This window comes from Elaeis guineensis, chromosome 6 (assembly GCF_000442705.2).
Source record: "Elaeis guineensis isolate ETL-2024a chromosome 6, EG11, whole genome shotgun sequence".
Classification (NCBI taxonomy): Eukaryota; Viridiplantae; Streptophyta; class Magnoliopsida; order Arecales; family Arecaceae; genus Elaeis; species Elaeis guineensis.
The window spans coordinates 9,000,839-9,122,344 of record NC_025998.2 but is presented as its reverse complement, the minus strand read 5'-3'; the positions used below and the strand labels follow the sequence as shown (position 1 = coordinate 9,122,344).

Here is a 121,506-nt window from a genome sequence, read left to right as displayed (position 1 = left end):
TCTCTTTTGGCCGTTTTTTAAATTTTGACTAACTTAAGTGTCGGAGAATCCTCACCAAAAAAACTCATTATTTGGCTCTCAAACTAGCTAGAAGCTTCGGCAATGTAAAGACCTCACCTCATTGTGGCTTTCCAATCTCAACTTGACCTCGGAATTCAATAGCAACAATTCGATGCTAGAGAAAGGACCTTACCCATTTCAATAGAGAGGAACCCTAAAGTCGTGCTAAGCAAGGGGTGTCACACATCTCATGCTGCTTCAATGCCTTTTCATTAAGCTCAACCCATGTACAGCCATATCATCATCCCAACCTCCAGCAATTGTGACTCCTGAGCAATTCAATATATTCATTCAGCAAGTGCAGACCCTAACCATGATAGTTTAGGGAATGTAGTAGTTGATCGCACTCTCAGCTGCCACCTAACAACCCAAATACTTCAGCTTGTCCACCACAAAGTCATTAGTCTCACCCTCGCAGCCCTAGGCAAGCTCAACCACTAAGCATAGCCAACCAAAGAATCCCTGGTGTAGCCATAGAAGGCATTTGCCGAGCCTCCACTCCGCGAAGGATTCTATCCCAAGACATTTATTATCTCGACATTTAAGATAGTACTATACTCGAAATGTAAACATCACTGGAAAGTTTCAAAAGATGCACCAGCAAAGTGAGGTATTAAAAGGCCAGGCCCAACTTGGTAAGTTTGACTTTAGAACAACTCACCATTTAGTTGAAGGATCATGGATAAATCAATCCCACCTCAATTCGAATGCATCAGCTAGAGCCATATGATGGGACCATCAATCCTATTGATCGTTCGGAGAGCTTCAAGCTCTTATATTTTTTACAATACAATTGATAGAGTCCTATACCAAGCTTTTCCCTTAAATTTTTGGAAGGCAGTTCGGTTTTGATACTTAAGCCTCCAATCAAGCTCAATTCAATATTTTGAGCAGCTTAGCTGATTATTCACAATGCACTTTATCATTGGTAAGAGGCAAGATCATGAATCAAATTTTCTCATCAACATCAAGTAAAGAGAGGAAAATCTCTTGTGGAAAAATATTTTTATATATTTAGTTGACCATAGAAGAGTGATATAGAAAGCATACTTTTCAGAATAGCTTATATTTTGTCGAGTATCTATTTTTTTGAAAAAATTATATAAAATACATATTATATCTTTAATAAAGATATATAAAATATATGTAAAAATCACATGCATGATTTTTAATTGCTATTTTAAAATATTTTTAAATCTAAAAATATTTGTTGGATTGAGTTTTTAGAGTTCTAACAATTTTTAAGGGTCAGACAACTTCTTTATTTTATGAAAATTTTTAATAGTTATTAATTATATTAGAATTACCATAATTTCTTTATATCGTAGTCATTTTCAATTGTATATTTTTGATACTTTAAAATTAATTATTAAAAATAACTATTAGAAATATCATGATGGCTTATGGATATTTTTGCTAAAAACAATCATCATAATTTTCAATCTATGGAAAAGTAATTTTTTATATTTTATTATATTTTTTTTGTCATAAAATATGAAAAACTTATTTTTATGAAGAAATTATTTTTTCATCTCTTTCTTTAAAATTTTAAACAAATATGAAGTATTTTTTTTATTTTTAGTTAATCATATTTTTTTTCTCAACTCTCTTCCACGGAGGAACCAAATGAGCCTATCCGAACGGGCAGAATGAAAAGAGGATAAGCCAAAAGGTAGGGATAGAAGTGAAAATGTGCCCGAGGTGGTGCATGCATATGAGGCAAGAGACGCCTGTGTCATAACTCATGTCATGCTCCGGCCACCAGCTCTACACTCAAAGCGGCAAACAAACAAAGGGTTGAAATGGAAGCTTCTGTTTGTATTTTCCACAGAAAGGATGATTTGACCTCTTTCATGACATCAACCATGGGATTGCATCTCGTATTGCTCTCAAAACAAATGTGCAGTTCCAAAAGCACTACTAACATCTACCCTCAAAACGGCTATTACACCGTCCAATGATTGATATTGCAAAAAGAGGCTGATCATTCTTCATGCAAAAGGATAATCTGAATTCAAAAAAATGATATAAAAAATTTTAATAAAAAAAAATTTATAAAACAATTAATTTATATAGTTACTATTTTTTAACGTATTTAATATCTATAATTTTATTTTTTTATTTAAAATTTTAAATGTTAAAATATTTTTATTTTTTAAAAAATTATGATATCTTATTCTATATTATGACATTCTACATCCAAAAAAATCATAATTTTTATCCACAGATGTTATAATATAACACAAGATACAATAACATGCACAGAATGTCATAATTTTTTTCAAAAAAAAGGATATTTTTGTCATTCAAAATTTTCAAATGAAAAAATAAAATGCAGACATTAAATGCACATTGAAAATAGTTGGACAAAAATATTCTTTCTATATTATGATATTTTGGATCATATTATGACATTCTGGACCATATTATGATATCCTGCATGCAAAAAGTCATAATTTGATGTAAGATGTCATAATATACATAGGATATTTTAATTTTTTAGATATAAACTGATGCACTACACATCAGATTTTTTTGTATGGCCTGCCGTGCATAAAGAATTTTTCTTTTTGAAGGTGTTCGTGCCTGTCCATTCTTGCGACACAAGCCCATCTTTTTTTCCTCAAAGAAAGAAAGCAGGCGAAGAGGCTAGTGGACCTCCTTTTATGGTGGTGCATATCTCGTAGTTTCTCAGTGCTTGCTGACGAGTTTTGTTCGGTAATTTTGATGGCTTTAGCAGACAGCTCTAAATGTGGGAACAAAGGTGCCAAAAAGACGGAGCAAAGGAGAACCACAACAATTTTCTGTTGCTTTTATCTGCTGTTTGTATATTAGCTCTATATGCTGCTCTTACTTCACCTTACTACAGCTTGGCTCCTTTGTTTACCAAAAAAAAAAAAAAAGGAAAAATGAAGGGAGAATCACAGCAACGTCTCCGCATGAACTAATAAGATAGGCATAGATTCCAAAGGGAATTTATGGGATGTAGACTATGCTCATATAAAGGGCACCATTAGCTCATACATTGAGCTCTATGAATTCCAGAAACTGATGATGCAAGGAAAAGAAAATGAGACCGACTGCTTGCGAAAGTTATACATGGCCTGGAGCCCGGAAGTGGGGAATGTGAAGTTTTGGCCCATAACAAGAAGCGAAAGAGGTGGATCATATCTTGGGCAGGGACAAGGACAAGTGGCTTAGAAATTGTTGTTCGACCAATGAGAACTTTGTTGTCATGGACCTCTCCAAGGGGACCCTGGTTGGGACCTCTACTGAAGAGAATGTTATGCATGCATCTAATGAAGAGAATGTTATGCATGCACAAGGATTCATGCGTTCGGAGCTAAAATGGACAAGGTACATGGGTTGAATTGGGTCAGCCATTTGTTCAGGGGCCAAATGAACAAGGTACGTGGGAAGATTCATGAATTGATCGAGTGCCTCTTTGCTCCCCCTCCAGGGATCTTTGTGCAATGCCAAATACATTTGTGCATCCGAGTAGGGTTGGAGATCTCTTTCTTGGAGTTTGCATGGGCCTTTGATCCAATAGGACCCGAGTCAGCTGCACACCCTTCGGGACATTCTCTCTCTTATTGGACCGCTTGAATTGAATTATAGGTGTGCTGGTATAAAAAGTCGCACACCCTGGCTCTTTCACAGTTGATTCTTGCTATCTTCATCTCCGCTGACCAAATACATCCTCGGCATCATTCGAGCTATAAAAAATAAATCTGGTTAGCTCATATATCTGCAATAGATTTAAAGATTACTGCACATACCATATTAAACCGGAAGTAGCGGATACTTTCGGTCCTCAATTTGTACCGAGGACATTATCTCAGCTCCGATTGAGCTATTCAAGGTCATCCAAGATCAAGCTACGGCCTTTCAATTTTCATTGACTGAATCCGTCTCTCTGCTAAATTGAAAAAGTCCAGATAAAGAAGAATTCTTTCGCAATCGAGTCTCCCACAAAAAAAAAATAATCTCTCTGAATCAATCTACATGTAAAATTCGGAAGGCAATCGAGATTTTAAAACATACACGACTTCAATTCCTCTCTTACAAATAAAGGGATAGAAACCTTCAGGATAAATTTTTTATTCTTACTCTCTCTTCTTTATTGTTCTCCATCTTCTAACTTGGACGTCGAAGATCTTCACTAGAGAACATCCTGATGAAGATTTTTTACAGAGGCGATGTTCCAGCAATAGCACTACTTCAACCAACTTCATCTTGGCTATCAGCCCTCAAGCATGGAGATCAGGAGTGATAATTTTTATTACAACTTCGTTAACAATGATGGTTTGAGGTATCCATATCAAAACACTCCGGTAGACGGCCATTCTAGAAAAATTGAAAATCTTCTCATGACTTACCTGAAGAAATAAGCTTCATGCTAGACAGGTTCTTGCTAGAAAAGGGTCAAATGTCATTGCAGGTTATGTAGATCCAGTGTGCAATATATGAACCATTTGTTCTCTGGAAGCAAATGGACCTCATGAATTTGAGAGGCTAGCCTTCAACCCTTCATGATTTGCGGACCGAATTTAAGAGTAAAATCCATCCACCATTGGAACGAAGAGTTGGAGATCTACTTTTGCTGTCATTTGTTGGGGAATTTGGCGAGAGCAAATGATAGAATCTTTCCAAGGAAGCGTTGTTGGGTCCTGCAAAAAAAATTCTGCGTACTTTTCACGCATGGGAGAATCTTTATTTTTCAAAAGTAGGGGACGAACGTCATATGCCATGGAGCAAGCTGGTGGCACTTATTAAGATCGATAAAATATGATTTAATTTATCAATTTAATTTGTATTCAACACATCATAAATAAATTTAAATTTAAATTAAATAATTTTGAATCATAAATAGGTGAATTCATTTTATATTTGAGATGTAAATTTTAGATATCTAATCCATTTAATCTATTTAATATTTAGATCGAATTGGATCAGATAATTTATTTAATCTATTTAATTTATTTAATCTATTTTTCACTCATTTAATCCAATCTGTTTAATCCATTTAAAATTTATTTAATTTATTTAATTCATTTAATTTATTTAATTCGTTCAATTTAATTTGATCTATTTAATAAATAAATTAAATAAATAATTTGAATTATTTATTTATTAAATAAATTGAATTTAAAATTTTAATTTATTTAATAAATAAATTAAATTAAAATTGATAATTTTTTTTTAATGTAGCCCATATTGATCTGATCTATGATCCGATCTCTCGATTGTCATCTCATATTTTTATTTTTATTTTTTTTCTCTCTCTCTTTATCGAACTAATACGAAGCAAAAGGCTTTAAAATCTCACCGCGTGGATTTGGCCGTGCAAACTTTCACTTGGCTACAGCGGACCGCGACCCATGCGTCCGTCGGGACCCTACTCATCACCACTCGGTTCTTGCCACAGTCTCTCAAACGCGCCCACGGCACCGCCCATAAGAATAAGACGAACGAGAGAAGAAATCAAGAAAAGCTAAAACACGTCGCTCCTGATCTATGGCTCCTCCGCCGCCGCCTGTGGTCCCGGCGTCGCCGGGCGCCCATTACGCCCAGCAGTTCCTCAGCACCGTCCTCTCCCAGCGCGGGCCGTCGGCGCTGCCGTACATGGAGGACGTGAAGTGGCTGATCCGGCAGCACCTGGTGGCGCTGGCCGAGTCCTTCCCCTCCCTCCACCCGAAGGCCTCCGCGTTCACCCACAACGACGGCCGCACGGTGAACCTCCTCCAGGCGGAGGGCACCATCCCCATCGTGTACCAGGGCGCTGTCTACAATATTCCCGCCGTGATCTGGCTCCTCGAGCCCTACCCCCGCTCCCCACCCGCCGTGTTCCTCACACCGACCCGCGACATGGTTGTCAAGCCGGGCCACCCCCATGTCGACCGCTCCGGCTCCGTCCTCGTCCCCTACCTTCGCTCCTGGGTCTTCCCCTCCTCTAACCTCGTCGACCTCGTCCGCTCCCTCTCCCACCTCTTCGGCCTCGATCCCCCGCTCTACACCCGCCAAAACCCCAATAATCCCACTACCCCTAACCCTAACCCTAACCCTAATCCCTCCTCTTCCCATCATCCCTTCCCCTCCCCATCCCCTTCCCCTTCCCCTCCGTCGTCGTCATCTTCGTCGTTGCCGTCACGGAACTACTCATCTTTGTCGCCCTACAGCGGGCGATTCCCACCCTCGCCGCAGGCGGCGGCGGCGCGGAGGCCGACTGAGGACGCTGCCGAGGTCTACCGCCGCAACGCGATCAACAAGATTGTCGACATGGTGCATGGCGACATGGCGGGTTTACGGAGAGCGCGGGAGGCGGAGATGGAGGGGTTGTTCAGTACCCAGGCGGAGTTGAGGCGGCGGGAGGAGGAGCTTTCCAGGGGGCTGTGGGAGATGTTGGAGGAGAAGGAGGGATTGGAGCAGCTGCTGCAGCTGATTCTGATGAATACGGATGTGTTAGAGGGGTGGGTGAGGGAGAATGAAGGAAGGAGGCGGAGGGTTGGGGATGTCGATGTGGATGATGCGTTTGAGCCTGCGGATGTGCTGTCGAGGCAGATGCTTGAGTGCACAGCGGCGGATTTGGCGGTGGAGGACACTATTTACTCGCTGGACAAGGCAGTGCAAGAGGGGTCGATCCCATTCGATATGTATCTGAAGAGCGTGAGGGCATTGTCGAGGGACCAGTTCTTCCATCGAGCGATGTTGGCCAAGGTGCGGGCCGCACAGGTGCAGGCGCAGGTCACGAGTATGGCAGCCAGGGTGCCGCAGTATGCTTCATAGAGGAAAGTAACTGATGGCATCTACCTGAAGCCTTTCAGACTTCGTTATTGATGAGGTAGGTTGGACATTTTATCTTGTATACATGTTTTTGTGTTTTCAGCTTCGTTCTGTGCGTTATTATCCTGGGCTGCAGTAACTAGCATTGCCGACAAATTGGTTCTTTGAGTAATTCCACTTTCAAGATTGATGCTTTATCCTTGGAGTTGCTGTGATATGTTATAAGGAATCAAATACTGAGTATTAATATTTCATAATGAGTTTTTGGTTAGTTAAAAGGTTTGGCTTTTCTTTTCTTGTCCAGTTGTGATTATGTCCATGAGATTTAGTATGACACTTATTAAAGGCTGATTACTGATTTTATTCATGGCATATTTTTGGGAAAAATGATTAATATCAAACCAGTAATACATGCTAGTTGGTGGAACTGTTGATGAGCTTATAATGGTGTGCTTTGGCATGTGATAATTGCAATCTTATTATTATCAATGCATCCAATGTGCATGGGGTCATTGCAACAAGAGCTACTTTGCAACACACATTATTATTTGTTGGTCTTTAGCCCTAATTAATAAATCATGTGGCTATGAAATCCTGCGCTAGTAAAACAATATCAAATGAATTGTTAACTACCTAAATCTTTGTGGTTTAATGTTGTTCCTTCATCGGGTTCCTTCTCTTGGTTGTTCAATCAAGTGTCATATTTATGGGTCCAACTGTCCAAGGTTTCATTAGCTTGTCACATCATACAAAACCATTCCTCGATTGTATGAGGTTGCACCAATTAAAGCTGCTATTTTAGAGAAATAGAAAAAAAAAAAAAAGCAACTACTAGTATGTGTGGCTTGGAAAAGGAAAGAGGATCATGTGTCTCTTTCATCCAAAACCATGCATGACCTTGCATCTTGGATGGCTCCTATATCATGAAAGAAAGAATTACTCTTTTTTTTTTTTTTTTTTTTCATTTTTCCTACCTCCCATGCATGTTTGCCACACCAAATACATTTGATTCATAAAGCAATCAGTAATTCTTAGCCTTCGAAGGATATCAGTGGTTGTGGTTGGCTTGCTTCAGAAGTATTTGTCATATTTAGTTGATGTATTTGTCAGCAGAAGTTTCTGCAGTGCTGCTGCAGACAGTGTCTTGAAAGGTACTGACTATTAGTGGTGGAATTTGTATATATTCCTAAGTTTGTAGAGAATTCCTAGTATTTTCTTTTAGAAGTTTTTATTACAGCCTGCGCTATGTTGTACATGTCCGGATGCATGTATGTTTCAACAGAGGATAATCTTTTTTGCAATAACTATGCATTAGTTTCTCTCATTCTTTAGGTGTTGGTTTTGATATAAGAAAAGTTCCATCAGTACAATGGTGTTGAATGGAGTGGTTTGGTGGAGAAAATGGAGTTGAATTTTGGATTTCCAGTTTTGAAGAGAAAAAAAGTTTTGTGTAACATAATCCATTTTTTGTAGTTCTCTTGTTGTTTATTGACTGATCCAATTTCATCTCATAATATGACCTGTTGATTAAGGAAGACCTGGGAAGAGCTTTGACATGACAACTACGTAAGAGCAATGCTTAAGAAAAACTTGGAATGACTGTTTCGAACTAGTGGTTGATTAGGTGTTAAATAATTGCATTTTCTTTTCCCATTAAAATCTACTCACTTAGTAAGGTTGAGCTGGAGAACGAAAATGGGAAGGAGGTGATGGGTGATGGTGATTGGTCCTAACATGGATCACTAGAGCTCAAGTATTGGCAAATGGCAACTGAAAAGACAGCAACCCCTTCTCTCCCTTCCTCCCCCCCCCCCCCCTCTCTCTCTCTCTCTCTCGCTATTAGATCTATAGGCTATGACATAGATGATAATGAGATGGAGAAGTGGCAGACAGTTTCTCCTAGTGTCTCCATGGCCACTAGGAACAAAACAAGGTCAAGGGCTCAGACTCTTGGAGGAGGAAGAAAGAGAGAAGAGAGAGTGAGAGAAACAAGGGTGATGGGAGTGATGGCATTGTGCTACTTAGGAATGCTAAGGCTAAGAAAACTAGAGCTTTCCAAATGCAAAATTTTTAAGGAGTTTTTTTGGTCAATCCATTTAGCCATTGGAGAGGTACTTAGTAGCCATAGATGAGGAATATGAATAGCTTTTTCATTTTAGTAGCCAAAGATGAGGAATGTGAATAAACTTTTCATTTTCTTTTGAAATCTTCACTCCCACTTCATAAGAAGGGCTGCCTTGGTTGAAGCCCCTTTCCTTCATTCAAGTGATTGGAAAAATCAAGACATGTGAAATGAGCCAGTGCTTAAGACTATGTGTCTTTAATATCTCACCTACTAGATCTGGATCATTAGGCGGATATCTAGTGATTGGAATTCTCTATTCATAACTAACAGTATATTGATATATCAGAATAATTATACAATTAGATTTTACTTAATAAATAATAGTTAAATTAATATGTTATTTCAACCTTAACTGAGATTAATCTGCACAGATTGGAAAGGTCTTGCCCGATGCAAGCTAGGAACTCAGGCTTAAACTTGGCTCATTTACTAGAAGCAAGCTAGTGTCAAGCCATATTTTGAGCATAATCACAAACAGCTCAGCCATTTGACGACACTCCATTCAAGTGATCCATGAAACTTACGTATGCACAAGGATTTAAGTATGGCATGGTGTATCCATGATGGTCATAGGCTGGCATGATACCTGTTGTACATACAATGTTATGTCTGTCACATGCTGTGGCCCAAATAGAAAAATAAGGTTCCATATCAATCAATATGACCCAATTTATTCAGCTCAAAATGTATGGCAGAAGAACTTTGTATTTTTCCCTTCATTTGCGGTTTTGTCCATTTCAAAGCAATCATGTGTCCCAAACCAGTAACATTGTTCAAGCTTGATGACATGATATCATGTCTGGAAGATGGTCTCATGGGGATCATTAAGTTGCATCTTTCTCTGGTCACTCTGATTCAATGGAGTCAGCTTCCATCATCTCTACTACTTTCATTGGCTAAAAAACACACTGTAATAGCCTTTTAAAATCTAAACTTGCATTATGCAAGATAAAACCAAATGTATGTCTCCAGATGCAGGTGTCGAATAGAGTTCGGGATCGGATGCCTATGCCTCTATGTGCACCCTATCCACTGCAAATGGATTTCTGGACATATCGGAGGCGCAACAAAGAAGAGGTTCCAAGAACCTTGAGAAGTGCCCAAGCATATAACAACTATTGTAGTTATTTAAGGATCAAAACCTAGTAAAGCTAAATCTCTAGGAAAGCCCTAAACCAAAGCTAGTGGAAGTGAAGATTTGAGATAGAAATTGCATGGTGGAACCTAGAAAGTACAAGGACTAAGCACATATATCTAATTCAAATAATTCTAGCTAATGCCACTGGTTTATGGCAAAAGAATGACATGTTTATCTACTTGTTGAAAGTTGAAAGTTGAAACCATACTGAGATAGGGACCTTGTCCTTATAGTTCTTAGAACAAAAGCCTTGAGAGTAGAGAGCTAATGAAGAAATCAAGGATTGAAGTTTGGCTTAGATAGATCAGTTTCTCCTTGAAATGCTTAGAAATTAACCAGAATTTTTGGTTTTGACCAGTTCCGGCCAAACTTGAAGATACATGTTATTTCATTCATAATATCAATATTTAATATATTTTGAGGTCATTTCTTCATTACTGTAAGTAAATTTTGACTACCTAATGACAAGTTAAGGGTATCTTTTCTTATGTCCATTAAAAGTTAGAATGCTTAGAGATGGTACATCTGAGCCACAGGAGACAAGTACTTTGTTAACATTAACCATAATTTTTTGGATTTTTTTCAAAAAATTAAATGCATTTGGTTGTTTGTCTCTAAGAAATTTCAAGAAAAGTTTTTTTTTTTTTCCCAGATATGAAATCTTTTGGTTGGTTCCTTAAAATAATTGTTGAAGAGAAACTGCAGGGCTCACCACAAGATAATAAGTTTGAATTTGCTAGATCTTAAATATTCAATATATTTTGATGAGATATATCCAGTCATAGTCTTTTTAATACTCTCTACATTGTAAGTTATGTGTCAGTACTTGATATGTCAAATGGTAGAAATTATTATTTCAAATTTCAAATTGATACATGGTTCTATGTTAGTTTATTTTACTATTATAATGTTTACATTATTAGCTGTTCAAGAATTAGATTCTTATCAAATTATAATTTTTAACACTTTATTGGTTCTCCAGATTTTTGTAATTGACCATAGTTTCAGGCTTTTAGCATAGAAAATAAAAAGAAAGCATAAACTTGATGATTACAAACAATAGATTGTTCTTCAATACTATGGAGTGTATGTTTCATTGGCTTTTTTTCAAGTTTCTCTTATTTTTTCCTTTTTTATCACTTTTTCATTTTTACCCCAGCAGCAACTTTAAAACTTAAGTTGAACCACCAAAACAACTTAGAAACTGTGGGAAACAAAACTTGGCAAGGCTGACCAACACCAAACTGAATCTTCGAACCTTGGAAGGAATTCAGTAACTTATGTTGTTATTTTACCAGTTGATTTGGTAATGGAATTGTGTTAAAGTAATATGAGATGCATACCTCTTCTTTTGTGTTTGATATGAGGCCTACGCTTTGCTGGATGAAAATTCAGGTCTTATGGATTAAATCCAAAGCAGGTGGAGGTCTTTTGTGCCCAAGGTGAGCTTTTAAAACTGCCATGTTGCACTCATATGTTGATTTGAGAAGAGAGACTGAAAGAGTTTGACGCACTTGGATGATGTTTCTGGATTTATGCCATAGTTACTTGAGCATGTGAGAATGCTGGCGAGAACAAGTCAGCATCAACGTGGTGTTTCGGAATCTGTAGATGTGCATTGGTTATGTACTTCTCTAACTGATTACAGGTTCTAGCATGTCAGAAGTTAAAGAATCTGTCTTGATAGATATCTTTGTTTTTAGGCCATTGAATTTTGTTTCCAGTTGTGTGATATGAACTTATTCATCACGGTTCCTTGGACCGTGGAGTATCATGTGGAAAATATGGTGCTTCTAGGTAGCATCTTGATGTAATTTGGTAGCAGCAAATGCAATCACTGGAAATAATGGTCCACATGTAATCAAATAATCAGGGAAATTGACAATGTTTAGAGGAAAATCCAAACGAGATGTTTACTGCTTTGTCATTGTTAAATGACTAATTGAAAATTTGTGAATTAGGAAATATCAAATGCTTGGTGATGAATTACATGTTTGTAAAGTGATGTATAAAATTGCAACAGCACATCAAGCTTTATGGAGATAGCCACAAGAAGAATAATATACGTGAAAACTATCTTTGAATATCTATCACATTTGCTTCATGTAGTTGTCATTTCCTTGGTGAGGATAAAGAATCTGCATATGGTTTTTTATATTGATGAGGATAATGCATTTATAAAGGATCCCATATAATTATTTGGTGGAAGTTAAGGAGAAGTTATCTTTGACACCATCAAAGTTCAAGGATTAATAGGGTTAGTTGTGGTATGATTATGGACTCAATGTTGCTTGTGGGCCTATGATAAACACTTAATTTAAGTCATTTAAAGCAGAAAATCATATTTAATTTATTTTATTTATTAAGAATTTGATGCTTCTTTTTATGTTTTACAGGAAAGATGATCGTTGATACAAAGAGTCTGATTCATAGATCAAAAAGACTCAAGTTTGAAGAAAATTGGACTTAAAATAAAATTAAAATAAAAGAAAGATGCATACGGTATTATAGAAAATGAAGATACTATGCAAGGAATCCAAAAGGATATAGACGTCATTGTGACGAAACAAAAGTTTCTTTTTGGAATAAAAAAAAGAGTGTTCACGCGGCAGTGTTCACGCGGCGCGCGTGGGCGCGAGCGCAGGGGCGGGCGCGGGGCAGACGCGAGGCGAGCGCGGCACGGCAGGCAAGCGGGCGCGCGGGGTTCGTGGGGACAGACGAACAGATGGAAGAAAATATATATTTGGAAATGCTTCAAGAGAAAAAAATTATATTTTCTTTATCTGCTTGTGATCTTTCCATCTCATCCATCTATTTTTTAGTTATTAGTATTTTTTTTAGTCCCACATCAGAAAACCATGTAAAACTCCTCCCTCCTAACACCTATAAAAAGGCTTTTGTACTCCCATTGGAGGGGGGTCCAGAAATTCTTCTAGAGCCTTGCATAGAGGAATAGAAAGGGATTACTTCATGAGCAGCTAGGCTGACAGTCTCGGGAGTGGAGAAGAAATTTTGTAACGACACAGAGATGGTTTATTGTTCTAAACTTTCTTGTATTTCTTTATATGCAATAAAAATTATGCTTTTTATTTAAATCGTCATGAGTTCTTTATTTGCTCTCTTTCATATGCTTTTATTTATGCTTTCCTGTTAGATTAATATTAGGAACAACTTTTACTTTTCGGAGACGTGCCGTGATCTACGGATACGGGGCGTGCCGAGGAAAGAAGAGTTGTTTACTTAGTACTTTCCGGAGACACGCCGTGATCTACGGGTACGGGGTGTGCCGAGGAAAGATAGATATTTTTCTTAAGATTAATCGTATCTATTTAATTAAAAAAAAGAGATACAACTCTGCTAGTGCAAATTAATTCAAAACTCCCGAGCTCTTTATTTTCTAATTACATCAATTTTAAGATAATTTATTTTCTAAATCAAAACAACGCTTCTTTCTTTTATTTTGCAATCTCAACTTAGCCCAAGGTCCCTGAGGATACGATCTCGACTCATCCTATCTACGTAGTGAGTAGAGTTATTTTTGGTGCTATCAACGACTACGCATCAAATTTTGGCATCGTTGCCGGGATCTTGGCACGGTTGAATTAAAAAAAAAAGCCACTGACATTTCATAACACTTAACTAAAATAGCGTAATCTCAAATATAAAAATTTCTAACTTGATTGGACACCTTGTTTCTTTGCATCTCATCTCCATAATTAATCTTAAGGGTAATAACCCATTAATCAGATAAGGTGGGGATTTGATCACCCTTCCTTAGCCCAAAATCATAACCTTCATTCTGCATTAAACCAAGCTTTAATTTTAAAATCAACTAGACGTCAGCCCTAGGAATTTCGAGCTCAATAGGATAAGAAAGCTCTAGAGTTGAACCGAGTGCGGATTGGTTAATTGCTCGGTGTCTAAGGCAAGTGGTTAAAGAAAGTGGTTTTCAATTGGTTCTGTTGACTGACCTGGCCAACTCAGTTGGTGTCTAAGGAAAGTAACTAGCAGGGAATCTCCCACATCTTACGCTTACCTGGCCGAGTCAGTCAGTCTTAAGTTTGGAGTGCTCAAAGACGGTCTTGGAAGTTAGGAGCTGTCTAGATCTAAGTTAATCTTAGGATAGAGAGTCTATGCTTATTTAAGTTGATTGCAATTAACATCTAAACATTAACTAATTTCTCCCTTTTCATAGATTTAAGATTCTTAGGTTCTTCTCTTTAGATTTTCTTCATTCTTTTCTCACTTTATTATAAATATATATATATATATTATAAAAACTAAAATTTTCTGTGTTTGCTCTAAAGTATAATTGTAAGGTGTATGCTTGGCCGTAGATCGTTACGACCAGAAATCCAACCTTCTAATCCAGAAATAGAAAGAATCTTTAGAGCCAACAGACGTAAAAATATGGACCGAAATCAGGAGAATGATTCATCCAGGCAATTGAAGGAGTACTTTACTCCTTCCACATATACCTACTCTCCTTGTATTCAAGTGCCCCCTGTGGAGGTCACTCAATATGAAATTAAGTCCAGTATAATTCAAATGTTACCTTCATTTTATGGACTTAGTAATGAGGACCCTTATAAACATCTTGAAGAATTTCTTGAGATATGCTCAACTGTCAAAATTCACAACTTCTCCGATGATGCTCTTAGGTTAAAATTATTTCCTTTCTCACTTAAGGACAAAGTCAAATACTGGCTACATACTTTGGATTCCATGACTATATCAATCTGGGACCAGCTGCAAGGAGAGTTTCTCAAGAAATATTTTCCCATAAGAAAAACTAATCAAATAAGAAAAGTCATAACTAGTTTTTCCCAATTAGATGGAGAAATGTTTCATGAAACATGGGAGAGATTAAAGGACCTTATTAGAAAATGTTCCCACCATGCTGTACCCAAGTGGCAGTTAATCCAATATTTTTATGATGGGCTATCTGAAAGACATCGATAAATGGTCAATGCATCATACGGTGGGACATTCATGCTGAAAAGTGAGGATGAGGCATTGCAACTGTTTGAATTTTTAAGTGAAAATTCATTATATCATATGTCTGCCTCTATTAGAGATAAACTCATGTTAAACCCAAAGAGAGGTGGAATATATGAAGTAGGAAATGCCATAGATATCCATCATAAGGTAGATGAACTGTCCCAAAAATTAGATCGTCTTCTAAATACTGGACAATCCCCGATTCCACCTAACCCAATCCAAGAAGTTTGTGCATTGTGTGCAAGTCCGAACCATTTTTTTAGTGAATGCCCAGCCGCACCTCAATTTTCTGAGTTTGTGCACGAGCAGGTTCAGCAGCTCAAGTCCAACAAGCTCGCAGACCAGGAAACGATCCATATTCGAACACTTATAACCCCGGCTGGAGAAACCATCCAAATTTCTCCTGGAGACCACAACCAGTGGTTGGTCCTGCCACACCTCGACCTCAATATCAGGACCCAACATATAGGCATGGACCATATCATCAATTTCAAAATGTTCCTCAACCGTCTACTACTGGTCACAGTTCAGCTTTTGAGGAAAAAGTTCTGAAAGCACTAGAACGATTAGAAGTCAACACTCAGACCCTTAACTCCCACACACAATCCATTGCTAAGCTAGAGACCCAAATAGATCAACTAGCGACTGCATTCAGTAGGAGGGAAGGAAAAAAATTACCTAGCCAACCCGAGAGCAACCCAAGAGGGCAATTTGTGATTGAGAGCTCTAATACCCCAGAAGTTTTTTCTGAAAATGCCAAATCAATCATGACTCTGAGAAGTGGGAAGGTCATTGAACATACTAGTAAAACCAATGAGACCGACCCTAAACCTCTAACCGAAGCCAAATCACCCAAGAACAAGGAGGACCTGAAAATAGAGAAGGAACCAACTGCATCGGAATCATCTTACTTGCCTAAAGTCTCATTTTCGGATGCCCTGAAAGTCCCTATTCCTGCAGATAAGAAGGGAGGAAAACTCGATGAGATGTTGGAATTGTTTAAGCAAGTCCAAATTAATTTTCTCCTTCTAGACGCAATCAAACAGGTCCCTGTTTATGTCAAATTTTTGAAGGATTGGTGCATCCAAAAACGTAAATCTAGATCACAAATCTCAAAGAAAGTACGTCTCACTGAACAGGCTAGTTCTGTCTTCCAGCATGCCACTCCTCCAAAGCTTAAGGACCCAGGAGCCTCCATCATTTTCGGTGTTATAGGAGATTATCACATTGAAAAAGCTCTTCTGGATTTAGGGGCAAGTGTGAATCTTTTACCTAGTTCGGTGTATGAACTTTTTGAATTTGGAGAACTGAAACTCACATCAGTCACACTGCAATTAGCCGACAGATCAATTAAGGATCCATGTGGAATGTTTGAGGATGTCTTGGTCAAGGTAGATGAATTTTACTTTCCAGTTGATTTTTTGGTTCTCGACATAGAACTAAGTGGCAACCCCAGACAAATTTCCATTATCTTAGGACGACCCTTCCTAGCTACGGCAAATGCATGCAATAATTGTAGGACAGGAGTCATGGACGTATTGTTTAGGAATAAGAAACTGAGACTGAATGTGTTTGGTGCTTCCCAAGGACCATCAATGTATAGTTGCTTCGAAGTAGATACATTAGAAGATATTATAGAAGATGCAACACCCACAATTCTAGCATCAGACCCCTTAGATACTTGCTTGGCTCACTTTGGAGTGTATGACTTTGAGGATTATATGAAAGAAGTTAACATCTTGTTGGATACACCACACGATAAAACCACTCCTCCATGGACAATCAAGTACGAGCCATTGCCCACATTAGCCAGTACACCAATAGTCCCATCTTTAGAATCACCACCTACGTTAGAATTGAAACTCCTTCCTGCTACGCTCAAGTATGTATTTCTAGGACTCAATGACACCCTCCCGGCAATCATTGCATCAGACTTGACCCCTAATCAGGAAACACAATTGGTTGGTATTCTGAAGGAACACAAAGAGGCTATCGATTGGTCCATTGCCGATTTAAAAAGAATTGACCCCTCCATTTGCATGCACCATATTCATTTTGAGGCAAATGCCAAACCCTATCGAGATATGCAAAGGAGATTGAACCCAAACATGCGTGAAGTAGTAAAGAAAGAGGTGGTAAAGTAGTTAGATGCTGGAATCATCTACCCCATATCCGATAGTAAATGGGTCAGTCCCACTCAAGTAGTACATAAGAAATCAGGTATTACTGTGGTTGAGAACGAAGAAGGTGAACTGCTTCCCACTCGCATATCATCTGGATGGTGAGTATGCATAGATTATAGAAAACTAAATGTCGTTACTAGGAAGGATCATTTTCCATTGCCCTTCATCGACCAAATCTTAGAACGGTTAGCAGGACAAAGTTTCTTCTGTTTTCTTGATGGTTATTCAGGGTACAATAAAGTACCTGTATTTCCGGATGACCAAGAAAAGACTACCTTCACCAGTCCCTATGGCACCTTCGCCTTTCGACGTATGCCATTCGGGTTCTGCAATGCACCCGCTACATTTCAACGGTGCATACTGGCCATTTTTTCGGATATGGTGGACAAATATCTTGAAATTTTTATAGATGATTTTTCTGTGTTTGGAACCACCTTTGAGGATTATCTCCATAATCTTTCCAAAGTTCTTAAACGGTGTATGGAGACAAATCTTGTCCTAAGTTGGGAAAAGAGCTATTTCATGGTGCGGAAAGGAATTGTATTAGGACATATTATTTCTGAAAGAGGGATCGAGGTAGATAAAGCCAAAGTTGAGGTCATTTCAAAACTACCACCCCCTACTTCGGTCCGACAAATACGATTCTTCTTAGGTCATGCCGGATTTTATAGACACTTCATCAAAGACTTTAGCAAGATTTCAAGACCCTTGTGCAATCTGTTGGCCAAGGATACATCATTTGTCTTTGACGAAGACTGTTTGAAAGCGTTCAACACATTACGAACAGCCCTGACAACAGCACCTATAATAAAACCCCCTGACTGGTCCATTTCATTTGAAATTATGTGTGATGCCTCTGACTTTGCAATAGGTGCCGTCTTAGGCCAAAAAATTAATAAGGAGCCACATGTGATCTATTATGCTAGCAAGACTCTTTCCGATGCCCAATTAAACTACACTACAACAGAAAAAGAGCTACTAGCAGTAGTGTTCGCCTTTGAAAAATTTTGCTCATATCTGTTAGGGTTTAAGGTTCTAGTTTACTCTGATCATGCGGCTCTGAAACATCTCCTCTCAAAGAAAGATACTAAACCGCGTTTGATCAGATGGATCCTTCTTTTACAAGAATTTGATCTGAAAATCCGAGATAAGAAGGGTTCTGAGAATGTGGTAGCTGATCACATCTCCAGGATCTTAGTTGAACACACGATAGGCATAGATGAGGTCAAAGAGAAATTTTCTGACGAACAACTTTTCGCAATCTCCTTTAGCCGTCCTCCATGGTTTGCCCATATTGTCAATTACTTGTCAACAGGACAAGTACCTTCTCACTGGATAAAACAAGAAAAGGATCGATTTTTCTCATAAATTAAACATTATTTCTGGGAAGAACCTGAACTATTCAAATACTGTCATGACCAAGTTATTCGCCGTTGTGTCCCCGAGAGTGAATTCCAAAGCATTCTCACTTTTTACCATTCTTCGGCATGTGGGGGACATTTTAGTAGAAGAAAAACTACAACAAAAGTGCTGCAGAGTGGGTTTTATTGGCCAACGCTTTTCAAGGATGCACATGAATTTGGCCGAAGTTGTCTGCAATGTCAGCGAACAGGAAATTTATCCAAAAAGGATATGATGCCGCTGACCCCCATTTTAGTAGTAGAAATCTTTGATGTTTGGGGGATTGATTTCATGGGACTTTTTCCAGCCTCATTTGGATTCGAATATATTCTGGTGACAGTTGATTACGTGTCAAAATGGGTGGAGGCAATAGCTACACGGACTAATGATAATAAAATTGTAACTAGTTTTATCCAACGAAACATCATTCGTCGATTTGGCTTCCCAAGGGTGATCATTAGTGATGGGGGGACTCATTTTACGAATAAACATTTTGAAGCACTTATAAAAAAATATAATATTATACACAAAGTGGTCACACCGTATCACCCCCAAACTAATGGTCAGATAGAGGTGTCAAATAGGGAGATTAAACATATCCTAGAAAAGACGGTTAGGCCCGATAGAAAAGATTAGTCTCTTCGCTTAGATGATGCATTATGGGCTTACCATACAGCTTTTAAAACCCCTATTGGTATGTCACCCTATCGACTAGTTTATGGCAAAGCTTGCCATCTGCCGGTTGAATTAGAACATCGTGCACTCTGAGCCATACGAATGTTTAATTTTAACATGAAGAATACAGGTTCTAATCGAAGGTTGCAAATCAATGAACTGGAAGAACTTCGCAACGATGCATACGAGAGTTCACGAATTTACAAGGCTCGAACCAAAGTATTTCATGACAAATATATCTTTAGAAAATTGTTTGAGCTAAATCAAAAGGTATGGCTTTTCAATTTCAGGTTACGCCTTTTTCCCGGTAAACTTCGATCCCGATGGGATGGACCTTTCATTGTCACACAAATATTCTCACATGGAGCAATTGAAATTCATGACCCCCGGAATGGCAATACATTTAAAGTAAACGGCCAACGTCTGAAGCCATATGTAGATGAAATTGCACATAAAGAACGAATCGACACCATCTACCTGTGTGATCCACTTTATAATAAATAATAAACTTGACGTCTGGCTGAAGACGTAAAACTTAGCGCTTGTTGGAAGGCAACCCAATGATTTCATATTTTTTTACTGTACTGCAGCTGCAGGAATTTAGAACAAGAACCTATTAATCAATGAAGCTATCTTCAACTTCCAAAGCAAAATTATCCCAGGTGCACTCTCTCCTTTTATTTTCTTTGCTTTCCTACTCCATTGAGGACAATGTAGATTAAGTTGGGGGGGGAAGGAAATGAAAATTAATCAAATCCTCGAGTATGATCAGAAATAATTAGTTTTGTGTATCCGAATTTTATTTTGATTAAGAGTCAATTAGGCATCCTAATAAATGAATGATTAACGGTCAAGATAATTTTAGAGATACTGAGGAATAAATTATTAAGAAAATCCAATGAATGGTAGGGTTTAGACTAGACCAAATTTTAGGAGTGATTCTACAACCCTCTTCTTACTGATCTCAATAAAGAATCTGCTTCATGAGAGATTGGGTGGAAAGGTCGAGGTATGCAAAAATTCTCCTTAAAATATGCTTTTTATTTTAAAAAAATATATATATATTGGTTTCCTACTGAGTAACTGGGCCCCTTCGCTTAAGTAAGTATTGTAGTTCGCATAAAAAGGTGGGCAATGTTAAAATAAAAAAAAATGGATAATAAGGGGACTAAATTGCAAGAAGATAATAAATTCCTCTCACATTAAATTAGAGGATTTAAAGAGTAAAGTGGGGAGTTGGTGAAAGAAAAGCTCTTGAAATTTCTTTAGTTAATACTCTGCCACTAGTTGGGTCAAATTGATAATCCAATGAAGTATCTCTTTAATGGTCTGACCAGGTATCATCTACCTTTTGGGATGCCTAACCTAATTTTTGATTTAAGATCGAATCGGTACACAATGCTGATATATCTATTTTACTCGAGGACGAGCAAAATTCAAGTTGGAAGGTGTGATAAACACTTAATTTAAGTCATTTAAAGCAGAAAATCATATTTAATTTATTTTATTTATTAAGAATTTGATGCTTCTTTTTATGTTTTACAGGAAAGATGATCGCCGATACAAAGAGTCTGATTCATAGATCAAAAAGACTCAAGTTTGAAGAAAATTGGACTTAAAATAAAATTAAAATAAAAGAAGGATGCATACGGTATTATAGAAAATGAAAATACTATGCAAGGAATCCAAAAGGATATAGACGTCATTGTGAAGAAACAAAAGTTTTTTTTGGAATAAAAAAAAGAGTGTTCACGCGGCAGTGTTCACGCGGCGCGCGTGGGCACGAGCGCGGGCGCAGGGCGGACGCGAGGCGGGCGCGGCACGGCAGGCAAGCGGGCGCGCGGGGTTCGTGGGGACAGACGAACAGATGGAAGGAAATATATATTTGGAAATGCTTCAAGAGGAAAAATTTATATTTTCTTTATCTGCTTGTGATCTTTCCATCTCATCCATCCATTTTTTAGTCATTAGTATTTTCTTTAGTCCCACATCGAAAAATCATGTAAAACTCCTCCCTCCTTACACCTATAAAAAGACTTTTGTACTCTCATTGGAGGGGGGTCCAGAAATTCTTCTAGAGCCTTGCATAGAGGAATAGAAAGGGACTACTTCATAAGCAGCTAGGCTGACAGTCTCGGGAGTGGAGAAGAAATTTTGTAACGACACAGAGATGGTTTATTGTTCTAAACTTTCTTGTATTTCTTTATATGCAATAAAGATTATGCTTTTTATTTAAATCGTCATGAGTTCTTTATTTGTTCTCTTTCGTATGCTTTTATTTATGCTTTCCTGTTAGATTAATATTAGGAACAACTTTTACTTTCCGGAGACGCGCCGTGATCTACGGATACGGGGCGTGCCGAGGAAAGAAGAATTGTTTACCTAGTACTTTTCGGAGATACGCCGTGATCTATGGGTACGGGGTGTGTCGAGAAAAGATAGATATTTTTCTTAAGATTAATCGCATCTATTTAATTAAAAAAAAGAGATACAACTTTGCTAGTGCAAATTAATTCAAAACTCCCGAGCTCTTTATTTTCTGATTATAATTTTAAGATAATTTATTTTTTAAATCAAAACAACGCTTCTTTCTTTTATTTTGCAATCTCAACTTAGTCCAAGGTCCCTGAGGATACGATCTCGACTCATCCTACCTACGTAGTGAGTAGAGTTATTTTTGGTGCTATCAACGACTACGCATCAGCCTACATGAAGGATTTACTTGAGTCCTCTCTGATTTCGATTGTCTTTTGATGTGGTGATAATCTAGATATGCAATGTTTGCAGATCAGAAGATTAAATGGATGATTGCTATTATGAATTTATGGTGGGAAATGAGGGAGGATATGGGCCTAATATAGCAATCATGAATTTATGGTAGGAAACAAGGGAGGATATGGGTCTTAATGGTAGTCATATGAAAGCAAGGGTTTAAAAATGTGATATTAGTCCTTTGTGTGGAGTCACTCAGTACCTGTTATAAAAGAGAATAGGGGACATGCTAAGAGTTGAAATAGTGATCAGTAAATTCATTTCTTGATGGAGGTGCCACTGTATTGTAGCAGCACTTCAAGGAAATATATAAATTTTTCCTTGGGAAAAATACAATGGCGACACCACCGGGTTCGAACCCTGCACCTCACCCACTTGTGGGGTGGCAACCAGCTGGGCTAAGCCTGGTTGGCAGTGGAATATTTAAGATGAGTACGATGAGCGCACTATTGGGTTGGATGTTGTCAAATTCAGGATGGATGAATTTGTAAGGAGTGTTGAAGGTGGATTGCACCAAAAGAGGATTAATTTATGAAAACTCTATGAGGATCATAACTCATGGGTAACTAAGGTTGACAGATGCCTTGATATAGATGGGCCTTGTATATATGTGGATGGTTGAGAATGAGAAGCCAAGCTGAACTGAATCTAAATAGAATTAAAACCTTGATTAGGAAGAGATGACTTGCCTTGATAATGGACCTAGACCTTGTTTGGAGAAATTAGAAAATCCCAAATGTACAAACCATACTTAAAGTTGTTGTTGAACACTTACTCAGCAATGGCATTAAGCTTTAAAGAAATCGAGGTCGTAGCCCAGAATCATGCAATATCTTTCTTCCTCATGTAAAATTACCAATATCTTTTCTATGCTATCTAAAGCTTTTTACTAAATAATGAATTTGTTTCTTTGAGAAATATAACAAACACCATTTTGAGTACATGAATCACAAGGTCAAATGCCTGATCAAAGTCAATATCAAATCAAGGGACCTACAGCATCCCACCATCATACTTGAGAAACATTGCTTGGGCTACTTGCCTGACAGCTATTTGTCCATGTTGTATTAAGGTGTATAACTGGATGTTATCTCTTCATGTTGTCCTCATTTTATCTTCAATAATATCTTATGCTTTAGAATTTGTATAGCTTTGACCCAGATCATTTCTTGTTTTTCTGCCTCACTTTGATCCCTTGCCAATGCAGCCCATTTTAGGACCATTAGTAAGAAGAAATATTAAAGGAAATAAAGAAGAATAGAACCGAAAAATGGAAATGAAGAAGTGAAAGTTTCAGACATGGCTAAGAGGTGGGATATTTGAAATCCATCACCAATTATTATTCAGATGTAAAAAAATTTGTTGACATGCATCATGTCTCACACTTAACCTATCTTAATTTGGATTCAACTCTGGTCCTTACATGGACACTAAACAAAGCCTGATCGGATCACAATATTTAGATATTCTTAATGATGTTAAATGCAAGGAAGGCTCCTGGCTTTCTCCAATGTGAGACCCTTTTCAATTTTCTGACAATAGTTACTGGTTATCCAGACAATTCTAAAATATGTATTGTTCATCCATATAATGTGGCTTTTCCTTATTTTGTGCTTATCCCTTTCACACTTGCACCTTGTCAGAAATTTACAGTAACCTCATCTAGTTGAGCCAATATTCTTCACAGATTTGGTCATTAAGACAACCATATGTCTTAAATGCCCCACTAAGATGATGCAATTTGTAATTTAGTGCGAGTAGAGAGGATTTGACGTGGCTGCACCTGTGGATACACTGGTACCTGCATTAAACAAAATACCAGGTTTATTTATTTATTTATAAATATGAGGGATATGGGGACCTAGGTTGGTAATTTTTGGCCTTTTGGTGGTTTAGAATGGTTTTGGAGATCTGCTATCAAATTTTTTTGTGATTCTAAAGTTCAGATTTGAAGAATCTTGTTTAAGAAAATATATTTGAAATTTAAGAGATAGCGTCCTTGAGCACTTCTATCAACTATATTCTGCTTTGGAAATGTTATTTGCTGACTATTTTGATTAATCAGTGATTAAAGCTTGGGGCTAATTCTTCAGAAATTCTTGATTATTTCATGGGACAAGTTCAGTCTGAAGCACAAGACTCAGTGAATAGAGGTTATATATGATGCTTTATTGGCAAATCCCGGAGAGCTAAAAATTCTCAAATGAATAACTAATTATCATAGGCAAGGATCAGAAGCATGCCTAATTTCTACAATTCATCATGTTCATGAAGCTTCTTTTTGCATGCCAAAGTGTTTTTTTGTTTCTATATTACTAATTCCCATTGCTGCAGGATGCTAATATGGCAATGCCTGATGTGATAGTATGTCACAGGAACATGTCACCAACATGCTTGCTCTTGAAAATCTGTTTGGATTTTCTTATACTACCAACTCCCAATGACCAATGCAACTATGGCCTTGTGAAATTTATCTAGGGAACTGATTTGATCGTTTTGCACCACAGAAGGAGAGCATGTGGGAAGTGCTTGGGAGATGAAGTAGAGACTTCAGAGAAATGTTTAGCTTCATCATCATCATCATCATTTACTTACAACAGGAGCAGCAGCTGTGTTTCATACTGCCATATACATGGGAGATCAACATCATCATCATCATCACTATTATTATTGTTTATTTAATGCAGGAGCAGCATCTATGTTTCATGCTGGTGTTATGTTATTCATGATAGCAATTGAAATACCTAGTTTCCTGTTTCCTCTTGGTAATGTAAATATTTCATGCAAGAAGGTTGTGCAAATTTGCTAGTTTATCTGCTGTTACAGGTAAAAGGTTGTCTGTATTATTTGGTTCCAGTGGTAGGTCGTTTCTTGTCTCATGCAGACAACTACAATTTTAAGAGTGACGGGGGACGGTTGTTCTGTGCACACGAATAGTTCCATGCCACCAGCGGAACAATGTGAATTTTGCAGGAATTTATCTGATACTTGCAAGATGGTTGCATGTAGTGAGTTACAGGCCAGCATCAGATGGCTTAGAGAACTTTCCATGTGCTTTAATTGGCACGAGAAAGCATTTGCTGTTTTACATTACCAAGGAACCAAGCACGCAGGATTTATGCGATGGTGGTTGCATAAAAAGTTACAAGCTATCATGAGGCGGCTTGGAGAACTTTCTACGTGCATTAATTGGCACCAGACCGGAAAAATACGGATCGTGCCAAAGATGACAAATTAATTTGATTTTTTTTATTATAAAAAAAGATGAAATAATTATAATAAATTTAAAATAAAAATTAATTCTCAACGATAAAGTGTGTTATGTGTTTATGTAGTTATTGATCAAAAAGAATTTTTTATAGTTTAGATGCTGATTACTTTTCAGAAATGAGAGATGATGGAATACATCATTGTGGTAGCCCAAGCTCAAACGGCAGATTCACCTACCTCAGCTTTCGCTTTTTATATGGGAGCAATATTTTTCTGTTTTACATTATCAAGGAGGCAACCCGGTTGGAAGCATTTTTTATTTTTCATGATAGCAATCATATAATGACCAGGGCTCCGTGAGGGCGTGAGATTCCTCTTTTTGATTTGCTCCGGAATAACTGCTGGATGCGTGCAAAAAACTTCTGATAGTTATATAACCATGTCCGCGGGCCCATTCCCAGAGCATTTCAATCTAATGCCGCTGACCCAACGGTGCGAGCATCCTGAACGAAAACCGGCTTTTGGAGCATTAATTTTTTTCTTTTCTTAGAAAGCGCTTTGCTCTGATCCCACTGTAACCCTAGCTAATACTATGCATTCTGAATCAAGACCAGCTTTAGGAGAAGAGCATCAATTTCATCCAGGGTGTGGAGAGGAACATTGGGGATCATTGTGGTTTTATTAGACCATACATTGGTGCACCTGAGCAAAGCAGCAAATAGTGCCCCCTTCTGATGGGGCATCCCCCCTACCCCACACAAGTCCGGAGCCGTTTCAGGTACAATTTTTTGATCCCAAGACTTGTGGATTCGGACTTAAGCGACCGGACGTATCAGACGAAGATGATTCGGATGATATTGTTTGTTTAACTAACACCAGGAGGAGCTGACAATCCTTAGATCAACGAGCAAGCTAAAAAAAGTTGCTGTCGCAGCAAATGTGCAAGCTACCGCATCTTGACATTAGAATAGCGATACATACAAGCAAAAGCATCCGATTACATTTATCTGGCACCCTACCTGCAAAATTTCAATTCATATCTCCAAAAACACAACACAAACGTTTAGCATGCTTCATCCTTGGAGTACCAAAAACATGAAGGAATTATCATTCATCATCAAGATACTGACAGGCATCTACATATGCTAACGGACATGCTGTAGATGCCTGAAATTTCACCACTAATTTCAATAAGCGGTGGATATCATCACTGAGGGTTAATTATTACTGGGATGTAAGCTGAAGAATCTGAATTGTTGATACTGATGCCAAACAGTGACTTGATGAACTATAAATATCATTAACCTAATCAAATATAAATTTTTCCTGAAAGAGACAAGTACCCAGAAGTCAATTGATGTGACACCAAGAATACAAACAAGGCGGCAAATTATTAAGGAGACAATGCTTGTCTTGCTGGCCACCAGCTTCAAAAATTTATGGGTAGACAAAATTTTGCATGTAAAATGAGGTCAGAAAATCACCCCAATGACATTAAACTCGAAACAGGTAACACTGGAAGCAAGCCTGCTTTCTCAGACATAGTAACCAGTGAAAGTGAACCCTCTTCCTACAATCTCACCAACACAGAACCATGCGTACAACTCAAGTCCAAACAGAGCTGCAATGCCAGCATCCTCAACCTTGAGCTCATTCCTGTTTCTCCAAATGTGCTTCACACCATCAAGCTCTTTCCAGAATGCCTCGTATCGGCCAGGAATGCTGTAAGGTAAAACAATCAGCGCAAAGTTCAAAATTTTCTTCACCCTAAACCAATTTCCTTGTCCACTCAACATTAGAAAACTGAACAGTTGACAAGGTGATGTTTTATCGATCTTTGGGGATTGCAAATGCTGACTCATAGTTCAGACAAATAACAGAATGCTAGGCATTTAGAGAATAAAAGCCAGGCTGTACAACACTGACAATCATCACAATACACTGTTGGGTAGTTACTGGCATCATATCTTCAATATGACTAATGGCACTTCCACAGTTCTCATAAAGGCACTAACAAGAAAAGAAGAAGGCAGCTTTGCAAAAAATGTCATATATGATATTTAATAATAATAGATAAGTCATTCTGAAATAAAGAACAAAGGGATTTGATCAAAGGAAAAAATAGAAGGGATCATAGCTAGATATAAAGATAGATCAACCTTTCTTTCACCTGAATTATCACATTTCACTGTGGATTTTGCAACAAAGTGGATCAAATAGACCATCTAACTTGCATTCAGAGATGGATAAAGTTAGTTCTTACACTTCTCTCTTTATGTAGGTCATTTAATAGGCTGCCTGCTAGTTTCTATTATCTTTTCTTCTATTTCGATTTTTGAAGTTTTGGTCTTCTCATTTCTTAGAATGATACAATATGACAATCATTATTAACAGTTGTGGAATCTGCTATTGAATACAACCATTTTAAATTTATATATTTTCGAACATGAAAGACCATCAATATCAGGTTGCTAGAAACTCAAATCTTTAGTTCATCTGAAAAAATGTGATGTATATGCCCATTCCAAAAATGAACTATTAATTTACTAACAGGTCATTCCATAACAATCCATTATGCGATTGTTAGATCATAGGATCACCACTACCGATGGAAAGCTACTGGATGCAGGTTGTCCTTGCTTCTCATGATCTACAAAATCCTTTTGAATTCCTTATGGAGGTTTTGCGGGAAGGACCCAGCCCAAAAGCAGTAAAACACCACCCACTACAAACACACATCCATATCAAGCGACTATCAATTTATTTTATAACATAACATATGAATGAGGGAAAAAAAAATGTGAGTATAAACCTAATGTCAGAATAAATGTAGACCTACAAGGTAAGTAAACATTTAGCAAAAATATAAATGGGGTTCACTAAGTATGCAAAACCAAAATTTTGAATCGAATCTGGGAATTGGATAATACAAAATTGAACACTCATTATCTCCAAACCCATTAGAATTATACAATAATGCATGGTACTCAAGAAATCACCTACAGTGACGGCAAGGGTATGATATACATATTCCAAAGTGTCAAGATAGCTGCACACTATCAGATTTAATTGAGGAATGAAATTTTAATATGCAAAAGATGATAGGAACAGTCATCAGTAAATTGTCGTGGCCAACTTCTAACAGCAACCATTAACCACTATATATTTATGCTAGCATGTCTTTTTCCACATACAATTAGTAACTACTTAAATGGTCAAAAGAATCTGCCCAGGTGAAAACAGCAGAAATGATAAGAAGCAATACAACAACGTAACTATCCAAAATAGCCCGAATTCATAATTCAATAATAAAAGTTTTTTGATCAACAGATAAACACACGTGTAGATGCATGCACGTATACAAAACCTATATGTTAATCTCAACAATGGAGCTTAACAAACAAGCCTAATCCTATTATAAACTATAAATCAAAGTATGACCCATCAAAATTAAAGAAAAATTTACTATTAGCTCATAAACTGAAGTAGACGCATGCACGTGTATAAATCTCAACACTGGACCCAACCAATAAGCCTGATCTCATTATAAACTACAGATCAAAGTACGATCCATCTAAATTAAAGAAAAATTTACAAATGGCTCTTAAACTGAACTCATGCTCTACAAATTTGTACAGAATTAGAAGTAATGGAAAGTTTGGGTAGGAGCCATGAAACCCAGAAAACCAGTTCACAAGTACTAGAAGTTAATTCGTTATGCAGTTTCCTCAAGCAACAACGGAACAAACTCCGAAAGCCCTTATAGACAGTTAGACACTGAAAGAGTCTGATGGAAGAAAGCAAGATTTTGACAAGACAAACTCCATCAAAAGCCAAGCAACAAACATATGATGCAAGCATGTGCTTTTCACAGCAAAATCCATTCAGTAGTATTGCTTAGTGATTGACATTTCCCAAGTAAATTACTTAATGATGTGACTATATGATAACCTCATAAATTTTTCATGTTGGTAACCGTTTAACGAACTCATTTTCCACATAAAACGTCTAAAATATGTGATAACCATGATTTCTTTTAGGTTAATATCTAAGTCTTCAAACAAAACTTGAAAAATCATCTAATAGATGAGTTCAGAACTAGGCCTTCAAACCCCTACGTGATGCTTCCTGAGAAATGGATTAGGATAATCTACACCAAGGTTTTTGACCTCTGTAACGGACCCCATACTGGTGCCATTTTGGTGCAACATACGGACACCCGATATAAGGTTGGTTTGGCATACTGAGCACCAGCACGATACGATACACCCAATACGGGTGTACGTACAGGTATGGTGAACCTTGAACTGCACGGTCCTAATAATAAGTGAAAGCAAAGTACAAAAAGATAGATTGCATCAAAAAGCTCATGTCAGAGGTTTTACCTCCAAGGAACTAGAACAGAAAAGAAAACAGAAAAATAAGAATACATATATAAAGATGTGAAGTTGATGCAATTTATCTCTCATCAGTCAATTTATCATCATTTCTCAGAAACCATGAGTTTCACCAAAAATTTGTTCGTGAGCAAAAGAAAACGACACCATATGCTTAGATTATAAGAAAAAGCACCAAGAAAAGAATAAATGAACATTAAGCAAATTAAAATGGGCAAATCACTACGTCTTAAAGATCCAAATCAGAAAAATACAGTAAGAAACAAGAAATGGCGCTTATCTGAGCATAGAATACTTAAAAGATAGAAGCACATTGCATGCATCAGAAAAGCTAAGCTTCAGTCTCTATTTAGGTAATTTCTGCTAAGGCTGATCGGACCAACAAGATATATATATTATCAAATCAATAAATCTGTGCCTCAGAGAAGTTAAAATGTCGTCAATACCTTGCAAGACGTGTGTAAAAGAGCTGTTTCGACAGCTCTTGGCACTTTTCAATGGTGGGTGGATCCACAACGTATTTCTTGTTCTTCTCCATTAGTTCTTTATAGTAGGCGCTTCCATGCTTTGCCGCAAATTCTGAGGCTTGAACAACCTTGGACCGAAGCTGATGCAGTTTCGATGCCATCTACTTCCTAAATAACACGTCAACAGCAACCAAAAACAAAAAGAACAGAAAGAGAACTCCTTCCATCAATCAATCATCTCAAGAACGCCATCAAAGGAAAATAACACAATGGCAAAAAATCCCTAACGTTCCCCTAAACATAAACTGAGAAGCTCCCGTCAGATTCTTCACCGATCTATACCACTCAAAACGCGAAGCCAATACCAGAATCTGGAACTTTCGAAATCTAATCTAACTGAAAACCTGATTTAAAGTTAGAAATCATGAGAAAAAACCCTAACATGTAGGAGAAAACCCTATTATTAAGAAGGGAAAGAACAGAACAGCAAGTGCCCAAAAAAACCCTAGATTCAGGGAGATGATCGGCAAAAAAAAAACTAATGAAGGAAGTATTCGAAAGCGAATGAAGAGCATTTAGATCCTGAGCTCCGAGAGAATGAAGAAATTACCGCTTTTGCGATCGCAACACAGATGGAAAATAGAAAGGGGGGGGCGAGTCCGAGACGAGTCTCGTGGAGTCTTGGGAGAGCGGCCAGAGGGGGAGAGAGAAAAATTCTGGGGTTTCTCGCTTATATCCTCGGTCCTAAGATGGTAATTTTGTAATTTGACGAATATCATTAGAGCATGTACTGTAGTTCGTTGAGGAAGAAGTGTTATTTCAGTAGCTTAATTTTGATCACACTGGTATACCTATATTTATATCTATAATTTTCAATAAATATAGATACGTACATAAATATTAGCATCTCTATTTATTTTAAAGGATGCAAACTAATTATCATGCATATTTATATAGTTAATTAAATAAAAATAGATATAAGTGTGATAATAGTTATATCCATATTTCTCCAGTTGAACAATAATATAAGCCAACATTATTCAGATATAAATCAGATATCCAGGAGAATTCAGTAATAAAAAATAAATAAATGGCATAATAAAGATGGATATGAAGTCCACTATAAAAATCATAAATAATACATCGTCTAAGATATAGTCAAAAGGATCGATTTATCCAATGATTTGGATTGCTGATCCAATCTGATTTGTATTAAAAAAATAAATATTAAAATTATTTAAATAAAATATATAATAGAAAATATATATTAAAAATTAGAGTAAACTATCCAGATTCCTCTCGTGGTTTGGGGTAATTACATAATCCCACCCAATGTTTTGAAAATATACACATAACTTTCTGATAAAATATAAAAATTTAAAATTTAGAAAATAAAAAATTATCAAAATAAAAAATATAAGATATTTTAAGACACAAATAGATTTGATAATGATGATGTTAGTAAAACCATTAGTTTATTTAATAAAAAGAGGTTATCATGCATTAGCAAAAGTTAAATAGTAGAATGTATATTTTCAAAATATTGGATAGCAATCTATAATTATCTCAAATTTTGAGAGAGGTCGTTGAAATTTATTCTAAATATTATTATTACTTCTTAATTTTAACATGAATGAAAAAAATCATGAATTATCTATTATAATTTTTAAAAAATATATATACAAAAATATAAAAATATGTTGAAATTATTGATATTTTTAAGTATGTTAAATAGATAAGTTTACAAAAAATATAAAGAACAAAATAATATTGTTTATTTTTATTTTATCAAAATTAAGATATTTGATTTTTATAAAATAATTAATTATTAAAATATAAAATGTTATGATATATTTGTAATGATTATATTATAATACAAGCCCATATTGTCATCGTAACAGAGTGCTGACTTTGTATAAAAAAAAAATTTATATTATACATGTTTGTAAACTCTTTTGATGGGATATTGATATATCAATATGACCTCATTGGATGCAAAGATTACAATCAAAATCAATTTACACTAGGCATAGAAACAAATTTAATCAGATTATATCCGACCCATTTTTAGCCTTATGTAGGGGTCTTCAAGAGGAGATTTAAATATGTCAATTGTATAAAATTTGTTATGGTCGTACCTTAAAATGGGCTTGAGGCTTGCTAGGTGGTTAGATCCTCTTGTTTGCAACATATTTAATACTTTTTTTATTTAAAAAAATAGAAATATGGGATCCATGCAGAAAGTATATTTAGTTACCATATTTTTATTTTTATTTTTTAAACAAATTCCATTATTTTCCAAAAAAAATGAAAGTGAAAATTTTTTATTTCTATTTTTTTAAATGAGTTTTCACCTTTCTCCTCCCAATCCCACTTCTTCCACCCAATCTCATCCTCAATCTCATCACCCCCGCCCAACCACATTATCTCTCCATTAAATGCGAAGCTATTCCTTGTCTCCAGCTATATCGTTAGCCCTATCCCCACTTTTTTCCTCTACCATTCCTTCAACTATCTCTCCATCAATGTCAAAATCTTTTATCCCGGGCCACATCACCGGCTAGGGCTGAAAATGGGTCGGACTAGGTTAGGCCATACCCCTATCTGAGCCGAGTCTAAATTTTTTTTTGATTTTCGGACTGAGCTTAAGTCCGAAAATTTTTGAAAAACTCAAGCTTGAACCCGACCACGATTAAGCCAGTCCAATCCGATCTCCAATAGCTATCTTCCCTCTCTTAAAAGAAAAAAAAAAAAAAGAGAGAATAATCTATAACTTCCAGCTCCTCCGCAGATCGCGACTCTACCTCCCTTTGTGCGCAACTTCTTTGTGCCCACCCCTCAGTTCCCCCCGCCCCCGGTGCCACCCCCGACTTCTCCATACCCACCCCCCGATTCCCCCCACCCCTAACGCCATTGGTCCCCCTTCTCCCACCACCCTGGATGCTTGTGGCTCCTCCGCCCTCGATCCCTCGACGCTTGTGACTCCTTCCATCCTCCGCCCTCTGTCCCCATCCCTCCCTCAGCGCTTATAGCTCCTCTGCCTTCCTTTACCTGTGGCTCTTCTACTTACGGCACTCGTAGCTTCTCCACACCACCCCCCCGACCTGTTGTGCTTACAGTTTCTCCGTATCGGCATTGATGGTGTAGACGGCATCGAATGTGCGGACCTTGGTGCCGAAGTAGCAAATCTTAGAGCATATGCACAGTGGATAGCACACAATTAGGATCCTGATCGAACTGGCCTTTGAGTTCGGATCCGAACCGGACCAAGGTCGGACTAAAGATATATCCGAGTCTAACTCGAAAGACAAACAGATCCTATAATTAGGTCCAAGCCCAGTTTCAACCCTATCGCCGGCTCCATTTCCCTCCTCTCTCATTGAAAAAAATAAATAAATAAGTGTACCAAATATATAAGTGCGTACTTTTTGTTGTTAAAAATATAAAAAAAAATAAAATTCATGTTTCAGAAATTTTTTTTTAAAAAAAATGACAACAATGCCAAACACAGCTGTAGCAGTCAAAATTTTTGGATTCAACTTTAAGTGACGAATCCTCAAAACTTACAGATATATTCAGGAATTCAAAATTAGATAATTTCACACAGATAGATCTCTCTCCCTTAGAAAACCTGTTGAGGATACCTGAAAGAAAATCGGACCCTTGTTTATGTACTGCCAGAATGTTACTCCTGATATTGTAATTATGCTACACGTTTCTCAGGCTTTTTGGCTAAGATCGTTCAGTATTCATGCCTGGCTTAATGTCAGCCATTAACTCAACCTCATTGTCCGGTAATTGGACAAAATCAACACCAAGCATGGACCCAAAATTGTGAGAACCGTCTAAGGTATGATAACTAAGATGTAATAATTTTATGGATAGTTATCATTGATTCAATCTATCTAGGAATTTAGAATTGGGCACTAGGCAACCGTCGCTGGCCAAGTGCTGGGTTCTTAGATGAAATATTTGCAAAATTAACAATGTAGCTTGTGTTAAGCGCTCATCTAAAATATGTGGCGGATACTGATTATTTAAGCCGTAGAAGGCAAGCTAACATAGGCACTTGGGCTCAACTTCTTCATTGTCTACTCTATCTTAATAACACTTTAAATGAAGTTGCGATAAATTTTGGCTTAGTAACAATTTTGATTTTAATACCCTCTTTTTCTTTGTTTGTTGCTTGACCAAAATTTTGTAACAACTTAGAATCTCACTCAAAAAAGCTAACCAAAAAATATTATTTGAATTCTTTAAACTTATATAACTATTCAAAATCTATCTAGTACATAGCTAATATAAAATTAATGCATATCCATGGATCCTCATATACTCATCTTCTTTAAATACTAACATTCTTGCCATATTAAAGTCTAAATCCATACATATCCATTCATAAATATTACAAATCTAATTATAAATATCATAATCAGTCCATAGTCAATAATGGACCTGTACTATATCCACTAGCTCACATGAGCTATAGCCCGGATATGGTTTGATATCATCGGTAACAATCTAGAATCTTATCCAAAAATACTAGTTAGAATATATTATTTAAATTTTTTAATTCTGTATATATATCCAAGATCTATTCAATACATAGCTAATATGGAATTAAAGATATATCCGCATGGCTCGTCACAAATATATTACAAAGCTCATCATCCCTATCGAGGAAAGGCCATTCTACATCACTCGATGAGCAGGTGGACTACTATGGCTGTATGGTTTATCTAGCTCAACTCGGGAGGTTTTAAGGAGCCTTTCCGCATTCCTGGGAGGACAACCAAAGCAGGCACGAGTTGGCAGGATGATTCATACTAAGCTGCACGGCCAGAGACATCTTTGAGCGATACATAAGTCGCCAGAGGCCACTATATCACAATTCATATATTTTTGTTTGTTGGCGTGCAAATTTTACCGAGTGAAACGAATTACATCCAAAGTTTTTATCCATTAATTAATTTGTATAACTATACCAGCCGAGAATCAACAATCTGTCGGGCTATGTTCGCGCCGGGAAATCACGACCTAATAAAATGTTGAAAGCAAAGCATTCCATAAGCAACCATTCAGGTATTTTTAAAAAATGGGTCTATTTTTCTTTTTTTAAAAAAAAAAAACACATTTCATCTTTAACGAATCCCTGTTTGAGTACTGAGCCTTAAAAAGATAGAATTATATAATCATTTCAAAAATCTGAATTTGCATCTATACTACATCGAAGTTACATTCACTTCCATCATTCTGGTATTGGTCACAAGCTTCACCACCGAATATTATACTAAATTCATAATATACAAACATAAATTCCTATCTACATGTATAGGTTTCTGCATCCTACCTACATGTATGCGCTTCTGCACTTTTCTGAGGTGTAAATAACAATCCAGCACTTAGGGAAAATGTTTGAAGAAACGATCCAAGGGATAGAATTGCCAAATAGCATGATAAACATTTTCTTTTATGTGTCTATTTTTTTATAAATAAATATTATAAAAAAATTGATCAACCCTCCATTAACCAACTTATTCATATTTTCATATTTATCAAAATAAATAAATTATTTTTTATAAATAATATTTATCTATAAAATTAAAAATAAATTATCCATCTAAAAATAACTAAATCATTTTTTTTTCAACCAGTAAAATAGATATTTAATGATGAATATTTTCTTAACATCCAATTTTATTAAAACTAGTTTAACAATGATAATTTCAAAAACAAGATATTGAGATACGCCAATGCTGAAGACCTCTTGGTTATTCAGATCAGTAGTTCTTTATGTTTCATAAGCAAATAAGCCATCAGCTGGGACTGCTTAATACATGGCACCCTGGAAAGGGAACCCCTATTAGTTGTAGCAAGGTGAACTAGGAGGCCACGTATCGACCCACACCCATGGCCACCCTCACATGTTGTAGCACCAGGTGCAACAATAATTCCCTGATGGCCAGCACTTTGTCTAATGTCAGCTGCAACACAGAAACAAGAAAGCAACTATTACGATCACAAAAGACCCTCTTAAACCAGTTTGCACTTCAGAAGCCGAGCTCATCATAAGAACGAATGTGGATTACTTTTATCAAACCCCTGTTAGGATATATAGACAATTCAACAACAAAATAAATTGGAGTAAAGTACATGCATGGCACCAAGACTGCTGCTTATTGGAGCCAATGACACTCAAATGCCTTCAATATAACTTTCAGTAAGAGCACGTGAAATAGTTTTGCCAAGTCAATGTCTAAAGTGGCTGCAATAGTCTAAAGTTGAACCCAAAAGTTGATTCACACAGATGAACTCCAATGAGATAATTGCAAACATCTATGACATGTAATCAGCTTTAACTGCAATCCAGCATGCACTTTTAACATGGTAGCACATCATATGCAATCCACACATCTATCTTCCCAACACAAACTAATAGTTAGAATAAATATACCACCAGTTTTATCAACGGTACTCCTTGCATTGTCATATTTGAGGGGAAAAAAAACTTCAGCAACATGAAATCTTCGCAGATTAACAATAATAGAAAACTGAAGTCTTCTGAAATTCAGGGCTACTAAGAAACAGTAGAAACTATTAAGGTGAAAACACTACATAAAGATTTGCCCAATGATATCAACGATCAACTCTGAGGAGAGGCTTTTGCTACCCCACTCGGAACAGCCTGTGTCACAGCAGGAGCATCATAAGAACCACGCGCAGTGCCAGATTGCTCTGAATACCCACCAACACTGCCCCCATAAGAATCAGTGTATTGCTGCTGCTGCTGGACATAGCCTGGCTGGCTTGGTGGTGGCATACTGCCATATACCTGCTGCTGCTGCCCATACCCAGACTGAGGACCTACAGACCCATATGCAGATTGTGGGGGTGGTGGCTGCCCATGGGAGTAGCCTGGTTGAACTGGAGCAGGCTGAATGTAACCAGTTTGAGTGGTCTGTGGCTGCTGGGCTTGACCATAAATTGGCTGGGTAGGTGGTTTCTGGGATTGCGGAGACTGCCCATAACCAGGCTGGGGAAATGGCATGGACTGCCCATATCCAGACTGAGCAGGGGGCTGGCTCCCATACCCTGACTGTGAAGTTGGAGGCACACCATATCCAGGCTGTGTGGTTCCCTGGGTAGCATAGGCGGGTGATGTTGTGCTTAGCGGTTGACTAGTGTACCCTTGTTGGGGCCCAGTAGGCTGAACTGGAGGAGCCTGTTGAGATGAAGGCACTTGTGTAGGCCCACCTTGTGCTCCATAAGTGGAGGCAGATACATCTTGAGTTGGATTAGTGGGCGCTGCATATGTTGGTGTGGATCCATAGCCTTGTTGATGATCATAGCCCGCTGGGGGATTTGACTGTGGCTGAGAGTATCCAGGCTGAGATGCAGGAGCCTGATAGCCACCAGAATAGTTGTCTGGCCCATAACTTTGCTGTTGGCCAACAGTGGTCTGGGAGTACATTGTGCTACCATATGACCCCTGTGAGCTGTATCTAGGCGGCTGGCCATAATTGTAAGTGGTATTCTCTGCTGGAGCAGTAGATCCCCCAAGAGGTTGCTGCTGCTGTGTCTGTTGTTGTTGGTTGTAGTAATCATACCCACTTCCCGGCGTGGTCTGCTGAGTTGGAGGATTTGATGACTGATCCCAGCCAGAAGAAAATCCACTAGATGTGGGTGGAGGGTAGCCTCCATAAGGAGGTTGGGACATGTTATATTGAGGAGGCTGCCCCGGATATGCACCAGGTTGCATATAGCCATAACCAGGTTGCTGCATTGGGGGTGGTCCAGGTGGACCCCAACTCATAGGAGGCTGGGGCGGATGGTATCCCTGATGAGAATATCCTCCAGCAACCTGTGGATTCCTGACACGATTCTGCACAAAAATGTCTTTCTTAAACTTGCAAAATCCTTTTCAATGCAAGCAAAGCAGAGAAAAACATAACGTATAATTGAATAAAGCAATAAAAGAGTGGTCATGCTAGAAAGAATTCAACAATCCAAAAACACATTCTAGTGCAGAGCTCAGGTATCACAAATATGCAGATTAAATAAAATAACACCAACGTACCACACTGGAGGAAACTGTATCAAGCTAGATCAGCAGATGTCCGTCCTCTCCACATTCCAAAACAATTTTGAATGATAGAGAAGTCGCAAAAGCTAGACATGTTCTCAAACAAAATCCATATATTGAAACAGGCAACAAACGTTCTATAATTGACATAGATAATTGATTAAATACAGTACTAATTTTGCATTTTCCAGTCAGCAGAAAGGGCCACAGTTGTACCAGAAATTGATGATTTAAGTACATAAAAAATATTTTTAAAAAAATAGAGTACTAAAAAATAAGCTGAGTTGCGACCTGACTAGATGACATGTTTCCCCTTAACATTATAAGAAGGGGCCACCAAAAAATTTGAAGAAAGCACATTCAGTAATAGAGAAACCAAGACGGCAATTGAGATGAATAAAAAATTAAGGCAAAAAATGTTCCCAATATCAACAGCTACCAATTGATAACACAAGCCTTTTTCTTAAAACATCCTTAGAAAGGCCAACCGGAAAAGTAAAAATGACACAAGACAGACAATGCCAACCATATAGAAGGTGAAAACAGTTGTCCAATTAATAGCTTGGCCCTCATGAAAAGACAACAGATGCAAGAATTATCCTGACTACATGGCCCTGCTAAAGGTAGATCAGAAGAATCTTAGATAAGATGTCAGAATAACGTTACTACATAAAAGCATATGCTTTATGAGTATATCAATTCACAGTAGTATAAAGCTCAGCTTGGGTAATTCGAGCATCCAATTTAACATTGTAACTGTGGCATACATAACCACTTACTAAAGGCATAAGGAAATTCAATAAGCCCTTAAGATGAAGAGTACAATTAAACAATCAACTGAATGGAAAAGGTCCTGTACTACATGAGAGAGCAAACAAGAAATCATGCCAGCTAAAAGTATCAGACAACATTAAAATGTAGATGGTAGCAACCTAAAAATATCAAAATTCAGTAGCCAGTTTCAAGAAATATGCAGCATGGTCAATATGGTGCAGTTGCATGCCACAATCCAGTCCCCATTCTTATTGGCAAACAACAGAGATACCATGGAACTGAAATGCTTTTTGAGTGGAAGCAGTACAGGCCAGTAAAAATAAGGTACTCCATATTGTCTTTTGATGCCTATGATGCTCACTGCTTAAGTGGTGCAAAAAGACCTTAACAAGAAGAAACTAAACAAACACCAAATATACAAAGGCATTATCATGATGGCAAAACATCAATGCATCGATCAGAAATGGAAACACGAGACAAGTACAAGATTCAACAGGAGCAATACTAAGTAATGCACTAGCATTTCTAACAGAAGAAAATATAAATGCTATACAAATGCAAATACCACCAACATAGAAGGATATAAGACAACAAAAAAGTGGATAACAAAGAATGGTGTCAGCAGTCTATATGCTCAGATATAAATAGCATTCTAGACACTGAAGATTGACAGAAATAACTATTAGAAGCACTCTAACAAAGAATAAAATAGGAAGGGGAAGATGGGATAAATTAAAAAATAAATCATAGAATGGTTATAACCAACAAATAACAACTTTGCACAATGTATCAAAACTGGAATTACACCCAATTGCTCCAGCCAAAGTCAACTATCAGAAGGCCTAGATAGCAGAACATATATTTGATGACTATAAGACAATATTAGAGCACAAATTGGTTGCACATGTAATAATATCGTTTTAATACTGAGACAAAGTAGATGGTAGAACTAAAAAAAAAAAAAAGTACACAGAATAATCAGCTTTAGAGCAGTTTGAAATTAATGATCATGGAATTATAACTAGAGAAATTAGATTGGTACTTGCAGTGGAGGATCCTCATGATGAAGGGACAACTCAGGTTATAACAGTTAGAAAATTCACGTTAAGTGGAAGAACTGCAAGGTTCTTATATCAAATACTTCAGCCTAGCTGAGCATGTTATAACAGTTTCTCTTTGCAGACCTACATAACAAGGTACAGGGTACTCAAACTGCAGACTATAAAATTGAATGCAAAGAAATAAATAAACCTCAATGTCTGTTTTGTTAGAAGTAAAGCAATCCCAGCAAAATTTCTATTTTACTCATCATCTCCTTCAAGCGATCAATCAGCATTAATTCTGTAGAGGAGGTTCAAGACCATACCAGTGCCAAGCAAGAAAAGCCATGAAAAGACTGATAATGGGTTGCCTATACCCCTGCACCATGCTAGGGTCACCAGCCCCCATTGCTAATCCTACAACGATTCCCAAGAACAATAAGCTCAAAAATTATTCCAAAAAATCAGTACTCATCCATTGATTTCATCATTCATCTTTCCAAAAGATGCAGCAACAAGCTTGCCTAAGGCATTTAACCTGGAAGTGCCAATAAAACTCCAGCACAATATCCTGGAAGGCATGAGATTCACAAAATAGAAATGCTCTAGAGACAAAACATGGTACCCTGCTATAACAAATAGATTAAGCAGATACTTCCAATGATAAATTCCAGGTTACTTTATGGATAGTTTTAAATGCTAATTTCCAGCCATATAGCAAGAAAGGCAATAAACTGCATATCTACTACAAAATGAAGCATTCTATCAAATAATCACATATTTAACATCCCACAATTCTGACATATATTTACATTGAGAGCAAGTTAGCTATCATGAAAGATAAAATCTAAACAGGGAAAATGTTGTGACTGAAGAGTTTAATGAAGAAATTGTCTGCTTAGGCAAGGGATCCTTCTCCATGCTCCTCCTGAGATCCAATACTAAAATATCACATTTAAGCAATAATGACTGTCCAACTGATAAATTAACAAATTTCATCAATAGTCCCCTGGATATTAACTTAATAAGTCTAATATGAGTAACCTGAGCAGAACAAGTAAACCCATCTTCTACTACATCGTATGGCAACCAAGCATACATACATCAACATGGGCTCCTGAACAAATTATGGAAGCCAGGACTGAAGATGAGAGTCAGTAAACCAGTTTGCTCCACCAAAGAGATGTGGAAACTATGTTTCACCTTATCAGGTCCCTTCATCCACTTCATCTAACGCCTGCAATTTGCATATTTAGGCCATCCCCTTATGTTACTCCTAGACACCCTCTGATTTACTCAAAACTTAACAATACCCTTCATAATTTTACCACCCATAAGCCACCAGAACATCACTTTTGTTCCTCCAGATACGGTGATGCACCCAATTACAACCAGCAATTTTGCTTCGCATAAAAAGCACAATGACATTGGCGAGCCAATCTGATCACTTAGACTGTGAATGATAATTTTGCAAATTCCTGTTTCTTTGTAGGATGCAAATGCAATCCTCTCAACCTCCATGAAAAGGGCAACTCTTCTATTAGAAGCGAGTTGTACATGATACAATATAAATTGATAAACAAGATCAAGGACATAACAGTACAGTTCCAATGACCAGGATTTTCCTTTGATATCCAGCAAACTCTTGATGTAATATCAACTTCACAGTCAAGAGAATCTTCACTTTAGTGAAGCAAACTTTTCAAAAGGTTTTGCCAATCTCAAGCACAATAACCACATACCTATAAAACCCTCATACCATACAAAGTACAGAAGATACGTACCAGACGGTTGCGAACTGAAGACAATCAAAGATTAAAAATTATCAGGAGCAGAGTAGAACAAGCTACTAGTACAACTTGACACAATAGTATTCAGACAAAAGAAAGCTCATGAAACTCAGATATACTTTCAGTCAAAAGTATACCACAATGCATTTGAAGAAACAACCAAACAAAAGAAAGATGAAAAAGATTACGTAAAAGGCATGCATGTATATGTATGATATATGATTATATGTAAGTATGTACATATAAATCGTGGATGAATAGTTAATCAATACTCCAAATTAGACAAACAAATTAAAATAAGAAGAAATCAATATAAGTGATCATTTCAGTTCATATTTCATTGTTATTATGATCTTGCTGAACTGGATACTAGAAAGAAAGAACTATGACAGATAATTTCTTTGATATATTTGAAAAAAATTGCCCGAACCCTGCATGCAATGTTCAGTGCAGATCTAAAGAGACCAAATGTGAACTAAAGTCTCATATCTCCGATAGTAACAGTATATTGGTATATCCTATATATCAAGTATTCACAATCCATTATAAGAGATCTCAAGAAACACAACATGCAGATAGTGAGCTAGTCTGTAAACTAACAACCCAACAAGTAGCCTTTGTACATACCTCACTAATGACTTCATTGATTAATTGTTTTGCAGATTCAATTTGTTCATTTGTACCATCTATCTGTACTGTTCTTTCTGTCGATGTATCACCTGGAGGAAGATGCAAAGGTATCACCTGAAATGAAACAGGCAAATCATCGTTGCTCAGTATCTAAACATAATGGCCAAATAACAAGCAGCATTAAAAAAATATATACCAAAGTCTCTGTCTAGGCATCAATGATCTATCCAAAAAAAAAAAGAAAAAAGGAAATAAACACAAGGATAGAAAAGATTTATGGCCTAAGAAAGGTTGGAAAATGACTAACTCCTGCAAAGACCATATAGTAGATTGTTTTTTAAAAAAGAAAAGTCAGTCCAAGAAAAAATAAGTATATTACCAATACATAGCCTAAAAAAAAAAAAAAAACTTAAAAGCCAGAAAACAAGATAGAACTATAAATGACAACAATATTAAAAGATAGCAGATTAAGAGATCACTTGAAGTTCTACAGAGCTCGGAAGTGAAAATATTCTGAACAAGCACTTTATCATATGCACCTTAACAACGAATAAGCATTAAGATGATACTAACATGATTTTCAAACTATCACATCAGTTATTAATCCAATCCAATAGCCTATTGTAGTAGCACTGAATGCCAGATGTTCTTTTATGTCAAATACAAGAAAAAATGGCAGCAAAATGAAAAGGAGAATCAAGTGCTTGCTTCCTTACAAAAAAAAAATAAGGAAATGGAGGTGGCACTATGATATCCCAGAACCCAATGTTGAAGCAGCCATGGCAGTACTCCTTAAATCTTGTACCATATCTTTAAAGTGCAAGAGCAAAATGCCACAACTGAGGACTGCATACTCATATATAGGATCACTGAACAAGGCTTTTGTCTCAGGCAGGATCTCAGTTTGTATTGGTATCAGCACAATTCCTTATCATAGCAGCCAATATAAACTGATAAATCCCAAGTCATAGGCAAATACAATATCAAAAATCGGGGGACACATACACCAACACAGTTACATGTAACCCATTCCCTTAAACTATGAATGCCAAAATCAATTTTTGTTAATTCTGGATCTACCATATTGGCCTAGATTTTGATACCTCAGTTCAAAAATGTAGGCCAACATCATGGAAAGCCTCAGATCTTTCCAAATTTCCATCCATCCATCTCAACCAAGATAAACCAAGATCTCAGTTCACCACAACATGTATGGAAAATAATAAAACTTTAAAGGAAAAGAAAAGGACCTGGATTCGAGCTCCAGTCTTCGCTTGCATGTTTTTTATTGTTTCACCACCTTTACCAATGACCAGACCAACCTGGAACAAGCTCATTTATTAAAGCCTGTAAAAAAGTAAGGGAACAAAAAATTGCCGAAATCGGTGCATATCACAAATTAGGTCACCTTGTTGTTTGGAACTTTCATTACAAATTGTTCTGCACCAACTTGTCCACCACCAAATTTTCGAGCAGCAACAATGCCAGAACCCCCAGTATCAGCCTGCACCAGAAGTCATGTCTTGGAAAAATGATTAACTATGTGTCTAAAACCAGCCACACAGTGCATGAACTATTAAAACAAGAAAATTGTATGTAATACCTCTGCAAGCACATCCTTAATCAACTGATCAGCCTTGCTGATTTGCTCAGGAGTACCCATAAGCTCCACCGTTCTAGTTAGTGAATTAGGATCAGCATCTGCATCTCTAGTAACTTGAATTTTCGCACCTGACTGCAGCTGAAGATACCTAATGGTCTCTCCACCTTTACCAATGATAACACCAACCTGAGAAGGGAATAAAAAGCCATTAACCATGCATGTGCAGCAACTGCAGGATATTAAGTACAAAACAGCCAAATTTTACATTACACTAAGGAGAGAAGCAAGATATTAAGCAGGAAATAATGAGTACCCTTCCATTAGGAATTTCAATCTTCTGGCTTGAACCTTGATAGCCATACATGGAATAAGGAAGAGGGGGGGCGACACCACCTTGTGACGCCATTTGCTGACCAAGGGGCTTCTGCAAATGGTCTGATACATGAAGACAAAAAACATGAAACCACAGAGTCAGAAAACTTAAGGAGACTGAACACTTGATCAAGTTGTGCCAAAGCATGTGACAGAAGCAAATCATTCTACTCATTAGCATCTTGACATATAATGCTTGCATGCATTAAATATCAACTCCTACTTCATATTCAAAGAAGAGAGTTCAAAATGTTCTAGATTGATAGTTGGAAAAACTAGCAAGTTCTTCCTAGCCAAATAAATAAAAAGGTCCTTAAACATATGGATTATGGAAATAACAAGTCATTCGTCACTTTCTTCTACTTATTAGGAACGTGGAATTTAGAGCTTAGACACGAAACATATCTACTATTTCAATCAAACGACAATGGTAATCGGTACATTGGCTACCTTAATATGTTCTTCTGGTAATGGAACCACAGCATGACCAAAAAAACTAAATTGATGCATTCTAAGACACCATCACCAAGCGAAGGCTCTTACACCATCAATACAACAAGCAAAGAGGCAAGCGCCTCTAAGCAAAAGAAAAATCAATTGCCGAAATATAACAACATGACCCTACAACCAATCAAGAAATAAAAGTATCACCCATCAGTAGTAAACAGACCACCAGACAGATCCCAGAATTAATAGATTAGAAACATTTCCAGTTGCAAACCCACTAACTCAAGATGCCAAATAAGATATCAGCAAACATGTTTCGACCCTGTGCTGTCAACCAACTGAAATCAAGGAAATTTCAACATAAGTTTTAGAGCAAAGCACACAGGAGACAAAGAAAATAAAGCTGAACGAGTCCAAAGCCGAAGCCTGCAGCAGTCCAGAGTTTAAAGACATGATCAAAAAAACACTATACAATAACTTAGATAAACACTAGAAATCGAAGGCATTCGCAAAAAATCAACCCTAACATTACACAAAAACCTTGGACGAAACCAGAAAACCCATCAATCCAAAGGCAAGATCGCCAAATAAAATAGCAAGAAAGAACTAACCAGAGCTAAACCCCTTATCGGCCGAGTCATCCGCGCCGCCACCGCCGTTCTCAACCTTGGGGCGCTTCGCCTCGGCATCGCTGAAAAGCCGCGCCGCGATCTCTTGCGCCCTTTGCTTGGCGAGCTGGATCCCGTCCGCAGGCGGAGGGACGCTGTTGTAGGACGAAGGAGGCGCGCCCCCGGCGGAGTGGCCATCCGGCGACGCGATCGGTGCCGAGAACCCCGTCGGCCGCCGTGCCAGTGGCTGGGCGACCGGCGACGGCGGAGATCCGGCCGCGTCGTCGAACTTTCGCTTGTTGTCGGGGCGAGAAGGGAACTGGAGCTCTTCCGCCATAGGAGCGTTCGGAGCTCGGAGATCAAAAGACGAAAGAAAAGGGGGAGGCGGTGGAGAGGAATGCTCCAAAAACCCTAGCCTCTGATATTTGTAGTGGAATTATATAGACACAAGGGGAGTCCGCGATGACTCGAGAAAGGGACTCGAGCGGAAACCTTGCTCTCGTTGGGCCCACATAAGGGTGAGTTGTAGTTTGCTTGTGGGTGCAGACGCTGGTGGACGTTGTTTGCGTTTTCCGTATCAGGCTTTTGCGGAGCGATTCCGGGGTCTCTCCTGTCTGTGTGCTGCTTCAAATGAACCGTACGATTGATGAGGGTGATGATGATTGGAGTGATTGTAGCCGTCGGATGAGTGGGATTCTGCGCATGAGCGCTGCTTTTAATCATGGAACTCCGTTACCGCACGCTCGTTATTTGGAGCCGTCCGTGGAACTCTGTTGCTGGCGCCCGTTAAGGTTTCCCATGTATCGGTTCTAATGTGGGCTGAGAAGGAGCTAAGATAGATAACTCCACTATGTGTCATATGATGCCATCCTCTAATTTGCTTTGTGATAATTTAGGATGCATTTAGTTACATTTTTTTGATTTTTAATTTTTTTAAAAAAATTATTATTATTATTTTTATTATTAAATAAAAATAAAAAAATAAAAAATATATTTGATAATTATATTGCTATAAAGCAAAAAGCAATGTTTGGGGACGAGACGAGAGAGAAGGATTCAGGAAGGGAGGGAGAAGAAAATCGGAAGGTGAAGAGCTCGACGAGAGAGAAAGATTCGGCTTTTTATTTTTTGGTTTGACGTTTTAGATGTGCAGAAACAAAAAAAATAGAAAAATAAATTTTAAAAAATAAAAAAATTTGTTTTGCATATAAAATAATTATTTTGATTATTTTGATTTTTATTTTTTAATTTTCGTATGTTATCAAATATTTTTTTTATTTTTTAAAAATTAAAAAATAAAAAATATATATATTTTTTTTAATGGCTAATCAAATGCATCCTTATATGTTGTATTTTCCATTGAAGGACCATGATTTGATCGCGGCTAAAAAAATTATTTAGCTTGCATGATATAACTTACTTTGCGATAATATATGTGTTATATGACTTATCTTTGGAAATAGATTTAGTGCAGGGCTAAAAAAATCTAATGAGCTATATCAGGATAGCAACTTTCTAGAATGCTGTGTAATAATGTACATGATTGAGAAAATAGGAGAGAAAAATTATAAACACTTACATGCAAGAGAGAATGAATCTATAGACCGTGTGAAAATATAAATAAATATAATATTTTTTATGAAATTAGTATACTGGTATCCAGTATTGTACCATATCTAGCATTAGAGTAGACAAATATCATAGAAAGATGTTGATATTGCCTTTTTTTTTTTTTTTTTTTTTTTTTTTTTTTTTTTTTTTTTTTTTTTTAATGATATTTACATTCATTGGCCTCTTTGCTTACTGTCACTATTTCCAAACTAAAGGGGCCAGATAAAAGGAATCTTTGTATTTAAGAGAGAAATTGTTCCGCATTGTTGTTATTTTTTTATTTTATATGTAATTCCTTATATTCATTTTCACTCTTTTCTTATAAACAATAACATTTACTTACAAAAGTTTTAAAGATTTTATAAATAACTTTAAAATTAGAAGGGTTTCATCCAGCATGACTACAAGTTGTTCAGAAAAATTCATTCTCTTTTCAGGTTTCTTAAAACAATACGGTAAACAAAAGCACTACGAAACGGGCGTATATGCCCTAGAATCAGAATTCCGGCAACATGATTAAAACAACAACCCTATAGTACCTTTTACCTCCTAGCTTTGTTAAGAAACTCACTGGGACTCTCCACGGTATGGCCTTTGGAAGATATAACAACTATGCGAAGAAAAGCATATGTTACAATTCGAGGTCCAAAAGAAGTACAGTACCAACAAAAAAAAAAAGAAAAGCAAATGCATTGGATTCCAATATGACTTAAGTAAGGTTTCGGAAAGGCAGGCATAATTCCTAGGAAGTACGGATGTGCCACCGCAAGGGCTTAAACATGGATTTTACTTGCCATTGCTAGTTTCAAGGTAAGGTCATAAACCTTGCCATGATATCCAAAAACCAAGTTACATAAATCAACGAGATCGAGATCATGATGAGACCTAAATGTAACCGGCGATGACGCAAGGAGACTACCAAAAGAAAGGAGATGACAAAAGAACAGCCGGCCGCACCTTCTGAGATGGATGTCACAACAAAAAAAATCTGAATCGCATTCGGAGCCGTAGCAGCAGACCAAGATTGCTTTCTCAGTGCAACCTTTCCTTCAAACTGAAATTTATCCTCGGCTTCATGCGAAAGATGAATTAAAAAAAAAAAAAAGATGAAAGAGAAAAAATGGATAGGGAAAAAGATGATAAATTTTTTATCCATCTTCTCATATATTTAATAAAATATAAAAAAATAGATAAAAATAATTTTCATCTATTTAAAATAAAAAAATAATAAATAAAATAGATGATATTTTATAAAATTATCATTTATAAAAATATTATTATTATCAATTTATAATAATTTTTTATATTAAAGTAGTAAACAATCTATAAATTTATAATCTTTATAATCTATAATTATATTAAAAATTATATAAATAATTAATTAAAAAATAATAAATATAAATAAAAAAATAAAAATAATCTAATTATTTAATTATAATTATAAAAATTATATATTAAAATTAAAATAATAACTAATAAAATTTAATAATTTATAATTAATAATATATATATAAATATATATAAATAATATTAATGAAAAAATAATATTATATTTTTATTAAAAAATAATGAAAGATAATTTTATCAATATTAAAATTATTATTCAATGCTCTATCCATCTTTCCTTTGTCCTTTCAATTTGAAAAGATGCAAAATGATATACCATGATGGATGAATAATCCATCTTTTTCACCTATCTTTTCTATAATTTTTTGAATCAAATTATAGATGAATACCATCTTTCCTTCCAATTCCATCTATCATCTTTTTATGATTCCAACCAAACACAACATTATAATTTTCTGTAGAGGGCCATCAGTTGCCATATCACCAAAACCTCGGATCAGACATCATGCATGTAACCTTCCCGCGACTGGGCAAACAATTATCAAAACTAATTCCAAGGGAAAAACAAAAGATTTTTTTCTCGCATTAAAAAATTAATGCTTCACAGATCCTTGCTGCGGTTAACATTCTCCCTTGGTGTCAGCTGCGGTGCGAACCAAAGCATCGTCTAGCCCAAGAGCAATGCAGGCAGGATCAAGTAGCAGCTACAAAAAGGGGAGGAACTAAAAGCGTTGGTTTCAAAGTACATTATCGTTACATATATCCAGGGTCTCATTAAAAACAAACAAGGACTCCCTTAGAAATAAGAAGAAACAAACAAGCCAGGACTTAACAAGGCCTTCAGAGAATAAGCACAAGCTGAATAATTCAGCATATTATCATTTATTTTTAGCATGCAAGTCAAGATGGGGAACAAATCATTCAACTGAACCAAACAGCTCAGAGGGTTTCACTTGGTCCACCAGTGAAGGAAATCCTTCCGCCTGTTGATTTTCTTCTGGAGCTGGAGAACACCATAGAGTAAGGCCTCAGCTGTGGGTGGGCATCCAGGGACATAGATGTCAACAGGAACAATCCTGTCACAGCCACGAACAACCGAGTACGAGTAGTGATAGTATCCCCCACCATTAGCACAGCTGCCCATGGAAATGACCCAGCGAGGCTCAGGCATCTGGTCATAAACCCTGCAAGAAAAAAGCAGTTGCAACACCATTTAAATTACTGTTTATACACATTAAAATAACTATTTCATCGGGTCCAAATGACCAGCCATTTTTGAGTGCATAACATTGTTCATCTCTTTACAAAAGCAAACCAAGCAGTTTCTATAAGATGTTCACAGCAAGGTGTAAGTTGATGTTTTTGTGTATTGTTCTACAAATATGAACAATAATCTACTCAACCTACACATCACATAATTGTTAGGTAACTTCGTCAGAGGCAACCCATAAAAGAGCAGATGTTCTTGGCTCGAACCTTTGTATTCTGCATGTTTTTTAGCTTTTGCTTCCTCCTTCATCAACCTCATTTCACTGTTTATTCCAGACTGGACTCAACCCCTAAAAATCCTCCAATTTATAAAAATCCTTTGATCTATCCTTTAGGTCTAAAATGCATCTCAAACCTTGATAGCCTTAGCACCCCATTTTTTTTATCAGTTTTCCATCAGAACTGAAATCAGGTTTGATAATTGATATGTTTCTGAACAGCAAATCTGTGGATAGTTTTAAGGAAAACTCTCTCACGTGCAAAAACTATTGTGTCTTAAACCTATCAATCTCAACCCTTGCCCTCCTGGGAAACCTCTTCTGTCTAAATCCATCAACCAGACCCACAAATCTTGCAGCCTGAACACCAGAGTTTCGTCATCATCTGTAAAGGGAAAAAGCTAAACATGTAATTTGTCATCCCACATTCAATCTGATAACAGATTTGACCTTCCATATGAAAAGACTTCTTGCAATCTGCTTTTCAATACTCAAAATTTAATTTTCCCTACATGCTTCATGTTTTGATAATAAATAGTACCTATATGTAAATAATGGTAGATTTAGCATTTCTACTATTTTATATAAAATAGCACTTGTCTGACCGTATCAGAGCTTGTATTCACCTGAAATAAGAGTACACCCAAACTGCACGATACATATAAAACTATCCCGACACAACATCATTAGGATCCTTTTTATTTTTTGTTTTCCAGTTTCATTGGATAAATGACTATATTAAACTTGCAAATATCAAATCCAAGCCATTGTGTTATAAAACAATGATGCTCTGCATTCATATTAGCCCTGCATTTGGCAACTAACACAAGCACAAACTAACATCTCACCAATCGAAGAATCCTGATTGCCCTTTGCTTGTGTTGATAAAAAACCAACAAGCATGCTATCAAAGGGTAACTAACCAAAGACAATCAGGTTAAGCATATTATGACCCGCAAGGATAAGAAGGCTCCAGTCACTTACATGACTCCAATATCTCATGAGCATGCCAAAACTGGTCATTGAATGGCCCAGAAAATATGACTTGGGAGCAACACTCAGAGGCCATGAAAAGAGGGCACCCAGAATGATGGCTTAGTGAAATGGCTTGCCAGTTCCTTTCAAATGAAGCACCCAACAGGAATATAATCCAAGCATCATATTCCCTTGAAGGAGAAACTCGGTCAAAAATACCAACCAGACCACCATTTCAATGTCACAAACCTTTCAGTGAACCACCCAACTAAGTTCTAACAGGAAAAAAAGCATCAACTAGTGAAAGAGAGCAAAGCCAATCTAGATAGCCAATCAGTATCTTGTTTACTCCATGAAAATGACAAATCCACAACCACTGTATGGCTAGTGCTGCCCGTGAGTGTTAAGCAAACCTTCCAGTACCAATAGTTCAATATTAATGCTCAAAACCAGAGCAATCGTGACATGGCAATAGTCAATGACGAGCTCTACTCCTTGCTTTCCACACCCATGCCTCCCTGTTTACCTTTCTTATACCTCCACCAACCGCCCCCACCCCAACACCAAAAAAAAAAAAAAAAAAAAAAACCAAAGCAACATCTATCCCATGGCTTCACTTTTTCCTTTACCCACATCATCCATCCATCTCATTCCCTTTGTTTTCCTTATCTTAGATTCCTCCAACAAAGAGGCCTTTACTCATAGTAGATGCACCACAGCGCTGAAGGAAATAGTTTTTATTGAATTTGTTTGGATGTAGTCCACCTGTCTTCACCTTCTCCTTCATCAATGCCGCTTCTTCAACACAGCAACAGTTGGATTTAAACATGCAAATTTTTCAATGACCATTCTTTCTTTGAAGGCTTAGATAGTAGCACGAGTTCTTCCTGATTGACAAATTACTTCTACCAGTGATATCTTTTTTTTCTTTTGCTCTGCATATCATTTGACCATCATCCAGCCTTTTCACTTTCTTTCATCATTCTCTTCTTACTTTAAGATTTTTGTCTATCACTTGTGGCCTTTATAGTTTTGAATTTCTTCCACAAATTCCAAATTTCCCTTGTTACAATAGTTCAGACCATTCTTTTTGTTGGCATCACCATATTTCTTTTTTCTTCATGATGCTCAAGCTGACATACATCATGCATGAACTCTCATTTTTTTTGCATTTTTCAAGTTCAATGTTGGCTATATAAGTTGATAATATTAATTACAGTTAGCATGTTGCCTCAGGTATATAGGGTATTTGGGGATTGTTTTACTCATCGAGAAGCTCAGACTCAATTATTGAGTTCCGTAATTTTTTTCCTGACAGTAAATAAAGATATGAATGAAACTTAGGTACAAGTTCAACACAGCTTAGGACGTCAAAGTTCAATTCCCCCCAAACAAGGGGGAACGATTGCAGATACAAATTCCTCCTGGCTTTCTTTCATGAACCTCAGCAGCATCCTCACCTTGGAGATAAAAAAATGTTTAGAGGAGCCTTAGGTTACTTCCAAATGACAATCTAACCATAACTAACCAAGAGACACATCATCCACTCAAGCATGAAGAAGAGTGCAAGGTTCTCTTGATCCACTAATAGATAATAAATTCTTCAAGGAAAGCAAAAGACGTAAGAGTTACAAGTCCCCACCAAGAAGAAAAGGGCTTCAACACTTGCTTGAAGTTGCTTCTAAATTTCTAATGAAATATGTTGATTGCCTAGATACAAAGCGAAAAAAATAATAGATCTCCTAATGTGACCCTTTTCCATATCCAAACTACTATTAAGGAGAACCTTCAATTGAAACTAGAACAAAGGAAAAAAAGAGACTAAAAATCAATTACCACCAGATATTAGCAAAAACCATATCTTCTAGTACAAAGCAGGAAACCCCAATCAACATTATCATACACCTTCCATGAATATTTTATCTATAAAATTATTCTCAAGTATTGATGCATGTTGACCTCCAAGGTCACTTAAAACCATGAAAAATGCATCATCTCTGATAAAAAGTAACTCAATTATTATACACCAACTTCCCAGAAACCATTCTAATCCATTATTACACGTTTTTCCTTAAACTGATAGAGGAGACATTATGCAGCAATTAACTGATCCCTAATCAATAAACTTCACCCTCATCTAGAAAGGGTGAACTCAACCTAGGATGGAAAATGGGCTAAATATTATCCAAACAAACCCATTTTTGTATCTAACTCGAATCAAATTTGGATAAGAATATTTGAATCTGATGGATTCGGATCTAGATTCACGAGGGGATACGAATCCAAATATGCATTTTGAAAATATCAATCCTTTTCACCATGAAAAAATGAAATATTTCAGTTTTCCTTTATGATATTTTCAAAACTTGATTGTTTAAAATATTTAAAGCATCGATTCACATTACATATTCTCATATCTATACATACTTTTTTTTTTTTACAAGTTCTCTGTCAAACAGATAATTATTGATTATTTTTTATCATATATTTTTATTTTGAAAAACTAATTTTTAATATATTTTTACAAATCCAATTGGACAAATGATACAAAAATTTGGCCATGTTAGTTTCCATAGTGTATAATAACTATAATTTAGAGCCTAACCAAATTAGCTATGTGTTGTGTACAATTTTGATATTAGATTCCATGCCCATGTTTTATGACTAGGTCATTTATATTGGTTTTTACTATTGAAACACACTCGAAATCCAATTTATACCCAAAATATATCCAGCTTATATCCATATTTGAATAGAGAAAAAATAAATATAACTAATATCCAACTTCTATATGTATATATTTAAAACAAAAATGAATATAGTTAATATCCAATTAGCATTTGAGTCTATTTAGAACAAACATGGATACTAGTCTTGCTATCAGTTTAATATCTGTATAGGTATTCCTATCCACTAAAGAATATACCAATATCTGATCTGTGTTCAGCCCTAACTCAACACCTTATCAACACATTAATCACATCAAGCAACATTGTCAAATCTAAATGATCAATATTAGTAGGGTCCAAAAATGTTTGACATTATATAGGAGCAAAACAATTAGGACCTATAAGTTTCTCTCCTCCCATGCCAAACTATACATCTCTAATATCCTTTGAAATATGGAAATACTTTTTCAAGCTTAAGAGCCCCTTGCTGCCTCAATTCCTCAAACTTTAAACTCTCCCAATTGGTTCTCTACAAATTACTCTGCTTCAAATTAATTTGCAGATGACCCCCTCCATGCTTTTGAGTATTCACAATGTTGACCACCGCAAATAGCAATAGTGAACTAACAGTTAAGACCAACTCCTAAACTCCTTCAACGGATAGTTTACAGTTTCCATTAAATCATCCAACAAGTCAAACCAATCTACCAAACAACCCCTCAATGCCCTGATGAACCAAAAAAAGGGTGGTGTTCATCTAACTGTCTGCACTGTGCTATCATACAACCCATTCTTAATGATAAAGGTAGTTTTACAACTTTTGAAGATCTATGCAGAACTTACCCTCTCTCTCTCTCTCTCTCTCTGTTGTGGAGCTAAAGGTGGCTGATCCACCCTGTTTCATCAAAAGATACCAAAGATTTTCAACTGAACTATAAATCTCTTTAAGTCCATTATATAACAAACTATACCAAGCTAAATAAATGACAGTAAAGGAAATGGCTGAACGGTAATTTGATAGCCCGTATAATTCCAACCTAATAATACTCAAGCTAACTGGTTGAATAGGTGTCGAGATTCCCGAAACAAAAAGCGGTCTTCTGCTACTAAGATCCTGGGCCATCCCTACCTCTCATGAGGACCCTAAATTATTTGTCAAAATCCAAATTTTGATAACCATGATCGCAAAAAAATCTATTCCTTGATAAATATCCAAAACAAGCAGACTATATGATGACGAAACCATAACGATAACCAAAAAAAAGATAAAACAAAGATCTAAATGTATTATTTTAGAAATAATTGAAAAAGTTAGGGCTTTACTTGCGAAGGGCAGGGGCCATCTTGTTGGTAAGGGTACCGGCAACGATCATACAATCGGACTGGCGAGGGCTGGGCCGGAAGATCACGCCGAACCGATCGAAATCGTAGCGAGCAGCCCCGGTGTGCATCATCTCCACGGCGCAGCACGCGAGCCCGAAGGTCATCGGCCAGATCGACCCGCGCCGGGCCCAGTTCATCAGATCGTCCACCTTCGATATGACGTACTCCGCCGCCTTCGACAGCCCTGTCGGCGACGACTTGGACGGTGGCAGCGGGCTGGCGTACGGGGCCGGGGACGGCGGCGAAGAGGCGGACGAAGAGTAGGGCATCGCAGCCGGGATCGCGGCCGCCGCCCGCTGGGACGAGAGGAGGGCAAGGCGTGCGGTTCGCGGGAGGAGAGCCATCTAGGGTGAGGGCTTGGTCGCGGAGTGAGGAGGGATCGGAATTAATAAAAGATGGGAGGAGAGAGTGAGGTTGGGAGAGAATTGGGGGTAGGACGGGAGAAGCGTGGAAGTTTGATGGAGATCGAAGCTCCTGGAAATCTTGGAAGTGGGACTCGACAATCTGACCATGGTTTTGACCATATTAGTTCATCTCAGGGTGGCCCCGAGGGGGAGGAAAGTCGGAAGCATTTTTTTTCTGATATTAATGATGTCAAAAACGAGACTTGACCCAACCACATCAGGGCCGGGTTTAAGTCAAACCGGTTACATTTTTGGCACCGGATTCTGAACAAGTCAAGTGTGGGTGGAATTTTCATCTGATTGGAACCGTGAAGTGGAGTTCTATTTGGATCGAGGATTTAGATCCCATCAAAACGGGCAGCTAATGTGGTACAATACCGTTTTAACAAGGGAAAAAAAAAAAAAATCGGATTCGTGGTAGCTATGAGGCATTGATCAAAGAATGAAGTATGAACCAGTACGTTTCACTAGTCTCAGCCGAAATTAATCAGGCTGGTAGGTGCCGAGCAAAGTTTGGCCAGTACCGAACACAATCTGACTAGATTATTTATTTTTGAAATGGAAAAAAAAAAAGAACAATGAGGGGTCATACTTTCTTTTTTTTTAGCTTAATCATAGAGGAAGCATGGGCTTAACGAGTAAAAGATAGTGAGAGAAGAAGGAAGAATGAGAAAAGAGGGATATTAGGCTGGCTCTCACAACAATCTAGCTTTCTTGACAATGAAAACTTCCTTAATGAGAGAATTGATTTTTTTTTTTTGGTAAATGAGAGAATTGATTTAATAGTCTTGCCCTACATACATGAGAAAGAACTTAGTTTTCCAACCTTTGGATTTATTTTAAGCAAAACTATTTAATAGATACTTGACAAGGAGATCTTCTCTTACTCAAGCTGTTCATAATATACTCTCAACTTCCTATTAACTTTTTATTTGTTAAATGGCTCCCCATGATTTTCAAGGTATGGATCTAGAAAGATGGAAGCAATGTCTCTTTGGAGATATATGGCCAAAAAACAAAACAAAACAAAAAAAATAAAATAAATTATCGTACTTGAATTTTCCATATGCTAATGATATATTGATTTTTGTTAGGGTTTCTTTTGATGTTTTTAACTTTATGCAGATTGCATTTGATAACTTCCATTACCTCAATATCAAACGGGTCAATAAGGATAATCTACTAACTACTTGCCTACCTAAATGCATTCTAATTACTCAAAACCTTGGTACTCATTCTAACCGTCATTCTTTTTGCTATTTAAGCATCCAAATTGTGGAGGACCTTTTTTTTCCTCAAAATTCTATCAGAAAAGCTTTAAATTTAGCTAATTGGATTGAAATAAAATTTTTAATCCTTTCTCAGCCATGTTGCTTCAGTTACCTTAGTGCCTTAATATGAGCCCTAACTATTAGCCATCATGCTTCTGTATTGATTCAGTTATTAAACAATTCAGCAAGATTGTTAGGAAATTCCTTTAGAAGAAATCTAACTCAAGCAAAGACTTGCATTAAGCATAGTGAGAAGTGCTTATGTCCCTAGTAACAAGGGCGGATTTGCTATTAAGGATACGAGATGGCTCAGAGTACCAAGATCACTACAGTAATTGTCAATTTGCTTGGAAACTTTGAACTATGGGGTACCGAGCCACGTTATGAGGTGTATTGGGGGTGGAGGATCATGTTGATTGCTACTCAAAATATTATATGTTCTCCCTCTCTCTCTCTAAATCCAGGCAAGGAGGTGATAGAGGTCACTAAATATTCATAGGCCTCTCATATCTTTTTTTGCTTACATGCATGCTTACGTAAATATGGGCATCTTGAATAATAATGTAAAGCCATAATAATTTATTAATGACGAGGGGTAGAATGCCATATTCCTAAGTGAATGATTTGGAGAGAATGGGTGGAACCACGTGGACCCTACACCTTTCCAAAATTGGGGGAATGATGCTTGCCGACAAAACATATAATATTCATTCTTATCTACTACAGCTGTTCATCAGGAATTCCTAAGCTCTGGGAGACATGGTAGAAGATACAACATACGTAATTGTTCTATCAATATGTATTTTATCTGGAAATGGATATGAAAAAAAGCTACAGGACCGACGGGATGCTCTCATGCTGTCGTCAAACCTAGTCTCCAAAGAACTCCACAACAAACAATGCAACCTAAGTTTTTTTTTTTTTTTTTTTTGAATGTTGCAATGCTAACAAGATTTTGATATTTTTTAAATCACCAAAAGATAATTATTTTTCTCTTCGTGTATCTTATTTTCTCTACTTTATAGCAAATTTAAAAAAATATAATTTCTCATATTTTTAATGACGAGTTTTGTACCATATAGTCAGTCGTTAAGAAAGCTACAAGAATGGTAATTGAATGTGCCAAACCTCCTAAGGTATTTTGGAGGGAATTGAAAACTAAAAGTTTCTTCCAACTAAAATCCAACTTTGTATTTTTGCTTAGTCTCATATTGATAAAAAGAAAAGTTAATAAAAACTCAAAATTCTCTCCAATCAAAATCTAATTTTGTATTTTGCTTAGTCTCATATTAAAAAAAAAAAATTAAGAAGAGGTTTCTGAAAACCCTTCTCTTGAGCCTTGTGAGCTTTTGAGATGAATCTCACATGCACGCGATCCGACTCGGTCCGCACAAGTGCGATAATATGATTAATATTGCTCATCGTTAATCACCCGATTAATATCTTTTTTTCATTATTTTTTATCTGTTGCCTACTTATTACATGCTTAATATTTTTTAACGTTGGAGCCCAAACAGCTAGTTCTTGGGCTTATAAATTGAACCCTTTGTTAGAAATTGGAAATAGTAAGAAAGTGGCTCTCTCCTCTTCTAATCTGTATTTTCTTCTCCTCTAAACCTTCTTCTTTCAATCTTCTTTCAAGTTTTCTTAATCTATTTTTTTAATCTTTTATCTATTGGGTTGAAGCTCTATCATCCTCTCCATAGTTATATCCATATAAGAGGTCATCGGTTGTATCTTGGGATCGAGTTCTCAAATTTAATCCATGTGAGGGTCAGAAATCACCTTAGGATGGTACATATTGCACACCTCCGGTCTATAAATTTTAGATTAATTTAATATTAATTTTATATAAATATTTGATTGCTAATTTAATTAGATTGCAATCGACTCTGTGGAAAATAAATTTCATCACATATTCTTAACAATACTAATGGATGGTCAGACCTAATAAATACAATGGGAGCCACTCATTTGGAGACGTGGAAAAGAAAAGCCCACATTGATGGCTCTATTCAACTTGATTGGCAAGGTGTTGGTTTTGGGGTTTATTTCATGTATTAGGGACAATGTATGCGATCGTTCATCCTCATGCAAGACGAACATAGATCGGGGGTGTTTCTCAAATGATAATTGGTTAGCTTAACAATTTATTCCAACCTACTCATATGTCCATCCTTTGCTTCTTGGTATTTAGCATATGACTAGATAGCTATCCTACTTTTAAGCATCACATATCTATAGAGAGCACAATAGGCTAGCTCATTAGGTAGAATTGTGTATTTCTCACCATATCAATGCTTGCATTTGGACTTCTATCGATAATTACCCGATGCAACTTAAAGGCAAACCTGTTTTTGATTCTGCTAGATGTTTTTACACTTGTTATAGCAGAGTTGTAAATTCATCTACCTTGCAAAATAGAAAATCATGTTATATGATATGCAAACGGTTATTAAGATTATTACTATTATTATTATTTGTGTTGGGATAAACCGACTGACCCCCAAATATCGATCAATCTTCAATCAAATCCGACCAACATCCGACTCTGTCCACCAAACAGACGGACGACTCTGAAAGCGACTACCAACTGAGTTTCGACCAAGCAGACCGACCAATCGTCTTCATGACCGACTCACCATGGCCGATTTACCATCTTCATGACTGACCGACCGTCTTCATGACCGACTCACCATGACCGACCGACCATCTTCATGGCCGACTTACCATCTTCATGGCCGACTCACCATGGTCGACCGACCATCTTCATGGCTGATTGACCGTCTTCATGGCCGACCGATCGTGGCCGAATTACCATCTTCATGGCCGACTCACCATGGCCAACCGACCATCTTCATGGCCGACTTACCATCTTCATGGCCGACCGACCGTCTTCATGGCCAACTCACCATGGCCGACCGACCGTCTTCATGACTGACTCACCATGGCCGACTTACCATCTTCATGGCCAACTGACTATTTTTATGACCGACTGTCAAACGGCCGACTGTCAAATATATAAACACGATACCATAACCGTCACAGGCGATTATTAGTCGCTTATCGCGGTGCAATTAGTGGGGATTAACAATCCATACGCAATTATGGCCCGATAATTTAGCGCCATAAAATGTGGGACCACGTCCGAGGGTTACAACAATCTCATCTATAAAAGGAGATAAGGCAACAACATCGGTAAGCCACTTCTGGCCAAAACTCTGCTACTTTGAATATTGACATCTACTATTTACTAACTTTCCTCTCTAACTTAAGCATTGGAGGGTCCTCACCGGACACAAATCCGATCAGTGCGGACATTGTCTTGCAGGTGTTCGTTCCCGACGACAGACGACGGAGAGTTGATCACAACAGATTGGCACGTCAGGTAAGAGAAAAGATAACTCGCAATGACAAAAACTAGAGCTCAATGATCAACAGCAACTAAATCGACGAGATACTCTTCCCACCGGGAAGAGGCTTCTCCCCTCCCTCCGATAGCAGAACTCGTTCTCCGCACTCCGTGCTCACCACGGACGCCTAGATTACTACAATCATGCAGCAAATGAATGTTCTCACAGAGGCGGTCAAAAGTCTCCAGCAGCAGCAAACCCAGCCACTACAACCATCGGTGGAGCAACCGATGGCGCACTCAGTGCCTTCCAGGCACAGCCGCCATCATCCGCGACGATCTCCGTCTCCTCCACCAGAGCGACCATCTCGGCTCTCTCAGTGGGATGAGCAGTGGCACTTGCGATGCTCTTGATGCGCCACCCACCATTTACGGTGCCCCTCTCCTTTCCAGTTGGATCGGACAAGGAAAGAAAAGTGACCGCGAACACCGTCTGCCTCTCCCTCTAATTCATCGAGAGGTTCAACCCCTGGAGTCTCTCACCACCAGCGGCTCGACGACTATGAACGTAAGTTCAAAGAAATCGATCGTCAACTTGCCCAGCTTCAAATGGACGGTCAGAAATCTTTGAATGACTTCGATTTTCATGCCGTCCAATCTCTCTCCCGACTTATCTTGGATGAACCGATCTCAACTCAGTTCAAGATACCGCATGTGGAGCCCTATGACGGTTCTACTGACCCAATTGATCACCTTGAGGGCTACAAGGCTCTTATAATGATCCAAGAGGGCAACCGACGCCCTCCTATGCATCGACTTCCCAACTACACTTCGGAAGGCTGCTCGGGCCTAGTACTCCAAACTTCGATTGGAAAGCGTTCACTTCTTCGGACAGCTGGAACATCCCTTCGCGGCCCACTTCAGCACTAGTCGAAGGCCACCACGAACCTTGGATGATCTCTTCTCGATCAAGCAGGGAGAGACCGAAACAATTTGGGATTTCATGATCGGATTCAATGCGGCCACACTTGAGGTCAGGGACCTCAACGAAGACATGGTCATATTGGCTATGAAAAGAGGTCTGAGGGGATTCCGATTCACATACTCTTTGGATAAGATCCTCCCCCGAACTTATGCCAAACTTCTAAAGCGTGCATACAAGTATATACGCGCGGATGAAGAAATTTCTGGCCAACGCCAAATAGAAGGTAAGGGTTAGAAGATGAAAAAACAGAAGAAGGGAGAAGCTCCGACCGAATCAAGTTGGCCACCTTTCAATGAGCGAGCTTTGCCTCGATAACGGAGTCCAAGATCAAATTACGACATGTATGACTCCTATACTCCTCTCTCTGCTCCTCGTGCGTGGATCCTTCTAGAGATCGAAGGAGTAAGATATCTACGACAACCTCCACCGATAAAAGCATCACCAAGAAACCACGATCGAAAGAAATACTGTCAGTTCCATCGTGATCATGATCACGATACCGAATAGTGCATCCAACTTAGGGACAAGATAGAGGCTCTAATTTGATGAGGCTATCTCAAAAAGTACCAAAGAGATCCATTGGATCAACCTCCTACCAATCGACGACCTTAGCCGCAGACTGAGGAAATTATAAATAATCAGCCGACTGCAGAGATGATCAATATGATCTCCAGACGACTGAACTGAGGGATAACTCCCGAAGAAGAGTCGGCGAAATGACAATTACTCAATGTAATAACTTTCTCAAAAGAGGATGTTCGGAGAATTCAAACTTTTCAAGACGATGCTGTTATTGTTCTGACAATTAGCTAATAAAAGCACGACGGATGTTTTGTTCTACTCGACTTCCTTTCGAATGCAACTACTCAGAGAATTCAATATATTGCATTACTCTTTAAGTTCCAGCCGACTATTAAATGATGGGTAGTCAATTCCTGTCAACATCAATATTTCGGCTTTCACTATAAAAGCCAGAAGATCGATTATCTCGACTCCGAATGTACTTCGACCTTCACTGTAAAAGTCAGAAGGTCGACTATCTCGATTTCGAATATACTTTGGCTTTTACTATAAAAGTCAGAAGATCGACTATCTCGACACCGACTATATTTCAATTTTTACTGTAAAAGTCAGAAGATCGACTATTTCAACATTGAATATATTTTGGCTTTTACTGTAAAAGCCAAATAATCGACTTTATCTCAGTGCAGAATATATTTCGCTTTCACTGTAAAAACCAAAAAATTGACTATTTCGGTGCAGAATATATTTCGACTTTCACTGTAAAAGCTAGAGAACCGACCTATCAACTACAATTGGAGGCCAGCACCGACGATGCATACTTTCTCCATAAAAGTCGTGCTACCCTTATAGTTGGCTGTCCATCGAAGCAGCTGGCTAATTTGCTGACTTAGCACCAGCTAAGAAATGCAAAATACCAAGACGATCAAGGTCGGATTGGAATCATACCGACTCGACCACGGTCAGTCGAAGGATATTCGGCTTGCCATCGTTTATCATAATAATACAACGTATAAGCCCGACCAAGGTCCGGACAATGGATATCCGACTTGTCATTGTTATCCTAACTAAATACGTCAGAAACTACACGACTAGCAGATTCCGAAGTCTGCGAAATAGTCGGATCTATAATCTATAAGCCAGAATTAAAACGTATGACGCCAGTTCACCTTCCTGATGTGACGGCTGGTGCCGGCTCACCTTTCGCAAATGATGCCTGACACCAGATTTTCTTGCTGATACGACAGCTCGAGGACGACAAAGTGGATGATCGGCCGTATTTCAGAGAATATGATGGCAGAGTCAAGACTCGACATAACAGATAACAACTCCTTTCGTCTAAACCAATGATCACATGGCTACGCACGCGACAACTCATCATTGAACTCAAGAGTGGGGGGGCAACTGTTGGGACAAACCGACTGACCCCCAAATATCGACCAATCTCCAGCCAAATACGACCAACACCCGACTCTGTCCACCAAATAGACAGACGACCCTGAAAGCGACTACCAACTGAGTTTCGACCAAGCAAACCGACCGACCATCTTCATGGCCAACTCACCATGACCGACTTACCATCTTCATGACCGACCGACCGTCTTCATGGCTGACTCATCATGGCCGACCGACCGTCTTCATGGCCGACTCACCGTGACCGACTTACCATCTTTATGGCCGACTCATCATGACCGACCAACTATCTTCATAGCCGACCGACCGTCTTCATGACCAACTGACCGTGGCCGACCTACCATCTTCATGGCTGACTCACCATGGCCGACTTATCATCTTCATAGCCGATCGATCGTCTTCATGACCGACTCACCATGGTCGACCGACCGTCTTCATGACCGACTCACCATGGCCGACTTACCATCTTCATGGCCGACTGACTATCTTCATGACCGACTGTCAAACGGCCGACTGCCAAATATATAAACACGATACCATAACCGTCACAGACGATTATTAGTCACATATCGCGGTGTAATTAATAGGGATTAACAATCCACACGCAATTATGGCCCGATGATTTAGCGCTATAAAATATGGAATCATATCCGATGGTTACAACAATCTCATCTATAAAAGGGGGTAAGGCAACAGCATCGGTAAGCCACTTCTGGCCAGAACTCTACTACTCTGAATATTGACATCTACTGTTCACCAACTTTTCTCTCTAACTTAAGCATCGGAGGATCTCCGTCGGACACAAATCCGATCAGTACGAACGTTGTCTTGTAGGTGTTCGTTTCCGATGACAGGCGACGGAGAGTTGGCTGCAACAATTTGATAAGATGAAAAATTTATGCATAATGAGTATTAATAGAATCCAAAAAAATCATAAAGAAGAATATTCGAAAATGATATTGACAAAAAAGATACATCAATCTAGCTGCACTCTCCAAAATAATCAGCTACAAAATTCACGATCTAATCGGCTGCGGAGTTTGTCTCTTGATGCATATATTTGATGTCAAAAGAAGTGCACTCCGCAAGCAAACTCCAACTGTCTCATGCCAACGGATTGGAGGAAGTAGCAAACCTCCATCCACGGATCCAGCTCACGATCGTAGCCAAATCACTCTCTACCATCACTCAATCAACTCTAAGTACCTTGTACACTAAAATAGATACATATAGCAGAAAACAGGAGATGCCGTCCGTCTTTTGAATGCCTTTTTAAGATCTTCAGGGGGTGTGTGTGTATGTGTGTGAGTACATGGACATTAACTATTTACTATTTGCAAGCATTTTCTTTTGAATTAGAAGGGCCATCATATGCAAATGTACATCGGCGATTTTTATGGAGTGCGTCTAATATGTAATCTTTATTTGTTAATCACAAAGATAAAAGTGAACTTAATACCTATTTAATCATATAATAGGCTAGCCTGAATTAAACATCTTAAGCTGCATCCAATCATTTTTTTGACATAATTATTTTTATGATTGGGGTTGAAGCGAAAAAGTGGCGACTGCTAGAGAAAAAAAGGGGGAAATGTTGTGATCTTGTCCTTTTAAGGTGCCTTTACCATCTCAGAGAAGAGTGGCTTTAGAAAAGAATGTTTAATAAGAACAACAGAACATGTGGGCTAAAATGAGTTATAGGGGTCATATTCCATCTTATTCTACTGATAGATAGGGAATTTTGCTTGATGGCGCTCAATGATGCTTACCTCTTCTTTGAAAACAATCCTCAAACACCAAGGGCTTCCAGAGTACTTCTCCAAGATCAATGCCAATCCAACCTATGTTAATAAGCAATGGAATCTTAGGATCTTCCCTTAGGATGATTCAAAAACCTATTCTCGCTACTACATTTTCTACCCTTGAAACATATACTAGATAACTGCTATTTATTATGTACTTGAATAATTATAAAATTCTCTTTACACCATATCCTTACTCAGGATGATAAGTGGAAGAAATGTGCTCATTCAGCCACATATAGGATTAGAACATGATAAGTATAATAAGGCATCTAATAGGAGCTAAGGTCAAAGTAACAGGCACTATAGAGAAGCTAACCAAATCAACTGAAAAGTATCATGTTATAGAACGAAAAACAAAAAATGACCAATATGAACTATTATAGGTGCGTCTAATAAAGTCTAATGATGAGTCCCAGCCAATTGAGCTTGATTAGAGATCTAGTAAATGGTGTAGGATGTGACCATTATGACAATGTAGATAATGGAGGATGGTTGATGCTGATTACTAGAATTCTCAAGAAAAATGGAGGTTAGAATAGACTACCATCATTGGAGTGGATACTTACCATACCGCTTATCTTTTAGCATAAATGAGTGAATGTAACTAGGAAAAGGACTTTTCGATCAATCAATAAAATCATATTATCTTTATTTTTAAATTATTTTTGTTTCATCTTCAAATTTTTTGCTCTTAGTTTACTAGTAGGATTCTAACTTATTTTCAGGTGTAGAGGTAGAGTATTTTGATGTAGTCCCGATCATATCCTATCTTATTATATAATTCTTCTTTCAGATAGATAGTACAATCCTAATGAAAATCCTTGATCAGAGCATCCAAATCCATGCTACATTCATCTTCATCATTTGATCATCTTATTTGCAACTAATCCAATATCGATGACATACCCATGTAATTACTTAATATACCTATCATGCTTGCTATCTCTCATCTATCTCTCGATGAAAAAAAATATCAACAAATTCCAGCAGCAAAAATATTTAACTTTTTATGTTTTTTTTTTTTTGAACCATATGATGCAAAGGATTACTAATCTTCTTTGGAATTTTGAAAATAATTGGTTAGAACCCTTCGTGCGGTAACCTGGTCACCAGGTCTTTCTAAACAGCTATAATAGTTTCTTAGCCAAAATTCTGTCAATAGTAACTTGGTAATCAAATTGGGATTTACCCTCCATTCTTTTTCTTCGAAAAATTGAGTCATAAGAAGAAACTTATCTAAGCATGGGGTTAGTCTTTGAATATCAGTTTTAAACAGTAAAATCAAAGAAATATAGACGGTGTTTGGTTCGTAATCGAAATTGAAATGGAAATAAAAATCGAAATAGCTTGGAATTGGAATCGGAATCGAAATGGTCAAATCCTCCAAAATATTTGGTTCGTGATCGGAATCGGTATTAGAATAAAAATTTGAATTCATAAAGAAAAATAAAGATTGTGTTTTATATAGATTGAGCCATTCCCATTTCACCTTGAAATCGGAATCAGAATGAAATTCCTCCTAATCAAACGATTGGAATGAAAGTCATCCATTCTAATTTTGATTCTGATTTCAGACATCTATTCTTTTCAACCAAATATTTTTATAGAGAAATTATCGCTCAATACAAATTCTCTTGGATCATTTACCCTTTTATACCTAAAGCCACGAGGGATGCATATGTCTCGTTAGGAAGCCTACCACTATACTTATCAGGAGTTTTTGAAGAACTCTCAGCTTATCGGCATTATGAATTGGAGGGGTCAACACGAGACAAAATGAGTTCATAGATTCAATGTATCAAATAAATACACACATACACATAGACTCTCCCTCTCACTGTCGTCACGTGTTATCTTTAGAAATATACAGAATTCTACTGGAACTGTATAAGATTTAAATAGCAACTAATTGAACCGTGCAAGAACTTTATCTTTATCCAATGCTCTAACCCGTGCTACAGAATCCAGCGCCACGATAGATTTGCACCCACGTATTGAAAAAAGACCGGGTACATCAAGCCCAATTGATTTATAGCCGTATGAATCTGAAATTAGATCAACTTAAATGCATTAACGTGAGTACAACTATTAAAATTGCGCATTCTTATTTTCTAGAACGATAATCTTCCCTGAGGATATATTTATTCGGGAGAGCTGGATTCTATAACGAGAATAAGAATTAGTCTTCCATCTCAGCTATTTAATTAGAGAGAGTTCTATTCATATTTTGATTTCAAGAAAGTATTGTTAGAGAGAAATTTAAATTTAAAAATTAAAAATTTCTCATATAAATTTTTTTCAAATGTATTTTTTTTTTTTTGACCATCTTGATTAGTATATTCTAGTCCCACATCGGGAATGAGAAGAACATTTCAGCCCTTTGTATCATAAAAGGAGTTGACTAAGATTTGAAGAAAAATCTTTGATACGCACATATTAGGTAGGGTATGGATGCGGATGCAGACTTAGCATGTTTGATCATTTAAATTTTTAATTATTATTTTAATTTTTTGAATATTAAATTTTAACTTATGAACCTGGATTTTTAATTTTTTGAATGTTGGGTCAATCCAAACAGATAGAATAAATTGGCTATAAAAAAACTCTCTTGAGATCTAATCCAATAAATTACACATACTTCTGGTTCTTTTTAATTTTATTTTGATATCTTCTATAAATATTTTATTTAGATTTTAATTTTTTAAATATTAAATATTTAATTTTTTGAACATCGGGTCAACCCAAACAATTAGAATAAGTTGGCTATGAAAAAGTCCTCTTGAGATAGAATCCAATAAATTATGTATACTTCTGGTTCTTTTAAATCTTATATTAATATCTTTTATAAATTATTTTATTTAAATTTTTTATAAATAAAAAAATATTTTTCTTAATATCCTTAGATAATATTCAATATATCAAAATTCTTTATGTACTGCGAGTGGTGCAATAAAAATGACGTGGAGTATACTATCCAATCACATTAAAGCACGTCGTCATCATTTTTCAATACACATTTAATAGCAAATTTAATACCTGCAGTCTTTTTTTTCATTTAAAATTTTAAATGATGAAAATATTTTTTTTTAAAAAAATTATGATATTCTGTATGAATATTATGATACCGATATTGAAATCATAACTTTCTGTCATAATTTTTTTAATAGGATATCATAATTTTAATAAAAATATTTTTATCATATAAAAATTTTATAAATTTTTTAATAATAAAAATATATTTTTTTATAACATCTCATTAAAAAATTATGATCTCACGTACGAAATCATAATTTTAACATAAAATATTATAATATTAATATAAATTATTATAATTTTTTTAAAAATATTTTATTATTTAAAATTTTTAATAAAAAATTATAAATATTAAATATATATATGCAAACCAACGGTGTACGAAGAATTTCTCATCCGGTATCTTCATAAGCTGTACTCCAACGGGTATGAGATGTCGCAATTCTTTAAAAATCCAATCATACCCTCTTTTATTATTCAAATTTCACATTTATTTTAATTTTAATTTCGGTTATGAATCAAATATATCGAAGGACCCTGCCCCTTTGACTTCCATTCCACTCCAGCGATGAAACAAAGATAAGATAATTCAAGTCATATCAATTTGATGTTCTTTTCCAGTTGTCATTTACGATGTGAGCACACACCGACGGAAAAAAAAAAAATGACGAGAGCAATTATCGTAACTACAGAAGTTGTTGTCATTGGAGCCCTTTACAACACAGAAGCCCTATTTGATTGCGTAATATAAGGGCCTTTTGGTCATTTAATCTCACATAACTCGCTTAGTGGAAGATCTATCTAAAGTTATTAAATAAATATTTGGCCATAAAAAACAACAGGCCAAACAGACGCAGAACGTCGCTAGGGCGAAAGCAAGTAAGAGAGGAGAAGGGGAGTTTCCTTTTTTTTTTTTTTTTTTTTCCTCCTCCGTCATATCAATCCCAAAGGCCAATCCATTTCGCCACCACACCCTCCTCTGGTCTCGCCCAGAACCCTCGCCATTGCCTGCCCCGTCTCCTGTCGTTCTCCCATGGCGAGACACCCCAGCAGCCGCGGCAGCTGATCTCCCCGCGATCGCCGCCTGGATCGTTGATGCCCCGCCCGCCTCGCCGCGGATCTCGCCGGAATTCCGATCGATGAACGGGAAGGGAACCGAGGACGCCAGGGCTCCGGCGGTGCCGCCCACCCTCGAATGGAAATTCTCCCAGGTCTTCGGTGAGCGTACCGCGGGAGAGGAAGTACAGGAAGGTACGATCTTTTTTTTTTTTGGGCTTCTCTCCTAGATCCATTCGATTGCTGAGACTCTGCGGCTTCCGATAGCCGCAGTCGGGTTTAGGTTTCTTGCATCTGGCTTTTCTTGGTAGATTGGATATGATTGTGACCAAACCATTCATTTTTTTTTTTTTTTTGGTTGATATGATTAGTTGTTGATAGAAGTGTGAAAGATGTCATGGCAAAAGTAATGGTATATTACCGTATTTTTTCAAAAAGTAATGGTATATTAGTTGTTGAATGGAACTTGGCTTATGAATCTGGCTTTCTTTCCTCTTGGTACTTTTTTCGTTTCGTCATCGAGAGTTCCATGAATATTTTTTGCTCTCATTGATTGACGACAACTCACTGATAAGATGTAGAAGCACTTCTTTGTCATCACTTCTGTTGTTTTTAGTGTCATTATAGCTGAGAGGCATTGCGTTTTGTAGCGAATGTCATAATGTACTCGCTGTTTCCATTATCTTTAGCTTCGTAGACCTGTTATGAGTTTCGGATGTAGTGACATCTTGTCTAGGTTCATCAGAATGTGTTTGTTTAGCCGGGTTCTGTAACCATTTAATACCAAACTCAGTTCATGTAGAACAGAAAATTTTCTATTTTGTGTTTGTCAACAGTTGAACTGATTTTCAGATTCTAGTTCTATCTTCTTTTGCACGGTATGCATTTCGTGGGTGCAAAAAAGAATTTCTTCTTTATCCTCTGTGTGTGTGTGTGGGTGTGTGTGTCTGTGTAAACTCTAGGATTAATTTATTAACCTATGCGGTAAATGGTGAACAACAGGAATAGCTTGCAACTTAAGAGATGCCAATAAAATATGGATGTATGAAGAGAGGAAATGTTATAGATGGATTATCTATTTGATGCGAATCCTTTGTAAAATGATCTTAGTTCCTGGTTAATGCAACTTTGTAAGAGAGGGGGGCTTTCTATGAATCTTGGAGGTTAGTGTGCGGAAAGAATACTATGTCTTATTTGTTACCAGTGCAGCTCATGCCTTGAGGATTAAAGACCTTGAGCGACAGCGTGCAGTCATTATTTTGGATGTGAATTTCCATTATCTTTTCACATTTCATCAATTCTTTCTTACATTATTTGAGGTTGTTGCTTAATTCTTTAGATGTGGTTTCGCTTTAGTCATTATTGATAGAATGCATGAAGGACAAACTTGAAATTCAATTAATTATTCCTATATACTCTGAGATGCTTTTGGAACAACAATTGACATCAGTGTTGAGTAAGAATTGCTTGACTGTGTTGTTATTTACCAAGAAGCTCAACTTGGCATAACTGTGGAAAGTTAATCGAATTAAAAAAAAAAACACCCTTTGCTGAATTTGAATTGGAAGGCTTGCAATTAACCGTCAATAACAACTGGGAGACACTGTAACCTAGATCTTAGTTATCAACTTAGAGATGACTCAACACTGATGTTTTGCCTAATGCTATTGAAAGGGTTGAGCGATTGCCTAATTCTATTGAACGAGTTGAGTGCTGCTACTGCAATCATACCTGACCTTGTACAACACATCCAATGATCAGTCTTTGAATATGGATTGAGTGCTTGCTTTATCAACAAGCTACCCAATGCTTATCTCAATCTGCAGAAGATGTCGTGCCAATCCCTGTAATATTACAACTGTTATGACTCAACTCATCAGGACCCAAGCATCGACACAACAACACCATCTCAGTCCCAGCCATTTTGCTGCATGGATCACCTTCTATAACTATCCATTACCTCCATGAGCACTACTGTCTCACATGAACCATGTGAAATCATGGTTCATGATGCATTATTTCTGGGGACCATATCATTCTTTGTAACTCCAATCCATTTGTGGTTCATGATACATTTCTGTAAAGGTGCTTTATTCATGAAACTGCACACTGCATTAGAATAGTTTACATCTAACAACTGGTGTGATGGATTCCCGAGGGAGAGGGAGGGGTATCCACCTATATTCTCATTTGATCTATAAGTTATTCATTATCCATACATGTGGGCAACACCTGCTTATCTTTTCTTTTTATGCCAATAGAAATCTCTTGAATTTTTCTCTAGGGTTATGATTATGTTCTCTTGTTTCTGATTGCATATATATTCTTAGAGTTCGGGGTTTTGAAGGCCTTTAGGATTAGGGTCATATTAAACTCATGGCAGAATTTCGTGCAAGTTGGGTGAGTGCCATAGGATATGCATGCAATTCTTGCCTGTCAGCATTTTGCCTTTCTGAAGGCATAATGAGACGAATATCGGGCAGTTTAAGGTGTCTGACCAAGGAAAACCTTGCTATTCATGGTTATCCAACCATAATTTTTTTATCCATCTCAGCCTCTTCAGCATAAACAAGGTTGAGATGATAAGATAATTCTAGATTAGTAGATTGCATGCGGTAAGCAAGCTTAGGGCCTGTGTTATTCATTCAAGTGCTAATGTTTATTTTATTTTATTTTTAAAAGGTACTGTCATTTTGGCTTATCTATGTAGGAGAGAGGCCATCCTTATGGTCCCAACTCATTATTCAAGTGGTTTCGTGTTCATCACAAGATTATTATATCAGTTATATCTGAAATAGGAAAATATAAAGGTACTTGAACACCGTGAATGCACTTTCCAATAAAGTTTTCTCTCCCATTTTTAAGCACTTTTTGGTGCATTTTCTTAACTTGTAGAGTCATCCATTGTTTTGTTATAACATCCTCAAAAATAATTTCAAACAAGGTTCTAAATCTCGTGGGATGAGGCTGTCCTAGTTTTTTCATGGAACGGGATGCGTCACCGCCCTGCCTCGTCTCAACACTTGGGACAGAGGATGTCCTAAGGTGTTCCGATTGGGACGCTAGCGGGATGGCTTGTCCCAAGACATGGGATGGTACCCCATCCATGTATTCCACGGAACGTTCTGTTGGGACCTGAATCTCTGATTCCAAAATCATCAAATTGGATTTTCATACATCACAATATGATTGGATCAATAGCTAATGAAGCATCGGAAAATATAGCTTTTGTGAATAAGCATCAAATTATTTATTTTTCAAGATTTGCTGTACTGGTGCGTACCGCCCTATATCAATACCAAACCGAGATTTGGCATCGGGGGAGAGGGGTGTACAGAGTTTTGGTATATTGAACAGACCTCCATATCAGGCATATTGACATTGTACCAGTATGGTACTGATACAGAATCCGGTACCGGAAAATGAACCTTCCCATTATGCTCCCCTACCCATATGTGCCTCTTGATGTGCGGACTATCATGGATTATTTTGAAATCACTCAATTTGAATTCTGAGTTTATGATGTCATACTGTGTCTCATGTTGCACAGTAGTTATTGTGTGTGTTTCTTGGTTTCCTGGAAGGAATGTGATATTTTTGGTGTGCCTGCTGATGCTTTTAATATTGTTCTGTTGCAGTCGACATTATTTCAGCAATAGAATTTGATAAATACGGGGACCATCTTGCTACTGGAGATAGAGGCGGCCGTGTAGTTTTATTTGAAAGGACAGATGTTAGAGATGTATGTTCTACGGCTTATCTCTCTGTTGCCTTTTTCCGTCTGACTTGTTATGCTTCCTATTTTTCTGATTTTATTTCACATTTTCTGTCTCTTTGATCTGTAGCATGGTTGCAGAAGGGATCTAGAGAGGCTAGACTATCCAATCAGCAGGCATCCTGAATTCCGCTATAAAACAGAATTTCAAAGCCATGAACCAGAGGTACCATCCTTCTGGAATGTAGCTGACAGAAATATGATACTTCATGCTTGATGTGACTTGGTCTAGTTTCATGTTTGTGCAATCAGTTTGACTACCTTAAGAGCTTGGAAATAGAAGAGAAGATCAACAAGATCCGATGGTGCCAAATGGCCAATGGTGCACTGTTTCTTCTCTCCACCAATGATAAAACAATCAAATTTTGGAAGGTAGGCTTGCAGTTCCCTCTAGCATCTGGTACTTTTCTCGGAATAATATTTGCGAATGATAATTTAACATGATTGCTGATGAATTTGTTTCCCATGTGCCCCATTTGTCTGTTTACCGGCTGAGCTTCTATACATATTTCTGATGACTCATGAATCCATTCTTGGATCTCATGGTGCCTCACTCCAAGATTTGTTACACTGCCATCAGTGCAAACCATATTATGACTATCGGTTGTGATCAACTATCATATCATCCCTTATCAGTTATTCATGTATTGTTTATTGGATTATTTTACTTAAGTTTCACAATATAAAATCAGCAAAAGCATTATAATCTTGTGATATGTTCTTGAATCTAATGGTGTTCTTTTGTGGAAAATATATCCATGTTTTCCATCTGTTATAATTCTAAGTGTTTTTTTTTTAAAAATAGATTTATTGCTAAAGACATTCTTCAGATATTTTTCCAGGTTAATTGATAGATCCCAAGCATCAATTAGTTGGGTTAAGTAAACCAAAACTTCTCTGGATGACAATAATAATCTATATACAGATTGCATACCATGATTTTTTTTCTCAACAATGTCATGAATAAGGAATATTTGATGCTAGTTTTCTATAACAAATATTTTTTTATCATAATATTTATTCACATTGAAACCTTTTGATCTTTCTTAACTTACCTGAGAAAAGCCATCCCTAGGTGTCATTATGCACATATTGTAAGGATTAGAATAGATCTGAGCTAGGATTTGCTGATTTTGAAATGATTGCTCGTAGTGGCTGCTGTTGGCTGTTTCTGGGAGTGATTTCACTCTCTTTTTTGTTGATAGGTTTGTCTATGCTTTATGTTTGACCTCCTTACAAATATTCCCTGTTAAATTTCTGAATTTTGTTTGCACACATACAGGTGCAAGAAAAGAAGGTGAAAAGAATTTCTGAGATGAATTTGGATCCTTCTCAAGCTGCAGCAAATGGTAACATTGCTAGCTCAAGTACCGCCAGCCCTGGAGTGTGCCTTCCAAATGGTGGATGTTCATACAATCATATGAGCAATGAATTTTCCTTTCCTCCTGGAGGATTTCCATCATTACATTTGCCTGTGGTAGTTGTACTCAGCCCAAGCAAGCAGATATCTACCTCATATATATCTTTGCATGAGTTTTCGCATTATATTTTGCAGCATCGTGTGCATTAATTATCTTATGTCATCCAATATATTCTTTTTTAGTTAACCTTTTTCCTGATTTTTTTATGATTTATCAATGTACTTCTTGTGTTTTATCATTTATTTAGAGTTGTTGCCATCTTTAGGAATGATCACTAAGATGCCTTGCATGCATCTATATATGAACAGGTAGCAAGCCAAGAAACAAGCCTTGTTGCTCGATGTCGAAGAATATATGCTCATGCACATGATTATCACATCAATTCAATTTCTAATAACAGGTTCATGTCACACCTTTCACCTTTCCTTGTGGTGTCATCAATTCTTTGGTCTTGCTTTAGATGTCTTATACTTGGTTTGGAGATTTTTGGTTCAAATTTCATATGTTCCCCCTTTTCTTTGTTGGGAACAGTTGAAACTCCTGTTGAGTTATATGTTAATTGCTCCCACATATTTAAGGGACAATTTAGGTACTTCTTGATCTGGATTGTAAGTTTTACTATCGATTAAGCTAAATGCTTAGAAATGGATAGCGGAACAAAAAATGCCTCTAGAATTTTTTTGAACCCTAGTAATTGTCTTGAAAGACTTAAAAAGTAGGTTATATGCATAATTTTTTTATTTGAGATGGAAATGTTTTGTCAGTTTGTGAGAAGGGCCATAGATTTCACTGTTGAGAAGTTGGTTTGGAATGTCTCCTGAGAGGGTAAATGACTTAGCAAGGTTATGAAAATGTAAGTGTTCATTTTAGCATTTGGCAGTGGCTTATGTGTTTGGGAAAATTGGATAGTACTGCGTATGTGGACCATGTTGCAATAACTGAGTATAGTTTTCTTACAATTTTTTTGGGATTGATTTACATTTATCTCCTCATACAGAGTGTGGATGGAACCCTTGTCTTTCCTTTTTTCTTATGCTGAAGAAAAAATAAGTTACTGAACTGGACTATCATCTGTTTGCAACTTTCATAATTAAATCAAGCGATCTTTTGTGAATTGTAAATTATTGTCTTGCTTGTAACTTCTTCGTCCTTCCGACCTATTTCAATGGGACTTTAGTGGTCTTAGAAAAAATTATGGTTAAATTCTCATGGCTTATGCCTGACCTGGTATGTTTTGTATGTCTTGACAACACCATGTAACCTTCTAACATTTTCAAGAGGATGTAGTATTTAATTTTATGTGTAATTCATGATACAAACTTATGCTTTATTTCTTTGGATATCCATGCTCTCTTCTTAAAAAATTCTTATTCGATGATAACTTATGTAATTTCACTATTTTCTTGTTGGCCAGCGATGGTGAGACGTTCATATCAGCAGATGATTTGCGAATAAACCTTTGGAATTTGGAAATTAGCAACCAGAGTTTTAACATTGTTGATGTGAAACCCACAAATATGGAAGATCTAACTGGTATGAATATTTGGCCTGAGTGGGTGATACTTCTACCTTATAAAATTGGAGCTGGTATTTTCAAATTTATCCAAGCATCATAATTTTCTGAAGCTAATCAAACATATGTAAGGATAATGGACTTCCTGATAGAATTACAATTGTTGAGAATTTGATGCTAATCTATAGCTCATCCGATTTTGATGGTAAGTGTAAAATTAGGGGTATCAATGGGCTATGCTCGGTTTGGTTTACCTGATTTGAGTCCAAATGTTATGCCTGAGCCTGACCATTCCTGATGCTAGGCCAAGTGTAGGTTTCTGATCCTGGGCTGGGCATAAATCAGGCCTGAGTCATTTTTTCTCATCTCTTGAGTCCAGGGTTGGCCCAACAGGCTTTTACTTGAGCTTGAGATGATTATTTCTTCAGTGGGCCTTCTGTCTGGTTGGACTGCACCAGCCTACCAATGCTCACCTGATTTAGCATGCCCCTTTTCTGTGATATGCATCATTTTACCTGATTTAGCATGCCCCTTTTCTGTGATATCTATTATTTTGGAGTTCATTTGGAATACGACTTAAGCTCAACTTATTTGTTGGATTCCCATTATGTATTATTGTGGTTGTAGCAATGAAAGTAAATGAAGTTAACTCCTTTTCTGACACTGCCAGAGGTGATTACATCTGCCGAGTTTCACCCAACTCATTGCAACACATTGGCATATAGTAGCTCAAAGGGCTCAATACGACTCATTGATCTGCGTCAATCTGCTTTATGTGATAATCATTCCCAGCTGTAAGTAACCACTCATTTATTTTGCATTTTGCATGAAAATCTTGTGACTAACTGTGCCTATGTTGAGTAGACAATGAAATTGCAATCTACTGGCCCAGTTAGAAGTATCTTTTAGACTCTTTAGCATGTCTGATGTTGCTTTAGGTAATGGGACTTTTCCATATACAGGTTTGAGGAGGCACCAGGTTCAAGATCATTTTTTACTGAGATCATTGCTTCAATTTCGGATATTAAATTTGGAAAAGATGGAAGGCATATTCTAAGCCGTGATTATATGACGCTTAAGGTTCATACATTTGTATGCCTCTTGCAATTTAATTTCTTAATTATTTGCTTTTTCTCGAGTGATTAGCAATATGAATTATGCTTGCTGGAAGCATCATGCTTTTACATTTTAAAGCATTCCAGAAAATATTCTTTTGTTTTGGAAGTTGTGTGCAGTGGTTTCTAAATATGAGCCATAATTTTGGAGACAAGATAATTAATTAGTACTTATGGAGGAACTAAGTCAGAAATATTTTGAACATAATATTTGATAAATTTTACATCTTTTTTTTAAGCACATGATGAATCATTTTATTTAATCAAGAATCGCCAAGATGTTGTGGTAAATGATGTGAGCTTTTGTAGTAATATGTGAAACTTTGCTTTGATTTATTTTTTATTAAGCAGTTAAGAATATGATACTCTAAAGATGTCATTGATCCGAAGGCTTCAACTGATTATCAGTAAAGTGACTCTTTGTTCCTTTCTTTTCATAGGCTTTGTTAGCTGTTTTGATCACATAATTTTGAATTGGTAGTTTGAATAATTTCCAGTTATTGCAATGACAAGTAAGTGTTTTAAAATTTTAATATTCAGATGAAATGGATACTTCACATCAAGGTTATGACCTACTACTACTGGGATCAAGGGGTTCAAATCTGTTTAATTGAAGGACTCACTACTTTCACAACATCTAGATTCGGTTATGATATTTTTATGTTACTGTTGAGCAATATTGCGTGAGAGAACTTATTGCCTGTTCTTTTACAGATTGTCTAATATATTAATGAGTGGTCCAAACAACACTGGATCAAGGTAATAATGGTGTTGAAAAGGTGCATAAAAGGAAGAAGTAATATAATGCAATATTATAAGGAGCAATTTCGTGGATCAGAAGTTCAGAACTATATCCATCTTGCAAGCTTAAGTGTCTAAGAGGCACAACTAACTCATTCACATGTTTTTGTAATTTCACTTATGTCCTTATGCTATGTTAACTCTTACAGCTTTCTTTTGGATTGCATATTCTAGATCTCGGGAAGACACTTTAGACAGTATTCCACCATTGTGGGCAGTAATGTGACTTTTGCAGTTGACCCTTTTAGTCTATGATGACTTTTCCATAGTCTGAAAAGATCAAAGAATGGACTTTGTCAATGTTTTAAGCCGTGCATACTTTTGTTGGAGAAATGAGGTTTTTCCTTGTTATGCAGTCTGCGATCCTTCCTAATTTGTAGGAAATGAGGATTCACGGGATCCTTGTTATACAGAATTGTGATATTTTCTACTTCAAGTCAATCAACGATGTAGCATGTATGTATATAAACACACTCTTTTCCCCTTGCTGCAAGGTTTAAAGTCCCAGTCCCGGTATTGATTGCAGGCTGGGTTGGTACAATACTAGGGTGGTTTTATACTGATACTTGGGACATGTTGGCGTCGTGGTACGTAAGGATACATCAATTCTTTTATGTTTTCCCTCTTGTTTTGATATTTTTATTGTTGTTTAGGGCTTTCTTTTTTTTTTTTGGTCATAAATTAGGGTTTGGTGAGGTTTTTTAGCCTGTGCCTTAATGTAGAAATGGCTTGGAGGAAGACTGATTTGAGCTCCACTAGCTGAATTCGAGCACTCTCTCCTCTTCCTCTCTTTCTCCCTTCCCCTTTCCTCTTCCTGTTTGAACGCCAACAGCAACAGAGAAAACGGGACTGGTGCCTTTTTGACTGCATTCAGGGCCCCAGGATGGTATCCAGCAGAACCAGCTGGTGCCAGTCCTTGTCCAGCTTGGTTTCGGGTGATACCATCTTGGATGGTCTGGGTCTAAGGGTCAGGGTCTTGGGCATGTCCCAGGATCTGGTCAGTCACTGGTTCAATCTGGATGCCCAGTATGGAGCAGTACTGACCAAACCTTGAATCGCTGTTTTGCTCCACTTTGTATCATGAAGAAAGTTCATAGAAAGTAAAAGTTGAATACCCATCCTAGATAAAGCTCATGCACCCATCATCCTGGCTGAGTGAGGCTGATCCTTTTTATCTACAGGTTCTTGATCATAGACACATTTTTATGAAATCATCATATGTGCTTCAGTGTGCCAGGTGATGGTAGCAAATGGTTGAACTCTTTCTCCTTTTCCCCCATCCCCTGGCTTTGGCACAATAGAAAACAAATATGGTAAAGTTTATGGCACAGCTTCACTCTAGTTCATTTATAAGCTAGTAATTCTGCCCTTTAATTGAGGCACATGAAAGTTTGTCCCTTTCCTTGTTAATTTTTTAATATGAAGAATGATGATGCTATTGGTCTAGCAGTATTGCAGCTCTTCCTTGATTTATGTGTAACTATTTCTGGTGTCTGTTGGATTTACATGTAGCTATTTTTGATGTCTGTTTGTAGCATTAGTCTGTTATATGTTTTGCAGTATTTCCAATCAAGCAGAGATCATAGCTCATGATGTTGGTTTTTGTTTTATTTTGTTGCCTCATTTAGATTTGCTTTTCCTTTTCTTTTCTTATGTGATTTTTCCAGCTATGGGACATAAACATGGATTCTGGTCCTGTTGCAACTTTTCAGGTCCATGAATATTTAAGGCCTAAGGTAATTTGTTTTCATTACATTCTAGCTCATGACAATTATAGTTGGTGAGAAAGATTTAGTGTACCATGTACTTTGGTTATGATGCTTCTATTTTCATCCAGTTATGTGATTTATATGAAAGTGACTCCATCTTTGACAAATTTGAGTGCTGCCTAAGTGGTGATGGACTACGGGTAGCAACTGGTTCTTACAGGTGTGCATTCTACTGGCCTGTTTGTTAGGTTGTTGCTATTTCTTTCCTTAATATTGATGGTGCTGCTACTGTTTGTGCAACAACCAGCAATCTCTTTCGTGTGTTTGGTTGTGTTGCTGGAAGCACAGAGGCGACAACTTTGGAGGCCAGCAAAACTCCTATGAGGTATGATTGAAATGATCATGGTAATTTCACATGCTTATTACTGGCAAAAGAATTAGACTCAAAACCCATTTTTGTGTGTTGTTGTGGTGTGGTGTGGGGGGTGGGGTTGGGGGGGGTGTGGGGGGTAGAAAAGAGCCAGATGAACATTTTTGTTTTTCTTGATTTAGAATTTGCTGAAATGTTGCAATATGCAGGCATTGTATCTTTGTGCATATCCAGATCTGGTCAATACATTTTAAGTTACATGGTTGAAAATGCATGAAAATGTTTATTATTATTATTTTAAATATGAAGCTTCAATTACAAGGATATGGACTGGGGAAAATTTAGCCCTTTATATTAGTGAATGATGGAGAAGGGTATGCAATGTCAACCCATATTGCTGGTTTAGTATTGTAAGCTATGGGATTAATGTCTATAATGCACAAGAACTGGCACCTGACGATACTGTGGTGTCTGAGAATCTACAAGTACAAAATTGTGCTTGTAATTTGGCTGTTGTTTGTTGTAGAGCGATAACATGGCAACTGTAGTAATCGCTATGTAGCATGAATCACATCACCATGGATGCCTGTGGTTATTGATGCATCATACAACCATACTAAGATGAATGCTGGAATTACCAGTAAGATAGGTTTGAAGAAAGTGATTGGACACTTCAGAGATGATAGAGTGCAAGTTGGATGTGGCATTGATGTCATCTTTAAAACACAGCTATGCCAATAATAGATGCTTGGCATACATCATTAACATTGATAAAAAAGTTATAGGTTTTTTGGAAAGAAAAGGCCATTACCCATCTTGGGAGGGGTACAAACCTAACCTTTTGCATTTTTTTTTAACACAAAGTGGCTGCCCCAGGACTTGAACCCGCTGCTATGCTTGTCAGCTCAAGATGTTTACCATTGCACCAATCGATGACCCCTATAAGTTTCAAGTTTTCTGAATCACTAGAAAATTTAGTTAGACATCACTAGTTTGTTACAACAGAAAAGAAATGCTAAATGTTCAGAATCCTACTTGTTAATTTCTTCTTTGTGTACTGCAACTCATTGCTGGTGGTCTACGAAACAAGTACTTGGTCAAACAGGTATTGGGTGACTGTGCACTCTACTGATAAAAAATGCAATTTGACGAAAGATGTCTTACTTGAGAGGTTTGTTCTAACATATTTACTCGATCTTGCCTTGATGTTGTTATTCAGAAGACAAGGCCAAAATCCTGCTAGGCCTGCAAGGTCTCTGGGCAGTTTGACACGCACTGTCAGACGAGGTCAGTGTTCACCCATTAACTTCAGTAGCTCGCAACCACCTATACTGCATAATTGTTTGAGGTTTTCTCAGAAATCTTCTCTACTTCATCATGTCTCACACATATACCAAAATGTTACAGGAGCAGAAAGCCCAGGCATTGATGCAAATGGAAGCTCATATGATTTCACAACAAAGTTGCTCCATCTAGCATGGCACCCAACTGAGAATTCGATTGCCTGTGCTGCTGCAAACAGCTTGTACATGTATTATGCTTAGAGAAGGCCATGGAAAGAAATGAATTAGCAATTTTTTTTTTGAGGGGGTTGCTTCTTGTGAAAGCTATTCTCTTTTCATGCAACCAGCGGAACAGGAAGGAGGGTGTGCCGTTGGATGGTCACATGCGTTTGAAATTGGGGCCGGTGGGGCTGTCAGAATCCATGAGGAAGCAATCCGTCTTTTGTTCCCGGGAGGGCAGCTTAGCTCTGATTTTTCTTTTCTTTTCTTTTTTTATGGAAAAGATTCATATCTTTCATTATTGTGTCCAGTTAAGTCCCAAGGTGTGGTTGTAGCTCTCCTACAATCAAACCAGAGGCTGATCAAAGGTCCATGAATCAGATGCTATGAAGAGGCCATTCTGCAGGAGCATGGGGCCTTGTATCTTCAGGACAAGCATTTTGAGGCTTGTGAAAGTTGTTGTTATTATTATTATTATTGTTTATCTCTTCTGTGCTAACCCTTTTTTTCAATAGTGAAAGAGTTGTCACTTGTGCCTATCATTGGAATAACTGATAGCTGAATGCTTGGGTTTTGGTTGGTATGCTATGATTAACTATTTAATGTCAAATATCACTTGTACCTAAATTTGGGATTCCAAGAATGGATGGCTTCATCTTAAATATGCCGGTTGTCTTGAAGTTTCATATGTTAATAGCAGTTGTTTCCTGTTTGGGCAGTCATAATCAGGTGGATGTATTTTGAATGAGCTTTTGTGATGCCCTTAATGTGGACATGAAAGCTGAGATCGAGTAGGCTTTGATATCTGCATTCTGATTTATGGTAAGCATGGTACACCTGAATTTGTATGGGCAATGTTTATGTCTGCAGTTCTCAGCTTAATTAAAATGGTCGGTTTGGTTCGCGGCGCTCCTGCCATTATTAAAATTCTGAAGACTTCGGCCTCATAACAACATGTCAACTACGTAGTAATCACCAGAAAGACTCCTTTACCCTGTTGAATGTTCCTTGAGATCGGGGGTTCTGTTCATCTAACTGGTGCTGCTGCCGAGACAGATTGATCGATTAAGCCAGAAATGAGTAGGATCGGTCCTTGGGCCCTCGCATTTTAGTTAAGTCTTTTTATACATGAAGTTTTATGCAGGCAATTTTTAAATCGTCAGAACTCACACAATGTCTATTATGCCAGTCTCCTGTGGCTAGATGTTTATCCGTGGATTGTTGCTTGTCCACTTTGATGCGTGATTGGCAGGTGAAGGTAAACCGCTTGCCAGCTCTTTGCAGCTTCTCAGCGCTGTGCGGCTATTCTATTTCTGTTCTTTTTATGTTGCCATGTTCTGGCAATAGGTGCTGTCTGTTTCCTTTTTTTTTTTTTTTTTTTTTTTTTGTAGGCATTGTCAAATAATGTTTGAGCTAATTTTATCTAAAATAACATCTTTTAGGTATTGCTAGAACTATTCTAGTCTAGCCTCTGAAACCAGGATAGCTAAAAATGTGCAAGTAATACATTATGTTTCTGAAGTATTGGTCGTGTTTACACAATTGTCAGCAATATGAATCAGTTAATCTAAGGGAGCATTTGATGATGGGTATGATTAAAGTAATCAATTTGCTTCCAATAAACTCGGTAACTATAATCACAATTTACAATGATCTGCTTCTTTTTCTTCTTCTTCTTCTTTTTTTAATATATGCAGGTGATCACATGGCTCTAGTGTGAGTGTATTCTAACATATTAGAGTACAAAATATCCTGCAGGGTTAGTGGGTACTTTTGGTCATATTGTCAGATCCGGTCTTCAGAATGCTCAACGATAAAAGAGGTAATCCAGTCTGTCGCATTATTTGTCTTTCGGAAGATATGGTGAATCGATACCTCGATAAACTCTCGGACGGAAGCTCAGATATAATGGAGTAACGGATGGGTCTTCAATTGTCTCATGTCATTCAGGATATAGCTGATAATGGTTATCAAATCGTCCTCAATGCAAATCCTCTCTACTCACAGTTCGTGTTTGGTGCAGATGACGTCTGTCTAGGCAGTCCGAAGCTCCGCACCTGAGACAGAGGATTCAAATAGGTACGAACCCTCCATCGCCAATAATCTGGCATCTGGATCCCGAATGATGAAGCCAATGCTACCCTTGCCATCCTTGACACTGCCGTCAAAATTGATCTTGACAAAATCTGAGGGTGAGGGCTCCTAAGAAATGAAGATAATTCTTTGGCTTACTGCAGGAGCAACATGAGGGTCTTAGGACTCGGGAGTGTCACAAGATAAGATAGCAGCGTTGAAAAGGCAGTATTCCTAAACCAGACCCATAGCTCTCTTCAGCACCTGATGTATAGGCACCACCTTTACGTTGAAGACCAAACTGTTCCTGGAAAGCCAAATCTGATAGGTGACATACGCCATCCTTCCCCCTGGATCCTGATCTGCCTTTCGATTGTATTCCGATAAATCAAATTCAGGAAAGGGACCATCCAGGAGCTGTCGGTTGCCTCCCAAGGTTGATCTCCCGCTTTTCTCCAAATCAGTCTCGCTCTCGAACAGTGCAGGATAGCATGTTCCATCGACTCTTTCTCCAGACCGTAGATCGGATAGGCAGTTGGAAGGTTCATATCCTTATCTCTGAGCAACATACGAGTCAGAAGTCAGTACCAAGTAACCTTTTAAATAAATAGCCTCACTCTGGGATGAGCAGTCACTTTCTAGATCCAAACAGTCTCGATCATCTTGTGTGGCACTATCTTGCAAATCATAGAAAGATCCCTCACAAGGACTTTGGGACAGCATGAACTGTCCTACATCCTTAGATCCTATGTCTGATGAACAGGGATCAGAAAGGCAAGAATCCGATCAGCAAATATACCGTCAAAAAGATGGATGATATCTTGGACTCTCCGGCCTCTGCTATTGGTGGTAAACAAATTGCAGATCCATAGACGATCACCTAGCTCCATGCTGACATAAGCAGAAGCCTGCTTTGTTGAAGTGCTCCTCTTTGGTTCAACTCAATTCTTGCACCGAAATTCGTGAATTAAACGCACCGTCAGAATATTTGGCACTTGAATTCTCCAAAAGATGAGATTGGATATTTATTTTGCGAGTCAAACCAAAGTTCACGAGGAAGTGAGGAAACTCGGTCCCCCCGTCATGTTTCGAAACCCAATCGCTGATCCTTCGCGCCACCGTCGTCGTGGGGCTTGCCCTCGCCGGACTTCCCGCCATCGTCCTCTTTCGCGACTGGTCGGAGGCGTTACAAGCGCTCCTATTCGCCTCCTCGGGGGCGATCCTCCACTGCAAGGGCTACCCCCATATGCAGCGTGACGCCGCTGGTGCGCCGCCGCACGTCTCGCTGTCGTGGCGGCGACGATGACGTGGGCGGTTGGTAGTGCGAACTTGTGCGCGGGGGTCGGGACGCGGGTGACGGTTTGCGGGGAGGAGAGGTGGCGATCGCCGGGGTTTGGTTCTCACGGACTGGTGGGCCGCCTAGAGGTTGGTGTCATTTGGATTAGATATCTGTAAATATTTGGCATGGCTCGTGAAAGAAACAACCCAACTTGGAGAATGTTACGAGAAGGAATTGGATGTTTTCACTCTTGCCATTTTGATAGGTGAGCTTCAAGGATTATATCCGCAGGAGTTTCCTGTAAATAATAATAATAATAATAATAATAATAATAATAATAATAATAATAATAATAATAATAATAATAATAATAATAATAATAATAATAATAATTTAAATATCTACATTGCAAAATTTAAACGTGTCACTTAAGAAAGAACGTTGCACTAGCATTTGGTTGCTGGGAATAAGGTAGAATAAGGGCTTATTCCATCTTATTCCCCCAAACACACTATAACATGGTAGTGGAGTCTGTGGGTTTTACAATTTCATTCAAAAGTGCATTAATTGTACCTTATTTTCTTCTATTTGGTTTAAGCTATTTCATGTTTCACCTTGAAATAGTTTATTCTAGAGAAATGATGTGAAATAATTTCACCTTATTCTAGTTTAGAGAATAACAATATATAATTTCAATGGATCCCGTAAAATTTCAACCAAACACAAAATTAGAATAGGGACGGTGAATAGATATTCTGAGGAATTGATATTCCTATTCCAGGAATACCAAAATGGCTACCAAACACTATCGTAAAATTAAACAAAAATATAAATAATTACTGCAGCAAAAGTTCTCCTATCACTCAATCTTAAATCTCCATGTGTAGGATATGAAAGTTCCTTGGGAGTATGTGCATGTGGCAACATATTGTTCCATTATTCCTATTTTTTTTAAAAAATTTGTGCATTTAACCGATGCTAGTCATAATATATATGCAAATGCATAGAAGATTTTAGATATGGATAAGAAATTTTAGAAAGAATATGATGTAGATTAGATGTGAAAATTCTTTCATATATTTTTTTAGAATTTATTTAATATTTTTATTTTTTAAGATAAAATCAAGAAAAATTCATTATTTAAAAAAGTTTCCTCTTAGACTTCTTTTTAGATTCCACCAATAGAAGAATTCTTATGTTATACAAATTTAGCATGATCTAAACTCCACAGGAGATATCTAATTAGGCTTGCATATGAAAATTGAAAAACAAAAAAAAGTAAAGCTGTTTTTATATAGTATTAGGGTTTCCTTTCATGTATATGAACCAAGTTGTTTTTATCGACTGTTCCAATGACATGTGCATTGATTTGTTCAATGAAGTATTTTAAAAAGGAAAAAGAATCTGATGGAACTTATTTATAAAGCAATAGATATAGGTTGCTTACTATATCATTGATTGGTTGCTCTAGAGTAATAGAATCAGCTTTAACAAGATCATCACTTGATCTTTTGTCAGAATGAAGTTCAATTTAATCTTTGCCAAAAGCAACATTATAGAGAGTGAGGTGATTAATTGATTAGTAATTGTTGCTCATCAAATAAAGTGATGTGCATATAGTCATGGCAATTTTCGCTATCTATAATTATTGAATTAAATATTTTAATTAAGCTAAGATCTAACCGGATAGGTTTTGTGCGATGGTAAGATTGCTCCATTATTATTTGAGTATTATAGATTCAAAAGAAAAAAATAATTTTTTCACATAATGGATAAAATTGCGTATATCTAATCTTTTCTAACTTTGTAGTGGTGGAGATCTTATTTATCAAAATATGAAAGTCTGCACTAAGCGCCTCATGCCATGTGGTAGAGGGGAGTTTTCGTAACCTAGAAATGGGCACTTCCTAGCATAACCCAAGATAGAACAAGAAAAAATAAGAACGAATTTCAAAATTTTTTAATAACTTCTATATAAATTATAACTTACCTGAATACTAAATATATTGTTAATATATTATAATAAATGTTGCAAGTAAACTTAAAATCCAAGATTTATCTTCTTAAGATAATCCATTTACCAAGTGTAGCTCAGTGAAGGCATTTATAAAACATGACTTCATTGTGCATCTATTCAAAGCCAACCCTATGTTGAAGTGTGCGACTAACAATACTATGGGCACTGATAGAAAAACAAACATCTTAAAGACACATACTAATTATGCATTATTTAATCATGGGATACAAGATCATATTATAATTAGCATGTAATCTATTTGATTGCATCCAAATATCATAAAGTGGATATATAAGATGTTAGACTTGTCTGTAGGACTTTCGGTTTGGATGGTTGGATAAGAAATTGAAATAAAGAGATACGAAGAAGTGACATGACAATAGTTGTAACGGAAACAATAGTTGTAATGACAAGATATGATAAGGGCCACCATACTGGTGGCCTCTGTGGAATGAACTTTGGTATCTGCTCAAAATGCATTTGGTTAGTTATTAATTTTTTTTATTTTTTATTTTTAAAAAATAAAAATTAAAAAATAATATTTGATAACACCCTGAAAGTAAAAAATAAAAATAAAAAAAATCAAAATAATTATTTTATATATAAAATATTTTTTTAATTTTATAAAATTTATTTTTCTATTTTTTTTTATTTTCATACCTCTAAAATGTCAAACCAAAAAATAAAGAGTCCGAACTTTTCTTCCTCTTCGAACTCTTCATCTCTCCACCCTCTTCTCCTTCTCTTTCTGAATCTTTTTCTTTTGCCGAATTCTTCATCTGCCGTCCCCAAGCATTATCTTTTACTTTATAGCAACATAATTACCAAACATATTTTTTATTTTTTTAAAATTTTTATTAATAATAAAAATTTAAAAAAATAAAAAATATTTTTAAAAATTTAAAAATTAAAAATTAAAAAATATAACCAAACGTATCCTTAACTGTCTTGTGCATCACAGATTCGAGTCCCCCCGCCCCATTTTAAGTACCCAAAAAGAAAGAATGATGTGATAAAGAAACATAATGGTGGATGGCTGTGATTGATGGCTATTTGATTTGAACCAACAGATATCTCTTTGTAAGTGATTATTGATGGAGGACGGTGGTGAAGCAATGTATTTTTTTCATGACTGACTATTGATAGTTTATAGATACGTGTGATTATATCTTAAACCACTCACTTCTTTCCATCATCACAACTATTACATATACATGCTATTCTCTTCCCCTCTTTCTTTCTATTTCTATTCAAGAAAGTTTGTATTTGGTCACTAGTCCAGTGACAATCAAGTATTTATTCTCCATCTTAAATTATCAACATATCTGTAATTCAAAATCAATATCAATATTTTACTTATCCAAAATAGAAAATCAACACCGATAATTGCAGTCGGAAGAGTTCCAACTACATTGGCCCAACCTTAGGGCTGTAGATTTCTTACTAACACACTGCAACACTGGACATTATCAATCAAATAGTCACATTCATAGTACATATTGAGATTTGAGTGACATGCCAACCAAGATATTTTATGACTTGAACCCAAGATGTAACACTAGCCTATACATTAAAGCCCTAAATATTACCAGTCCCATGTTCTCACCAAGCATCCATGTATGGTTGCATCATGCACGTACGAAGAGTAGGCTTGACAATGGATTAGATCAGATGTGAATTTGGATCGAATCAGACTCGACCCGATATCTCAATATCTGATTGGACATCGAGTTATCCGATTGAATATCGAGTTATCCGATTGAGTATTCACCTCATCTAAATGAGATTTTCTACATGAAAATAAAAATATTGAACAATAACCAACTACCACTCTTCAGTCATTGAGGCCTTAACTAAGTTAAAGATCATAAAGTTCATATGTCATACAACCAGCCCACATTTGAATAATATATATACATAATATTGGATCGGATTCGATTCGGATAATGAGTCGAGGCGACCACTATTTGAATCCGACTTGATCCAAGATATAAATTTATCAAATTCGGATCTGATCGGATCAAAATCAATATGTTAACCAACCTGACTCATTAGGATCGGATCGGGTTGGATCTATTTGGATTGAACGTAATTATCAAATCTAATAAAAAATATAAACCATTATGATTCGAACTAATTCAAGATATAAATTTATCGAATTCGAATCGAATCGAATTAAAATTTGATCAGGATGTTGATCAATCCGATCTATTATGGCCGGGTTGGGTCGGAATCGGTCTGGCAGGATGTAAAAGTATCGAGGAGTACAAACCGTTGCGAGTCGAGAGCAAGCTAATACTTCTCCGCGAGACATTTTAGGCAACCCGTATATAAGTCAAGCTCCTCTCGGTCCAACGCCGTTTTAAGCTGCTCTCCAAACGTTTGCTGGCGTCCCCCACTCCCAAAGCCCTAATTTTTCCTCGCAAAGCCCTCGTCGTTCCCGAAATGGGACGGCGGAAGGGCGGGAACAAGAGCCTCGCTCCGGGAGACAGCCAGAAGAGCAGCTCGAGTAATTCCCTCCACGACGCGGCCACCGGGACGAGCATCGGCGGCGGGGAGGAGGTGGACGAGGTGATCGAGGAGAGGACCGAGAGCTCCAACCTCGAGAACCCGCCCCAATCCCTAGCCCTATCCAGCAGCGACCAGACCAGCGCCGATTATTACTTTGATTCCTACTCCCACTTCGGTAATGAGTTGTTATGACTCGAATTCGGTTTTATGTATCATGACTAGTTTTGCCTTCATCTGGGTGATTTTGGTGGTTTAAACCGAAAAAATTGTCATCGTTTGATCTGATATTGTGTTTTTTGCTTGCTCTGTTGTTCGAGATTCAATCCTTTTGCATAGTGATGTTGTTTTTAATATTTGTTTTGTTCATTTGATGCCGAATTCTGATTCTGGGTTGTCAAGTTGTATTTCTGTTCTGCAGAAAGATTTTTTTGGTTTTCTTAAGAATGTAGAGTATTGGCACTGCGTTGTTTCGCAAAATAAAGAAATTTGTTTTTGTTCATTCATCTCTCTCTCTTTCTCTCTCTCTCGCGCGCGCGCGCGCGCGCGTTATCTACTTTTCATATCATAATTTACACAAAGGTAAAGCAAATTTTGTTTGTTTAATGACTTGAAGCATCCAGTAGTACAATTTGATGTTCTCTTGAGTTAGATATAGGAGTTTCTTATATGTGAGAGTTGCTCTTGAATTTGTTGTTTGTAGCTTAGTCAGCACAACAACTTACATTTACTTCTCCTTGTATGCAGGCATTCATGAAGTAAGTACGTCACATTCAACTTTCAGAAGAAGTATTGGTAATGATGGATTGTGAAGGGTGACGATATGAAAGGACTTATATACAATTATAGTTCTATCAGAAAAGTGATCTTTTTCCTCTTCTTTTTCATTTAAGAGATGATCATATGGGCATATGGTATTAAAAAATAGACAGAGAGACAGACAGACATACATTTACATTGCTTTAATTATTAAATGTTGTGTGAGATTTGGGTTCTAAACTAAAGTATGATTTATTACTATGTAGCCCTGCAATTTTTAATGGTGTTTTTAACTTTCCTTTGAGCTTGGGACCAGAGTATCTATTACTTCCTAGCTACCATGCTTGTATCTTCCTTCTTGTCATCAAGAAACTTAATACAAAGAGAAAAACTCCAATGGATAATCAACAGACATTGATTCCAGTTGCTTGATCCAGTTTTATTTTGGTCAATTAATTTTCATCTGAATGTTTTAGTTAATATTCTGTTTTGCTTTCTCTGAAGTGTCTGAAATTTATGTCTCTCAAATCCTTACATGTACTTCCAACTTATGATATAAGAAAATGTACATAATGCTTCGTAATAGCAGGTTGTGGATGATAGGTTATTTTGCTTGATATATTTATGCACTAGAAGTGTGTTTCATGATAATTGAAGTGCTTAGACAAGTCATAATCCAATCAGTTCTCTTTTAGGGAGTAGGGAGGTGTGGTATACTTGTGAGAGGCGGTTTAATTGTTATGCTTCCAAAATTTGAGGATACATTTGTTTGTATTGCAAACTCATATATTTCTTTTTGGCAGTGCTATCCATGATTTTCCCCTTCTGCTGCTCCTTTGGGAGCTTGTGGGCTGCGGTAGACTAAACATGTTGAAGTAGCTGTGTGTAATATGATATTGAGTATGTTTTCACGTGCATGTGGCAGTTTATTGAGCTGTTACTTCATTGAAAGCAGTTTAGCAATTCAAGTTGGTAGCTGTATAAACCAAGGATGCTAAGGGGATTTTATTCTAACATCTTTGAGACTAGCTAGTATTTCAATTCTTGGAATTTGCAAGTGTACTAGTGATTAATTTAGTCATTCTCATCAGAGATTTGTGGTCTTTATTTGGTTTGTTTAAAAGAAGGGAAATTTTTATCGCCCATGTATTTAGTGAAGATATGTTATCATGGTCTGTTTCCAGCGAAACTTTGAGTCCTCAGAATTTATTTAAGCATGTTATGTTGAGAGTCAGGAGGTAAATGAAGGTCGAGATCAATTGACATCACTAAATATCTCAAACTTGAGGCGGCATAAATGTTCAAGGGCTTTATTTGGGATCATAAATGATCAAGGCCATTTCAAGTGCCAACTGCTTTCTTTTCATTATTTTATCAAGGACATTCCCCATTTCCGTCTCTTGAAACATTTTTGCTACATAATTTGCAAATTTTTTTCCTGGATTTGTCATTTCAAGGATACTTTTCTTATTTCACGGGAACAGGTTGCTTTTGGGCAACCTTTTCTTTTGTTAGGTTCGACTTCAAATTAAGTTTTTCTCTCGTTGTTTTCTTTCGAATAGTGTTGTTTGTTGTTAAGGTGATTTAAGGTTGATTTCTAATGTGAATGGAAATATATCAAATAATAGGATGCATCTTTTGAGAGTTATAATAGTTATTTATGTTAATTCCATATGATCAATCATGTTTCTGTGAATAGATTCTATGTTGCTTCAGTTCTTTTGCTGTCTTCTTACCCTCTTTTTTTCTGGAGAAAAAAATCTTATTATAAGAAAAGGGAACTTTTTTTATCCTTCCATAAAATGGCATATTGGGAACCATGAAATTGTTGATTATAAACCAGCTTACAAGAGCTATCATCTGAGTGAATATTCTGAATTTATGCCACTACATTTATCATACTGCATAGTCACCATTATGTTAACAAGTGTTTTTTAGTTGGCCCTATCAAGCATTACTATTTGATTTGAGAGCTTGAAATGCTTCGACTGACTATGTTCATCCTGCAGGAAATGTTGAAAGATGTTGTCAGGACAAAGACTTATCAGAATGTTATATATCAGAACACCTTTCTCTTCAAGAACAAGGTGGTTCTTGATGTGGGTGCAGGAACAGGAATTCTTTCTTTTTTCTGTGCAAAAGCAGGAGCAAAACATGTGTATGCGGTAGGTTTCCTTCCTTTTCTTTCTTTTGGTGTCTCTGTTTGGCATTATTACATCTAACAAGGTCAACTGACTTGACGAGACTCTGGACTACAAATGCTTCTAGGAGCTTGTTTTTGAGAGATGGACGGTCAGATTGGTCAGTAACATGATGCATATGACAAAAAATGCATAGAAATTGGGGGTCTCTAATTTAATCATCAAGTAGGTGTCAAATGGATGGTTTTGCAGCATGATAATATTTTTTACTATGATCTAAGAACTTAGTGAATTTAAATCCGCTTGTGTTTTAAGATGTGTGGATTATGATCCATAAAGTGGATTTTCAATTTATGTTCTCTATCATGTATCTTACTATACTAGTGCAATTGATATTGTTTATTTTTGTACTGACTTAATGTGTAGGTTGGAAGCTGTCAAGATATATGATTTCTTGTTTGTAGGTATTTCTTTGTAGTGTAAATCATGTTTAACAATTTAGATTTTCAATCTGGATGTTCTATGGTTGTTAACAAAATATTTTCCTTTGTGGTAGGTTTCACATCTGTTATATTTTTCTATTATTTAAATCTTTTTTCCATGTATTCTCTTTTTTATTTACTTCTCTTCTGTATGGCAGAAGCAGTTAAGCTTAAATAAAGTCAACATTAGCAATGTAGTCTCATGTCTCAGCTGCTGACAGCCTTTTTTTTTTTTTTTTTCACTTCATTATTATCTCATTCCTGGAATTCAGGATTATCCTTTATATATTTTTTCCTTCTTTTTAAATTGGACCCTGTCTGAGATTATGGATACAATTTTTTGGCAGAAACTTGCTTGTCTTCATAATCCATTTCTTTCTTTTCCTATTCACTAGAAATCCAAGTGCATCTTTGATCATCTCCATGAGTTGTTTCTTTAATCATAATCTAACTTAGAATTAGATATAACAACAAAATTCTGAATTTTTTCTATTAGAAGTTTGGATTTTATATTACGGTCCATCTTTTGTCACAGCAATTTGATAGTGGAGAAAATAATCCTCTGCATTGTTACAATGGTTAATGTTAGTAATAGACTTTGCATGAAGTTGTTTTGATTATTCATTTCTAACCAGTGGGGTGAGAAATTCATCAAAATACTATCTTAGGCCGTGAAATGTGTGAGTTCAATGGTTTGACACCAAAAAGGTGCGATGGACATCTGAGGTGGCTGGTGAATTGCAAGTGTATGGAGTAAAATTGGACCGAGGGGGCTTCCCTCCCATTTATGTCATACGAAGTGATGTTGTTGCCGTAGATGGTCTATTAACCATTTGCCATGCAGCGTGGATTCTTTTCTCCTGATGATCTTTTATGATTGTTTCAAATTTCAAGTTATTTTACATCAGTAATTAATTCATGTTGTTAATTCAACTGTGATCAAACCCCTTCTGCAGATAGAGTGCTCCCACATGGCTGACATGGCAAAAGAAATTGTTCAAGCAAATGGATTTTCAAATGGTAATTCCTTACTTTATCTTGTATTTTTTATTTTCTGCCACTGCTACGCCTCTTAATTTCTTTTGTTAAATGTTACAGTCATAACAGTCTTGAAGGGAAAGGTTGAAGAGATTGAGCTTCCAGTTACCTGTATAGATGTCATTATTTCTGAGTGGATGGGTTATTTCCTACTCTTTGAGAATATGTTGAACACAGTGTTGTATGCACGTGATAAATGGCTTGTAAGTGATGCTTCACATTCATTTTACTTTCTTCCTTATGTCACCCATGCTGCATCTCCAAATTGGCTGGCTTTTCTGGGACAATATCTAGTGCTAGAAAGAATTTAGATCTGACCAAATTAGGCCAAAACTCAGAGTAAACATAGGCTAGACGTGTTTGCCTCAAGGAGACCCTAAATAGATTTTTGGAAAGCAGTAACCTATCAAAGGGGAATGACCAATTAAACATGTAGATTGAATTTGGCAGTTGCATGCTCCACTTTTCACCATCCTAGCAGTTTGTGCAAGGTTGTGATAGCATAGGTGGAAGCAAATGCTTCTCATTTATGAGGCAGTTCAATAGGATGTTACTATCGTGAAGTGATGTTGAACGTCCGGTATTTAATGATCTTAACTGAAATTTGATTGAATGAGGATGCAGTTCAGTCACTCAAATTCTTGGTGCTTTAATTGTTTAGAATAACTAGGTCTGTCACATGATGGCAATGCATATTAAATTTGTTATATCATGCTGCCACATTGTTTTGACGTCAATCTGATTGCATTTATTGCTGTAGCTATGTGAAGTACATGGTGTCAAGTGCTTGTCTGTGCTGGTCAGCACATTGGGCCGATACCGGCACCCAATACAGTTTGCCATGGCACATGTTCAATCCTTTCTTAAAAATATACCCTTTTAAAAATAATTTTTATTTACAAATGGATTTAATTTTTTTTATTTGTTTCAGCACAATGTCACATGTGTGCTGGCACAGCATGGCATGTATTATTAGGTGGGTGATCAGCATGCCAATGGACATTGATACTTGAAACCTTGGCAAAATATGATTTCATTGACAGAAAACCCCGAGTCCAACCATCGAAGACAGGCCATTGCATAACCAATAAGATTTACAGTGATGATAGTTGAATCTTTATGGCTTTAGATTAGTTATTTTATTGCATTTAGTTGTGTTGATTCATGTCCATGATATCTTCTGGTGATTAAATGGCCTGTCGCATTATTTCTGATCACTATATTGATTGAACCCTACTTATAAATGGAATACCATATCATCACTTATTTGGCTCCCTTCTGTCGTGCAGATTAATGATGGAATTGTGCTACCAGACAAAGCCTCTCTATATTTGACAGCGATTGAGGATGCCGAGTATAAGGAAGATAAAATTGAATGTGAGCTTATTTGTCTTTTTCTTTTTCTTTTTTTTAAAATCATGGTTTTGTGCATACTTATAATCGACACCTTTAGATGTGAACATTATATCCTCACAACATATTTTGAGCTTCTCTTTTTTTTCAAGCATACTGTGAAGTTTATGCCAAGACACTATTTGTCCTACTTGATTCTGTCTGATGGCATATCATCTCTCTGCTTGCAGTCTGGAATGATGTATATGGCTTTGACATGAGCTGCATCAGGAAACAGGCTATGATGGAACCGCTTGTTGATACTGTGGACCAAAATCAAATAGTCACCAACTGCCAGTTGCTCAAGGTGATTTGGTTGATCAGTTTTTTCTAATTTCTATTACCTTAATTCTTCATTTGATTAACAGGTTGCTTCATTTTTGCCTTGCTCATTACTTTCAGACAATGAATATTTCAAAAATGGCTCCAGGAGATGCATCTTTCACAGCACCTTTTAAACTTGTGGCAGAACGCAATGATTACATCCATGCTCTTGTGGCTTACTTTGATGTCTCATTCACCAAATGTCACAAGATGATGGGATTCTCTACAGGTTCTTTTTCTCTATTTGGCTATGATCATAAACATCTTGGAAGAGTTTATGTTAATTCTGGATTTGTTTATGTAATGTGACTTCCAGCAGCTTTTGTGCAATTCTGGCTTGCATTTATGAAAAATGGGCATGCATTTTGACAACAGTATCATGTCAACTTTTCTTTATTGAACATGCTGGAATTTTAGCATTGCTGCCTTCTGCTCAAACTCAACTTGCTTTTGAGCGGCTAGTGTGGTGAGCAGGTGGTTTGTCATTGGTATAGTTGACAGGTTACAATTTTTCGAACTATCGTACACTGTAATTAGCTGTTACACATGTGATATATAAGATTTCTGTCATTCTCTCTCTTGGTTCAAATAGCATTATGTACTAGGATTAACAGAATGATGCAGATTATAGGCTGCATTGTGCATCATCCTCTCTAAATATTAGGATCATCTCATTCTCATAGTTCAGAAAATTAGATGGTCAGTTCTAAGCTCCTGTTTGTGCTGCATATTCTTAATTTTACATGGCTTTGTGTCCATTCTTACCTTCTACATTTGTTTGATCATCTCTAATAAATAGACTGCTCTACAGGGCCAAGATCAAAAGCTACCCACTGGAAGCAAACTGTCCTGTATCTTGAAGATGTTCTGACCATTTGTGAGGGAGAAGCATTGGTTGGGAGCATGACTGTGGAGCCCAACAAGAAAAATCCACGGGATGTTGACATTATGCTCAAGTATTCATTAAATGGGCAACATTGCCAGGTCTCCAGAACTCAACATTATAAAATGCGTTAACCTTGGATCGTTGTTCATCTGCAAGAGGTACACGGTGACTTATTAACATGCTTTAAGTTCTAATTTATTCTATCAGGCGAGCACACAGAATTGGTGCGTCAGAGATCTTATACATATAATTTGTGATCTTATGTTGCAATGTGTTATGATGTTTGATGAGTTTATATTGTTTTTCCACCTTCAAAAATAATCATAGCATTTCGATCCAAAATTTGATGTTAATCCGTGATGGAAACTATCACAAGTTAACCAAAGGCAATCATCCATGGTAGCACGTGAAATTCTTGATTGGTGCTATGTTTCTGGCTTGTATAGATCCTAATGGAAAGTTGTTGTCATTATGCTTGTAAGACCAATAGGTAGCCAATCAGAAATTGTTAAGGGTTGTAAATCATGAAAAAGGATGTTTTGTTGAGCTCCAGCAGTCTATGAAGCGGGTCGTATTTGCCTTCCAATAATGTCAAATTGTTCGGGTATCCAAATGAGGTGGTGACTTCTCATCAACTTGAAAGGTAGTGCAAGGGTTATAGCAACATGTAAGGTTCAACTTAGTAATGCAACACTAAAATATGCATGTCAATATTATGCCATGTACTTGAAAGTAATATTGTAGTGCCAGTTATGTCCAAACAACCGAACGCTCGCTTGCTGTCATTTATGTATACAGAGATATTTTTGATCAAAGTTGACAAGTGGCAGATATGAGACCAAGGGAAATAGAATGTAATTTAGACAAGTTGCATCTTATTCATATCCTTTTCATTCTGAAGTGGAAAATGGAATGGTCTGAAATTAATTTCTCCTGCGGTGGATGCAGTTTTTATATAAATGCTATGCGTAAGCATGGGCATGCATAGACATCTCGTAGCAAGCGAACTTCTCACTCATCAGATACATGCTCAAGTTTTGGTATTTCAACTTGCTCATTCTCGTATTCTTGATGGTTGACGTATGCTATGCATTTTGTATTTTAAATTTGTAATTACAAACAAAATAGGGCCTATGTACTCCTCCATGGTAAGGTAACAATAAACAAAATCTAGAAAACCTCAGAAAAGTTACGACTCTCGTAACAATCTTCGTAGTAAGATAACATGATGTGTGCTCCTTCAATCCATGAGACAGCCTTTGTCAACTTCTACAAGGACGATAGGTGATCAATATATTAAATTCGGTTTGACCTATAAACAAACTCGTATGACAAATCATCATCAGGTGTTGTTGGATATGGTAATTTGTGGAGTAAGAGTTATGCAAAGCTGCGAACCCTTGGTACCCTAGGCTAACTCCATACCGTTACTTTGCAATAAATGTATATAATTAGCTGGAGTTCTTTTCTTGCCTTAATGATTGCAGTGGTGGTATAGGTTTCAAACCCTTGGATGGTGTTTGGTGACCTAAATGAGATCATAATAGTAATCTTAGATTGGATATTAGACCGGATAATTTGATCCTCAAAGATCTAAGATCATCATATTTGGTATATTATATTCTAGTGACTAAATATCTTTGGATATGCATGGTTAATTTGTTTGGTATGTAATATCATGAAAATCCAAGATCGCTCATGATGCAATATCAAAACTATCATTGATTTATTTCATATATTTTGTAATTAAATAAAATTTTTAAATAAATTATAAAAAAAACATGCGTTGGCATAAGTCAAATTATCAAAATATGTCATTCTAGACTAATTTAATGAGATCAAAAAATAATCAAAATTTATAAATTTTCAAAGAAAAAGATATAGAATTATCAAGCCCTTCTTATCTAGAATATTTTTTTTTCGGAGATTGATATTTTTGAAAATAATTTCTACTATTGAATTTGGGGATATTTTTATTTTCTAAATTCAACTCGGTGTCATTGCCTTGAGGTGGTCTTAGAAATTTATTTTGAAAGATGGATGAAGTATCTTTAGAGAGTGGGGGTTGTTTGGGATTACTGTCGTATGAGATCATTGAAATAACTGAAATATAATTAAATATGATAATCTCGTCACCTCCATCTATATTATTATTGGTTCAATACTTCATATTGAACACCATCTCAGGAAGAAGCAATGAATGTACCATCTTGAGATGATCAAGAAGAAGCAACGTAGAGAGATTAAAATTTGCTTTAAGAATGTTTGAATAGGTTGGCCTGCGCCTAGAGATCTTTAGGGACGTTTGAATAGGTTGGCTGCACCTATCTGAACATTGGAAAGTTTTCTGTGACGAGCAGTTGTCAGCAGTTCCGACCAACTCAATTGTCCAATGCAACACTGACACATGGCATGGCCTTTTAGGTCTCCGCTCAGCTGTATTTATCCTCCAACGACCCAAGTTAACAAGCCCGGATTTGGAAAGCATAACTTCCTACATGGTAACTTTAAGAAGCTTCTATTGATCGTCCAAGAAGGCAAGAACCTTCTTACATTCTACCTGCAGTATATAGCAATATTCCATTTTCTAAGCCTTACGTCAGCCCGTTCTGGTGATAAACCTTTTTTTTGTTTGATTACAGTTTTTGAAATAATAATTTTTGTCCATACACGGGCAAAACAACAAGGCATTTGTGCTCCAACTAGTTAGCTGTCACAGAATAATTATGCCTGTTTGTTATCTAAAATTTATTTCGTAAATTTAAAATTCATTTCAAAACTTAAAATTCTGAATCAAAGATTTTGTTGCAAAACAAAATCGTGCGTGCGTGCGTGTATATTCGCACGCACCCCTATGTGCAAGGATCAAGTCTTCCGATCACAAGAGTCGATGTAATATATAATGTTATAATCGGATAGACCTATGCGAATAAATGGGATAGCATGTGGTGCAAATGGTAGGCATGATCGTTGGCTCCTGCTGCGGAAGCAATTTATTTAGCTTGATATTTATTTTAAAATATTATTTTTGATATATTTCTGGATAGCCTCATATATATATATTAAACAGTTAAGGCCGGAAGATTTGACCTTCCCAAAATTCCATTCTAAAGACCTTAGTGGATTTGAATTAATTAAATGAAAGTATTTATCAACGACCAAGTTGATCAGTTACATTCTAGTTTTAACCCTACTGATTTGTAATGTTGGATCGATGAGGCTTCTCTCCTGGGTAGGATTTGTGATAGACCATCTGAGACCTCTATTTAAGTCAGAGAAATTTTTTATCTACCACACTCGATGGAAAAAAAATATATCATTTCATTGAATTGAGCCATGTAGTGCAAATTAATAAGAAAGTAGGCATTTAGTGCAGCTCAATTTTTTTTACTCAAAATTTTTGATCAAAATATCATTTTTCTTATTTTACTCTATTTTATTAATATTTATCAAGATGTCATAGATAATAACAGAACATCATGTAATGATCAACAGGATGTTATAAAAAATAACAGGACGTCAGAATAAGATATAATATCCTATTACATCCTTTTGTATCCTATAGGATATTATAAAAAATAACAGATCGTTACAATAACGATATGATATCTTATGACATTTTTTTACATCCAACATGATATCTATTGTGTTATATGATATCTTGTTGTATCATATAAATAATTATTAGAATGTTATAAAAGCTAATAAGACATCATAATAATAATATAACATCTTGTTGTATTTTATAATATTTTATAAATAATTATTAAAATTTTAAAAAATAATATAAGATATCATAATAATTATGTTGTATTGTATGAGCAAGTAACATAGTGTTGTAATATTATTGGAAATATCATAATATTTAATAAAAAATATTTTATTTAAAAAAATAAAAGAAATTATATTAAATGTCTACTTCTTATTAATTGTGCTGCGTGTCACCGATGTATCTTTTCTTCGCGGACAAAGAATCACTCTTTTTTAAGTCAAGGTGTCTCCCACGCCTGCCTTCCGAAGCTGTTATTTACCGTTTTAAGGGAAATAATTAGTGGCCGTTATTTCCGAAATTCAACTAATTTTTAACATTGTATTGACTGCTGTTGGCGATGACTTTTTGTCCTCTTCCCATGAACATCGGTTTCATGTGATACAAAGGGGGCGATTTTAAAGCAAATGGCGCTCCCTGCAATCATTGTATATTCCCTTCTCTTTTAAAATTACAGAATATGTACTTTTACGGAACAATAAAATTAATATGAGAACTATGTAAAAAAATAATATAGAACTTAAAATGACGGAAACACCCTCCAGAGAATATCCGTACTTCCATGGAACGCTATCATGGACCCGGCAGCACCATTACAAGCCAAAATCCAATCACGTCAAATCCGGGCCCTTCATCAGTTGCACTACACGATCAGACGGTGCTCGTCGGATGACCACTACGATCTCCCCAGGTCCTGCCGACACCGTCAAATATCCGCCTTCCAGTTTCCGACAAGTCAACTGGTCGATCGCGTCATCTCAAAACCGACGGCTACGATCGTTCCTCTCGGGATCCAACTGCTCATGGATCCGGGGGACCGGGAAGACTCCAGCTGCCAGCTAGAGAGAGGCGTCGGTGACCGGTTAAAAATAAAAATTAAAACTATACGAGGGGCGCTTCGTATATAAGCAACAGAATGGAGGGGATTGGAGGGGGAGGGAGAGGGAGAGAGGGAGAGGTGGACGCGAAAAGGGGAGGCTCGGTTCTCGGTCGTGAACGTCCTCGGCCGTCTAATGGGGGAATCGAGCGGGTCGGTTTCGATCGATGTGGAGAGGATCTCTCTCGGCGGAAAGGTCAGGTTACTTGATCCATTGGCATTTGACTTCTTTCTTGGATTAATTTAAAATTATATGATCCTGTTATGTATTCTCATCATATCTTTATATTGTTGTTTTTTTTTTTTTTGTGATTTTTGTGTTTTTTTACGGTTTCATCGTGTGAGTTACCCGGATTTATGATGATGCAAATTATAACTTTCTTTCCATAAGAAGTCGTTTCTGTAGGTTTATGATTTTTTTTCGCAATTTTTTTGTTGATTTTGATGATTAATGGTGTGATTATTCGGATTTACGAGGACACAATGTGGTTTGGATAAGGAGTGGTTTGTTTTGGTGATAAAATTTTTGGATTTTGTACTATTTTTTCTTGGTGCAGACATGTTTTTGGAGTGTTTTGTTCTTGTAATCAACGTTCAATGCTGCTTTTTTGGGAAATTCAAGGAAAAGTGCAGGAAACTTTGAACTTGGATGATATTGGGTTGCTTTTCATGTTTGGTTTCCCTTTTTTTGTGTTTTGGCGTAAAGTCTAAACATTATCGTCTGTTCGTGATGTTTTTTAATTTATCGAAGCGTATAGAAATAAGTTGACATTTATAATCACTGGAAGACGTAAAATTGTCTTTGATTTATTAACCCTTAATGCTCATGTTCATGTGGCTGTACTTTTTGGTTGTAATTTTTTTATATTGTTTTAGTTATATATATATATATATATATATATATATATATGTTGTTTAGACCTTTTGATGCTAGAATTAGTAGAAAGGTATATTGCTTGAGTTCTGTTTTTACTTGGGAAAATGGAATAAAAGATTATTCCTTTCTTCAAAAGTCAGCAGAGTATTATTTTAATTTCTTGTGTTATTATTTCTGGATTACAAATAAAAGACTGGTAAACTGGCCAAAAGCAAAGAAGACATGTCTCCATATTGCACAATTTTAATATAAAGTTGTATATATTATTGCTCAAAAAATAAATTTGCACATATCAAAGGCAGAAAAAACTTCCTCGTTCATATAAAAAGGCACAAAAGTTATTATTATGCTGTATTTATGAATACACAAGAGTTTGATGCTCTTTGTGTAGATCTAGGTGTCAATTCAGTTATGATTCTTCAGGTTTCTCTTGTTGTTTTCAAAACCCAAAAGATTGCCTTGTTGGATTTAAATTTTTGAGCACCACCATGTTATTGTTCCATTGATCCGTGCTTTGGTCCATCTACAATCATCTGCTTTGGATGTCTTATGCTTCTAAGTTCATATGTCATGCCTTCAATAATCTCAACAGGCTGATACACTTATTCTATATTTCATGGTTGGGACTTGGTAAAATTGAATTCTGATATATTCTGTTGATTGATGCTGGTGCTACCGAAGATATCAGGCTTCTTTACTACTAAACTATTTGCATTGATTTGTTTGCTCTGTGTTAAACACCTCTACTGAGAAGTAGTTTGGGGAAGTTTGTATATAAAAATGTTTGGCTATTATTTCAAACCAATACTTTATTTATTTATTTTTTTAAAGTTCTATCGCGATGCACCTATTACCTTGAAATCTATACCGTGCGCCTCATCTGGCATATTTTTTAAAAATTTTGCAAGCATCCTTTACTGCACTCTTTCTTATGGGATGCAATATCAGTCATTGTCATTTTGCTTTCTTGATCTCTTAATACAGAATGATATTTCTATGGTGGCCTGCAGGAGCATTTTATAAAAACAAGACATGGCAGAGTGTCTGTTGCTGTTTTTGGAGATCAGGAAAAGCCAGCACTTGTAACCTATCCAGATGTGGCTTTAAACCGTACGTTCCACTGAAACATTTTCTATGGGGACATTGTTTTCTTTTTTGTCATCCCTATTCTCCAAATATGTTCATTGTTAATGTTTCATATGGAGTGATTATAAAATGTATATGTGTTTGAAGATTCATTCCAGAATGCAATAAAGTGCTTGTTCCCTTTTGATTGAGTTAATTTACTCAATTACAGAATTACACTGCCTATCTGTCATTTTCCTGATCGGTTTCGTTGATGTTATACTCCTTTTTCTGTCTTTTGTGTTGAAATAAACAGATGTATCATGCTTCCAAGGATTATTCTTTTGCCCTGAAGCTGCATCTTTGCTTCTCCACAACTTCTGCATATATCATATTAGTCCTCCAGGACATGAGGTAAGTAGTTTGGTTTTAGCTTCCATATTAAATAACCTTTAATACAGTTCTATTTAGTATGGTTGTTTTTCCATCAAATTGAATGCGGTATTTACATGAGTTTGTCATCTTCCTCAAGAGTTGTTGCAGTTAGGAGCTGCTCCAATTTCTTCTGATGTTCCCATCCCCTCTGTCAATGATTTGGCAGATCAGATAGCTGATGTTCTTGATATTTTCAGGTAATATTCACTACTCAGTACTGTATCTGCTTTTGTGAGTGGATCTTAGGATGGAAGATGTGTGGCAAGACAATTTGAAATCTAACATTTTTACATCCTTTCAATTTGTCCTCTCCAGGTTAGGTCCAGTAATGTGCTTGGGGGTCACGGCTGGTGCTTATATCCTTACCCTTTTTGCTGTATGTACATGTCCAGTACCATTTGAAAATGTTCCTCTGTTTATCATTTCAATGACTAAAATTTTACTTCTTACTTCCAGATAAAGTATAAGGAGCGTGTTGCAGGTCTGATACTTGTCTCTCCTCTATGTAAAGCCCCCTCCTGGATGGAGTGGTTGTATAATAAGGTATCATGTCACATCCCTTTAGTAAGTTAAAAAAGAACACAGTTTAAGCTGATGAAAAGAATCTCATCTTCTCCAATCCTCAGGTAATCTCCAATTTGCTTTATTTCTATGGCATGTGTGGCTTGGTTAAGGATTGCTTGCTTCAGCGGTACTTTAGTAAGGTAAACAAGCTTCAGTTTTCACCGCTTTATATCTGATTCACTTTACCATCTGTCTGATGTCTGATGATTTCTTCTTTCTGACTTTGTTGGCAGGAAGTCCGTGGCAGCGCACAGGTCCCGGAGTCAGATATTGTACAAGCCTGCAGAAGTGTAAGTTTTGATTTACTCTTGTTGCTCTGCAATTTTTTATCATTTGGTGGGTTTTTGGATCATTTGCAATGGTGCCTATTACTTTTGTCCCTGTAGTTGTTGGATGAAAGGCAAAGTGAAAATGTCTGGCGGTTTCTTCAATCAATTAATGGGTATCTCCTTGCACCTTTGCTTGATAAAATGTTAAATTTAAAAGAATGAGGCTTGTAAAGACCCTTGTCATTTCAACTGTTGTCTATTTATAAGCAGGAGATACGACATCACAGAAGAATTACATCGGCTACAGTGTCGGACACTTATATTTGTTGGTGAAGATTCTCCATACTATTCTGATGCTGTCCACATGACATCAAAACTAGACAGAAGATACAGTGCCCTGGTCGAGGTAATATACTGAATCAATACATCTTGGGTACTTCTCCTTATTTAGAGATAATGGTTGCTCGAAAGGGCTGTATTCAGTCTCACTGCTGGCATTTTTTTGTGTTTCTCTGGGGAATACAATGCAGGTCCAGGCATGTGGATCAGTGGTGACAGAGGAGCAACCCCATGCCATGCTGATACCCATGGAGTACTTCTTCATAGGGTATGGGCTCTACAGGCCAAGCCAGTTTACTGGCAGCCCACGCAGCCCGCTCAGTCCATGGTGCATCTCTCCGGATCTGCTGTCACCTGAAAGCATGGGTGTGAAGCTAAAGCCTATCAAGACAAGGGTGTCAATGGACATTTGATAGTGGTGGGCATAGACCGCAAGTGAGGTTTACAAAGAGTCAAGATATCTCCAACATTTTGTCATGCTGAAGTTGTAGCTGATAATATAAAAATGTATACAAGCTCTTGTGACATGTAGGATGGATTTCTTTGGGAGTGTAGATACAAGAGGAAAAGAGTCTGGGGGAAGCGGGGGGAAAGCATGGACAGCAAAGAGAATCTATTCCTTTCATTTGTAGGCATCATGCTCGCCTGTAAATTTTCATTATTCATGATGAGCTAATAACAATAAGAGGTAGTGGCATCCTCAATCATGACTTGTGTTGTGTGGTTTCATATTCAATGGAATTGTCCGCGTAGTAATTATTTTATTCTTTTGTTTAAAGAAAGAAAAGTGTTTGTAATCATAATTGTTGTGATCTTTCTGGTCATTCTCATGATCACTAGAATCATACCTTTATTGACACCACCTATTTAATTGTTAATATTTCCTTTCAGAAACTGACTTTATGTTTCTTATAAGGGCTTGAGAGTGGAACTGTTTTCAGTGGTGAATTTGTATTGCTGGCCTCATTGAGCTTATTTGTGGCTGGATGTTACAAAGAAGTGAGTATTTTATTTTGTGGTCTGGAATATATGAAACAAGCTGGTAGATATTAATTCTCATGTTATTTTATGGCTATATAATCTGTACAGAGCCTGGAACTATACATTTTATTCAAGGATCTCTTTGTATACCTGTCACTCCTGTTAAAGTCACCTCTCCTCACTCTTTGGGAAAGACTTATAAATGTTGGATTTCTAATACAGAACTTAGATTTTATTTTATTTTATTTTTCTGTTTCATAAGCAATATACTCAGTTCTAGATGCACGGTTCAGCATCAATTGGCAGGCCTTACTGTCAGTTTGGATGGTATCTCTTTGTAGAGAACCATGCAAGACAGCAGTGGAAATCATGCAAAGCGACGTGGGTTGTGCATCAGCCAGAGATTAAGATTGTCATTAATTATAGATAAGTTTTGTGATCATATTCTTGTGAAGTGTTGCCTATGATTGGTTGTTGCTTGCTGCAAGCTTTGCACATCTGTTGTCAATGTTTTCGCCTAACTGCAAGAGTAGATTAAGCTGCTCATTTGTAACAGGTGCTGGTGGCGGTTGTGGAGGTGGGGGAACTAGGTTAGGACTATTTCAGAAGGCATTCGTCTCAGAATGAACCTCCCAGCAAGAAGCACTTGACGTGTCTCGAATCCTTCTCGATTTCATAACTAAAATCTCATTCTCTCTCTAACTTTTGAATGAGAATTAAGAAAAGTCCTTCCTCTAATGCTAATTTGTTGCTACTGAAATTCAAATTGAAATATCGAGGTCGGTAGGTGACCAAGATAAAATGGTAAGATTGGTTGCGATTCTGACTGAACTCAACTGATCCTAAATTGATTCAAAAAAAAAAAAAAAAAAGAGCTTCTTACCAGAGTTTGTACAATGAGGGATAGAATTTTCAGAGAGAAAGAATAGAGTGGAGCTGACTTATCTAAGGTCCCTTGGTTTCCCCTTACAGGGGATAGGGTCCGTGTCTGTTATTAATGAAACTAATGGGACGTGCAATAACTGTGGGGCAATGGCTCCCACATATGGTGACAACCATTTCAATCATGTAGCAATGGCTAAGTTGGCGTAATTGCTAACGAAATCATGGCCACATTTTTCATGGGCATTAATTTTTCTCGAATGATTTTCGATAAGACATGTTGCTCTTCTCCATTACTCCCTCGAACCAGAACACTTAGAACAGTACCGAGGTCAGACACTTCGATTCATGCCGAGGTCGGGTTGATAAATATACACCATACCAGAAATATTCTCAAGAGCTCTTATCCAATGCTTTGAATGTTAGCTGACTGGTGCTGTTTCTGTCTTAAGCATTGATTAAAACATTGCCGGACCTGAGTATAAATTATTCAGTCCAGATACACTTGCTTGAGATATACTCTTCTGTTAACATTTTTTTTGTGTCTTCTATTAAGAATGTTATCACCGGAAAGAGCTGTCAATAAGAGCCAGGTGGTCCTCTTCAAAATTGGAACACTTTGGAGCGCACAAACCAACACTCATTCCACTTGTTAATGTCATGCATGGTGACATTATGACATTAGGACTATCAAAATTTCTTTTGCGTTCGCTATCAAATAATGGTCTTAATGTCACCACCAGCATTTCTATTAGCTGCTAAATCCAATTGCTGGCATTCACCGCTTTATTGGTGGTGACATATTATTGGCCCTTACATCATCAAGGCTACTTGTGTGGAAATCATCAGTAGGCTGTGCTAAATGGAGTTTGTTAAGGCATGCGGAGGCTGTGGCCAGCAATGAAGCGAGTCTCACAGATGATTAAAAAATAGAATCTCATCGTAGGACATTACAGTTGAATACGGCAACTGGTGATTAACACGGACGCATCCAACCATAGAGCTCTTAGAAACCTTTTGTCCGTCCGTGCATAGTTGGAAGACTATAGGGTCACCTGGCCTAATGTCAATAGATAGTCTTCACACCACCCAATGGTGTGCTTTAACTCAAAGCACAGACCCTTATCAAACTTGTAAGTGCATGTGATGTCCTTGGAATTTAAACTTACCACTAATTGAATATCTGGATGGCTCTGTGTCCCATTACAATCACACACAAAAAAAAAAAAAGAAAGGAAAGAAAGCCTTCGTTTTATACCAACCCATGGAGCTTTAACTTGCCTCCACGTCAAGGCACCAAGTGGTTGGTGGAGGCAGAGCCAGGTGACGTGATGATGGCACTCGACTACCAAACCCAGAAAATTCATGAGGGGGCAGGAGAGGTGGCAGAGGCAACTTAGCTCAAGATAGGCCAGCCACATTGGACCACCCATCTGGCCAATTGCTGAAGCCTAAGCCTTTATCTACATTATAGGACGTGGGACGCCAAACATTTCCAGCCTCCACTTCGTCAATGAGACCTCGATCTGGGCCTACGTTTACTGAATACGAAAGAAGCGCTCTCTACTACAAAATGATAAAGGGACGCACGCACGCACGCACGCACAGAGAGATAAAGAGAAGAAATATTTTGTGCACCAGGACGGCGAAGAAAATCTGAGGTGGAGCACGACAGCTGATTGAATCATGTAATACAATTAATAATAAAATAAATATTTAATAGTAATTATTTTTTTTTTAAAATAAAAATTTGATGAAAATATTTTTTTCTTTCATAAAATCAAGAAAGAATAATATTATTATTACTTATTGATACCTTATATGACTTCCTATGAATATATATGATATCTTGAACAATATATATAATTTTTTTATATGATACCTTGTTGATTATTATGATTTTTTGATATCTTATATGGCTTCTTGATGCCTTACATGGCCTTTTCAATAATATATATGACTTCTTGTGAATATATATGATAACCTAAATAATATATATATGACTTTCTGTATTTTAATATGATATCTTGTTGGTTATAACAATCAATAGGATATCATATAAAAATATAGAAAGTCACATATATTGTTCAGGATGTCATATATATTCACAGGAAGTCATATATATTATTCAGGATATCATATATATTAACAGGAAGTCATATAAAATATCAAAAAGTCATATATATTGTTTAGGATATCATATATATTCATAAGAAGTTATATATATTATTCGGGATGTTATATATATTCATAAAAAGTCAAATAAGATATCAGAAAGCCATATATATTGTTCAAGATGTCATATATATTCACAGAAAGCTATATATATTGTTTAAAATATTATATATATTCACAAAAAATCGTTTAAGATATCAAGAAATTATAATAACCAACAGAATATCATATAAAGACCCAGGAAGTCATATATATATATATATATATATATATATATATATATATATATATATATATATATATATATTATTCAGGATGTCATATATATTTACAGAAAATCATATAATGCATCAGGAAAGAATATATATTGTTTTTTCTTTGTTCTACAGAGGGAAAGAGCATTTTTATCAAAAAAAATTGAGAAAAAAAGCTGAACAATATTAAATGTCTGCCGCATTATTAATTGCTCTACGTGTGATTGGGTAGTGTATGTTTTCTGCACTAAATGATGGTGCACAAAGAATTTTTTGACATAGAGAGAGAGAGAGAAGCGGGGTGTAACTTATGCAGGCTCAGTCTAAAAGGAGATCCCCAAACCCAGTCCAAACAAGAAAATATCCAATACTAACCTTATTCCACTAAGGTTTGATGAATTTAGCAACTTGTGAATAACATGGATCAAGCTTGATTTGAAGCAAAATGAATCAAGTGGCATAGACTACCTACTTTATAACATAAAAACAATTTAGAACTAATAATTTTTAAGTTTATTAGACGATTGTAAATATATCTTCTCTTAATGAATCATTCTTATAGAAAATTACGTTGGCGGTTTTGGCCCACTAGAGTTGAAATTGAGCCTTAGCCTGTCCGAGGCTCATCAGATCGGGCCAACTTTAGGTCAAGCTTCAGATTTGGCTCGAAAAAATTTGGACTGGATTTGGATTAAGATTTAGAGCTCATTTAATTTTCGAACTGGGTTTGGATATATTTTTGACTTGATCTGAATCTGGCCCGAACTCGAGCTCATTCAAGGCCAGATATTAAGTTCGATTGAAATTAAATGATTTTGAATAATCTCAGCCATCTGATCATGTTAGATACATATGATCTGGGTATTGTGGACGATCGGCCGTAGGCCCTGAGTGTGCGCCACACTGGCTTCGCCCACAGGAGCTTGGACATTATCATTTTCGAGGCTACAGCACTGGGGGGGCGATCCACGTGCTATGATCCCATCTTGCCAAACAACAGCCATGATTCGGTCGAATGCTATCACTTGGATATAATATGTATATTGTTTACATCATACATCCCTTTCAGCCATAATTGGGGAGAGAGAAAGTGGGAATTGTTTTACGGCAAGAAGGAAGTGGGAATAAAAATCGAGGTGGAGTGGTGGAGAGCGAGCAAGCGGAAACTGCAACGGAGATTAAAAAGCAAAGAGATATCTCCCTCTTCTCTATTAATTATTTTTATTTCCAGTTCTCCAACACCACTTCTCCACTTCTCTTCGTCCCTCTTGAGAAGATAAGATTTTCGTCCATAGATGAGAGTTATTTTTTTTTTTCTTCCTCCTTATTTCTGAAGGTGAAGCAAGGCGGTCACCATGGGGAGCTCGATTCTTGATTTTTTTTTTCATAATTTTTTTTGAATACAGTACATAGAGGATAGACATTCGGTGAATACGGACGGGGGGTTGGTCCAATCATGGACCGGGCTCTGATTTGATTTTTTAAAAATTTTAAGGCTTAAATCTGATCCGAAGTTCGAAAAATAATTTCAACCTACGCCCGGGTAGGAGCGTGGCCTGACCCAGCCCGGCTCATTTTCAGTCCTATGGCCCACCCATGATACTGGCAACAGGGAATTTGTAAGTACTTCAAGGGCAAAAGAGGGATGTTAAAATAATTTTCTTAGAAGCCTGAATTGGATTCGTCTGTTATGGTATATGAACCAACCCATTATCACTAGTTGGCCTGTCGCAGGAAGAGGCATGGATGCGGTCATGCGTTGTGGCAAACAAATAGTTTCATTCGTATGACCATATAGATTCAGCATACTTCAAAATGATTTACTCGAGAGATCAAACTCACTTGGTGAACAAAGGTGAGCATGTGCATTCATTTCAATGTCCACTTTGTTTTTGATTTCCAAATTGATCAGTTCCGTAAAAAATTGCACACTAAATTAGTCTGATATCTCATTGGGTATGTTAGATGCATGAAAGCAAACATTCAAATTTCCCTGCTCTGTGATTAATAAAAAGTGAAAATATTTAAGAGAGAGAAAATTCTATTAACCTCACCTTATCATCAGGATGAGTCTGCTGTATTTAAATAGAGAGGTAAGTGATACAAATCTGATTATAAATGATTATACAAAATTACACAGAATCATAGATAATTACACAAGATTCTACTATCAATACAAGATTACACAGAATTATAAATATCCTAGTATGAAGATTTGAATCATAGATGATTATACAAGATTCCAGAATCATAAATATCCTACTATGAAGATTTAGCTCTATTACCCCCCCTCCCGCAAGCATAATGGGGAGTCAAGCACATTGAACTTGGACTGCAGAAATACAAAGCGTGGTGAAGCAAATCCCTTAGGAAGCCCATCAGCAAGCTGATCACTGAAATTAATAAAGCCAACGGATAACTGCTTCTGAAAGACACGCTCCCGAATAAAATGATAATCAATTTCAATGTGTTTGGTGTGAGCATGAAATACCGGATTAGCTGTGAGATAGATAGTAGAGAGATTATCGCACCATATGGTCGAAGGAGAGCGAAGTTGTAGACAAAGTTTATGAAGCAAAGACTGTATCCAAATGAGTTCAGCAGTGGCGTTAGCTAAACTTTTGTATTTAGACTTTGTGCTTGACCGAGCAACAGTACGTTGCTTCTTAGAGGATCAAGAGATAAGATTTGGTCCCAAAAAAATAGCATATCCGCTAATCGAGCATCGATCATCAGGGTTGCCAGCCCAATCAGCATCAGAATAATCATGCAAAAGAGATAAAGAACCATGTCGAAGAAAGAGCCCATGTAATGGTACCTTTCAAATAATGAAGGATTCGTTTGACGGGTGCCCAATGAGATGTGGTAGGCCTATGCATAAATTGGCAGACTTGATTAACGGCATAAGCAATATCAGATCTCGTGAGGGTGAGATATTGAAGACCGCCAACTACACTTCGATAGAGAGAGAGGGATTATCATACAGATCATCATCAAATAAGAAGAGATAAGACCTCATGGCAACAAGGGTACGGAAAGGCTTATAGTCAAGCATAGCATAACGGGTTAGAACATCATAAATATATTTTGACTGTGTAAGATGAAGACCATAGGAACTAGAAACAACCTCAATACTAAGAAAATAATGAAGAGAGCCCAAATCCTTCACCGCAAATTCTCGACTGAGATCAGTGAGAAGAGATGTGAATGGAGCACCAGGTGTGCCAGTGAGGATAATATCATCAATATAGACCAAGAGAAGCACCATATAATCAGATCGTCGTAGTATAAATAGAGAAGAGTCTGCCTGAGAACTAAAAAAATCAAGGTGCTGAAGAAAGCTGCTCAGACGTTGGAACCATGCCCGTGGAGCCTGTTTAAGACCATATAGATATCACCGTAACCGACAAACAAAATAAGAATGAGAAGTATTCGAAAATCCAGGCGGTTGTTTCAGATATACTTCTTCATTCAAGTGCCCATATAAGAATGCATTTTTAACATCAAGTTATCAGATAAGCCAACCAAGAGAAACTGCAATGGACAGGACAATCCGAATAGTAACTGGTTTGATAACAAGGCTAAACGTCTCTTCATAGTCAATCCTTTCCTATTGATTGAAATCTTTAGCCACAAGACGGGCCTTATAACAATCAATGATGCCATCAGCATGCTGCTTGATCTTATAGACCCATTTGTAGCCAATGATATTTTGCGTAGAAGAGGGTGGAACAAGATCCCATGTGTGATTCTGAATAAGAGCCTGATATTCCTCCTGCATTGCTTGGATCCACTTGGGATCTTTCGGAGCCATAGTAAAAGATTTTGGTTCTTGAAGAATAGTAGAAATAGAAAAGACAGCTGGATGCCTGGAGATAACGAACCGAGGTGGAGGAAGAGAGCCATGACGAGAATGAGCCACCATGTGATAAGTCCGTGGTAGTGAATTAGATGGCTCAGAGACATCAAAAGTCGTGCGAGCCAAAGAGAGAGGATGAGTCACCAAATTATCAGTAGATGGTCCAGATGGTGGAACAGGTAGGGTATAGGAGTCAAAGGGAGGGCAAGATGCACCAGAAGCGTTCATGGAGCCTGTACAGGTCGTACTGAAACTGGCCGATGTAGATGTCTTGAACCCATAGGAAAAAGAATATTCATTAAACACTACTATACGATAGACAAAAATGCGACCAATGGCAAGATATAAATATCTATACTCAAGGTAATGCTGAGGATATCCAAGAAAAATACAGGGTCGAGAATGTGGTTCAAGTTTGTGTTGTGTGTAGGGCCGAAGATAAGAAAAACACAAACATCCAAAGATGCGAAGAAAATTATAATCTGAAGTGTGTCTATACAAAAGTTGATAAGGTGACTGAAAATGGAGAGATTTAGTGGGAAGACAGTTGATAAGAAAATAGATATTTCAAACGCATAGTCCTAGAACTTTGGATGTAGGTAAGAATGAGTAAAAAGCATAAGACCCATGTCAACAGTGTGTCTGTGTTTTCGCTCAGCAGCTCCATTTTGTTGAGGTATGTGTGGACATGATATACGATGAAAATGCCATTATTTTGTAATTCATTTAGAAAGTCATGGGAAAAAAATTTCTTAGCACCATTAGATTGAAGATTTTTTATTTTATAGAAATAAAGATTCTCAATTTGCAAGCGAAAAGCATGAAATATTCGTAGAACATCAGAACGATTTTTCATGAGAAAGAACCAAGAATATTCGCTATAATCATCAAGAAAATGAATATAATATAAATGACCAGAATGAGAAGTAATAGGTGCCAGATCCCAAATGTCTGTATGCACAAGTTCAAATAACATAAAACTTTTATTCATGGTAGGTGGAAAAGAGTAGTTTACAATCTTACCCATCTAACATGCTAAATAGACATGGGTAGCATGATCTTTATTTAAAGAAACATTAGAAGATAAACTATGCTGAACAATGGGAAATGAAGCATGACCTAAACATTGGTGCCATGAGACAGTTGAATCCTAGGTAGATAGGAGAGCCTGTGAGTTCAAAGAACAGCTAGCATTGGGGCGGAGGCAGTACAACCCATCTTTAATTGGTCTCCGTAGAAGCTCCTGGTGTGGTTGGAGGTCCTTAACAATAAAATAATGAGGATGAAGCTAAAAAAAATATATATTATCGTGAACAAATTTGGATATGGAAAATAAATTTTTAAAAATTTTGGGTGCCCATAAAATATTATTCATATGTAAAGAACGATAGGGTGTATGTAAAGTAGAGGAGCCAGATGCAAGGACAGGCAAACCTGAACCATCATCGATAAAGACATGATTTGTGGTTGACTGATCATCCCTAATGTTGAGGTTGGCAAGATCAGATGTCACATGATACGTTGCATCAGAGTCAATATATCAGTCCAGATCATGAGTCTTAGATACTGATCCCTGTAAAGAATGAGCCTGGGCTATTTGTGTATGAGGAGAACATAATGGGGCCGTATGATCGGGTCATGCATATATCTGACAAATAACTCGATCATTGGGCATGAAAAATCTGTTGGGCCCATAGTGTGAATTATTGAAAGTGGACCAAATTCGGTTGGCTGGGCCAAAGAAGTCACGAGCAGGTCCAATTGGCTGACTAGAGTGGCCAGAATGATGCAGTTGAGTTGGGTTGAGAAGAATTGCCAGGCTTGTTTCGATCATAATAGTCAGTCGGAGAGAAGCCCATGCCATTGTTGCACTTAGAACCAGTGTAAGAATCAGCTTGAGAAGGTAAGAAGTAAGTTCTACCTCCACCGTGACGGCCATGACCACTGCATCCACCCTGTCAGCCACGTGAGCTCCGATCGCCATCATAGGAAGTGCCATCATGACCGTCTACCCAATGCACTGTGGGTTGTGGAGTTGGCCCCAAGAGACTGGTAAGGGGCGGTGATGGCTCAGATTCGGTGGCGAAGTAGCATTGTGCCTCTTGCTGGAGAAGTAGCGCCTGTAAATCATCGGTAGACAGGGTTGAAAGAGTGGGAGTAAGGGCGAGCACAAGCGGCTCCCATTCCAAGACCAGACCCGAAGTAATTCATCGATCAATCTGCATCGACGTCATGGACTTGCTTATCTGTGCAAATTAACTTACAACATCATAGACCTCTTTTAGATAAGCCATCATAGATTTGTTATTCTTGCTCAGTTTACGCCATTGTAAATCAATAAAGTCCTCTTGAGCCATGGTGTGAGAATCAAAGAGATTGGTAAGAGTAGTCCAGGCGACGTGAGCAGAGGAGAGTCCAATAAGGTTGGATCCGATGGGGGAATCCACAGAGAGCAAGAGCACAGTGAGAGTAAATTGATCATGAACTAACCATGTATCATATTCGGGATTTAATTTGGGTGTGCCATCCTTGTCGGTGAGCATCGCCAGTGGTGCCTTAAGAGTGCCATCGGCATATCCGAGAAGCTTGTAAGTCCGAAGAAGTGGAATCATCATATTCTTCCATAGATAGAAGTTTAGACCCTCGAGTTTGATAGGCAAGTTGGGAATAGTAGAGAGAAGTATTTGTGTGTTTGATGAGTTTGAGAGATCGGCTATGATTGAAAGAAAAGTTGGAGTGTTGAGGATCTGTGAAAAGAAAACTCAAAAATTTTGAAAAAAAATTTGAGAAAATTGCCTAGATTGGCTCCGATACCATGAAAATATTTGAGAGAGAGAAAATTCTATAATCTCTCCTTATTCATCAGGATGAGTCTGCTATGTTTAAATAGAGGGATAGGTGATATAAATTTGGTTACAAATGATTATACAAGATCACACAGAATCATAGATAATTACACAAGATTCATTATCAATACAAGATTATATAGAATCATAAATATCCTACTATGAAGATTTGAATCATAGATTATTACACAGAAATCTAGAATCATAAATATTTTATTATGAAGATTTAGCTGTATTAAAAAGATTAGATTTTCAAGATTAAGAGCCGCACAGTGAATTTACCATTAGTAGTAGACATGCATCTTACAGCCATTACTAGCGGACACGCATCTTACAGAGAATGATTACGGTAACTGCTCGAAACAAATGTCTATTGCTTTTGATAAAAAGCTTCATGACTCTTTGGGAAGAAAACCATCACTATATTTTAGAGAGAATTCAGGGCACTCTGCAAAGCTGAGATAATGTGTGCCTGTCTTAGGTTGACCAATGAAACTGTGGATGATTAGGCCAAACAGATTCAGTACCTTCTTAAAAAGACTTTAAAATTCACTAGTGAAATGTAATCAAATGGCAAAGGACAGGAATTCCAGAAATGATGAATGAATAATTTGAAGAACAATTGAGAAATATAACCAAATTCTCTAGGAGAGATTGATGCTCAAGGTTGCAGAAAGATCTGAAGTACGAGAAGTAGATTATTCTAAGGATGCTTGAACTGACATAGAAGCCTGTTGTTTTTGTTATTGAAGTTGTGTGTCTGAGAGAGCCAACGTTCCTGTTTTTATTTCTGATTCATGAAACCACTTGAAGATTGCATCAAAAACCACCCGTCCTGCCTTCACTTATGAAATCCCGAGTTGAAAAAATTATGTCAATACCACCCTATCTCCATTAATCTCCTCAAAGGTTGAAAAAATTACATCAGTTACTATCCTTACATTTTTACCCAAATTATGGTACTTGCCGCTGGTACTTGAACTTTCCATTGGCTACAACCAGCTGCCATTGAAGAAATCTGACTTTCAAACATCAGAATTAAAATTAAGCAATCATTCTTTGGTCTTTCGTCATGTGAATTTAGAAACAAGCGGTATCATGATGTCTATGATTTTTGGTTTGTGATGCTCTTTTGACAAGGAACATCTTATATTATATTTTCTGCTTTCTGAAATCTTTTTCTTCAGTTCACTACTTTATTTCTCCTCCGAGAATGTAAACCTACATATTCCACTGGAGTACAAGATCAACCTGACATCGGTTCTTCACAGATATCCATTTTGTGGTGCTCCTCCTGTCGTCATTCTGAGAAGTTCTGCGTATGTTCCACCCAAGTGTAGTACTAGCATCAGTGGAGTGAGGCATGTTTCAACAAATGGACACATTATGGCAGCAAAGTCATGATCCATCCACATGATCATGTTTTTTATTGAGTATTATAGAGAATTTTCTCCATAGTCTTAAATTACATAATCCAATAACTCTAAGCAGGGTGTTCTGCGATCCTTTTCCCCTATCATTTTTTCCTAACTTAAGATGAATGCTAAAGACACTCACCATACTAGAGAACTCTGTTGTTATGGTATACTCCATGCAGTGGCATAAAATTTCCAAAATTTATGATGGGGAGTATGAAGTCAGTGAATTTTATATGGAAACTTGTATCAAACAAAACATCAGCAAAATTTATCTACATCTCTGACATTCTTTCCACTGTTAAATTGCATAACAGGTAAAATTGGGTGAAAGAGGGCAACAACAAAGGAAAAAACAGGGAGAGAGAAAGAATAAAAGATGGCGCTAAAATGGTCCTTGACCATATTTCAAATAAATTGACCACTAGTGCCAAATATTTGAGGGTGAAGTCAGGCATGGTTAGTGAGGAACCCTGAGAGCCAGGGGAAGGGCTTCTTTGGGTGACATTGGAATTGTCTCAAACTTGCAATCCACTGAGAATACTTGGGCAGCATTTTTGCGATCGACAGCGATCGACCTGTCGATGAGCTGCAGAAGGATCCCTTCAAGCTCCTCACCGTTGCTCCATTCATGGACCTCAGCCTTGAGCTGCTGAGGGTTGTCACAGATGAGCTGCCACAGAGGGTAATTCTTCCTTGGCATCACATAGTCTTCTTCACTTAGCCTGAGAGAAGGGCAGTAGTCTCCCTTTCCATCACCCAAGTAGATGAATCGCTTCTTGCCCTCTACAGAGGCTTGTGCTTGGATTCGTTTGATGATCTTACCCTGTTATTGGTGAAACAGAGGATTGGATTGAGTGCCAAACTAAGAAGAGAATCAAGGCTCAGAAAAGGGCCATAGCAACTAGTATATTAGCAAAGAATACAGAATTACTATTCCAACCAATGTTCCTAATTATCTTATTTTCAGTTGTATAACAAATTTGTTATTGCAATGGTTTAGAGGTCTGCATCAATGCTTTGCCATGTATTTGGCCAAGATAAATTCTGTATTCTTTGCTTAGGGAAGTGATTAAAATCTGTTTTGACCTTCAAAGTTCTAACAAATTGTTCTACAAAATCATTCTCTCTTGTTTTTCTGAAGCATTATGCAAAGGAGGAGGAAGAAAAATCACAATTTAAATAACAAGACAAGTGTGGATTTTTGAAAACATTGACAAAGATGTGGCTTTAAAACGTACCAAGTTTACATGGTTTAATCTCTATCTTCATGGTCAGAGAATATTTACCATAAGCAACCATAGGATTCCACTTTGCATCATGTGATAACACAAAACACAATAGTGAATAAATAATTAAAGATTCCTTAAAAAATAGTTACCTTGCACATATTTGGAGGGCAGAGGCTGCAACCATGGGAAGAGGTAGTGAAGTCATGGTAAGGGAAGATCCTAAGCCTCCCCTCCTCATCCACATAGCTTGGATTGGTATTAATCTCTGAGAAATACTCAAGAAGCCCATGGTGTTTGAGGATTGTCTCTATGAAGAAAAGGTTGGCATCACTCACCACCCTCAGCTCACACCTAAACCAAAGAAGAACAACCCATCAGCACAAGAAATGCCTAAACGATGGAAAAGTTGCAACCATTAGCCATGGCAAAAGAAACAAGAAAGCGTACCCATGAGCATACGCCGATTTGATGGCCGCAATGACATGAGGATCCAATGGAGCCCTCTTCAGGCAGTCCGCGATCTCCTCGATTGTCTTTCCCTGTGAATGCAGCTCCCTCATCATCCTATCCTGAAAGAGTTATAAAAGACAATGATGTATACTGAGAACTGAGTTGGATATGATTTGGAATGAAGAAGAAAGCAACGAGTGTGGTGTGATATTGGCGCACAAACCATGAGAGAATTCCACGGCATGGTCGGGAGGAGGCGCTCGAAGAGCTCGGTGGCGCCGAGCTCGTCGACGACCCAGTTATCGCTGTCGCAGTCTATGATCGTCTTGTCGAAGTCGAACACCACGATGATCCGCGCCATTGAATCGAAATCGAGCTGAAGAAACCTCTGGCAATTCTTCTTGGAATAGCAATTCTATTCTGTGAGAGTTTTGAGGATACGATGGTTTGGAGGGGGATATTTATAGGGAGCAGGAGATGCAAGAGGAATATTATGTGGCATATGCGGTGATGGGAGTAACTGTAGACTCCCGGTTTTGTTTTTTTGTTTTTTTTTGTATCTCCAAGGATTTATTCCATGGTGGGTGGAATACCCACCACAAGGTGTGGTTCCGAGAAGAATCGGGGAGGATAGGATGGAATATTCGGGGGAGCAACGAAACTTTGGTGGAAACGCGTGGATCGCACGCCGCCGTCGCGCAGGCTCCATGGTTTGGAGCCGTTGGGTGGAGGGAATATTCGGGATAGGAGCTGCGGGATATCCTCGGCCGCCTACACCCATGGCCAGCCTTTCTAGAACGACGTAGTCCAGAAGGATTGACTCTGGAGTTTCTTCTGGGTCTTTCAACAATTGGTCCTACTTTTTGGGAGGGCCTATTTTTAATTATTGTCATTAAAACGAATTATTTATGGGTCATAAATTCCGCATTTATTAAAAACAGTTGGCTTGCCCGTTATGGATAATCCTTCATCCTTCTCTTTCTTCTTATTCTCTCTCCCTCCCATTGTTTTGTTTCTTTTTTTTTTTTTTTTTCTCTTCATTTTTCTTTTATCTTTTCCTTTCTTTTTCGTTCTTCTCTTCCAGCCTTTCTTTTTCAACTTATTTCTTTCCTTTTTTTTCTCCCTTTTTCTCTTGTATTACTTTTTTTCTTTTCTTTTCCCTCTTTCCTTCTTTCTTTCCTCTTTCTTATTCTTTTGGATTGACTTTGAAATCTCCCCATCCTGATCCTGTTTAATAACAGACAAAATGGTGTAACTGTTCATCATTCTCGTGTTGTCCATATTTGTATTTAGTATTTACTTGGATGAGTATTCATGATTTTATAAACAATTTTAGTGTTTTTTTTATTTATCAAATGTTGATTATTTGAATATTTTCTTATGTATCATAACATTCTCAACTTTTCTTCAGTGAACTTGTGGTCATATTTTCTTTTTTAGGCAGGTGCAGCCTTGGTCTTCCAAGGTAGAGGAAAAGCTAAGGTTCTGATTTTTTATCAATCTTTATCTCTTAGTGCTTGTCCTTTGAGTATAAGGTTTTGGAATGGGCATATGCAGTGTTTTGATAAAGGAAAAAGAACACAAGACAATTGTCCTTTCTTTTGTTAACCCAAGTTCCAAACAAATAGCATCACATCACTTATGCTACTACGCAATTGAGGCTTTTCTCATTGGAATATCTGTTTTACAAATTTTCCTTGCTTCGTTTTGAAAACATTTTGTGTTTAAAATAAATCTGGCTCATGGATAAATTGTGATTTTGATGTGGTGACAGTGCAGGATGAGTGAACAACTAAAGGAATTATGTCATGTTGGTTTTGTTTCTAACAGAAGAAGCAGATATTGTGAATGCAATGCATATGTTGACCTAGACTTGAAAGTTGAAATACATCTCTTAACTGTGATTAGATATTTTTCTTCCATTTTTTTTACTACATTTATCAGCAAAAAAAAAAAAATCTCAACAAAGTTGTTTTAAACTTTTTTTTTTTTTTTTTTTAAAAGACTAAAGTGAGCTACGGTAGACAAACCGACTCCTAACTTCAAATATGTGAATGTAGTTATTTCGGTTTGTTTATTTAAGAAATGCTACCAATAGAAGGCCCAAATGGAAGAAGAAGGGAAAGAATATGTTGGATTCATAATCAGGTCTAGTTCTATCAAAAAAAAGGTCTAGAACTGATTCTAGATGGATCTAGTGCCTCCATTTTTTTTTTTTTCCTTTGGGATGATGGGGGCTTTATTGGGTTCTAGATGCCGTAGGACATCGTTCAAATCCCACGTGTGTCCAACTTAGAAATCAAAGAAGATCTAAAAAAAAAACATTCACACAAACAAAACTTAATTATTAAAAAAAAACTGCAAACAAAAGAAGTCTAGAATCCAGCAGCCTATAATTCAATGAAAGAGAACAGAACTTTCAAGGAAGGAAGAGGTATTCAATATGACTACCATCTCATCAACTCATTGTCTGATATGGAAACCAATAATGCTTTAAAGTAGAAAGGATCAGTGTGCTACGCATGCTTTGGGCTCTTTCTTTGTGCTGCAGGTTAGGTTGGCTAACCTGAACTGTCTTAAATAATTCTGGTTGGGGGGACAGATGGGTTACAAAATATGGCAGGCCTCCACCAAACCCAGATCCAAACATGACGCATTTACTTACAAAGATTTCTGCTGGTTTCAATGTGATTAGAAAAAGGTCTCTATATTAGTTGGAATCATAATGGCCAAATCTAGGTTCTTAAAACCAGATTAAAATTATAAGTTACTAAAGATTAATGGTCCAGCTGGGTCCAAAGCAATTCAAATAAAGCTCTTTGACCTGAAACATGAAGTAAACTTATTAAAATGAGCTGGACCATGGGTGAGATCATGTGTCAATTGGGATCCAGTGCAGGTCCAACACTTATAATCCACAGGATTCCAGCTGTTGGTTTAGGCTTTCGAGTGCTGATTCAATTAAATTTGGATGTGGCTTCCAAAAACTAGTGTGTTTTCTTGGGGATCCACTCAGGACTTTGATCCCTCTATTGGTGCTTGTGAGGTGGGAATTTAATATGAATGACACCTTTTATAGATGAGCATGAATGTTTGTTTCATAGACGTTTGATTTATTGGTAATTCAAGTGATGACCAAAAGTGCATTCATTAAAATTTAAAAGAGGAAAAAGGGATATGTGAAGGGGTCAATATACATGGTAGATGAAATGCTTAAATGGAAAGTTTGTGCAATTGGCT

At 37.1% G+C, this 121,506-nt stretch overlaps 8 protein-coding genes and 1 non-coding gene across 15 annotated transcripts; 4 read left to right on the top strand and 5 right to left on the bottom strand.

Annotated features, from left to right (window-relative positions):
• The first annotated feature begins 5,438 nt into the window (after positions 1 to 5,438).
• LOC105047319 (protein ELC-like) lies at positions 5,439 to 24,970 on the top strand. Of its 5 annotated transcripts, none has more exons than XM_029265206.2 (2): positions 5,439 to 6,901; positions 24,617 to 24,970. In XM_029265206.2, the coding sequence occupies exon 1, from the start codon at positions 5,578 to 5,580 to the stop codon at positions 6,844 to 6,846; it is 1,269 nt and encodes a 422-aa protein (XP_029121039.1). In that variant the 5' UTR covers positions 5,439 to 5,577; the 3' UTR covers positions 6,847 to 6,901; positions 24,617 to 24,970. The 5 variants fall into 5 exon arrangements, with proteins under 5 accessions (XP_029121039.1, XP_019706938.1, XP_073115169.1 ...); XM_019851379.3 differs by having other exon boundaries at positions 24,514 to 24,651; XM_073259068.1 differs by lacking the exon at positions 24,617 to 24,970 and adding an exon at positions 12,503 to 21,603.
• LOC140859004 (small nucleolar RNA R71) lies at positions 14,904 to 15,009 on the bottom strand. The gene has a single exon (XR_012142405.1). It is a non-coding gene; the product is annotated as a small nucleolar RNA R71 (small nucleolar RNA).
• Positions 24,971 to 26,720: 1,750 nt separating the features above from the next.
• LOC105047318 (uncharacterized) lies at positions 26,721 to 30,927 on the bottom strand. Its single transcript, XM_010926196.4, has 3 exons — positions 30,823 to 30,927; positions 30,192 to 30,380; positions 26,721 to 27,070 (listed from the first exon to the last, which is right to left on the bottom strand). Exons 2-3 carry the CDS (start codon positions 30,371 to 30,373, stop codon positions 26,884 to 26,886), a joined length of 369 nt encoding a protein of 122 aa, XP_010924498.1. The 5' UTR covers positions 30,374 to 30,380; positions 30,823 to 30,927; the 3' UTR covers positions 26,721 to 26,883.
• A 5,724-nt stretch (positions 30,928 to 36,651) lies between these two features.
• LOC105047317 (uncharacterized) lies at positions 36,652 to 45,979 on the bottom strand. The gene is made up of 7 exons (XM_010926195.4): positions 45,563 to 45,979; positions 44,446 to 44,567; positions 44,133 to 44,318; positions 43,938 to 44,033; positions 43,780 to 43,851; positions 42,527 to 42,643; positions 36,652 to 38,094 (listed from the first exon to the last, which is right to left on the bottom strand). Exons 1-7 carry the CDS (start codon positions 45,894 to 45,896, stop codon positions 36,856 to 36,858), a joined length of 2,166 nt encoding a protein of 721 aa, XP_010924497.1. The 5' UTR covers positions 45,897 to 45,979; the 3' UTR covers positions 36,652 to 36,855.
• Positions 45,980 to 49,248: 3,269 nt separating this feature from the next.
• Positions 49,249 to 55,470, bottom strand: LOC105047316 (uncharacterized). Its single transcript, XM_010926194.4, has 2 exons — positions 54,972 to 55,470; positions 49,249 to 49,701 (listed from the first exon to the last, which is right to left on the bottom strand). The coding sequence occupies exons 1-2, from the start codon at positions 55,373 to 55,375 to the stop codon at positions 49,467 to 49,469; spliced, it is 639 nt and encodes a 212-aa protein (XP_010924496.1). The 5' UTR covers positions 55,376 to 55,470; the 3' UTR covers positions 49,249 to 49,466.
• Positions 55,471 to 68,761: 13,291 nt separating this feature from the next.
• LOC105047315 (serine/threonine protein phosphatase 2A 55 kDa regulatory subunit B beta isoform) lies at positions 68,762 to 81,617 on the top strand. 2 transcript variants are annotated; one of them, XM_010926192.4, is made up of 14 exons: positions 68,762 to 69,067; positions 72,511 to 72,614; positions 72,718 to 72,813; positions 72,900 to 73,019; positions 73,930 to 74,127; positions 74,377 to 74,468; positions 75,483 to 75,601; positions 76,252 to 76,375; positions 76,544 to 76,661; positions 79,165 to 79,233; positions 79,335 to 79,426; positions 79,514 to 79,591; positions 80,796 to 80,863; positions 80,984 to 81,617. In XM_010926192.4, exons 1-14 carry the CDS (start codon positions 68,956 to 68,958, stop codon positions 81,118 to 81,120), a joined length of 1,527 nt encoding a protein of 508 aa, XP_010924494.1. In that variant the 5' UTR covers positions 68,762 to 68,955; the 3' UTR covers positions 81,121 to 81,617. The 2 variants fall into 2 exon arrangements, with proteins under 2 accessions (XP_010924494.1, XP_010924495.1); XM_010926193.4 differs by having other exon boundaries at positions 73,930 to 74,124; positions 80,984 to 81,309.
• Positions 81,618 to 88,807: 7,190 nt separating this feature from the next.
• LOC105047314 (probable protein arginine N-methyltransferase 1) lies at positions 88,808 to 96,272 on the top strand. Of its 2 annotated transcripts, XM_010926188.4 has the most exons (9): positions 88,808 to 89,133; positions 89,703 to 89,713; positions 91,724 to 91,879; positions 93,294 to 93,357; positions 93,436 to 93,578; positions 94,665 to 94,752; positions 94,959 to 95,074; positions 95,170 to 95,320; positions 95,903 to 96,272. In XM_010926188.4, the coding sequence occupies exons 1-9, from the start codon at positions 88,893 to 88,895 to the stop codon at positions 96,106 to 96,108; spliced, it is 1,176 nt and encodes a 391-aa protein (XP_010924490.1). In that variant the 5' UTR covers positions 88,808 to 88,892; the 3' UTR covers positions 96,109 to 96,272. The 2 variants fall into 2 exon arrangements, with proteins under 2 accessions (XP_010924490.1, XP_073115167.1); XM_073259066.1 differs by lacking the exons at positions 88,808 to 89,133; positions 89,703 to 89,713 and adding an exon at positions 89,764 to 89,817.
• A 4,389-nt stretch (positions 96,273 to 100,661) lies between these two features.
• On the top strand, positions 100,662 to 104,950 carry LOC105047313 (protein NDL1). The gene is made up of 11 exons (XM_010926187.3): positions 100,662 to 100,819; positions 102,511 to 102,610; positions 102,882 to 102,979; positions 103,109 to 103,197; positions 103,316 to 103,376; positions 103,457 to 103,543; positions 103,627 to 103,704; positions 103,798 to 103,854; positions 103,951 to 104,006; positions 104,104 to 104,239; positions 104,364 to 104,950. Exons 1-11 carry the CDS (start codon positions 100,760 to 100,762, stop codon positions 104,583 to 104,585), a joined length of 1,044 nt encoding a protein of 347 aa, XP_010924489.1. The 5' UTR covers positions 100,662 to 100,759; the 3' UTR covers positions 104,586 to 104,950.
• Positions 104,951 to 116,845: 11,895 nt separating this feature from the next.
• LOC105047312 (inorganic pyrophosphatase 2-like) lies at positions 116,846 to 118,712 on the bottom strand. The gene is made up of 4 exons (XM_073259065.1): positions 118,490 to 118,712; positions 118,264 to 118,385; positions 117,966 to 118,167; positions 116,846 to 117,410 (listed from the first exon to the last, which is right to left on the bottom strand). Exons 1-4 carry the CDS (start codon positions 118,625 to 118,627, stop codon positions 117,045 to 117,047), a joined length of 828 nt encoding a protein of 275 aa, XP_073115166.1. The 5' UTR covers positions 118,628 to 118,712; the 3' UTR covers positions 116,846 to 117,044.
• Between the last annotated feature and the right edge of the window lie 2,794 nt (positions 118,713 to 121,506).

Coding starts and splice junctions, on each gene's coding strand:
- LOC105047319 (XM_029265206.2), top strand. CDS start 5,578: ATGGCTCCTCCGCCGCCGCCTGTGGTCCCGGCGTCGCCGGGCGCCCAT.
- LOC105047318 (XM_010926196.4), bottom strand. CDS start 30,373: ATGGCATCGAAACTGCATCAGCTTCGGTCCAAGGTTGTTCAAGCCTCA. Junction 27,071..30,191: donor TTTTACACACGTCTTGCAAG/GTATTGACGACA, acceptor TTTACCTTACAG/CATTCCTGGCCGATACGAGG.
- LOC105047317 (XM_010926195.4), bottom strand. CDS start 45,896: ATGGCGGAAGAGCTCCAGTTCCCTTCTCGCCCCGACAACAAGCGAAAG. Junction 44,319..44,445: donor TTGAAATTCCTAATGGAAGG/GTACTCATTATT, acceptor TTCCCTTCTCAG/GTTGGTGTTATCATTGGTAA. Junction 43,852..43,937: donor TGAAAGTTCCAAACAACAAG/GTGACCTAATTT, acceptor AGCTTGTTCCAG/GTTGGTCTGGTCATTGGTAA.
- LOC105047316 (XM_010926194.4), bottom strand. CDS start 55,375: ATGGCTCTCCTCCCGCGAACCGCACGCCTTGCCCTCCTCTCGTCCCAG. Junction 49,702..54,971: donor ATGGCCCCTGCCCTTCGCAA/GTAAAGCCCTAA, acceptor TTTTTCTTGCAG/GGTTTATGACCAGATGCCTG.
- LOC105047315 (XM_010926192.4), top strand. CDS start 68,956: ATGAACGGGAAGGGAACCGAGGACGCCAGGGCTCCGGCGGTGCCGCCC. Junction 75,602..76,251: donor AAATATGGAAGATCTAACTG/GTATGAATATTT, acceptor TGACACTGCCAG/AGGTGATTACATCTGCCGAG. Junction 79,592..80,795: donor GCCAGCAAAACTCCTATGAG/GTATGATTGAAA, acceptor GTTGTTATTCAG/AAGACAAGGCCAAAATCCTG.
- LOC105047314 (XM_010926188.4), top strand. CDS start 88,893: ATGGGACGGCGGAAGGGCGGGAACAAGAGCCTCGCTCCGGGAGACAGC. Junction 94,753..94,958: donor TAAGGAAGATAAAATTGAAT/GTGAGCTTATTT, acceptor CTCTGCTTGCAG/TCTGGAATGATGTATATGGC. Junction 95,321..95,902: donor GATGATGGGATTCTCTACAG/GTTCTTTTTCTC, acceptor ACTGCTCTACAG/GGCCAAGATCAAAAGCTACC.
- LOC105047313 (XM_010926187.3), top strand. CDS start 100,760: ATGGGGGAATCGAGCGGGTCGGTTTCGATCGATGTGGAGAGGATCTCT. Junction 102,611..102,881: donor TCCAGATGTGGCTTTAAACC/GTACGTTCCACT, acceptor TGAAATAAACAG/ATGTATCATGCTTCCAAGGA. Junction 104,007..104,103: donor TTTCTTCAATCAATTAATGG/GTATCTCCTTGC, acceptor ATTTATAAGCAG/GAGATACGACATCACAGAAG.
- LOC105047312 (XM_073259065.1), bottom strand. CDS start 118,627: ATGGCGCGGATCATCGTGGTGTTCGACTTCGACAAGACGATCATAGAC. Junction 118,386..118,489: donor TGCCGTGGAATTCTCTCATG/GTTTGTGCGCCA, acceptor TAACTCTTTCAG/GATAGGATGATGAGGGAGCT. Junction 118,168..118,263: donor AAATCGGCGTATGCTCATGG/GTACGCTTTCTT, acceptor TCTTTGGTTTAG/GTGTGAGCTGAGGGTGGTGA.